The 112,738-nt window shown below is 34.5% G+C and overlaps 2 protein-coding genes and 1 long non-coding RNA gene across 3 annotated transcripts; 1 reads left to right on the forward strand and 2 right to left on the reverse strand.

Annotated features, from left to right (window-relative positions):
• The first annotated feature begins 17,806 nt into the window (after positions 1 to 17,806).
• Positions 17,807 to 24,965, forward strand: LOC128558665 (uncharacterized). The gene is made up of 4 exons (XR_008371795.1): positions 17,807 to 18,196; positions 21,067 to 21,204; positions 21,816 to 21,983; positions 22,499 to 24,965. It is a non-coding gene; the product is annotated as an uncharacterized LOC128558665 (long non-coding RNA).
• Positions 24,966 to 34,235: 9,270 nt separating this feature from the next.
• LOC128558666 (neurotrypsin-like) lies at positions 34,236 to 68,380 on the reverse strand. Its single transcript, XM_053548662.1, has 16 exons — positions 68,259 to 68,380; positions 67,959 to 67,986; positions 67,351 to 67,522; positions 62,227 to 62,399; positions 61,827 to 61,891; positions 57,258 to 57,340; positions 56,840 to 57,009; positions 55,627 to 55,777; positions 55,265 to 55,446; positions 53,980 to 54,127; positions 43,167 to 43,342; positions 36,241 to 36,391; positions 35,734 to 35,915; positions 35,133 to 35,283; positions 34,788 to 34,954; positions 34,236 to 34,372 (listed from the first exon to the last, which is right to left on the reverse strand). Exons 1-13 carry the CDS (start codon positions 68,289 to 68,291, stop codon positions 35,828 to 35,830), a joined length of 1,620 nt encoding a protein of 539 aa, XP_053404637.1. The 5' UTR covers positions 68,292 to 68,380; the 3' UTR covers positions 34,236 to 34,372; positions 34,788 to 34,954; positions 35,133 to 35,283; positions 35,734 to 35,827.
• A 13,388-nt stretch (positions 68,381 to 81,768) lies between these two features.
• Positions 81,769 to 94,402, reverse strand: LOC128558344 (E3 ubiquitin-protein ligase RNF170-like). The gene is made up of 3 exons (XM_053547277.1): positions 94,159 to 94,402; positions 92,826 to 92,989; positions 81,769 to 81,945 (listed from the first exon to the last, which is right to left on the reverse strand). Exons 1-3 carry the CDS (start codon positions 94,400 to 94,402, stop codon positions 81,769 to 81,771), a joined length of 585 nt encoding a protein of 194 aa, XP_053403252.1.
• Positions 94,403 to 112,738: the final 18,336 nt, after the last annotated feature.

Genomic DNA, 112,738 nt, shown 5'->3' on the forward strand with positions numbered 1-112,738 from the left:
GTGCAATCTGCACCAAATTTGAACAAAATGTGTCTGCATGACCATAAGTCCATGATGAAGTTCTATTGCTAGCCAAACCACTGGAATTAGGGCCCTTGAAAATCAGCCTTTTTACTCTTGTCCGCACTCATAAGTTGAACATTTCTCATTTGATTTTCACCAAACTTTAACAAAATGTATTTGCCAGTAAGTCCTCTGCCAGGTTTGATTACTAGCCAGATCCCCCCAGGATTGCTCTTGAACTACCAAAAATGGCCTTTTTTACTCTTAAAAAGTATATTTGTAGTGAGTAAACAGTACATTTTTTTATGAAAACTGACTTAATATTCAGATGATTAAGCAGTTGTGGGAGACATGTGCTTTTCTCAAAAGCAGCTCTGGTTATTAGTTAATCTAAAAAGTCTCGTTTTTAGCTGAACTATACAAAGTATATGGAGAGCTATGCTACTCCCCTTGGGGTCGGCGTTGGCGACATTCCACGTTCCCACCTTGGTTAGTTTTTTTATACACTTATCTCTTTTTTTCTCCTTATCTCTGTAATTACCTGATGGATTTGCTTTAAAATAGTTTTTCCTCATTATCACCCGCATCATCTGGCATAAGGGCCATAACACTAGCACCAATATTTTATTAACTATCTCCCCTTTTTACTTAGAATTTCAGGTTAAAGTTTTCTGTCACTTTCACTCTTCTCAGTTATTAGTAAATGGAGTGAAATAGTTGTTCCGGAAGGTCGGTGGTTCTACCCAGGTGCCCGCACGTGATGAAATAATGCACGGAGGGGCACCTGGGGTCTTCCTCCACCATTAAAGCTGGAAAGTCGCAGTATGACCTATCATGTGTCGGTGCGACATTAAATAAAAAAAAAAAAAAAAAGAAATAGTTGTTCCACTTTATCACTTAATTCATATAACACAAGGTCCATAACTCTGGTACAAAAATTTCATGAGTTATGTCCCCCTTTTACATAGAATTTCAGGTTAAAGTTTTGATGTACTTTCACTCTTACCTCGGTTATTACAAAGTGGATTTGATTCAAACTTAAAATAGTTGTTCCACCCACATCATATGACACAAGGTTCATAACTCTGGTACCAGTATTTCACGATTGATACCTCCCCCACTTTTGCCTAGACTTTAAGATTAATTTTGATGCATTTTCACTATATCTGTTATTGTACCCACCGACAACAAAGTTGTAAGGGGGTGACTGGTTTCAGGTTGTCTGTCTGTCCGTCCGTAGACACAATCTTGTGCGCACCATCTCTCCTCATCCCCTTGACACAATTTATTGAAACTTCACACAAGTGATCAGTAACAACAGTAGTTGTGCATGGGGCATGTTAGGTTCTTTCAGAAAAAAAACTGCAGAGTTACGGGACTTTGTTTTTTGTTACTATACTATATACATGGACACAATCTTGTGCACACCATCTCTCCTCGTCCCCTGGACACAATTTAATGAAACTTCACACAAGTGATCAGTAACAACAGTAGATGTGCATGGGACATGTAAGGTTCTTTCAATGACAAAAATTGCAGAGTTATGGGACTTTGTTTCTTGTTAACATACCATGTACATACAATCTGCATATGCAATCTTGTGTGCGCCTAATCTTCCGAACCCTTGCACACAATTTAATGAAACTTCACACAAGTACCAACCCTAGTTGTGCATGGTGCACGTTACGTTCTTTTAGATAAATATTCTGCATAGTTATGGGACTTTGTTTTTTGTTACTATACTGTATACATACAGTCTATATACATACAGTCCACATAATTATGCAATCTTGTGTGTGTCAAATTGCGATGTACTGTGTCAGTGCATGCGGGGGGTACATTCATCACCTTTAGTGATAGCTCTAGTTACTGAATGGATTTGGTTCTAACAAAACCAAAGGGCTTAGGGCTTTGATATTTTGTTTGTATCATCATCTAATAGTCCTCTACCAAGATTGTTCAAATTAACCCCTAGGAAAAAGTATGGCCTCGTCCTGGGAAACTTTGAAAATCATCCTGTTCAAAACCACATGATGTAGGGCTTTGATATTTGGTATGTATCATCGTTTAGTAGTCCTTTACCAGTATCATTCAAATTATCTCCCTGGAGTTAAAACTGGCCCCGCCCCTCGGGGCACATGGTTTATACAGACTTGTATAGGAAAAAACTTTAAGGCCCGGAGCTTAGTCTTAGTATGTGGCAAGCTTTAGTGGAACTCTACCAAGATTGTTCAAATCATGACCTTGGGGTCAATATATGCCACGCCCAGCTTGTCCCTTGTTTTACATTGACTTATATAGGAAAAATCTTGTCCAGAGCCATAAGACCCAGACCTTAGATATTTGGTATTTAGTATTGCCTAGTGGTCAACTAACAAATTTGTTAATACCCCCCCACACCCCACAAAGTGTTGGAGGGGGGGGGGTTATAGGAATGGTCTTCGTCCGTCCTTCCAGCTTCCGTCCTTCCATAACATTTTGTGTCCGCTCTGTATCTCATAAACCCCTTGAAGGATTTTCATGAAACTTGGGTCAAATGATCACCTTATCAAGACGATGTGCAGAACCCATGAGGCGGCCATGTTGGCTCAAGGTCAAGGTCACACTCGAGATCAAAGTTTTGAGCCTTCCATTTCGTGTTCGCTCTGTATCTCCTAAACCCCTTCAAAGAAGTTATATTTATAACTCTTTGACCCCTTGAAGGATAATCGTGAAACTTGGATCAAATGATGACATCATCAAGACGATGTGCAGAACCCTTGAGTCAGCCATGTCAGCTCAAGGTCAAGGTCACAACTCGAGGTGATTTTTCCTTTGCGACCAGTGTAGATCATACGTGCAGTCTGATCATGTGCACTGCTCGCAATTCAGTCAGTATGTTTTTGGTAAGCACCCCTTTAAACAGTTACTGGTACTGTCCAAACTGAAGGATGGACAAGTTCATTATAGAAATATAGCAGGGTAATGGTTAACAAGCGCCAGGCCACCCACGAAGATCTGTCCAACACTTGAAACACTACAGCCAGCACCAGAGGCTGGCAATGATGGCAACAACAAGTAAATATGACAGATGCAGTGTGGTCAGCGAAGAAAACAATCCTAAGACACTGTATTTCAGAGATTTCGCGGCATCATTTTAAATATGTGATTATTGTTTATCATGAGGTGATAGTTCTTAAATTTTTGTAAAAGGTTTTACATTTCAATATTTATATCTCCAAGGTTTGTTTAATAAACACACTTGTTGGTAAGGCTCTATATTGGTAGGGAAGTGTGTAGTATTTCTTTCTTAAATAGTATATGATGGCACCATTAACCGGGAGGTTTGAACCTCTATGTGCAGCCCGTCTGGGCGTACCAGATGATTTAAGCACTGATACTGACAATAGGGGTAAAATGTCCTCAAGGGGAGGGGTGCGATCTGGACTGTTACAATAAGGCTGTTATTATTATTATTGTCATTATTATTAATATTGTTAAAATAACTATTATTATCATTATTATGTACAGCGCCATTGAATGTATCATTGTATTAATCAAATTATTCAGTTTCAACGTTCTTAGATGACGTCCGACGTAGTTGTTCTGGGATTCGTGATTCATGGATTTGCTGATCCTGTTCTGCCCGTCATTTCGCATGAACACCGTAAAAAAGTTTTATTTCTTAAATACACGTCGTACATTCTTTTGAAGACGGAATAAAACTAATTATAGAGCACATGATTACAAAAGGTTGTACCCGTCACTACTTTTTCTTGCAGGTTCATAATACAGTGTGGCTGAGGTTTTTTGGGGAAAAAAACAAACAAAATCGATTAACTTCAATGTTATGACCAATGGTATAACCCTCCATCACTGCACATCGTAGGACATAACGGGTAATGTGAAAATACATATGTATCAGTGTGAAGCGGTTGTGTTTTGCTCCTTTTTGTTCCTAGATTGTTATTTCATTTACAGCTAGCCAACCTCGCACTTGTATTATATAACGCATTTTTTTCGTGTTTTAACATCGGCAGAATCCCGAGGGACTGGTTGGTGCCCGAGCCCGGTGGGGCGAGGGTACTGGTCAACGTGTCCCGAGGGATTCTAAAGTTGTTACAGTACATTAAATGAACATGCGTTATCGCTATTCTAGCATTAAAGAATAAATTATTCCTCAACGTCATTAAAGCGGGAACACCTGCGTTGTTCTTTAATTAACGTTGGTCACGTCATTTCCTTTTGAATTATCCGTTTCGGGGCAATAATGCGTTTACGCTTTGCCACGAAATGCGCATATAAATAAAGTTGTTTTGACAGCACATGAGCGCGAGAATCTTTCAATTTACACATATTTTCACTCCTGTTAAAACATTTACAACGCAGTAGGCCTATGTATGTGCGTACATTTTGTTTTATCAAGACAGGGACCTAAAGTTCTCTTTAGGTATTGCACATTTTTTATCACCAACTGCCAGCGAGTAGGCCTACTGGGACTGAGTAGCTTGGAAAACCTGGTGGTTCTTTCACTTTTTACCCCCTCCCCTCACCTTCCCCCCCCCCCCCCCCCCCCCCCCCACACACACACACACACGCACGTCGCTCGCATGGCTATAATGTTTCATCACTGAACGTTTACCATTATTATAAAAAAACATAAAAGATTTTTTTTTCAGAGTGAAATCGGAGTATATTTCAGTGGCAAGGTACTTGAAAATATTGTCGCTGTTGCCCTCAAATAAAATGTCTGGTGTCGCTGGCAAGGCTGCTCGCAGTTCAAGCTGTAAGTCTGGACCTAGAGTCGCAACATGAACAGCTAAGACGGGCGAGTATGTTCGGATAGCATCTTTAAGATTGGAAACAAATTAGCTGGCACATTCAACCAGTTTATATTTATTATCTCTTGTTTGAATTTATATTATAGTTCAATGATACCAATATAGATGGATCTTGAAGAAAAAGTTTTGACCGGATTTTTAGAACCTATATGTCTGGATTTGACAGATTCATCATGGAATCCAAGATTTATTGTTGTTTGAAGATATTTTGCAAATTTGTATGAAATCAAACCATAAATGAACTCTCTGTATTCTACAAAGCCCTATCACGAGTAACTTTTGGCCATTTAAGGGGCATTTAAGTCTGATGGTGGGATCTGGCCAGTTTTCAAAAGTAACCAAGATATTATGCCAATACAAGTTGTGTGCACGTTTGATTAAGTTGATTGCAAAGTGTGGTCTCTATCGTGTTCACGTGTGTATACTGAGAGCGAGCGGAAGAACGGCGATCACAAAAGCTCATCATAATATGTTATTATTATTATTATTATTATCCTTTAGAAGTTTATTGCCAGTCATGTTGCTAGATCTAAAGTTATATATTTAAAAGACCGACTTAAAATTAAAGTTTCTTGTATCTCACGGGGGAGGAACTGTTACACGAGACTCGGTTGTGGAGGATATCATGTTACAGATTTAGGATGCTTCTGTTACAGTATTCCTGGATAACGTTACAGCATTCGGAAGATAATAATAGCTGTCGGTATTTTGTTTGCCAAAGATGTGGTAAAGATTTATCTCTTTTTCCAAAAATAAAAATTGTTTTTCTAGATCAGTGATATGCTTGTCTGTTGAGACATGGCTTAACCTGCAAAACACAGTATATTGATGTCAATCAAGCGTTTTATGAAAAAATTCGAAATTTTGATAGAAAAATATCTAAAAGAAATTGATTAAAAGATATTCCAACCGTATTTCATGCAAATTTGCATTGATTAAAACCCTCTTCAGGCATGGACTTATAAAACGAGGTAGAAAAATTACTGTTGATCTATTATTTCGTGGTTTTATAGAATGTTGCAGTTTAGCCGGATATGTTACAGTTGTGGGTTGCTGCTTTTGAATGTGTTACAGATTTAGGATGATACTTTTTCCTTCTTCAGGATTCTGTTGTTAGATGTAAATACTGCTAAACAACATTTGTTTTGTCATTTGAGGCAGTCAGACATGTACTAGAGTGGCGTTGCTGTAACGACGTTTAAAAAAACAGGAAAGTCCACCTAAGGGGAGAAGATGTCGGTTGTGATATGTCAAGAACCACATATGATGAACAATTGATGATACAAGTTATGCAGAGCAAATCTTCCATCCCTTTTTTCATGCAAATTGACCGATCGTTTGAACAATCTCTAAATACATCGGTTGTTAAATGTTTTCCATAACCTCTAAATAAATCACCAAAGATATCGCGGAGCGAAATCGAGAAATGTTTTAAGTGTGTATTTATTTATACTCGCATAGATTAGTTACTTTCGTTCAAATGTAAAAAGAGTGAGTTACTATGTTTATAAGGTAACTCCTTATTTTTGAACAACCCGAATTTAATGTGCTCGTGCTCGCGTTCACGCAATGCCTACAGTCCTGAGACATGCCTTCTAATGGCACACAGTCCTGAAAAGCCCTTGCCACCGTCATACACACAAAGACAAAGACGCATATACTTTTAGATGAAAATCCTGAAATATTATCCATTTTAACTATGAACTGCGTATAAAATCCTCTGTTAAATGATTTAGGCTCCTAACTGTGACCAAACAGATTCAATGCTTCAAATTAGCCTATTTGATTGTGCATGCTTGCCAAATCTTCATTGCGCAGATGCATATCTGCTTGTAGGCAGCTACGCACCTGCAGGCAGACTATGATTTGATGGTTGTTCCAACAGTAGACACGTATACATGTTTAACAAAAAAGAATCTTTTGTTATTTGAAATGAAGTTTTATTGCACATGTGCGAGTTGTCGTGAGAAAAGCCAATTAATTTCTTAAGTTCTCCTTTACCGATTCCGAGAGGATATTTTCTTTTAAGCTTATTAGTAATTGAAATCGTTGATAAAGACACGCATTGCCAAGCATAAACAGGTACTATTTATGAAAGAACAGCTTATTAAAGTGCAAACGACGATTCGATGCGAATTGGTGATTATGGTATCATATACATTAGATATAGAACAATAGCTTTCCATTGAAAATGTTTATATATCATTTTATTATATATAGCTGTTGAATCAGATTTAGAATTTCGAAATTAGAAAAAAATGCACTTGGTATAATATATTTGTTACATCTTACAAAAAAAATCCCGCATAATTCATGGTATCGAAATTTTATATGCTATCCTGGTATTGTATATTGTCAAAATGTATTCCAAAAAGTATCATCCTAAATCTGTAACACATCCAGAAGAAGCACCCCACAACTGTAACATTCTATAAAACCACGAAAAATTAGACCCACATTGATTTTTCTACCTCGTATTATAACTGCATGCCTAAAGAGGGTCTTTATCGATGCAAATGAGCATAAAATATGGTTGAAACATATTTTAATCAACTTCTTTTAGATAATTTTCTATCAAAATTTCGGATTTTGTCATTAAACGCTTGATAGACATCAATATACTGTGTTTCACGTGTTAAACCATGTCTCAGCAGACGTACATACCATTGATCTAGAGAAACAATTTTTACTTTTGCAAAAAAGAGATAAATATTTACGATTTTTTTGGCAAACAAAACACCGACAGTGATTTTTATCCTCCGAATGCTGTAACGTTATCCAGGAATACTGTAACAGTAGCATCCTAAATCTGTAACATGATATCCTCCACAACCGAGTCTCGTGTAACAGTTCCTCCCCCGTGGTTGTTTATTTTTATATCTTTTCAAATGACAATTATTTTCAAAGTGGGACACCTTTTTCAGAATATTTTAAGTACGGGGCAGTATGGCAGAACATGTAATGGTCAGGTAAAATATTGGTAACGATGTTGTTCGTCTACAATAAAAATATACCCGAAATTGAATCTTTCAAACGTTATCTAACACGACTTACTGGTATTGAACGAATAACAGCAATTTTGAAAAATAAAGTAGATTATTTAACACAAAATAAAATAATTTTATAACTTGAACTCTGATATTTATATATGCACATATTGGATATGCAGAAACGCAGAACACAAAACTTGTACTTTCCAAATATTCTTGCTCACAATATTTTGGGTATTTTTCCAAATTTTCCATCCCCACATCATAAAACTAGATCTAGATCTATATTTTTTAGTCTACCAGATTACAGTATATTAATATTGTAAATTATGTTATTGTTAAATTTAAAATAAAATTTCAGTTGTTTTATAATTCATTTCTATTTGTCAACCCACTTTGCAGAAAGAACGCCAGTTGTAACGAAATAAAATGAAACAGTTTTAGATAGCTGAAAACGATGTTGAACATAGTTATGTGAAATTTCATCTCTGAGACAATATTTGAAAATGGGAGGGTTTTAAGGCGTTAAACTGTCAAAATGTGCAACCATTTCGTGAGGCCCTTTTCTGGAATTCAAGGCATACATAAGTAAATTGACAATCGTAAATTGATAATTCATATTTTATATGCTGTTTAATTTTCAAATAAAACAACTCTTTCTTGCTAAGATCTGCTGATGACCAAAATTCCAAATGTCAAATATCCGCTTAAACGTTAATTATCATAAAAAAAACCCGTGTTGTTCAACAGACCAGCTTCTAGGGAAAATCACTGAACCATAACATCCCAACTATATGTACAATTTTGCTTGACAGTGGTTACTCTAGCCTGGCTCCCTGGCTGCATGGTTATCTTTTATATTAATACTGGAAACATTTTATTAGAAACTTTTAAACCTCAAAAATAGCACAGTTTTATCTGCTGATGACTGAATCATACAGCCTGGTGAAAGTTGGCCAGTGTAACCCTAGATTGTCCCTGAAAATAATTAACTACTGAGAATCCTATCAATTGTAAGGCAATTAACAATCCTATGTAATGACAAATTCTACTTACCAATTTGATAGGGGTCATTTGAGAAAACATGAGATGTTGATATTTTCTAGAAGTGTTCATGATTCAACAGTTTACTAGTAAATGTAAAAGTGAAATATTGTATGTGGATAATCATTTGAAAGTAACATAAACTCGGGATATTTTTTTATGAATTTTTAGGTTTTATTAAATGTTTAATATGGAAACTCCAACTACTGAAAGTGTTTACTGTTATGGTAAAATTAACCCTTACATCAAAAAAGTTCAAATGTATTTTATGTGAAGAAATGAAAGAAAACAGAAAAGAAAGACAGCACTTGTGTTTCATGGTCAAGAAAAACAGACTTGTACTGGTACATAACTGAGCAACTTTTGGGTACAGTGCAACCTCTGTAGAGCAACACCCTTTGGGAGATAAAAATATTGACTGTTATGTAGAGGTTGTGGTTTAGAAGAGGTAAATTTGATGGTATATTTCAGCTTAGGGAAATTTTGATGATGTTTTTATAGAAAGGCTTGTGCTTAAGAGAGGGCTACTCTGGAGAGGTTGTACTGTATTAATATTGTTTCACAGGAGAAAAGTTTGTATTTTAAATGATTTTATTAAACAAAGAAAAAATAATAATGAAGGGTGCTGGTGATGTTAAAAGTACTTAGGGCCCTGAATTCTGTTTTGGTCGTCATTGAGATGTCTTTAGCTATGGCCAGTTCTTGATGACACCAAGTCAGTAGATTATTTGCAATTTTATTTCCAATGACATCATGACAGATACTGAACATCATAGTTTAAAGTTCTAAAAGTTAATGAAGTTTTACACAAAGTTTTAAACCAGTGGTGAACTGTGTGTATTATAAAGCGTTTAAATTATAAATTACTGTTAATATTCAATATATGGTCAACAGAATGAAACATAATTTCCTTTTAAATATACTTTTACAACATGCTCTTGGTTTGGTCTTATTTGTTCGTATTTTAAAACTTTTAAATATAGCTTCATCCATTTCATCATTAAAAGTGAAGTTGAAAATGATTTAATTCTTGATCACAAGATGACAAATCCTCTGATAAATATGTTAAAGCACATTCCTGTTCTCTGATAAGCCAATACAACCTGATGGCAGGCCATAAATCGGTAAATTAGCTGCGGCTCATTAAATGATGAAACCCTTAGGTAACACTTCACAGTAATAGCAGCCCCTTGTCACTAAAAAAATTAATGGAATTTGTCCTCAAAATTGCGTGTACCTGGTAGCAACTGATCACCAGTCCTATGTTTGGACCAGGGCATAAAATTGCCATGTAAAAAAACCTTCTGGAGTTACTTCCCTTTAAGAATAAAACTATTAATGTAAATAACGACCAACATAGGGAGTGGAAGCAAGTCTATGTTAATCTTGAAGTGTTGGAATTCAACAGTGTATCAAAATGTACAAGATAACAAGAGTGTCGAGACAAGCAACGTCTCGATATTCAAACTAGGCTTTCAATGAATGAAACAAATGAAAAGGGTTAATGTTTGTAAAATTCAAAGTAAAAGGTAATGAACTTGTACTGCAATGTAATACAGGACATGAACATTGTGGTGAAGTTTCAATCATACACAATTTTGGGTACTGAGAACCACTTACATACAAAACTTAACAAAAAAGTTGCTATGTCAAAGGGGATAATTTGTAAAAATTGAAAGTAAGTTATGGGACCATTTCAGTGATGTTTGATCATGACAGTGGAACAAGGGTGAAGTTTCATCTTATTCAATATTACGTAGAAGTTGATAATATGATTACATACAAAAATTAACCAAAAACTGCTAAGTCGAAAAAGGGGCATAATTTTGATAAAAAGAGAGTAGAGTTTTTGGACTTGCTTAGTGCATTCAAATCATGATAGTGAAACATAGTATTAAGTTTCAATCCAATTCCATTAGTAACTGTGAGATACCAGCTTACATTACAAAACTTAACAAAAATTTCTAAGCGAAAAAGGCATAATTTTGTAAAAAACAAAATCTGGTTATGGTAACTGTGCAATTAGATCCATTTCATCACAGTGAATAAGTGTTTAATCTTTCACATCCATTCCCTACAATGGTTATGATTCCGCTTCATACAATACACCTGATACCAAAAAATTTCTAAGTGAAAATAGGGTGCATAATTTTGTCAAAAAGCAAAATAGATGTTCATGGAACCTGGTGCAATGTAAGTCAGTTTGGTCACAGTCAATAAGTATGTGAAATTCAATCCATTCCCTACAAGTGGTACTGAGATACAGCTACAACAAAACCTAACCAATCGGGACGCGACGCGGACGCAGAGCCGACGCCGACGCCGTACCCGGAGCATGGCGAGTGCAATGCTCACAGTCTATAGAAATAGTCGAGCTAAAAAAAGAAAAACAAATCAAAGGTCACGACTTTGCTTAAAACAATCTAATCAGATCAAGACGATAATATTCACACCTGCGCTTCACTGTGTATAGTAGTCGCAACTTGACCGCGATGGTTGACCTTAGGCTGATTATTCATATCGATTATTTCATTATAGAAATCAAGGGTGCTTAGAGTAGCCGTGTATTTTTATATGGAATTTGTTACGTATATATACTTACATTTGATCAGTTAAACCTTTCAAAACAATAATTTATATTTACACAAATTTATATTTAGTGCAGCTCTTTTTTTACGTACACTCCTTTTCAATAATAGGTTGTGCCTCATTATGTATTATAATGCAAAGGTTAACCATCGGGGTCAAGTTGCGTCCACTATAATCACGTGTAGTTTGGTAGAATTCAGCCTAATTGCATACAGCAAGTAAGGTTATCTTTGTAAAATATGTTAAATCAAGGGCAATAACTCTGCTGAAAATCACTGAATGGAACATGTCGATAATATGTATAACTAGGCACTTACACTAGCTGTATGCTGTCACGTGACCTGGTGTACGGCGAGAAAAGTTAAGATGGCAGACGTGGATATTGAAGAAAGGTAGGCTCCTTGTTTGTTCATTGATTTCTCTGTTAATATTTCCTTTAGGGGAGAATGTTTTTTCGTATAACACGGCACTGACATTTGTCTTTCATCGGTTGTATACCATTACCTCAGACGACGTCTTGATTTTCTAGACTTTGCCCTTGAATGCAACAAAAACAACGGAAAATAAATCTAAGCGAGGAAAGACTCGATCACTTTCTTGTGCGATTTCTGCCATTTTATGAAGTAGACATAGACTGTGTACATAGACAAAACGTGTGTATCAGCCAGTTCCCAGAAAACCGCATATTTCTTAAAAAAACTACTTGTTTTAAAATTTGCCAAGTGGACGGTCAGAAGGCCGAGGTTATTCTGTCGGTGTACGGAAAGACGACGGCCAAAAAAGTACTGTAAGAAGACAAAAATTCAAAGATTTTGCTACGAAATGGTGTACGGAAAGAACACAAAATCCTGAAATTTATTGACGATATTTCGACATTAGTGCTGTCAATTTTCAATGTTTTTCAAAACAACAGAATTTTAAAGATTATTGAAAAACTATGTTTCTGTATTAAGCATCGTCTTGGATGATAAATATAATCTGATAGATCTATTCTTACATACGCTTTCTTTAGACAATTCTAATTTGTTGGGAAGGAAAGTACAGAGGGATTCTAACCTTGTAGTGTATTTTTACCTGAACATTTGAGCTCACTTATGTCATAATTATGTGAATCCTTCGTGCAAATACAATTTTATTTTTAATAGTTCTATTTAACACGATTTTAAAGTATGGCATGCTGCTCTTTTAGAAGAAACTTTGGAGTCACCATTTGAAAAGTTATTTATCATCGACATTTGAGAAGTATTTTAACGTATCTGCTTAGACAAGATCAGGTGTTGATCTTCAATAAGATCATTTACTGAAATATGTTTTAAAATACAGTTATACAGATGATAGTATGTTGAAATTTAAATGAACACTTTTCCATAGGTATATTTAACACCTTGTAGGTTCTACCATTATGTTTAAGGATGTAGGAGCGAATTTTTTTCTAACGTTAGGATTTTTTTCATACTCTGTGAGCTTGACCAAATATTAGTTTCTAAGACCTTATATAACATGTAATATCCCATTGAATGCTATGGGGATTTTATGTCTTACAGTTTGATATGAATACAATGTGATGTCAGCATTATATAAGCAAAAATGTCACAAACACATCTCTTTCATTTTTACATGTTGACATAATTACCCCACCCACTTTATTTTCAATGGAAAATGTATTTAGATCTACAGAAAAATTCTGACATATTTGGCAGCTTTAATGACACACAAAAAAGCTTCAAAACGGAAAGAAAAACGATTGGGGTCACCGTGTATCTAAGAGATTTATGAAGAAAAAAATGTTAAAAACTGGTGAATTTTGATAATATTTTGTCCTTTTTGTTTTAATTTATATTTTCTAGATAAAATAAAGTGCTATCTTAAAAACTTTTATTTCAATTATAGCTCGTTGTTATATGTATCAATCAGGAAAATATCAAAACCAAACCTGATCTACTTTGTTAGATATTTGAAATTACCTACCTCTACCCCATTGTAAATCTTACGTCAATTTTATGAAAATGCCAGCCAAAAATAAGGGTGATTTTTTTTAAAAAGTAGAATCTATTTTGTTAGATGGTACATTATTAGTCAAATTTTAATTACGTAGCGTTAATTTTTGGCAAAACTTTTGTTAAAATTCAATGCTCAAAGAAACATTTTTCAAAATGGCGGATATCATGAAAAAAAACGCTCGTACGTCCTTAATAAAATCAACATAGACATGATAGAGATCAAAAAGTGGCTTTTTAGCGCCTTTTGATGCAAAATGAAATTCAGTATTTCATAATAGAGAAAATACACTTACATTGTATTGATTTAGTATGTATGCCACTAAAGAGTAAAGAGCTCCAAACTCTTTTGGAAATCAAGTTTGGCCACTTAATTAATATAGAAGTTGTAACGGAAAATATGAGTATATACCTGCGTTATGTTGTTTTTAATGTTATAAGGTGTATGTTCCGACTGCAAAAACAGAACCCTTATTCATGCAATACCTTTCACACTTTTGTGTTACGGTTTTTGTTGTCTGTGCCTCTAGCTGTTTTGGCAATTTTAGATTTAGTGATGTTTTCTGTGAATATTTTGACCAGTATTTACTCTAAATTCGGCCTTAAAAATTATGACAATGTTTCTGGCAGAGCTATTCACAAAATTGGCGGAAATATTCCTAGTCCGACCGTGATTCGAACCATAACACATCTTGTGTTAGGCTGATTTATGACTGGACTCTTACTTACTTAAAATATGACAGAATCACAATCAAACTGATAACAAATTGCTATGTAGGCATCTATTTTTGAAATACAGTGATAAATCGAAAGAAAATTGTAGCTTGTATATTCATTTGTTCAAGTTAGCTCACATGATCAGGTAAAACACATCTCTCCATACTTTGCTTCCCAACAAATTAAGGTCCCCCAAACCAAGTGCATGAAAGAATATATCTATCAGATTATATGCAGATATTAAACATCATTTAAATGAGCTAAAAACAGAAAAAAGTTCATTCTAATTTTTCAATAATCTTTAAAATTCTGTACGGTTTAGAGAGACTGGAGAATTCTTTGGAAACACATTGAAAATTGGCAGCACTAATGTCGAAAAATAGACCACATTAATCCTTCTATGTTTCTAGGGTAAGGCAGCTGGTGATCTTGTCAGGATTTTGTCTTCTTTCCGTACATCATTTTGTAGCAAAATCTTTGATTTTGGTCTGCCCACCGTACACTTTTGGGCGTCGTCTGACCGTACACCGACAGAATAACCTCGGTCTTCCTGCCGTACATTTGGCATATCTTAAAACGAATATTGTTTTAGGAAATATGCGGTTTTCAGTGAACTGGCTGATACACACATTTTGTCTATGTACATAGCCTATGTGTACTTTATAATTTGGCATAAATCGTGGAAAAAAGGGATGGAAAATTCGAAAAACCGAGTCTCTCCTCGCTTAAATTTATTTTCCGTTTTTTTTTTGTTGCATTCAGGAGCAAAGTCTAGAAATTCAAGCCGTTGTCGGCGGTAATGGTATACAGCCGATTAAAGACAAATGTCAGTGCCGTGTTATACGACAAAACATTCTCCCCTAAAGGAAATATTAACAGAGAAAACAATGAACAAACGAGGAGCCTACCTTTCCCCAATATCCACGTCCGCCATCTTGCATTTTTCTCGCCGTACACCAGGTCACGTGACAGCATACAGTGTTACAACCCCTGTAAGGTTTGGTGAAATCTGCCTAATGGTGTAAGAGAAATTGGTTAAGGTTTAAATATAATAAATCGAGGGTCATAACTCTTCTGTTAATCCAAGAAACAGAACATGCCGATGCCCAATGAGGCTTGGCATTTATCACGCAATTTCTCATCAAATGATTAAAAAACTCCAGGAGAGAATTGACCGCAAAAACACGTGTAACTTAGTCATCGTAGTAGGGGACATAATACTCGACGCATTCTTAGCTTGTAGAATATATTCAACTGATAAGATGCTAATGCGAATTTGCATTATTTACCATTGTATATTATGTTGGCCATTGGAATACCTTGTGATATATACATGTATTTATTAATTGCCTTTACGAACAAGCAACTGTCCAACGCGAGTCAATATTGTAGAATGAATATGGCCTGTGATCAAACGAAGGATTACAGAACGAATGACTTAACCAACCTTCCAGACCTGGAACTCAAACATGTTTTTAAAAGTTATTTTGACTTACCTATTAGGGCATACATTGATTTATTCTAAAAATTGTTCCGTAAATATATACATTCATTTGTTGTACGTAGTATATTCTAAGGATATAAAACATTAGTAACGCAAATAATTATCTAATTGCAAATTATGTTTTATGGCAATCCGCGTATCATTGTCGATATAATTTAAGCGATATAATCACAGCAAGACAAACATTCGTTAAGGAATATGTCCAAATCATTGCATGCACTACATACATACACTGCCAATACAAATTTTTGACAAATGCATATACTATTTTTCTTATATTCATATATTTTGTTACACAAGTATATATACTTACGCTAAAAACCTTCGTTGGGCATCAGGGACTTTAAAAATACCACTTGTGAACTTAAATGCAGTACGCAGTCATTGAACATAAATAAGACCAATGCCTTGATCAAAATCAGATTGTACACTTTTAAGATACGTATACTTAACTGAATAAAATGATAATAAGGAAGCACGTGATGTCAAAATAAACATGCTATTTATTTAGAGTAAAATATGTGCTATTTAATAAGAATAAAGTATTCTACGAGAGCACTGATTATTATTCGAATTTAAAGACAAAGAAAATACATACGAGGGGTGATCGCGAAGTTCGTATAAATTGCTCATAACTTATTTATCTTTATTCCAATACACCTGAACTGCATTATCAAAAAAATCAATTTAATTGCAGATAAAATATGGAGCGAAATAATAATCGGCCAACTATAGCAACAATTAACTGTATCCTTGGCAACGCAACAGGCCCTTAGTCGGCGCACGCCAAAATGTGTATATTTTTTATCATTCATTTGAAAAAAGCAACTTGTTTATTTGAACAGTCTATTCATTTCATGCATTTTAATAGTTTTAACCAAATTATATTCAGTTTGTCCGCGCAACGTCACGTGCATCGCATCATGAAGTCGTGACGATGTCTTTGTCGAAAAGCTATGAATAGTTCATTATTTCTTTTACATTTCATTATGATAAAATGTAACTTTTTATGATCCTTTTATTATTTTTGTACAATTTTTCCTTTAGCCTACTGAAGAATATTTTGCAAGCAATTTCCTGGCATTTATAATTCATATCATTTCGCATTCAAATGAAGTTCCGCACCAGTGAAAAATAAAAATGATATTTTCACTGTTTGAAACAGTGAAAATTTCAATTTTATTTCACTGATAAATTTCAGTATTTCACAGAAGAGCATTTTAAGATTTTCTTAAACTATACATTATTCGACGAGAATTAGTATTTCCTTTATGATGATGTAAAAATTATTGTTTTACACCGGCAAATATTTGAGAAATGGAAAGAAAATCGCCGTTTTTGACTAAAAATTGACGTTCAGTTTCGCAGCATTTTTCGGCTTTAAATCAGCATATTACAAAATCCCTGAATTAAATTTTTGTTGTTTTTTTCAATAAACGGTGTTTAAAATGTATTCCAAGTCCAAATGACAAATAAAACTGGGGGTCACCGACTTAGTTTTTTCAGTGCATGTGATTTTATTTCCCCCACCCCCATGCGTAAATTTTGTACCATAATTCGACGTCTGCAGTTACGTTTGAGACATCATGATTTGGCCATTGTGTTTAGCTTATCAGCTGCACCATTTAATGTTTTACTGGTTTTTAAAGTCTTAGAACTTTATACAAAACAAAAACAAACATTTTGTTCCATGGTAAGACGTTTATATATAAACAATGATGAAAACGTATTAAAAAGTGAAATCTTAGTACATTTCAATATATTATATAACGTGCCACTGGTGCAAAAAAAAATCCGAAGCGTTTGGTATCTTTAAATGCGTCAAGTGGACACAATTTGCTATAAGTAAGGAGGAATGCGTCTAAATTCAGAAGTTATTGGGTTCCGTTTCGACATTTTGTTTAATTTAAAATCCAGCATATTCCTCATATAATGCGTATTTTACATTTTTGATATTTTTGTAACTTTTTTCTCCGCAAACCTTAGACGTCCATTTTTGATGAACCGTGATTTCTCGTCCGTCGGACTGTTTTCGTAAATCGTTCTGTTCAGTCAACTAATATCTGCATTTAAAATGGTATATAATTTGTGGAGATCACTTAGACCCGATATTTACGTTAAAGTTACGTCAGAGCGGCATATATGTGACGTCGTCTTTGAAAACCGGTCCAGATGCGGCATGACGTAATATCGAGAAACGACGTTTAAAGTTGCGCCAAGTTTACGCGCGCAGCTTTCTTACACATGTTTTAATTAGCAAAAGTTTGACCGTTTAAGTACGACTGATTGTCACATGATTGATGACAGCCTACTACAGAAAGAATATTTAGACATCAGACCTGTAAAAAAATAGTGGTATTACGCCTGAGGCAAAAATAATTTCGTTGAAAATCAGTTGTTTCCCCTTCGCTATGTTTCAGGTTTCGGATTTTAACAGTAAAAACAGGGAAGCATGTGATGTTTACTTTTGTTTAACTACCTTTTGTTAAACGATGAAGGGATCTGAGACTTGTAATACTGTTTACTGATTTGGTAAGTACCGTTTATAAACAGTTGTTAATGAAGTTCTCTAATATATTTGAAACTTTCACTGAAGCACTGTGAAATAAGTCGTTTTTTTACCCGGAAGTGAATCCAAAACATACCGAGGGAAATTTATCCTGTGGCCACTAAACACAGATGATTCCACTATGCCTGTGTATTTAATATAAAATGGCCCGTTGGGTTATTACAAAGATTATTGAAGGCAGGCAGCTTCTTACTCGAGGAGACCAGGATTCATCAAATTAGTTCATTGTCCATAGTAGCAATGATAATTAATAAATTTGTTGCAGACTTATAGATGCCTGCCTGTGTCACATCATTTCTCGAAAAGTCCCCTCTCACGTAGTAGCCAAGGTATTTTAAAAGGAAATATGCAGATGTCCGGTAACCGGACGCCTACCCTGCATTCTAGCTGTCCGGCAACAATACGACTAGCCTCTCCGCGAATGTTTTTCTAGCTGTTCGGCGATCTTTTTATATATGAATAGAGCAAAGGAGTCTAATATCGACCCTCTTCTATTATCGACCCCCCACCCTTAATTGATACTTAATCACATTTATTACTAGAAATCATGTGATCATGTCATTCACTGTCATTTTTACGTCACAAATTTTCTTCATGCGCCATTTTGAATGTTTACATACAGTGTGACTGCATGAGATAAATTTCAGTGCCAACCACTACATCGTCCGTTAAGGTAGGTATCTTTCTGTTAAATCAAATTTACCGTTTTTATGGATCGAATCAGTTTAATTTTGTATTTAATCCTGCTATACACATATAGAACCCATTTCTATCAGCCATTTTTGTAGTCTCTTGCAACTTCTGGAAAGATTATGTGGGGGTCGATAATAGCAGATTGAAAATATGACCTTCTGCTATTATCGACCCCCAATTTATTAAATTTATATAATTTCTTGTTGCTTTGAGAAAAGCACTTAATTCATAACTTTAACATGTCCAAAACATTGTGGAATGATACTTATTTCACTTGGGTATTGATTACATTTTACTCGGACTTTATCATAGACTCTCAGTGTAAAATCTCAAACTTTTAACTAAAATAAAGGTATTAAATCAATATAAAATTTAAATGAAACTTCAAAGTTTTGTTATTTGTAGCATCATCTGAAGCGTGTGCAGTGAAAAATCTTGATTTTATTTCTAAAATAGTGTGATATTTATATCTAAAGTCACTATTATGTTCATTGTAAATATACTTTGTTATACCAAAGTGGAAACTGGCAGGTACTCTAAAATGCAGCTCTCTGATTGGTCAGTTAGAAACCCTAATGTTCTGTGATGACTCATGATAAAGTTATGAATGTACATTTTAGTTGATCACAAGGATTAAAAATCTCCTAAAATAAAAAGAAAAAAAGCGCAGAGTCTCTGAAAGTTCGTCATAGTCTGATGTTTCTATCATTTATGATGATAGTGACAGTTATGACGATTTTGACGATTCCTCTGATGGACAAAATGATGATGGACAGTGCAGACAGCTTAGACCAATGTCAGGGGTGTGGTCAGTCTAATGGGAAGCCAAATGAGTGAAAAGGCTGTGATGAATGCCCAGGATGGTGGCACATTAAATGTACTAAGCAACCAGAACTTCACTTGTTGACTCCAGAGGACTTAAAAAAAGTTAATTTTAAATGTATAAAAATTGAATGCTAAAAATGTTGTTAAGGCTGTAGATAAAAATGGATAATCAACTTTGTTTGAATGTTTGAATTATTTATCTCTTGTGTGTGGCTAATGTTATATTACAAATAACTATTATCTAACATTTACAATTTGTCAGTCAAAAGACCAAATATGAAACTGTGATAGTATGAAACACCAAATTTATAAATAAAAAAAAACACACATGAAATAATATTTTCCATGAAATCGTAGTAAAGTGATGCTTTGTTTATATGCTCAGTTGCATAATTTCAAATTGCAATTATGACAATAAAGGACAAATAAAAATTAACTTAATATTAAGTTAATAATAATATTATGCTTGATTTTCAGTGTTTTCAAAGTTTAAAAAAAAAACAAACTAGGGGGTCGATAATAGCAGAAGTGGGTCGATAATGGCAGACACATGTCACGAGACAGAATATTAGACCATACCTTATTCTGTAATGTAACAAGTGTTTTCATTGGTTGAAATCGACCAATGATAGTTTGTCTCAAACATATGCGTCACTTTGTCTCCGAAAGTGAAAGTAAGAATATGTACGGTAGATTATGGTCTTAAGGGGTCGATAATTGCCTCCTTTGCTCTACTGTAAGGAAATAAATTTATTGTATCATTTTTTGGCATAGGTTTGAATATTCACCTGCAAGGCGTATACAATATTTGAAAATCGATTACCGGACACCTAGAAAACCCCTATAGGATAGAAATTTGGACAGGCTAGGCATCCTGTTACCGATTGGCTAGAACACCGGCTAGGTTTCTGGTTACCGGATGTCTAGACACTTCCATTTATAAAATGGTAACTGTTTTTGCTGTGGGTCTCATAAGTCATGTTAATTCTGTCTGGTGACTACTCTCTTTTTCTATTATTGTTGATCTATTATTGTTGATTCAGAATGTTTTGTAACGGGATGATTTTTTTTTTTGATAGTGGGAATTTATGCCATATAACATGTATAATGAAAATCTTTTTAATTTTGAAATTTTTGAGCCTTGCTGTGTGTAAAACAATTTATGATCCTGTAAAAATAGTTTCATAGTATAATAACTTTTATAGTATTTTGTGGTAAGTTAATGAAACCTTTCACAATCACATTATTAATTTAGTATTCATGAAGTTTTTGATTTTAGTGATGTTTACAGTACATGTAATGTATCTTCTTTCAGATGATATTCCTTGTTCCTTTGATGGATCATTCCACTATACAGCTGTTTCATATAACATACAACAGCCAGGAAATTGGCCTGTTTACTTTAAGATCCCAAGAAAATGTAACATATTTTGGATGTGCTTTGAGGAATCAGGTAAGTAACATGCAGCTAATGGCTCTTATTAAAATTTTAATGCAATATATTATTTATTTATACCTCTGTCTAGGTTTTGTTGGAGTCAATTCAAAATAAGTCTACTTCTACACTAATGATTTGTACAATGTATGTACATGTACTATGACTATTAAATGGCTTAAACTGACAACACTGGCATTATTGAAATTTAATTTCAACAATCTGGTTTTGAGGAGGATCAGTTGGTGTAAAGTCTTCATGACATTGGCTATTAGCCTGAGAAAAGTCTGTGGCACTCAATAAGTACATGGATGATTTGAATGCTGAACACAACATGTACATACATGTGTATAAGTTGATATCTCATTAACTTGTAGAATATAGTTCTAAATAATAGGAATTTTAATTAAATATTCAAAGTAAATCAATTAATTGTAATTTAGTTTAATTGTAATGTGATTATTTTCAAATTTAATTACCCATTCTTGACTTAGACATTGTGATGTGATTGAATTTTTTACCAGTTTTATTGCACCGAGAATATAGATTAGAATGAAGACTGTAAAGGTTCCTGAGATACATGAAGATAACAGATACTTTTACCAAAGACTTTTAATTTTTTTTTTCAGGAATGCAAGTGTTTCCTCTTGTTTTTGAAACAACTCAGTTGGTTAAGGGGCAGACAACTTGTGAGCATGGTACATCACTACCTGTACTGGTATTCCATTTTGACAATGTTACTAGCTAGAATAGAAATAACATCTTGCTGTGGTACAGTCTGTGGAGACTTTTACTAGGTAACAACCATTTTTGATAACTGTTAAAACAGTGTATACTTTTAACCCTTAGGCTGCATGAGGCAGCTATGTCTGTCTTTGCAACCATTGCAGATCAAGATCAACCTGCACATCTGTGCAGTCTGATCATGATCTGCAGTGTTTGATACTTTGCAAATTTTCTATGAGAACCCCATATAAGCTATTAATGGTACTGTCTCTATTTAAAGATGGAGTAGTCAATTTAACAAATTTAGCAGGTTAAGGGTTAACCCAATAAATGCAAAAAATGTTTTTTAGAACATTCTATTTGCAGTAATCAAAATCTACAAACAAAGTACATTTTATATACTGACAGCATGCTGTTGTCAGTCTGTTTGTCAATATTTTAGAGCATTGGTTGTAAGAAATTAAAGAATCATCTATTATCAAGTAGTGATAACTCTGCTTTTATTAAATAAAGAGACTCCTAGGTTAATTATTTAAAATAATATGGTTAATTATTTAAAATAATATGTTTTACTTATTTGTTACAGGATATCAGAGATCGATTGAATATTCAACAATGATCACAGACCATGAAAAGTTTGAATCTGACTTGCACTTTTGAATTTAGAAGAATCTGTGGAGGAGGTTGAATGCTGAGACCTTTAATAATACATGATATTGCTGACACAGTGTGTCAGTCATGAAAGAAAGGCCATAACACTGCACAGTTGGTCAACAATGATTTAAATCCTGTCACATTCTACCAGTGAAGAAATATCGTATCACAATATTTTAAACTTTTGAAGAAGATAACCCAGTATTACCACTTTATCATGTCTGCAGAAACACATGGATTGTTAGTGTTAAAAATGACAGTCCAGTTAACTTACTAAAATCTACTCCCCCTTGCCAAACGAATATTATTGACATGGAATGACACAAGCCTGACAATGGTACCTGTATGGACTCGTAAGAGAATAGTATTTGTCTGAAAAGTCAAAGGATTCTGTTTGTCCCAAACCACTTCAACTGAAAACTGAAATTGTGATTGGCGAGGATTTTTCTGAGAACTGAAAAAAGGAAGTGAATGTAAAAGATAGAAATTGTTGTTGAATTCAAACGTTTTAATACACAACACTTTAGCCTGTTTTGCTGTTCATATAGATGTGTTTAGCTGTTAAGGTTAAACATCAAGTAAAGCTTGTAGTTTCAGTTACCAACATTAAAGTATTGGCTGGAAATAAATATCTACTTTTCATCAGAGTTTGTAGCAGTGTAACCTTCATCAAAAGTTAAGCTGTTGTGTTAATAAAGTATTTTTAGAAAAAGGAATTTAGTATGTATGTTGCCATGGTAACATAATTCAAATTATATTTCACTGAAATTATGGATTTGTATTTCAATAAGTGATCTACAGTATATAATGTAATGGTAAAAGAATGTTCACTTTTTTGTATTGTCAGTTATAACTAGCCAGTGAAAAAACAGATTACGAGGAAAGGGATGACTGAAATGTTTATTCTTACATAACAACTTTTGTTACAGAACATGGCTGTTTTAAAGTTTTTATGTGAAATTTTCAGATTTCTTTCCTGAATACTTATACTTTCAAATATTTAACTTACTAGAAATACTTCTTTAAAATAAGCTCTTGCTTTTAAGTATTATTGTAGGAAAAGGAAATTTAAAACATATGTCGCCATGGTAACACAATTTTCCTAGAAAATATGGAAAAATTTTAATTAGCTGTACTTTCTAGTATTCTACTTTAAAATAAGCATAAACAATAAAAAAATCAATAGTAATTAATATATGTTTCATTTACTTCAAAATAGTTATTTATTACCAGCAGGTAAAAGGCAAGTTATGAAGAAACAATGACAGAAATGTCTTATTCTTATAGTTATTACTCATGTTACAAACACTGTCATAAAACAAAACATTTTAACTTTTTAACATGAAATTTTGAGATAATATTTTTGAATACATACCACTTTATAATATTCAAGTTATCTGAAACACGTTTCCAAATTAGCTCTGTTTTAAAGTACTATAGTAGAAAACAGAATCAAATGCATATGTTGCCATGGTAACATAATTTGATAATGTTTTTATAGTAAATGTGAAGGACTTTAGCCAGCTAGATCGTTGCACTTTAAGTGAATATCTAAATATTCTTTGTAAAAGAAGATTCATTTATTTAAAAACAGCCAGTGATTACCAATAAGTGAAAACACAAACTGAAGAAACAACGACTGAAATAGTTTATTCTTGTGGTTATTACCGGTGTTACGAAATCTGTCATAAAACCAAACATTTTATATCTTTTCACATATAATATTCAAATTTTACTTTCAAATACATATACTTCATTATATTCAACTTACAAGAAACATTATTTTAAATTAAGCTTTTATTTTTAAGTAATTTTGTAGAAAAAGCAATTTATTGCATATGTTGCCATGGTAATGCAATTTAAGTAATGCTTTCATAGAAAATATGAAAGATTTAAATTAGCTTTTTTTTCTGTTTTAAGTAAGCATCACAAAAAAAAAAAATCATAGTAATAGAAGGTTCTTTTTTTCCAAAGTAGTCATTTATAGACAAGTTATGAAGAAACAATGACAAATTTGTCTTATTCTTATTGTTATTACCCATGTTACAAAAACTGTCATAAAATCAAACATCCTTAATATTTTCATGGGAAATTTTCAGTTTATTTTTGTAAATACATATTAAAATATTTTACTTTTTTAAAATCCTTATTTCAAGCTAACATGTTTTTTTTTAAAGTTTTATCATAAAAAAGGGATTTTAATATATTTGTTGCCATGGTAACACAATTTTAGAAATATTTTTATAGAAATTGTTGTAGATTTTAATTGATTATCATTTTGTGTATTAAGAATGGGATCTTACTTATATCATGCAATTGTAACAAAAGATAAATTTATTTCAGAACTGTTAACCATTACCAGTATGTGAGAAATAAACTAGAAAGAAAGGATAACTGAAATGTACTGTTTTTATTTTTAATATCTATGCTACAAAATCTATCATAAAATTGACAATTTTGAAGATTTTCATCTGAAATTTTCAGGATTTATTTCTGAATGAATATACTTTCTAAATATGCAAAAACCTGAAATTGTAAAAATTCCTCATCTGGACCCATTTTCTCAGTCATGGTCACATATGACGTTGAGTTTTGAATAAAAAATATGCTTTAATCTTGTCTAATGTAAAACCCAAACAATATAATTTGACTAAAATGTAATATGATGATGAAAACTTTATTTAATTGTAATGAGTATTTGTTTCTGTAAATCTTCATTTTAAGATAAACTCTACTTTCAGATCAAAATAGCCTTTAAAACTCGGTTACCATGGGCGAAATTATTACGCTGAATTATATTACTCTACCCCTACCCCAGATACAAATACGTAATTAAACGGGTTCTCGTATGTCTTGTGATCAATTTTTAACCTATTTTAAGAAGAATTTAGTCAACAGAGTCCTTTACAACTTTGCAAGGATTTCTTGAATTTCCTCTTAAGTTCATGATTATACATAATTGATATACACGATATTGCAAACATTTACAAAAATAATAAGAAAAAATAAAAGCCCTAATATCGTTGGAATAAACATCACAAATTTATTTAATTTTATTATAAATTTTACGTTTTGTTTCGATTGTTTTGAGAGTAGTTAGACACCCCGATTTCAAATAAAGTGCAGCCACGGGGAAACAGAATTTATATTCATTGTACGGAGGCTGTTGCTCTGAAAGGGGTAATTTATTAACAACGCTAGATAGAAACACCATCCTTTACAAAGAGGTTTTAGCTCTCCAGAGATGTGTTTAAAGAAAGGTTATACTTGTATTCATAGACACATAATAAAAACATATTCCATATATAATATTTTTTCCTAATATTAGAGACCAATCAGACATAATAAATACGAGTACATACTCTGCTAAAAATGATAAATATTCCATAAAATAAAAAAGAAAAAAAACTGTTTGTTTTAGGTTTAGCGCTGTTTTCTGTTACGATAGGCGGTTAACCTAACCAGTGTTCCTCAACAAGTAACTTTCAACTTCACCACATAAAATCCGAGGTGGAGGACGAATGATTTCGGACAAATACCTTCTACCAAATTGTCACGCCCTACCCAGGGATCGGAAAAGCGATTCATAGAACTGAGCTAAGCGGATGGGGTAAAAGAAAGAAACACAGAAAACAGTGGTTGTGATGGAAACTCGCTGTAACTCATCAGCGGTTAAACGTGTATAATTCTATGTTGTAATTATCTATTTGTGCGACTCAAGAATCGTATCATTGTACATAGGACCGACGGCTCAAACTTGCTGGTCTTGGTTTCGTATTTACGAGATACTAGGATTTGTACCAGTATATGTATATGTGTAAGATTTTATATTTTATTTATTTTTATTTTAATAAACGTCTGAGATATCAACATTCAGAATGTAACAATTTTCAAACAATTTAGCAGTTCACTCATCAGAATTTTATAAAGCTACGCTTATGCGTTAATGTAACTTTAAGATAGTATTCAAAGCGATACCTCTTATTGAGCCGTGTCATGGGAAAACCAACATAGTGCATTTACGACCAGCATATATGACATTGGGATGTGCGGGCGGGCGTGCATGCGTGTGTGCTTATGGAGGAAAAGGGATAATATCAAGAAAAACTTTACTCTCGTGGAGGGCAAACTTAAAACTATATGAAACTACTGTATAATACTGATCTATGATATTTTACAATAATTATGCTTTAACTTTTGTTTCAAATGTGAACACTCCGAACTATCTACACAATTGCATATGTATGAATTCTTCATTTTAGCAGTGTATTACAACGGAAAACTTGTTAATTAAGTACTTTGAATAAGAAAAAGATTTTAAAAAAATCATTATTATATAGAAAATTATTAAAAGCGATTTGAAAATGACTGAATTTAGATGTCTCGAACGTATCTGCGATCGTCGAATTATGGTACAAAATTTACGCACGGGGTGGGGAAATAAAATCACATGCACCAAAAATCTAATCGGTGATCCCCCCAGTTTATTTGTCTGTTGGACTCGGTATACATTTTAAACAACCGTTTATTGAAAAAATCAAAAATTTGAATTAAGGGATTTTGTAATATGCTGATTTAAAGTCGAAAAATGCTGCGAAACTGAACGTCAATTTTTAGTCAAAAACGGCGATTTTCTTTTCATTTTTCAAATACTTGTCGTTGTAAAACAATGTTTTTTACATCACCATAAAGGAAATATTAATTCTCGTCGAATAATGTATAGTTTAAGAAAATCTGTTTGCTGGTGTCGTCACAGTACCCGTAACAGTGTTGACAAGGATACGCGGCGACGTCATTTTACGCATGGGGGTGAGGGAAATAAAATCACATATACCAAAAAAACTAAGTCGGTGACCCCCCCAGTTTTATTTGTCTGTTGGACTCGGTATACGTTTTAAACACCGTTTATTGAAAAAAATCAAAAATTTAAAGTATATTTTAAATTTTAGTATTTTATACTTTATGTATATTTAATTATTTTGTTGTTGTTTTAATTAGGAGTTTAATCTGCTTATCTTTGATCTAAAACACTACGTATCTTTTTACCGTAATGCTTAAATTTATACTACAATAGTTTAATTACCATTTTTTATTTTATGTTTTCCAGTGAATTATAGATTTTTCTCAGTGAAATAAAAGTGATAATCCACAGTTTTGAAAAAGTAGATTATCATTTTTATTTTTCACTGTTTTTGCCGAACTAGTTCCGGTCCTCCGTCGCGATTGAAGTCAAATTGTATACCGAGCGTTATGAATACCGGGGACCATAAAGACGATGACGTCGTTAAAATGACGTCATTTGTGTTATGCTTTCTGTTGATCTTTCCCGCGATTTTCGACATTTTATAAATTACGCAACAAAAGTAGAGTTTTACACATGAAATAAAGAGAAAATTTGTTTGTGTCAGTGAAATATCCTTTTCCTTTGATCTGAGTGGTGACCTAGTTTTTGACCCCACATGACCCAGTTTCGAACTTGGCATAAGAAGCATCGAGAAAAATATTCTTACCAAGTTTCATAAAGGTAGGGTCATAAATATTGCCCATAGAGTGTTTACAAGCTCTTCCTTTGATTTGAGCGGGTGACCTAGTCTTTGACCCAACATGACTCAGTTTCAAACTTGACCAAAAATATTATCAAGATAAACATTCTGACCAAGTTTTATGAAGATAGCGTCATACATGTGGCCTCAAGAGTGTTAACAAGTTTTTCCTTTGATTTGACCGAGTGACCTAGTTTTTGACCCCTTATGACCCAGTTTTATATTTGGCCTAGGAATTATCAAGATAAATATTCTGACCAAGTTTCATGAAGATAGGATCATAAATATGGCTCCTAGGTTGTTAACAAGCTTTTCCTTTGATTTGACCTGAAGACCTAGTTTTTGACCTAACATGACCCAGTTTCGATCCAGGCCTAGAGATCATCAAGATAAACATTCTGTGCAAGTTTTTTCAAATCAAAGCATAAATGAAACATCCATATGGCTGAATGCCATGAGTAACATTACTTAATTTGAAGGGTTGGATAGGATACAGTATGAAATTGCATATACGAGTGTTACAAGTGTTGCCATTTCTTTACTATTCAATATATTCACATGAAATTTCGTTCTGTGATACTATGGTCAATTCTGAGTCAGAATATGTATAACAATGCACACTTAAATTCACATATCACAAAATAATTGAAGTCAACAGTATCCATCATCGGAATAACGGCCCAACGTCATTTAACGTCATTAAGTTGACAATGTTATGTCTCTGAACAACGGCCTCGAACGACTTACCATCTGATAGGATTTTTTATTAAGTTTGTTGTGTAAAATGTCATGAACAGTGCCGATGCTGCAATCAACTTTGTCACTGATTTCGCGAATCGTAATGCGGCGGTCCAGTTCAAGCAGTCCCTTGATTTCCGTGACATGACGTGACGTTATTGACGTCGGCCGACCGCTGCTCGGCTCGTCATTACACTATCTCGACCGTTTTTAAACCGCCCGTACAACCTATAAACCTGCGATTTCTTCATTGCTTTCATTCCATATGCTTTCTCTAACATTTTAATAGTATCTTTCCTTGAAACATCATTCAAAACACAAGATTTTATCGCTGATCTGTAGTCATTTTTACACACCGGACAAAACAAAATGGCCGTCAGAACGTCAAATGACGTCACAATATTTAGTGACGTCAGGAACGTTACGCTGATAGCTGGCGTTAAAATTACAGCAATTTTGGCGATAATTGCTTTACAAACAATAGAGTTATAGAACTTTGTTTAAAGGACATACATTTAGAAATTTCTACTTTTTGGGCCGGTTTTCAGTAGGTGTGGTTGCCATAGCTACTATGAATTTGGTTATAGTCAGTTGCTGACATTAATATTCACTCATTTTGCTCAAAAGTCCCGTTTATACAAACTCGCAAAGTTTTATTGAAATTCATGCGTCCGTTATTATTTTACAGCGTTTTTCTGGATATATTTCGAACACCCCTCGTACATCTGGGCAAAAGAGAATGCCGCTAAGTAGTGATGGGCCGACAATCGGCGACAATCGGATAACCGTCGGCGTTGCATTCATGATCGCGATCGCCGACTTTACTTTTCTCTGAGCGATTAATTACTTGGTACCCTAAACGGATAATTTAGTTGTTTCTGACCTTTTTCTTTCCGGTATTTACGGTCCTTTGGGGGCAATTACACCAATGGAAACTTCTCTACGCTTCCTTTAATGCCTCGAAAGAAATTGCGGTCATCTTTACCGCCCACATTTTGGGAGATATATGGCTTTTAGAAAATTAAGCCGGGAAAACCATCATCCCAAACTCATTACATTAGTATGGCAGTATGCATAGAATGCCGTAACACTTACGCAAGCAATGGTATTTTTGATGTTTATTTTTGCGATATTGAAAACATTTCAGTCGTTAACTAAGAATTAATAAATCCTTTTTACTTTTTTGCTACAAATAATTTACAATTCAATAACACAATATCACTGGATATGTCCCTGGTGAAATTAAGACAACTTCCTTATTTGAAGTTTACTATCTTCACAAACATCTTACTTTTACGATGTTTACTTACTCGTGTTTATGAAGGGATACAATAGAAATAGGATATCTCTGTGTGGTTCATTTCTTAAGTAATGACATAAAACATACACTGTAAAGTGAACTTACAGATATGCAACTAGAATAACCGATTATCCGATTATATCCGATTAATCGAATCGGTTGGCTTGCCCGATTATGCCGATTAACCGGTTGGCAAATCTAACCGATTTGCCCATCACTACCGCTAAGTGTGTTGTTTCTTTAGTCAAACTAACAGATGATAGAAACTTTGCATAAAACCAAGATATACCCTTACATTTTGGATGTAACACTAGGTGACAATGTCATGTTTCAGATATTGGTTTTCTGGGCTAAGTCCATGTCATAACCATTCATATTCATGAGAACTGATTTTATAAATAATGAACTTTATAATAACGGTAAAATCTTATAGCAGGTTTAACGTCGCATAGACACTATTTTAGGTCATATGCGACTTTCCAGCTTTAATGGTGGAGGAAGACCTCAGGCGCCCCTCTGTGCATTATTTCTTCACGAGCGGGCATCTGGATAGAACCATCGGCCATTCCGTGTGAGGCTCGAACCCACATCGATCAGTGGCTAGTTATTTGAAGTCAGCGGCCTTAACCACTCGGCCACGGAGGCCACTATAGCAACAAATGGAAAATAGAAAACCTTACAAATATTGAGAAAAAAAACTCGAGGAAGTACACATAAAAGAATGAAAAATACGAAATAGTATTATAAACATGTAGAAACTTGTGTATGAATAAAATTGAAACTTAACAAAGATTAAAGTAACCCCTAACACAAGTTACCTTTAGAAAATCAACGAATGTAATGGACTAGACATATTTTCTATGTGTGAATGTAATATATATCCAGTACGGCAGTGGTATCATTTACTTTTACAGCATACATCCCCATTTTTATGCCACCGACCATCCGCTTTTTCATCTCCATAACGTCTTGCAGGATTTCAATGAACCAATTTATGCTCATCATTCACGTGCTCTGTTCGGATTATGGTCACTTAAACGCCATACTCGGAGTAAGTACAGAAACGCCATACTCGGAGTAAGTACAGAAACGCCAAGACCACTCTTCCTTCACTAGCGTGATAGCGCAGATTCTACGGATTTTACGCTTGAATAATTTTCACTAAGAACTGGCTCTTTGATTTTTAAAATTTGTGCCTACTAGATAATTTTGTCTCTACTTACCTCAAAAATCGACTCTTGCTTTTTTATGACACTTCGCAGTAATGATAGATCTGAATAGTAATTGAGAATCATTATGGCATCGCCATATTCCGGTTCAATGATTTTGTAGAGGTATTACACTTTCATATTCGTAAAACGTTGTCAACGTATCTTTTTAAACCCGTTGTTTCGATACGGTAAACTTTAAAACCAATGATTTTATAATGAAGTGCAGATATGCGTATCATTATTACATAAATAAATTTATATAATCTTTATAGCCTATAATCAAAAACTCTTCTGTAATAATTTTAAGTATACCTTTCTCAATATTTAAACTAGAGCTGCTTTTGAGAAAAGCGAATGTCTCCCACAACTGCCTAATCATCTAAACAGTTATATACTGTTTACTCACTACAAATATACCTTTGTAGAGTAAAAAGGCTGATTTTGGTAATCGAAGTTGGCCGAGGACTTATGGTTAAACACATTTTGTTAAAGTTTTGTGAACATCGGATGAGAAATGTTTGACTTAGAGCGCGGACAAGAGTAAAAAGGCCGATTTTCAGTAATTCAAGGGCCAATATTTACATTCGCCCTATTCTTTTCCATTGAAACTTTTGACGTTCATTTCGTATGAACAGCAAAAGGAAAGGCACGACAGTTACGTTATCGCTGCTTAGTGATAACCGACCGCTGTTTTGACGACGTCCGCGTAATGTCAGGCAGAACGTTCCTTAGATGACGTCGCAGTTGTTCCGTCTGGTGAACAGAATGGCCGGGAAGCCGATTTTAATGTTAAATGCTACAAATTATATGCAATTCATAATATTATATAGTTTACAAATGGAATGGAAATATAATGTAAATATAAGAAATGAAACTATTTTTTTCGGTGTTCATGCGAAATAAACGACAGAATAGGATCGGCAAAATAAACATAAATCCCTAGCGCGATTCATGGATTTGCCGATCCTATTCTGTCGTTCATTTCGCATGAACACCGAAAATAATCATTTCATTTCTTAATAATTCCGAAGTGCCTGGACTAATGTCTCCCGGTACCAGTCTGTGTCAAGTTGTGAAACTTTTCGACGGGTTGCCTATGTCATGGAAGCGTTGTCCACGGAGGGAAGTCTTAATCTCGGGAAACGTTTTGAAATCCATGTGCGCTAAGTCAGGGCTGTAGGGAGGGTGTTCCAAGAGTTCAAATCCTAGAAAGTAATATCTGTGTAGAGATGGCCCTGAGTTCAGGAGCATTATCCTGGTGCAGGATTACCCGATCCAGATCCAAAGCCGGCCCATTTCCTCTTCAGAGCATTGACGAGATCCCTTTTTAAAACACCTGAAAATCAACGTGTTTCAGTCAGCAATACTGGCGGTGATTTTTAAATACAAGCAAGTATTTTAATAATATGAAATAAGGCAATGCTTCAATCGGGAATCTTTATAGTTCATCAGCTTGCCCAGAAATACGCATTTGTATCATGTAAAAGTAGAAACAATACTGCCCATATTTGTACTGATGTGCAAGGCGTTGCGGTTCGGACAAGTTATGTGGACGCTTATTATGCACAAGGAACATGCGTATTCAAAAAAATCCGAAGTCACACGCTCTGTGCACGTGCCGGAAGACCACATTTTTTTTTAATCTGATAGTATATCTCATTCGGTATATATCTCATGTTACCGTAGAGGTATCGATCCCGATTTTCGTCGCTTCGGATCGATTCCCTATAAAATCAAGTAAATGCTACATTTCTATATATGAACAATTTAATTTTATTTCTTTATATTTATAAATAAATGTATTAGTTACATACGTGGAATGAATAGATATTTACCTTAATTCAATGTCTCCATTCACTCGGTGAAATATATTTCGATCTTACACTAAAACAAACAAATATCCTCTATTTAACATCCTGTTCAATGCGGAAATATATTTTGATAGTTATGTATCAAAAAAAGAAAACGTATTGTCTGATTTAATATGTTTTATTGAATAGCTGTTTATCAAAATATAATGGGGTTATGATTACAGTAGCTTGATGTAGAATGGTCTATTTGCTTGAATGGATTTTGCTAGATGCGATCTCAAGAGGTGCGCAAGCGCCAAGTCTGACCCGACCATGCGAAATCCACGAGAGCCGAATACAAAATTCCAGATCGGCGATCTTCTATTAGAATAACCCTTTTATTACACGGTGTATGATCAAACCTATATTTCGCGGAGAAACATTTTACCGTGCGTTAAATTTCTCGGATAAGCACATCACTTATTTGATTGAAAACAAAGCATATTCGTGGAACAGCAAATGAAATCATCCAAAAATATCACTTCACACACTTAAGTTGATTTTACAGTTACTGCCACGAAACATCGCAATATACAATACAAAAAGTACAATATGGACCTTTTTCCTGTTCACAACTATGCAAGCCGTACTTTTGACAGAATTTATATAGGTATAGAACAAATCACTCTCTTGTTCAAGTATTCAAATATTCTTATACGTCTAGGTCTTCAGAGTACTGAAGAATAACAGCTTTCATCTTACGAAAACTGAAATAGTTCTGGCATAACTTATGAAAGCACCCGCCCGCTTAGCTCAGTAGGGTGAGCGCAGATCTACGGATCGCGGCCTCGAGTTTGATCCCCGGGCGAGGCGTATCTTTTCCGTGACGATTTGATACAAGACATTGTGTCTGAAATCATTCGTCCTCCACTTTTGATTCATGTGGGGAAGTTGGCAACTACTTGCGGAGAACAGGATTGTACTGGTACAGAATCCAGAAACATTGGTTAGGTTAACTTTCCGGGTTGTATAACTGAAATACTGTTGAGGAATGGCGTTAAACCCAAAACAAACAAAAACAAACAAAACTTGTGAAAGCAGTATTTCTAGAAAATAAGACATCGAAACAAGCAAAATCCGACTGTATATTTTGACAATTATTTTAGAACATCTTTCTTCGATTCTGCTACTTCCCTACTATTTGTCCAGCACTGTCACAGTTAGCTTAAATAGAAAACAGATATATTAGTATTTTGTGTTTAATGCAGATGGTAAGCCTAAAATCTAAAATGCAAAACGATTCTTGATGTTTCTATTGGTGATTTGTGTCGTTTTCAATCTTGTGTGCCACAAGGAAAATTCAAAATAAATGCAAATCACAAATCTTGCTTTTTAAAAAGGATATATTTTCTAAATGATCTAAATATAAAAGTGTAAATGATCAACTCATAAAGCTGCTGTTTGCTAAAAGTAGAACAAAACTTAAATTTTAGCCATGAATTTTGTTAAAATGTTACATTCGTTCTTTGTTAAATCCGTTAGCACACGTTCAAGAAAAAAAAATGTAAATTATGAAAATAGACAAAACACAGATGCATCACGCATCTTGATACTATCAGACAATACTAAATGAACTTACGGCAACAGTCCACCCCAATATCATCTGAATGATAGCAGCTTCCCGTATACATACTTGGGTTACATTGTCCGATGTTTACCTCTACTCCGTTGCATTGTAAATTGGACATAACAATACTGACATTGCCCTGACCATAGTGTGCATTGGAAAATGCTTGTGCTCGTTCCCTGTATAAAGATTGGTTATTGAGTAAATATTGTTTTATTTAGTTGTTGGTGTGCTTTGTTTTTTACCCTGGCGTGGATCAGAAGTCATTTCAAATTGACGATACCGAGTATTAATTTTGCACTTAAAACGAATATTTGTGGTTATGTGTTGAAACATATTATAAAGAGATATACATACGGGTGGGGAAATTTTTGAATTCTACAAATAACAATTGCATCAGTTCTGCCGAAACCACTGTCACAGATTGTTCCCCATCTGCCAGACACGTTGATTTCGACTCTTCCTGAGCTATTTGTATTCCCACCAACTAATCTTATTCTCTCAGGAGCTGTAGAAAGAAAAGAAGGATTTTTTTCCGCACAGTAGCTTTGAATGTAGGAGTCCAGACACTTTTGTAACAAGAGTAGATTACAATTATAAACGAGTTGATTATACTAAATAGCGGGCAATAAAGGAATCTAGCTGTCTTCCTGAGATTTGTTCCGGCAAATTTCTACGGATAGATACCTAAATGAATCATTTCCAGCCCAAAGGCGAACCTGCTGCTTAGAATGAAATTTCCAATACAGTTTGATTAGTTACTGACTAGATGCAAACTTTTTCCTCGCGGAATGCCATGAATAATTTCATTTTCAGACTACCAGTAGCCAATTCCTGTAAGCAGATATAGATGACAAAAAATTGCCTGTATTGTACTCTTTAGACGTTATAATTACGCTAATTAAATATAAGAGCATGTAATATCTAGGAGATATTTTAACAATAAAACAAAATTAACCTCCATTGCAATTTACGAATACGTCCTTGGAATGATCACAATACCGAGTGCTAGCTGGCATATATGCGCCACATTGTACTGTCCAATATTAAGTTCAGAGCCGTCGCAGTTGAGATGAGAGGGCTCCCATTGTTCCGATATCTTGGGCATACGTTGGAAGGTATCCCCAGTAAGCAGACCGTCTAAAGATTTAAGAAACGGTGTAGAAATGTAAGTTTAATTGACAGAAAAAATCTGATTTCTTGATACAGAAGAGCTTGTTTGTAGTTTACTATCTATGCCAACAAACTGAGGAATAAATGTTCAGTTTAATGCTTTGATATCTTATCATGCGGATTATCCCAGCTCCTGATTATAGCGCATATAGTGCTATGGGCGTAAATGTGTGTGTTTTTTTTTTTTACAAAATGCATTATTAAAGTGCTACACTTGAAAAAAAAAACATGTCAGAAAAACAACATTTGATCACATAAATCAAGTTAAAAATGTTGTAGAAAATATACTAACGGAATGTTTTCAAATCCGAGCATTCGGCATATAACAATTAAATCCGGCTTGCCAAAATTCTCTCCACATATTGTATGGTAATAGCCGTCATGTAAAATTTCTACTCTTCCGGCGGCATCGTTGCCATCACCCACAAGTTTTATTGGAATATCTGTTATACAAGCATATATACATATATTTTCATTGAAAAATAAGATAAGTAAACTAAGGAAATCAATCATCTTAGTAAAACAGCCGAAAAGACCCATTCATTTTAAACTGTAATACGCCTGCCGATGAAAATATTTAAGATATCTATAGGGTCAAGAAAAACATAATTATAGTAGTGTCAATTTTGTAAATTTTACCATCAGTAAAATTAGGTTTAGCTCTAAGTTAATGTTATTTCTGATATTTTGGTGTCCAATTTTAAGGGATTCTATAGAACCACGCTATTTTGTTCAAGATATGTTAATAAATGCGATTAGCGTCAGATCGTCAGAAGAGTCACATGTGATATTATTGCAATAAGTTGTTTCTATCAACACAAACGTTGTTTTCATACAAACATATAGTGAGTGCAAATATATATTTATAATTCTGTCACACATTGTATAATTATACAATAACTTTTCATTGATAGTAACAGTCACTGACTTTATTTTATTGGGCTTAACGTCGTACCGACACAATTATAGGTCATATGGCGACTTTTCAGCTTTAATGGTGGAGGAAGACCCCGGAAGCCCCTGTATTATTTCATCACAAGCGGGCATCTGGGTAGAGCCACCGACCTTCCGTAAGCCAGCTGGATGGCTTCCCCATATGAAGAATTCAACGCCCTGAGTGAGGCTCGAACCCACATCGATGAGGGGCAAGTAATTTGAAGTCAGCGACGTTAACCACTTGGCCATGGAGGTCAGTCAGTGAAGGTCTATTTTCGATAAAATCCTTAAACACCTGTAAACAAACAAACCATTCAAATGATTTTTTTTAAATACCCATTGTAAAAACCCAGTAATTTGCCCTTAGCCGTAATTAAAACCTTAATGTATTGTTTTATATTGATTTTTTCCAACACATAAGGAAGTTTTTTTCCATTTTACTTTTAGTTGTTTTACTTTTTTTGATTAAAGGATGATCCGGGTTCCATAGGGGAGTTTTTAATTTTATAGTTTAAATTTTTTTTTTTTTGATAGAATATTTTAGATCAATTGCAATACATGAAACTGTATAGAAAATCACTCTTTCAATATGCCGTTCATTTATAAAAGAATTTTTTTATATCATTAAGTGTTAAAGAGATATTAATCATACACATACTGGATTCAATATTTCTAATATGTTCTTCAATAATCAAGCCCATAACCAAGAATGTTCCTATCATTTTTCTATGTTACGAGTATTGCACTATTCTTAGCTATAATATGTGTTTTGACTCTCTGTGCTGTGCTCTGTTCATACATCTACAGCGAAATTCCTATCAGTATCAATGTAATATTGCGGTATGTAAAGTTTATAATTTATATCTGAAGTCAGTTTTGGTTTTTTTTTTTCATATGAACTCAAGTAAAACTATAAGGTTGCATACTCCCTGTATCAAATAGTCATCATTGAGAATACTCTAACGTATTCTAATATGCTTGAATAAAACTTATTACTGTTACTACGAAATTGTCAATGAATGACATTCCTCTCTGTACTATACTTTACTATCACGATATCCACGTGCAGTCTTTCTAAATCTCCCAACCTTCACCTATATGCTATTTATACACCCGACAAGCGGTCAGTATGCTATTTTTAAAGGAGTGAATTATTGGTTTTTCCCTTATTAGATTATTGTGATGGAATGAAGTAAACGAACTCCCTGTTTACAGATAAATTTTTAAATCTTGAATATGTGTTAAAGACTATATACACTCTCTCCAAGATATAAACTTGAGTTTACATGTTTGCTTATAATGTTCATACTGTTTAGATAGTGTCTTTAAAAGTGTATTATTCATATCCATAATATAGAATGTTCTATTAGTTTTACTTTTCACATTTTATTATACTATACTTGTATGTTTTCTTCTTACGAAGTGTATGGTAAAGTTATATCTAATGTAATTTTACGGTATGTATTATTTACAAAATTGAATTGTAGTCGTTCTTGTCACTACAGTCCGTGTCTGATAACTTCACAGTGACGTCAAAAGTCTGAAACAAAACCTGAAATATTCAAGTCCAAATATCATGAAATCAAGTCAAATTTACACAGACGGTTCAAAAGATCAGTCAAAGGTAGGCTGTGCTGCTGTCAGCCTCCTTCATCAGTCAAGGTTACGTTTGCCAAATAGTGCAACAATATTTTCAGCCGAAGCCAAAGCTGTTGATTTAGCTCTAAATTTTACATCAAAAAATAGTGAAGAAAAATTTATCATCTTTTCCTACTCGCTTTCTGTTTTACAGTCAATTCATAACCGAAATATTGAAAAACCATTCATTCAAAATATTCTTCTCAGGGTTCATGTACTATCTTTAAAAAAGTCTGTCATATTATGTTGGATTCCCAGTCATGTTGGTATCCATGGAAACGATGATGCTGATATTGCAGGAAAGAAATCCCTTTCATTATCACAGTCTATTTGAAATTACCACATACCGATTTTAGGCCTAATATAAACAAATACATTTTACCTAAATGGCAATCGTCATGGAACAATGCTTTATTCAATAAACTTCATGATATCAAACCTAGTCTAGGGGAATGGCACCAAGGGAACAGATCTGTTCGCAGGGAGGAAGTTGTTCTTTCTCGCTGTCGAATAGGTCATACCCGTTTGAAACATTCTTATCTTTTGAAAAAAGATCAACCCGAGTGTGTACCATGTCAAACAACGCTAACTATTAAACATATTTTAATCGACTTTGCTACGCAGCGCAGTACATATTATGACGTTCAATCTTTGGAAAGAGTTATTTGAAAACGTTTCAGTCGGGAATATTTTATCGTTTTTAAAGCAGATAGGAATATATCAAAAAAATATTATTATGTTTGCAGCTGATATTTTAACACATACGTATATACATTTTTACATAACTGATTTTAGATAGGCTTTGCAGTTTTACATGGATGTTTTCAGATATGTTTTACATTATTCATAGCGTTCTTTATATTTTTACATGGATGTTTTTGGGTATGCTTTACATTTTTACACCAATGTTTATGCTTTACAGCTGGTGTTTGCAATATGACTTCTTCTCGGCGATATATGACCATTTATTTTGTGTCGAGTTGCCGTAAAACCAAACTCACTCACTCACTCTGTTTCAAAATAAGCGTGCCAGTTAGTAGTATAATATAAAAGTGTGTACTTAGTTAATGATAATTATCGGTTACCCTCCTGACTTGGACTAGTCACTCCGAAGTTATCAGACACGGACTTTTACTATCGGGCATTTTATGTCGAAGGATATACTGTTCGATTGGATCATACATTACATGTATATAATTAATTGTGTAAAAAAAATTTGTTTGAATATGCATGTGTTTAAAAGACAAATGCAAACGTAGTAACTCCATGATACAAAGTGTCAATATGAAAGAAGTGATATTCTATGCTAATGTATACCATATATAATCTCATTTGGCACTCATAAGAAGAGTTGACATTTATTCTATGGTAATGCATACCAGATACAATTTAGAATAAGGAAGTTATTCGCCCAAACGACGTTCCTTGGTTTAAGAGTGATATCCGTAAACTAAATAGAAAGCGAAACAGATCTCATAAAAAATATAAAGAAAATAATACTGAATATTATTGGGCAAAATTTTGAAACATTAGAAATGAGGTAACGAAACAAATAAAAAAGCAAAAGCGGACTATAAACTAAATCTTATAAACAGGATTAATGATAATTCAATAACTGTCAAGGAGTGGTTTAAAATCGCAAAAGAAAAAAAAAAAAAATAAACCTAAAAACCAGAAAAACGCTGATACTATCCAAACATTAATAACCCGAGATCTGACTGCCTCAACAAATACAGAAAAGGCAGATATTTTAAACAATTATTTTTGTAGTCAGTCAAATAATAAAATTTTGCCGAATATTGAACAACCCTAAAGCACTCTTTTACCTACTTTGCAGATTTCGAGGCAAAGAGTTATCGACGCCATTAATCAAATGGACTCATCCAAAGCTTCTGGCCCTGACCAGATAAGCCCAAAACTGTTAAAAGCGGCCTCCATGGATATTTCAAGTCCTCTTTCGCAATATTTCAGCATTCTTTTAGCGAAATCTTTCTTCCCAGATGAATGGAAAAGGGCAAATGTTACACCATTTTTTAAACAATCCGATCCCTCTAAACCTGGAAATTATCGACCTATATCTCTTTTAAGTTGTGTGGGTAAATTAATGGAACGTTGTGTACATAAGCATGTTTGTAATCATTTGATAAATCAAATCTATTTAGCCCATTTCAGTCCGGATTCATTCGTGGAAATTCTACAACAAATCATTTAGTTTACATCTATAATGATATTTGCAAGGCTCTTGATAATGGCAAGGAGGTACGAGTAGTTTTCTGCGATATTTCAAAAGCGTTTGGAACGTGGATTATTACATAAATTATCGTCTTTTGGAATAAGGGATTCCCTTTTACAGTGGTTTACATCATTTTTAGAAAACAGAAAACAACGCATAGTCTTAAAAAAAACTCAAATTCAAAATGGAGGATTGTAATGGCCGGGGTGCCACAGGACTCGATCCTCGGGCCTCTTCTTTTTCTCATTTACATAAACGACATTGTGAAAGATATTAAATCAAACATTCGATAATTTGCCAATGGCACAAGCTTATCCAAAAGACGCCGCATCTCAACTCAACTCTGAACTCGGCAAAATACATCATTAGGCAAAAACTTGGCTAGTTTGATCCTAATAAAACGGAAACTCTTCTCATTTCTAGAAAGTATGACAAATCTCATCATCCTAACTTATTGATGAACAATATTCTTATAAAGACAGTAGAAGAACATAAACAGTTAGGAGTCATGTTTTCAAGTGATGGTAAATGGCGCCCGCACATACCATCCGTTATTTCTCGTGCATGGCAGATAACAGGAATACTAAGGTCGATGAAATTTATTATCAATAGACAATCGCTCGAACGCCTTTATATATCTTTTATAAGACCACTTCTCGAGTACAGAGATGTCCTTTGGGACCACTGTACTGAAGAACTTAAACACGAACTAGAAGCGATACAAACTGAAGCAGCGAGAATTATAACCGGCGCGACGAAGCTCTGCAAAATTAACAACCTGTGTACCGACTTAAAATGGGAAACACTATCTAGCAGAAGAAAGAAACATAAACTTGTACTATTCTATAAAATGAAAAATGACATTTCCCCAAGCTACTTATGTGACCATATTCTTCCTTCTACGCAGAATATATATCAATTAAGAAATAACACGAATATACGCTTATCAAGTTGTCGTACACAATTATACAAAGATTCATTTATTCCATCCGTGATTCGTAAATGGAACGTGTTGTCCGAAGAAATCAAAGCAAGTCCTTAGTTAGAAATATTTAAGTGTGACAGAGTTGTATTTGTTAGAACACAATTATTTCTGGGGGTTGTCACAAAATAAGATTTAAAAGGGTTTGTCGATATTTATTCCACTGTTGGAAGATTATGCAGATACTGATTGATAGTAGATTTTCAGGGTGTCCTACAAACAAACAAACGCAAGCATAAGCTATAACATAAAATAAAATAAAAGCAAAATCAAAGCAGTTAGCTATTAGCAAATAAAGCTAAATTGCATCATTCTATGGAAAATTTACTTATATGAAAATAATATGTTCTTGTAAAAACAACTGACAGTTTAGAAAACAGCTGAACTGTCATTATTCATGAAAACTGGACAAAAGGGAATTTAATCAAGCAATTCATGAACAAGAGACAGGACAATGGACAACCTGGGATTTACCTGAGCTGTAAAATAGCTGTAAATCTTTTAGAACCAGAGACGAAATGTTGTAGTTGTGAAAACTACATGTTCCCCCCTTCAAGAAAAGCTGTCAAGTGCAGTGTATAATTTCAATTACTGCCAAAAACGTGATTTTGTGAGATTTTAGTGTGCAGCCAATCAAAACCTGTTTAACATACTCTCTCGCATAAGTGATTTAGGTATTACAATACCAATTCATTTCACTCACTGTGACATAAGAGACGCTTAAACAGCAACGTATCCAAACCCCCGCCACATTACCTTTCAGGAAGTAGGATTGGTCAAGCACTACATACTCGTCTCCGTCTAGGCTGTAGTTCCCTTAATTATGACCCTTTTCGTTAATCAATTTCAAATAGTCCTTATTGTACATGCGGTGAACTAGAAACAACAAATCACTACCTTTTATCATGCTCGATTTATATAGCACAAAGACAATTGCTCCTGAATTACCTTGTGGATCCACTATTGATAATATACTGCTTGGTAATGAACACTTAAAACGACTCCAAATATATCAGTCTTTGCTAAAGTGCAATAATACATCGTTGACTCGAAGCGATTCTCCACGTGGCCGGCGCAACAGTGCGTGCGGGTGACCTTTGGCGCGAACTAATTTCATAATGTTCATACTTTACCAGCTAAAAGCTATAAAAAGAGTTTAAACTAACAAATAAATAGATGAACACCATACCTTTTTACGCTCTATCCTTACAACATGTTTTACTGTCGAGGAAATGAATCAAAATAAGTTTTCGCTGAAAACTTGTTTTCAGATCCTTTACATCATTTTGATTGTAAATGTTATTGTATATATTTATGTACATGCTATATTTAATAAATACTGTATTATACAAGTAATAATTATCTTTTTGCATTTTTTTCGGCCAAATGTTTACTGCGTCTATTAAATTTCATGAATTATTGCACTTACGTTCATCACAACTAACGCCGATATCTTGTGAATGAGACGACGAACCCGTATTTGGCCACCACGTTGCTGAGCAATGACCTAGATCTGATTCATCACCGTTGCATCCTAGATTAGAGACTTGTATATGTCCGAATCCTTGACCATAGTAAGCTCCTCTCATGAAGAATGATTTCGAACTAAAATGACACAAGAGTTGTTTATAGGAAAGTGCAATAAGATTTTAATGCGATGTTAAAGTTTAGCAGTATACTAGTATCACAAAACCATAGAAGTTTTTAAGTAAAGGAACATAATTTTACTAACAACCTATATTTCCAATACATTTTTACCGGTCTTGAAATATTCTAAAAGAGTTGTACCCCTTTAAAAAAAGAATGTCATTTGTATAGAAATAAAAGTAAACAATTGTCAAAAACGAAAAGTTTATGCCCTGGGAATTGTTGAAATGCATCAGATCGAAGACATGTAACAGCTTTTTTAAAATGGCGAGTTTTTAAGACGTTGAATTGTCCAGAAGTATGACCTCCTACATGCAGTCCCTTTATGGAATTTTGGTTTTATACAATAATATATATAAATGTTTTATATGTTGTTTAATTTTCATGTAAAAGAATTCTTTCTTTCTTCGATTTGGTGATGTTTGAACTTTTTTCTCCGAAACCTGGACTTAACTCTTAATGCATATATTCTTTCATGTTATAACTTCTGCAGAATCAAGAAGGATTCACTTAAGGTAAGGGCAAGGATTCTAGAGATGTTACAACAGTAAACAAACACGTTTCAATTTTATCCTAGCAAAAGACGTATGAAAAAGCTGATCTATTTCTATTAAAATAGAGAAAAGTAGACACTTCACAGGTCGCTCAACACGACAAAAACGAAAATGTTGCAGGCTCGGTTTGATTGAGCCTGTTCATGGGCGGTAGTGGAAATGCATGCTGCCGTCCACGCCCTCTATTAAGACTTGTTTTAATATAGCGTTGCACGGCAGTAATACGTTAACACTTTTCGTTTGCACAATTATATTGAAAGGCGTGTAACTAATACGTGATCACCTTGTTAACACGCGTTTACACAACTTAAAAAACACTCACTGAAAACGACAGTAACAGAAGATTTATGCTAGAATAAGCTTAAATACAATTTTAAATTAAATACGTGACATACGCACTTTGACACTCTACTTTTCTTGCACACCGGACTGGCGTTTCCGGTGATTTCCGGCAAAACCCATCTGGCACCCCCATGCCAGATGAATCTCGTGCTGTTAATGACAACTAGTGGTTCATGCACTGATAATATTTTGTTTATGTAAAAATACTAAGAAAGCAGGTACCCTGATAGTTTCTCTCCGTTCCTTATAGTATATTTTTCGATTCAAAATACGTTAGTTTACCGTAAGAACATAACGACTTGAATTCAGTGTTACTATATTTTGTGGTTATTTGGGATAATGGAGTCATATTTGTGAGTAGTATAGGGGTCTCTTTGGCCCCACGAGTGCGCATGCGTGAAATGACGTCATGCGCGGCGGCCATTTTGAATTCTATGTTTAGAATGACATCATCTTTCTATTTTAAGAATGACCTCACTCTGCTATTTATATCTCCCAGAAGTATATAGAGCTGACTTATATACCTATCTAGGGCGTGTTCGCGCACATTAAGGGGCAGGTGCTCAGCCCTAGACGGGGAGATAACTTTAAAACAAAATATTTCAAGAAAATCAAATAAATATTAATTATATTTGAACATATAGATTTTTCTATAACCTAAATGAATAAATACATTGTATGGTAAACAAAGAGCTTATTAAAAATAATTTAAAGCAAAATATTTATTATATTTTAATTTAAAACATTAAGTTTTCTTTCAAATAGTCACGTTAGAAGTATAATTTACTGAAAATTAAAGACTACATTTTGCTTACGATGTTTGCTCCTTGGCGTCTACTGACAAAATGACTCCAATCATAAGCGTATTATTCCTAAATGCGCATGCTCGGACCTATTTTTCATAATGACTTCATAAGCTATATTTAGTTAAGATCATGAGTGAATCAAACGTGATCAGGGTCAGAACGTCTAGCGTGTGTTGATTTAAGGCTGGACAATAAAAAGTAAACATGTCAAAGTTAATCCCTTTAAAGTCGCCACAATGTCTGGCGTTTATTTATTTAAGAGCGGATGCGTTAACAATAGCCTATTCAACTGTCAAAGTTAATCCCTTTAAAGTCGTCGTAGTGTCTGGCGTTTATTTATTTAAGAGCGGACGCAGTATAATGTATACTGATTTTATCAATAGAAGTATTGACATAAAGATTTAATCCTCTAACAAAGGTACTTTTTGCAACTTGTCCATTCTTTGATGGTTCACGTTTGACTAGTTTAAACCAGTATTACTATTTTTAATTGACCAATCAAAACCAATGGAAATGACCACTGTTACTAAAAAATACCTCGAATGAAAAGTATATAATAGCGCATTCATCAGACAAAATCATTCTGACCTCAGAACTGAAATCATGGAAAATAGTTCAGGAGTATTCGAGAATTTGATGAATTCCTTCGCTGCTGACCTAAAGGAAGTGTGTCCAGTACATCACAAAGTATGGATTAATGAAGTGCATTACAGTAAAGTACATTTTGGGTTTTCCGAAGACATTTGGGTAGAATTATTTACAAGCTATATAAGAAACAGGACGAATTTGAATGTAGACTTCTCAATCATCCACACTGGTGATCCGTATACGGACATGGGAATTAATTTGCCTAGCGGTCATTATTTGGTAGACATAGAGTGTGCTTTACACGACTTTCTGGAAGCGAAAGGGTGTCTCTATGTTAAGTACAAGGACATAACAAAAACGAGAATTGAATTTGATATGAATTACTCCACATGGATGTACATGCTTCGAAACTACATGAGCAAATATCATCCGAAAATAGAACTCAAGTGGTGCGAACATAGCTTGCAACCAAATTCCTATTGCTCCTGTAACATCAGTACGGAACCTGAAGGACCCGAAAATATCTACATAGATGTACTTACTATGCTCTGTGATCATCATGCAAACAGAAATTGGTAGATTTAAAAGCGTGTCAGACTTGAATTCGTTGCTGATTTGTGTTAATCAAAATGTGTATGAAGGACAGACTAAAGAGACAGTTTTATAAAGAATAAATGATGGATGTGTTACCATCGGATCTCTGTAGAAAAATATTTTCCGACTGTGTAGAAAGACCCTACATACCGTTATATTACATGTTGGACTATGAGCCGTATAGAATGGTTCTTAGTAAAATAACAGCACAAAAGTTTCCCCAAGAAGACACAAAACAGTGGTTAAAGCAAAAGAGCACTTTTATATCTTTTAAAGACACTTTAATCGACATGATTCGTTTTCATAAGATGAATTTGAGTATTGAGGCGATCAGTGAAAGTATCTGGATGACTTATATTCCTGAGAACGAGGAAATAGCGCTTTATGTCAACGATGCGATACGAGGTGGTGGCCAAGAATTTCAATACGATTGGTTTCCAGTCCAAGAGAAGAATAATAAACATAATCTTATTTTACTTACGAAATCTGTAGATATTATTGATGCAATTCTTCATTTAGAACTGCTAGAAACGCTTATTGCGAAGCATGATATCAATTTGTGAAGCGATGTTGGAGAAATAAAATACAATAAACGAATATGTTGTTTTATTTGTGTACACCACAACACCTACTGACGCTTCTTCTTTTCTTTCAAATCAAATTCAAACGTATGGATTATAAATAACAAAGACATATTGTTCTTTTAATCTTTTATTGCCAAAGCTTGTATCACTAATACAGGTTACATGTATCAACTAAAATAAGACAAAATAAAGTCATCATTCAACTTCTTGCAATACACATTAAACGGTTTTACAATGTCCTTCATTTTTCGTCCAGAACATCGGTTCATAATGTAATATACGCAATACAGCCCGCATATGTTTGAATCTGTATCCTGTATTTGACTGAAGTTCATCCAGTAACGCTTCTTTAACACTTGCTCAAAATGAACTTTGTAGTGCTCTGGTCTATTACCTAGTGAATCGAAAAATTCGTCGTGTCCCCTTTTTGGAAAATAAAAGGCCACCCAATGTTTTCCTGATCCCCGGCTCGTGTCTGTATTTGAGATGACGTATTGTCCTCTACGTATCTGAAGTTGATCCGCAGCACATATTGTCACAGGGTACTCTTTTAACATTTCCTCGAGTTCATAGTTATTCATTTTAAAATGTATAGGTGTTCCAATCCATAGTATCTTGGGTCATATTTTGGCGATATTTCTTACGTCGTGGGCTGTCTAAATCACGACTCATAGGTGTGTCCAATGTATTCCTATGTCGTCTTAGATCACTATGCTTTCGTGACCGTCTTATTTCCGACCTAGCAATATCAACCGCTTGGGCTACGGGTGTCACAAGTTTTACTACGGGGAGATCTTCCCCTTTTTGTTCTTGTGCTTCTCTTTCTTGTTTCTCTTTTAGTTCAGCCATTTTTCTAAGATGAGCACCGCTACCCACGATGTAACGGCCCATATGATCAGGATACACATATCCGTCCCTCAAGTCTTTGAAGTGTTGTATCCATTTTTCCGGGTCCGGTTTATCCGGTACCCATTTTTCTTGTTTATAATCGTATACCTCTATGGTACCCATTTTGCATGATGAAAAGTTAAAGCACGCCAATCCTTCTTACAACGTTCATTCATCATCATCCGATTCTTCATCGTCATCACTTTCTTTATTATCATCTATTGAATATTCTTGTTTGCTTTTATGATAGGGCCACAACTCATCAAATAGGTCTTTTCTAAGGGCAATGGCTTGCCGAATAGATTCTTTGACAGTCATGCCGTGCTGACTTCTTAGTTTTTTAGCCGACTGTAGAATCTGCTGCTGAGTAGGGTCGTTTTGTAGCTCATAAAAGTCAATTAGAAATCGGGCATAATTTTGTCTCAGTCTCTTTCTTAATTGAGGCAATTCATCATTAGCAGTGCGACGGTACGCTTCTTTAAAAGAGAGCCCTTGTTCTGTATAGTTGTTAACTTTAGCTTTAAATTGTTCCTTAATAGATTGTCTGAGAGGATCCTGAAAACGCTTATCCCATATCTCACGGCGTGATCGCTCTTCTATAATCTCAACTTTTCTGCGTTTACCTGGAGGTCCCTTGATCAAAGATCGTTTCTTTACAAAGCTTGTGTCACTATTTCTGTTTTCTGTTTCATCATCACTATCATCATCATCATGGTCATCGGAATCTTCCTCCTCATCTTCAACCTTGTCATCATTTTTATCAGATAAGTATCCTTCACCATTGAAATAGTCTTCTTGTTTATATTCATCATCTGTTCGTTTTCTCTTTTCTGGAGTGGTTGCCTCAAATATGTTTTCACGTAAACGGTGCTGTTCTGGGGTGCTGGATTTTAAGTCTATTACTAAATAACCGTGAGGTCTTGATGTCGCTCGTTCAAACCGTTTCATAAAGATGTTACTAGACGAAGGATATATTCTTCTTGCCAATGTAGCCACTTGCTGTCTATCAATAGGATTGTTAAATAGCACCAGATACTGCGTATTCAAAGCGATATCTCTGCAGGCTTTACCTTGAGGAAACAAATTTTGGGTGAGATATACGACAGATATGTTCCTGTGGTGACTGCCCTTGGTAAAGAGATCAGCAATTCTTTGATCGCATTTAGCTTCAGTCATCAAGTCGTCAAAGACCAGCAGGTTCCTTTGACTAACATTTATATATTGGGAATCATTCAAGTAGTCTGGAATACCGTGTACAAATTCGACACCGGGGATTTCACGCTGAAGTTCATCATACAATGGCTGCCATTGTCCAAAACACCATATGATACGCTGAGGCTGAGGTCTTACAAGATTTGATGATAGCAGTTTTCTTGTCCATTCAGTTTTTCCACTACCACTTGGTCCTGAAACGACCATAGAAAATGGATGTTGAAACGTCGTCTCTCTTGAGATGTCCCATGTTTGTAATGGCGGTGAAAAACTGTCAGTGTGGTCGTCACTCCAATGCTTATTACGTTGATGTCTCAGCATGGCGTCGCGCCTAGAGAATGACTGGTGACATAGAGGGCACTTATTCATTTGTGAAGTAGATGTAAAATTATTTTCATACAACAAGACACTGCTTTGTGTTCTTACAAATTTTAAATGCCATTCTTACGCTTTTAATACATATTTTGCTGTCAGAATTATTGTCAGTAATAGTGGTGGTGGTGGTGGTGGTGGTGGAGGTGGTGGTGGTGGTGGTGAAGGTGGTGGTGGTGGTGGAGGAGGTGGTGGTGGAGGTGGTGGTGGTGTGGTAGTGGTGGTGTGGTGGTGGTGGAGGAGGTGGTTGGGGAGGTGGTGGTGGTGGAGGAGGTGGTGGTGGTGCAATGATTGTTGTTATTTTTATAGTATTTCTAGTCTTTGTGTCAATATGTAATATTCTGAATGCTTTGTGCTTCAATGATGGCTGCGTCGATTTTAGGAAGAAGTTGTATGATGGATTTCCACTGCTTAAGGTAAAGTTGTATTCCGATGATACTTGCGGTGTGATTTATGAAACGTCTCAAATCCACTAGGATTTCACTATCTCTGTTGCAGACAGTAATATAAACGTTTTGCTGTATACCGAACTGTTTCATATAGTGGCAGGCAGTCTGGTTTTCATTCACTTTAATTTCATAATCTACGTGTGTAGTTGAATTCTTAGTCGCAAACGCTAAAGCGAAAGGCAAGGTAAATATAACAATAAGTATAATCGTGCATAAGATGATTGCTTTTTGTCGTTTGATGATGACATTTGAATGGCGAGAGTTTTCCATACTGTAAGCTTTGACGTCTAAAGTCAGACTGATTTGACTAACTAAAAGCGTGCTCTAATATACACGTTTCGAAGGGACTCATTTTCAAAGCAAGGCTTATGTAAAAAGGGGAGTGATTTCATTGGCTAGTTAAAAATAGACATTCTAGTTAGGAACAGCTTTGAACCAAACTATCGCATAAATGACAAGTTTTAACATGTAAGCTAGCCTTTCTTTGAGAATTAAACCAATCAGAATGCGTCATATCACTAGCCAATCAGAGCATTGCTATAAGTTATACTGACTAATCAGAACATTGCTTTGGCTGTATTTTACTTTACCCTGTGAATTCGTTCATTGTCATTTTTGATCTCAAAGTGTATGGATCAGGTAAGCTTACTTTGACGCATTTTACGCGTGAGTGACCCTATATTCTTTTAGTGCAAACAATGAAATAGTACTAGTCAAAACCTTTCGTAGGATACCAAACACGGGTATAGTCGGTTGAGTAATAAAGGAGAAAATCGATATTTTACGCATGAGTGATTTCATTTCCGGTTGTAGGCTACCAACACTTAGTTCTCGTCAAGCGTTTTGGTCTGACACCAAGATCATCAAAATCGGTCCACAAATAGAGGAGAAATTACATTTTGAAAATTTTGGTTGCGAAATTTGAATTTACCGCTCAAAAAACGTTTGCAATGACGTCACTTCAATCTTTAAACGCCAATATCTTGAGAACGGATCTAGATAGAGGTAAATATCTATACATTTTCTGAACCTATGCGACGAGATCTTTCCAATGCTATCTGTTTCAAGAGTTTATTGCAAAGTTTAAGACAAAAGGTTTAAAAATCGCTGTTACGTCATAACTTGATAACGGTTGAAAATCGAATCGAGAAAGGGGGATGTAAATGAAAGATTTTTATGAATTCTATCACATGAAATTAACATCTCAGAATTGATGAATAGAAAGTGTGTCACGAAATGGGAAAAACTGATTGTTCAATGTTAACAGTATTTCTGTTCATTGAAAATCTTGACGATTTCCTAGAATGGTCGAAATAGGCTTTCTAGAACCTATCTGTACTTAAGACAGTATCCTAAAGGACTATAAAAGTTTTATAACACAAAATACTCGTTTTTATAAGTTTCTCCTAAAAGTCATAAAATTGACCGAAATTTAATCCGCTTTTACAGTTTTCAAAGTATTAGTGTCAACATTGGCCAGTTCTCTTTCATACATTATCTTAAGCCGATCTCAAGTCAAAAAATATTAATACTTAAAATCCGCTGAAGGTTGAATTTCATGCATAGACTTGTACGATTACATTGAAGTGTATACTCTGTTAATTCAAAATTCTGGATGTTCTAAATTATATATATGAAATATTGTGTGATGTGTTGGAGTATCTACACCGTAGTGGAACTGGCATGTTCAATTTCGGAGACTATGATGTTGTTGTAATAACTAAAGATGACAAATGTAAAGTTACAAAGGAAGATATTATTGTGATACCTGTTAATGAAGTTGCAGACACAATCTGTGTACTAGGGTAATAGGCACGAAAGATTTTGATAATTTTGAATATTTTGATGATGTTACATATATTGTTTAATGGCGCGTACGTGCGTGCGTGCATGCATGTATGGGCGTGTGGGTGTGCTTGTGTGTGTGTGATTGCGCGTGTGCGTGTGTGTGTGTGTCTGTGTGTGTGCGTGTGTGTGCGTGTGTGTGTGTGTGCGTGTGTGTGTGTCTGTGTGTGTGTGTGCGTGTGCGTGTATGTGTGTGTGTTTGTACGCGTGTGCTTGTGCTTGTGTAGGTTCGAGTCTAGGGACGTGCAGAAAATGTGAATTTTACGCGTGATTGATTTCACTTCCGGTTTGAGTGTACCAACTTATAGTACTAGTCGAGACCTTCGGTTATATACCCAACATGCCTAGGTTATCTTTAATAATAAAGGCATGAAGCCGGGTGTTTCCGGATGAATGATTCTGGTTTAAACCTCAATATCTGGAAAACGGATAGAGATAGACACGTAATTGTACATATTTTCTGAACCTACTCGAAAAGATCTTTCTAACGGAACCGGTCCCGAGTCTGTACGATGAAATTTTAATGACTTCATTTCCGGTTGGCACCTAGTTTATGGTAAAGTGCACTCTTTGGGCTTTTCAAAAATGTCAGATACCCAAAATGTAAAAATGGACCCTAAAACGTCTTATTTTGATGATTTTAGCAACTTTCTTAAAAAGTCCTTTACTGGTTCTAAAACTCTGGATGGTCATAAAAAATGCTGGCAATTGTTTAAGAAAAATATTCTTTAACATCATATCATTGATGGTATGAAAGAGGCACTTCGGTCCATATGTGACCCAGGCCTGATGTAGCCTCCCTTCCCGTACTCAATACACGGATTAACTTGGACAGATCAATAGGCCTTTGTTAATGCATCCGTCCATAGGTCAACATAAGCCAGACACTACGGCGACTTTAAAGGGATTAAATTTGATAGTTGAATAGGCTATTGTTAACGCATCCGCTCTTAAATAAATACACGACAGACATTGTGGCGACTTTAAAAGGATTAACTTTGACATGTTTACTTTTTATTGTCCATCTATCCGGCCTTAAATCAACACACGCTAGACATTTTGACCATGATCACGTTTGATTCACTCATGATCTTAACTAAATATAGCTTATGAAGTCATTATGAAAAATAGGTCCGAGCATGCGCATTTAGGAATAATACGCTTATGATTGGAGTCATTTGGTCAGTGGACGCCAAGGAGGAAACATCGTCGACAAAAATGTAATACTTTATTTCCAGTTAATGCTATTTCTAACGTAGCTATCTTAACTAAAGCTTAATGGTTTTAATTAAAAATATAATTAATATTTTGCGTATCATTAATAAGTTCTTTGATTACCATACAATGTATATTATTAATTAAACATTTTTAGTATATAGTTTTTCGTTTTCGTGTATAATCTCCCCGTCTAGGGCTGAGCACCTGACCCTCAATGTGCGCGAACACGCACTAGATAGGTATATAAGTCAGCTCTATATACTTCTGGGAGATATAAATAGCAGAGTGAGGTCATTCTTAAAATAGAAAGATGATGTCATTCTAAACATAGAATTCAAAATGGCCGCCGCGCATGACGTCATTTCACGCATGCGCACTCGTGGGGCCAAAGAGACCCCTATACTACTTTTGTGTTATTGCTTAATTAAACCGGTGCTTGGGTAGGTAAGGGATGTTGCACTTTCCATTACCTATCATGAAGCAGAACAGACTCAATCAATCTGTGTCTACTATTTTCTTGCTTGGTTGCATTCTGTACTTCCATAGCATCTTCTGGGAAACATTTATCGACATACGGCAAGAAAACTATTAGGAGTTTTAGCCTCCTTACCTACATATGACCAAAAAATGAATAAAGTTTAAGAACTAAAGTGTTGAAGAAAAGAAGAAAAGTGGACATAAATGAAACCGTATCCAAAAAATGGCACTTTTCTAGATGTAAAAATGTTCATGGACAAAATGCAAACGAGTTATGGTTCTTGACCTACTTATTAATCTAATAGTCATATACAAGCTATCAAAAAGAAATGGGACCTAAAATATATTGACAAAGATATTCTATTTGTTTATGTACATTAAAAGACCATATTTCTAAAAACCATGTCTGAGCTGACCAAAGTACTCGCCAAATAATGATTAACAAAGTCTGCACATTTTCAGACCTGTTTTGTTACACAGAAAAGTGGACAAAAGTCTTAAGAAATAATCAAGAAATTTACATTTTCAAAGTCCAAAAAGGGACATAATTCTGACAAATGCATTTAGGACAGTAATTTGGTAGAGGAATTCAGACAACACTGACAGGAACTTTCATAACATGCACGCTCAATCACACCGGAGATACAATTTAAATAAAATCATCACTTGTAAGTATATCCGAGCATTCGGCATATAACTTGGAGGTCATGGTAATCAAAGTTATTGTCCGACACCGTTCCCCACTGACCAAGGTTGTATATTTCCACCCTTCCCGACTGTTCTGAGTCTCCATTTATTAGTCGTATTGGTGTCTCTTGAAAACAAATACATGGGTGGATGAAAAGATCTTTCTATTCGCATAAGGATGTGCTCCACACGACACACTGCAGCGATTAAAGCCACAAAATGACACAAAAAGAAATCGATAAAATAAGGACTTTTGCCTGAAATATTAATCAAACCAGCAATTATTTAACTTGTAAATGACATTCAATGTACCGTTCCTTGCCTATTGAAAAATATTAAGATCAAACAGTCTATACTCGTCCTTGATAACATTGAGTTCCAGATTTCGCCCCGCGACCCCGCTAATGATCGTGTTCCCACTCCGCGCTCCCGCTAAATAGCGAGTTTTCGCCCCGCGCCCCCGCAATTTTAACCATCTAAATCCTCGTGTTTTCGCTCGACGAGGTCGCGGAGCGAAAAGTCGAAATGGCACAAACCAGGCACATAGATAATTGCAAAACGTAACACTTAAAAACGAAAATGCAAAAGTCAAAGTTAGAAAAAAACAGCGGGGTTGCGGGGCGACAACGCGTTTATTAGCGAGGTCGTGGGGTGATAAGGCGAAATTTAAGTATTACAATGGCGGGGTCGCGGAGCGAAAACTCGCTAATTGTCGGGGTTGTTCGCGGGGCGGAAAGTCGTGATTAAGTAACTAAAATGGTGAGGGCGCGGGGCGAAAACACGACAACTAGCGCTCTTCAGACGTCGAGTTTTTGCATTGCGCACTCGCCATCAGAGTTATTAGATTCGACTTTTCGCTCTGAGACCCGGCTAATTATCGCGTTTTCGCTCCGCGCTCTCGGTATACAGCGAGTTTTTGCCCCGCGTTCCCGCCATTTTAACTTGTTTATTCTCGTGTTTCTGCTCGGCGGGGTCGCGGGGCGAAATGACAGAAATCAACCACCATAGTTATCAAATTTGAAAACGAAGTTAAAATGTCGAAACCTATGAAATATTTCACCAAAATAAAATTTTGTTTCATGATAAACTTCAAAAGAAGTATTTAAACTCTCTCTCGATAATACAGTACTTTGGATTTTCTGTGTGTATCGTAAAATCACCCCGTGGTGCCTTGAGATGAAAAAGTCCACATTACCCATGCCTATCTGTCTTAAAGAAAAACCATCTTGTTTCTGATAAAAATGCATTTATTGCGAGTACTCACTTCCTTCACAGTTGACCCCAACATCGTAAGAATGACTACAGGAAACAGATTCTAATGGACCAGCCCATGCGCTAGTTGAACACTGTGAAAAGTCACTCTCAGAGCCGTCACAAACTAGATTGGACAACATTATGTGTCCCAATCCTTGACCATAATAAGCAAAAGAATAACCGAATGCATGTCTGAAAAACGTAATAAAATACATATTTAACTTAGTAAGAAAGATATTTTCTTTGAATTAAAAAAAGGTTAAGAAATACCGTACGAAAGGAAAACATTTGGAAGCGAGACAATCGCAGTTATTAGGAAATGTTGAACTGTTTGACAGTGGAACAAGAAAGAAACACGAGGTAAGTTCTTACTGATTTTGAACTCCGACCATTTTACATATGATTTTTATATCTTGAGTTGAAAATCCTCCAGATGAACAGATAGTTCCCCACTGACCAGCATGAAACACCTCAACTCTCCCAGACGTGTTTGTTGGTCCGTCTACAAGCCTAATCTGCGTCCCTATATGTAGACAAAGTCAAAACTTTTACATACGATTTTATTTAAACATTTCAAAACATGTTAAAGATATTTGTCGAAACATGTATATATCGTATAAACAAAGGGTAAGTGCTGGCACTTAATTTTGTTTAACAGACCTTAAGATTTTTAAATACAGGAAGACAGAGAAAGTCTAGATATGGATTTTAAGTCCTTCAAACAACCAACAATAATTTTACAATCTGAAATTTTTTAAAGTTCTTTTTATCAGTAACTGAAATTTCAATATTCATCCACAAAGAATGACAACTCTTGCTTTAGGCAAGTACTTACAAGTAGAATTATCTAATAGTTTATTTCCCTTGACTATACAATAGGCGGTCATAACTTTTGCAACTTTTATTTATGGTGGGCCGGTGGTCTAGTGGTAACACGCTTGACTGCCAATTAAATGTCCGGGGTTCGAATCCCGGTTCAGGCACTGGAAATTTCTGAGATGCTTTTGAGTGTCTCCCTCCTAACTAAGAGGCCTGTACTGGGTCTTCCCAGGAAAGACGGCTTCGCGTGTATCGGTGCTATACACCGGGCACGTTAAAGAACCAGACTGTCTATTCGCAAAGAACTAGGCAAAGTTAGCTGGACAGGTCTGTATCTAAAATGATTTCTCTCTATCTGTTCCGGGGATTGGGGGGCTTATCTGGTCAGATCGCTCTGTGTCTGTACTAGTAGAGGATGAATTTCGCGCCCTGTGTGGCTGTGTTAGATATATGCAAAGCGCCTTAGAACGTGTTTATCATGAAAAGGGCGCTATATAAATCTGGTATAATAATAATAGTAATAATAATAATAATAAGTAAAACAATTAACAAGCCATACTGGTTAGTAAAATATAGTTTTGATTTGATGAAAATGTCACCACTACACAGGACAGGTAGGTTTGGTAAAGGTGCAATTATATTGATGCCTAAAGTTACTGATTAGTTATGGAGTTCCATGCAAACGAGCCAGTTAAACGGTCGTTCTATAGTTGTCACAATTAGTGATACAGGTATACTGTAAAATCTAATGAATATTTATACTCACTGCTACAACTCACGCCTGCGTCTTCTCTATGGTCACAATTATTATTTGTTCCCCAAGAAGATCTGCATTGTTTAAGATCGTTTTCCGTACCATCACATCTTAAATTTGTCACAATTACTCCACCATACCCTTGACCAAAATGGCTCTCTGAGTATGCCCGAGATACGCCACTTTAAAGTGATAATTAAGAATATTGATTCCGTACCTAATTGAAACACATTACATTTTTTTTACGTCCGGAAATATTGCTACGACGCTGCTTATATGTACTAACGAGGACAAAATTTTGAAACTTGAAAACTTTAAAAATAGTAGCATGTATATATCAATCACCATTCAGAAGCTCCATTCGTAAATGTGGACATTTAAATCTTACGTAATGTATTGCTGATTTTTAAAGAAAACAAAACATGTATACCTGTCAGAAAATCCAAGCATTTTACATATCACACGGGCGTCATTACCATCAAAGTTATCGTCACAAACAGTATACCATTTATTCTAAAAATGATGTACCGAAGATGTATATGGTTCAATATGACAAAACATGAAAATGAGCGAAAATGTGATGATAATCGAATATCAATGTTAGCGTTGAATTTACAACTAGTAGCAATCTTTTAAGTTAATGGGGCCATAATTCGCTTTTAGGTATTCAAAGCGATGACATCAGAATTAAAGACTTGGCTGTAGTGTCATAACTTGTGACACGGACCAAAGTCAAGTCTCAACGATTAAATGTGACAGCACCTCACCGTCAGTTGGTAAGGTGTGCTTTATGCGACCTTGTTTATCACGTGAAATAAAACATTGATTCTACATTTACGTAAAGCGAAGGGTGATTTTGAAGTTAGGGAGCTTTACTAGCTTATCACAAATAAATTTATTTACTCTACACAAATGTTGCAATCTCGCAACGATAACATATGTGACAGCACCTCACATACAGTGTTGCAAAGTCTCAACATCATGATTTCAAACATCAGTAAGCACACTTGTATCAAGATCACACTTGAAGATTGATCTTACAAGAACTTGTCCGCACCATAGCTTTGACGTTAGACTGGTACAATTTGCCATTTACAGTTTTTTCTTTGAATTAAGTGAAATTAATAGCTCTTATAGTAAAAACGTGGTTAACTTCTCTCCGTGCCACATGTATTAAAACCAAGCATTTAACAGATAGCATTTTGTAGAATGAAATACCACAGGTCAAAATCACAATTAGGTCAAAAATCGATTACGGGCTTTTCGGAGATGTAAAAATGATTGCATGGAGCAACTGTATTTTGAATAAGTCTTTACTTCAATGAGAATGCATGTCACAGGCAAGACAAATGTGCAGAAGTCAAACTTATGTGTAATTTTAACATCATGGAAAAATTAATTTATCAGCAACAGTATTTGACTCACATAGACAGTGTTTAGCAAGAGTCTGTCTCAAAGGTCAAGGTCATTTTATGTTTGATATTTCCTGGCCTATCAATTTGACGTGCATGAACCCGTTTGTTTTTGAGTGGTTAAGGTCGCTCACATCGAATCACTTGCATTCACTGTGTTCAAACCTCGCTCGGAGCGTTTGATTCTTCATGCGAGGAAGCCAGTCAGCTAGCTTAAAGTCGTCATGTGGCTGTGATTGTGTTGATGCGACGTTAAATCAATATTTAAAATAAGAAGATTGTTTATCATTAGCTTACACGAGGATATGTTTCGACAATGCCTGGTTTGACATTGATGCCCTTTTTACATTATACATTTACCAGATTTCAAGTTTCATTAAAAGTTATATGTTCCTGTACATATCGCATAATGAACAAAACGATACAATTTTATATTCATCAACATTTTAAAGAGTATATGAACAAAGAAAAATACTTGTTTTACATTAATATCTTTAGTATTATTTACATGGCGGGATGTCTTTATTAGTCCCCTACTGGTTGAAAACCAGTTTCGGGGACTGTAGGAATGCACTTTTCCGTCCGTCCGTGCCCGCGAAATGATGGTAAAGTGACTTCATAACGGTACTTTCTCTTTGATGTCATTCATTCCGTTCTGTTTATGTGACCTTTTTCTTTTTATGTGACTTATAGAACAATAGAGAGAACAATGGGGGTGTCACATAAATACCGTTTCGTGAGAAAGTCCGTCCTTCTGTCCGTCAGCAATTTTGTGTCCGGTCCATAAGTCTGTCATCCATGAAGGGATTTTAATATTACCTGGCACAATTCTTCCCCATGATGAGACGACGTGACATGCGCAAAATCCCGACCCCTAGCTTAAAGGTCAAGGTCACAATTGGAGGTAAAAGGTCAAAAGGGCCTTTTTCCTGTCCAGTCCATAACTCTGCCATCCATGAAGGGATTTTATTATTACTTGGCACAAATGTACTTCACAACAAGCAAATTCGATGAATTGGTATCCCCCGCCGAAAGGGTTTGTGGTGAGGAATGGCAAAAAAATATATCTGGCAAAAAGTTAAGGATGTTAATAAGAAGCAAATAATTTCATTAGTCAAAATCAATTTAACAGAAAACAAATGTTTAATTAAAGAGTACATAATAAATGTATGATACTTTGATCCTGACTAAAGAATTTATTTTGAATGGAATATGCTTACTGTAATAAGCTTAGCTTTTAGAATTAAATGTAGTTAATTGAAATGTGAGCTTGAAGTACATGGAACGAAATATTGTCTTTGAGTGGTTTGGCACCAGGTGTTGCAGTTTAACATGTACATTTGAACTTAAAAGAACAGAATGTCCTTAAGAGAACACAGGTAAGATATCTTGAACATGGCTGAGGGCAAGGTTTGTGCAGTCACAACTTAACATGTTGAAGGTTTGAACATTTAAAAAAGAAAAGGAATGGATATACATATATATATATGTATATATTTATTTTAGGGGGTGGGGGTGCGGGGGAACGGGAGAGGAAACAAAATTTCACATGTTGATTATAAATATTGATGGAAAATTAAAAATTAAAACAAAAGGGTAAAAGGATGAAGTTGAAGTGCGGGGGGGCGGGGGGGAGGGGAGGCAGAGGATGCATGATCAGTAGTGGGCATGACTGGGTAGAGGAGTGACGCGGGGGAATGATGAAAAAAAAAACATTATTTTTTTTGGGTGGGGGTGGGGGGTGCGGGTGCGGGTGTTGGGTGGGGGAGTGTGTGTGACCAAGGCAAGTGGGTGACCAGGTGTGGGTGCGTAACTTCACATGTGTATAATAAATGTTCACAGAAAAGAATGAAAGAAACTTAATGAAATTCTGCCAAATGGTAAGTTTGTTATGTACAAATATGTGGATTTTTAGACAATTAAAGAGCAATAACTCTGAAGTTACAAAAGAAATCCGTACAAAATTGTGTGTGCACAACCACATTATAGTTCTCTAAATTCTGTTAAAGTTTCATAGTTCAAGGTCAAATATATCAAAAGTTATGATGCAGAAATTGCCATATTTATAGTACCCTATATAGTTAACACTAGAAACTTCTAAGGGCCATAACTCTGGTGTTACTTGGGCAATCTGACTGAAACTTGACGGGCCGTAAGAACTCATAGTGGTGAACATGTATATGAAGTTTTAAATAAATATTCCCAACCATTTCCTAGATTTAGCTCCGGACGGACGGAAAGACGGACGGACGGACAACGCCAAAACTATATCCCCCGACTTTCATCGGGGGGATAATAAGACAATGTGTCAAGCACAACTTTCAAACCCCTAGCTCAAATGTTAAGGTCACACTTGGCAGTCAAATGTTAACATGGCATGAACAGGGTCTGTTTCGTGTCCGTTCCATCACTCTACCATCTATGAAGGTATTTTAATATTACTTGGCATAAACGTTTCCCATGATGAGATGACATGTCATGCGGAAAACCCGGACCCCTAGCTCAAAGGTCAAGGTCACAATTGGAGGTCAAAGGTCAATAGGATATATTTACTGTCCGGTCAAGAACTCTGTCATGGATCAAGGGATTTTAATATTACTCGGCATAAATGTTCCCCATGATGAGACGACGTGTCGTGCGCAACACCCTCGCTTAAAGGTCAAGGTCACACTTGGAGATCAAAGGTCAATGGGACATTTTTTCTTATCCGGTCTTACACTTTGTCATGCAAAACAGGATTTGAATATTACTTGGCACAAATGTTCACCACTATAAGACGGAGTGTCATGTGCAAGAACCTGGTCCATAGGTTGAAGGTCAAGGTCGCACATAGAGGCCACAGATACTAGAATGACTTTTTCTGGAACACTTCTTCTTCATGCATGGAGGGATTTTGATGTAACTTGGCATAAATGTTCACTACCATGAGACGGATTGTTGTGCGCAAGAACCAGGTCCCTAGGTCTAAGGTCAAGGTCACACTTAGAGGTCAAATGCCAAATTCAAGAATGATTTTGTCCGAAGCATTTCTTCTTTATGCATGGAGGGATTTTGATGTAACTTGGCAAATGATTACCACCATGAGGCACTCTTTTTTTATAATTGTGTCTCTTTGTTTTACTGTAAATAGCTTATATTGTTTCTTATTTATTACAGGCCGTAGGGAAAAATTGAGACCAGTTTTCTGTGGTACAACATGCATGTTACATCCAATTTTTATGTGTATTTTGACCTATCTCTACCTGGTAAAAAGTTTTGTGTGGACTTACATAGACATTTTTTAACTTACATGATACCTTTTGGATAATCGGCAAAAAAAACTATATGAAAACAACTATAGGTTTTTATATATACAAATTTTAAACCAAGTGTTTTGTTATAACATATTGTATATATAGTACAATATTGTTTATACATTATTGACAGATATCAGTTCATTATATTATACTGCAGTAGAGAAAATATGCTGCCTTCCAGCAGAGGACTTTGTTTTGCATGGCAATACTTCATTTACTTGTCTTTTATTATTCTGTTTAATGCTAAAGGAATAATAAGTATTTTAATCACATAATTCAACATTGGCCTACCAATATAAATAGTTCCACCCTACCAGACTGTGAATCATCACCATCGACGAGGCGGATAGGAGTAGCTGAAATAGATTTGAAATGACTTAAATCTTAAGAGCAAGCACAATTAGAGATATTATTCTCCAGCTATATAATGACAAGATCATCTACTTATCGTACATCCATACCATTTATAAATACGTCAACAATTTTCTTCTATGTTCTTGTTAAATGAAAGTGGTTAGGTGTCTGACAGCGGACAATTATCTAAAAACAAGAATAAATGTAAAATAGGAATAGATATGACCTAAAATCTAAGAACTAAAACGAAAAAGAAAGTTATATGAAAGGTTTAAGATGCAACTCTTAGTGCATATCGAGTCTTAAAGTCAGATATAGGAAATAACTTCTGTTGTACCTTTGCAACTCATAGCCAGATCATATGAGTGACTGTAGCTTGTGCTTGTATACCAATTACTGGGCAAACTGCATTTTTCAAGTGAAGATTCATCACCTTGGCATTGAAAGTCAGTCCGAATTACTGATCCAGTACCAGGTCCAAACAAGTTTGGAAATAGGCTTACAAGTCCGCTGTAATATTGTATTATAAACAACGATTTTACATGTTAACTTGAAAACAATGTTACTGATTACTTTTTGCAGTCACAAAAGTCTTATATAACATTGTGCTAGGCAAACAAAACTTCTCTAAAGTTCAATAATGCATGAAAATACGACATATTTTGTTAACGCATGCTATTTAAACTACTTAAAGATTCACCCTAGAATAATTGTGTTCTTTTTCGATGATCAGGATGACATTTAAATGATTGAGAAATACAAATATCTAGATACAAACGGATAATGGCATATATTAGGCCAAGGCAATGTGTTTAAAGACCTGCTCCAGTCCTACCTTTTAACCTTAAATTGTCACTGAAAAAGCATGAACATCCTGACTATAAACAGTGTCGCCTGACAAAGTAGAGTCTATTTTATATTAAATTCCATATAAAAAAAAACACGCATATAGCCAATCTGCGCATTTGGTAAATCGCGCCGCGCAAATAACCAATTTGTTATCTGCGCAACGATTTGTAAATCGGGCAACCTTATATATTTCTTATATGCGCAGGGCAACTGTCTTGCGCGTTTGGTAAATGAGTCTGCGCTTTTAACATATGGATGATATCTCCCGATAAAATTGAATATCATTAGAGTGTTAGACTTGTAGGCCTACATAAAATTGTAAAACTGACGGTGATCAGGCACGCGTAAAGGTGTGAATTTGTAAAGAAAAAGAAAAACATTTTTTTAAGTAAATGAGCGTATTTATGCGGTAATTTCAATGAGATTCTCACGTCCCTGGTAGTTTATGGCCTATAAATTTCTGTTGACGACGGTATTAAGAGTCATTTGTCATAGGTGTTAAAAAACATTAAAATGATACAAAATATCCCAAGTATATTTAATAACACAAGTATTTTTTTTATTTATTTTTATACTTTTTTTAACTTTTAAACGCCGTAGCCTGTGCGGGATGTCGATCCTGCGCTAATAGAAAATCTGGAAATTACTCTGATAATATGCATATCTGCCATAAACCATGCTAACTTTTACATTGTTTAACAATTACAGACTGATATTGCAAATATTGGTTTTAAAAATGTGTCATAAATTTATTTCAAAATCATTTAATTCCTGGGAGTCGGTCACCTGGTTTCAATACCTGCAATATGATACAATATGCAATAAAACTCAAACATGCGTGAAGGTGTGATTTCCTTCGGATAGCCACATCGTCCTCTCTATTCTTTTTATAACTAAAGTATTTTACTTCATTCGATCACACGCAGTCATTTTATACCGAATATAGAACATAAAGGAGACTTACGTACATAACAGACTGAATTGCCACACACTTACCACATTTCACCATATCGCTTTTCTTTTCATCATATTGAAAAAGCGCAATTCTTTTTACCGACTTGAGCATATCTCTTGACATGGCCAAGATTAAAAATAAAACAAAAATAAGCAGAATTAAAAGACGAACTTACAGATCTTTTATACTTATATAATTGTTTAATGTTTTACAGTGAGATAAATATAATGAACAACTAATAAAATTCCTCAAAATGTGAACGAAATTTTACATTTTGTAGGTGTGCAAGATGTGTGTCCTGCACTAATAGAAGTCTGAAAATTACTCCAATAACTTGAATATCTTTTATAAAGCATTTTAACTTTTACTTCGTTTTTCGATTACAATCTAAAAATGTAGCTTTTGAAAATCTGAATATAATGTTTCATTCGTAGCCTGCGCGGGATGTTGTTCCTGTGCTAATAGCAATTTCTGAACTGACGTTGATCTTTCAAACATATTTCAGTTCTAAAAGATACTATTTATGTAACTTCATAAACATGTTTTCGGAGTAGAAAAAAAAATAGAAAGAAGCGTGATTTCCGTCATAACGAGAAAAACCCTATAGTTTTAGTCTGTAATCGTAAATCAAAGTAAAAGTTAATATGATTTATAAAAGATATTCAAGTTATCAGAGTAATTTCCAGATTTATTATTAGCGCAGACACACATCTTGCGCAGATAAAAAATGTAATATTTCGTTCTCGTTATGACAGAAATCACTCTTTTTCTATTCATTTTTCTACAGTATTCATTTAAAAGTTACATAAATAGTATGTTTTATGAATGAAATATATCTGAAATACAGTGTAATTTCAAACTTTGCTATTAGCGCAGGACCGACCTGCCACACAAGTTACAGGTGTAACATTATAGATCCATTTTGATTTGTAAAAAAAACCCTATAGTTTTAGTCAGTCTGTAATCGTAAATCAAAGTAAAAGTTAATATGATTTATAAAAGATATTCAAGTTATCAGAGTAATTTCCAGATTTATTATTAGCGCAGACACACATCTTGCGCAGATAAAAAATGTAATATTTCGTTCTCGTTATGACAGAAATCACTCTTTTTCTATTCATTTTTCTACAGTATTCATTTAAAAGTTACATAAATAGTATGTTTTATGAATGAAATATATCTGAAATACAGTGTAATTTCAAACTTTGCTATTAGCGCAGGACCGACCTGCCACACAAGTTACAGGTGTAACATTATAGATCCATTTTGATTTGTAAAAAAAAAACCTATAGTTTTAGTCAGTCTGTAATCGTAAATCAAAGTAAAAGTTAATATGATTTATAAAAGATATTCAAGTTATCAGAGTAATTTCCAGATTTATTATTAGCGCAGACACACATCTTGCGCAGATAAAAAATGTAATATTTCGTTCTCGTTATGACAGAAATCACTCTTTTTCTATTCATTTTTCTACAGTATTCATTTGAAAGTTACATAAATAGTATGTTTTATGAATGAAATATATCTGAAATACAGTGTAATTTCAAACTTCGCTATTAGCGCAGGACCGACCTGCCACGCAAGTTACAGGTGTAACATTATAGATCCATTTTGATTTGTAAAAAAACCTATAGTTTTAGTCTGTAATCAAAGGCCTACTCTTTATTCAATCGATTTTGTACTATAAAATAATAATAATAATAATAATATAGATAAGATCTGTAAGAATTTTCTTTTAATTCTGTGACTTTTTTAATTCATCTTTTATCTTAGACATGTTGAGAGATATGCTCCCGTTGGTAGAAAGAATATTATTGGGAAATTTCAAGATATTTCAATATAATAAAAACGATATTTTGCTAAGTGTGTGCTCGGGTGAAGTAGAAAATTTAAAAAAAATAGCCTAAAACACACCAGGGGACGACGTGTGCAAGCTGGAGGAAATCACACCTTCACGCATGTTTGGGTTTTATTGCATCTTGTATAAGATTGGAGGTATTGAAACCTGGTGACCGACTGCCGTGAATTTACTGATGTAGAAACAAATTTATGACACCTAATTTATGTACCGAGATATTCAGCATTTGACATCTATATTTATTAATAAATTGACCAACTGCATGATTTATCAAACACGAAATGCAAATTTCTGATATATAAAGTTACATTTGTTATTTGCGCTGCGCATTTGGTAAATCGGGCAGGTTAAATTTATCCTGCGCAACGATTGGTAAATCGTTGCGCATATAACCAACGTACAAAAATTTGTTATATGCGCTGCGCGTTTGGTAAATAGCGCAGATTGGTTATTTGCGCTCAACATATACACACAATAGAATTTGAATAGCCGTGGATCTGGGCTTTAATACCTAAACATTTCATTGAATTCATGTAGTACTTCGTGTAACTTTGTTTTACAGAGTTATTTATGTGTTTAAAATTTTTACCTAAAACAGACTGACTGTCCAGGTTAGCAGATGAAGTTGTGTAAATTGTCTATACATATTTAGTCCATTTGTCATCTGGTAAAATATCTATATTATGCTTGCGTTTTCAGAATGCATTTTATAAATTCATGTGGAGGAAAAAAAGAAGACAGTGAGTGAGTTGGGTTTTACGACGAATCAACACAAAATGGTCATCTATCGCCGAGAAGAAGTTATATTGAAAACGCTAATTTTAAAGCATACCTAAAATCATTTATGTACAAATGTAAAGCATATCTAAAATCACTTATGTAAAAATGTATATAAGTAGTGCTACGTGTTAAAATATTAGCCGCAAAGGAGGCAGTAAACAGTTTTCAGCTGTTAGTGTCGAATTGGCCAGGGTCAAATTTACAAATAAGAGGCAATTTACGGAATGAAGTGCATATTTGAACTTCTAAATAATAATAATTGCTAGAATTGAAGTTTCAGCGGCTAGAATTGAGTTTCACTTATTTAAAGAAAATCAGTTGAGTAGCCTTGATCTTGATATAAAACTGGAATAGTGAAAAAACGGTACGGATGGCACATATATTTGAGCTTAATTTCAGATTTTACAATATTACTGGAGTATGGAACAGTGTAGCAGTTGGAGCTATCATTTGCAGGGAATTTTCTGCAGCGATTTGAAAATTGGCAAATTTAGCTTTTTTGTCATCAGTTTCCGCGACCGGGAGAGCACAAAATTCAGGTCTTGTAAACAGAAAACTAGATATCAGAGATGTATTGCAGATGGTTTGTAACGACAGACATACAGTGATGTTAATGTTGCAATATCTTTATTTCAGGTGTGTGGTTACAGACTTTTGTGTGAGGTTTTGAAAGTTGGGTAGGCGACTCTAGGCCGAGAAGCTCAGAAAACTGTTTACTGCCTCCAAACAAGTCATAAGGTTGTGGTGGGTCCTTAATTATACAGGATAGGGCGAAGCTGCAGTGACCTTGAAATTCAGAAACTGTTTCTTGTTTTTACATTTGCGGGCTCTCTGGAGAGTCAAAGTAAACTACTACCGTTTCAGTTAGGCTTGTGGTTTTCCTACTTCCAGTTTGGTGTCAAACGTCTAATAGTATATTTTTTGATGATTACCTATCCACCTCGGTTGACCTTAGGGAACAGAGGGTAATATGCGTATGGGGTATGATACAAAAAATATAACATTTAAGATGTTTATACCTCTCTTGAAATCCAAGCATTTTGCAGACAACAGCGGCGTCATTCTGGTCAAAGTTGCTATTATAAACGGTTGACCATTCACCACTGTTAAATATCTCCAACCGACCTGTCCCATTCGAAGATCCGCCAACGAGACGTACTCTAACACCACTGTCGCTCACTTGTGCATGTACTTTAAAAGTTACACATAATTGTAAAGACTTACATATTAGAAATATCACATGTAATGAATTTGCAATGAATTTGTATTTCACTCTAACTGATCGTAAAGCGACATATCCGGACTTCTTTTCAAACGAGGGATCTTCAACTTTGGATTTACATTCCTAGTTACCTAATCCAGAAAGAAATAATACTAAAAGAGAAGTGTTAATGCTAAAACCGTAATGTATATGACTGTTAAGATTTTCGAAAAAAATTATGGTCATTCCTTTGTCCGTCTTATTTGATATGCAACCTCTATACTCTATATAAAAAGATCCTCTGTTCACGACATAACTGGAAATGAAACTTTTGTAATATTCAATGAACTTATGAAATAATGAATAAAAACAAAATGTCTAAACTGGATTAGTAAAATATTTTGTATCGTATAAATGTAATACTACCTGCATCAAAGAAAACTATGGCACATACCTGAAAAAGAAAACGAAAAGCTATATAACTTAAAACCCGAGTGATTGATTACCACGTATGACCAGGTACCGGGTATTATGAAACCTTGTGCAACCGCTAAAGTTCACAATAATCAATCAGACAATCTTCTTCGGTGATACAGAATAGTTGCAATTATTACATTTTTGGACCGCCCTCCGGCAGAAGTGCAACGGTTTTTTCGGGTACCTACAATATCGTAACATTCATAATTAATGTTCGTCAATTAAATAAAAAAAGAAACAAATGCTTACAGCTCCGACACAATATCTCAGAAACGTCAACATTTCATTTGTTTTTCACACCGCAACACTTGTATAATCTACGAAAGAGTGCGCACATTTAAACTTAAATGTAATTGTTAGAGCGAAAACATGATAAGGATATGCTGCATTAGGAGCACAGTCATCAAGAAGAATGTAAAAACGTGACTTTACTTAAATTTATGTTGCCGTTTATACCTGATTGTTATGATGTTTGAATAATCACAATCATTTTAAACACGTAGGCCTTCTCTGTTATTGTCAGTGTTTGGCCTGTTTGATTACTGACATTGTTGTGTTATGATCAGGCCGTTATTTGCGTCAAACGTTAAATGCACGTGCCCTCAATTCTTTATCAAGGTCCGTGCATTTTCAGCAATTTAGAATATATTTGAAAAACATGGCCAAATAAAATATCTGAATAGACAAATTAGGTACGCTGTAGATTAATGATAAAAATGAGGGTATAACACGCTAAAGCTGTTGGATATGGCTAGCATCGTTACAAGTTATGTAATATGGATGATAATGTCAATATTATTGATGTAATAAATCATAATGATAACAAAGACTTTATTTAACGACAGAACACATTAGAATAAGTCATGTTTTACATGAGGCCTTCCACAAACATGCATTTACACTATATATGTAACAACAAGCATGTTACAAAAAGTAAATAATTAAAAAGCAAGGTAATTATCTCAAGAGCTACTACCTTTGAAATTTGGTCCATTGTTAATATAATGATTTAAAATGTTTTTGCTGAAGCTGCATCATGTATGTACCGAGCGAGGTCATTACAAATAGTTGAACTTGAGTACAAGAAAGTATGTCTTTGGTTTGGGCATGTGATGAGAAGATGACCTTAATGTTCTACAATGAACATCAGAAACAAATGTAAACGGATCTTTGAGCTACTCAGGAGCTGTTCCGTGTATAGTTTTATATATAAGAACTACGTTTTTGAAATTTAACGCGTTTTGAAAACAATGTAACAGATGGAGGCTTCAAAATCTTTATCTAGAATAGTTCCGTCAGCCCTCTTTTGAAAAAGAATTAATTTTTCTTCCAGGACAATACCGCACCTTTTTCAAATTACAGAACAGTAATCAAAATGAGTTGAAATGTATGCATTATTTAAACATTTGCGCATTTCTTTTAAAAAGCATTCTGCGCGGTACAATAAGTACTGAGTACTGCATTCTTAATCCCCCGCCATGAGTTGTGGGTGTTATATGAATGGTTTCCGTCCGTCCGTCCGTACCATTTCGTGTCCACTCTGTATCTCCTAAACCCCTTGAAGGATTTTCATGAAATTTGAATCAAATGATCACACCATCAAGACGATGTGCAGAACCCATGAGTTAGCCATGTCGGTTCAAGGTTAAGGTCACAACTCAAGGTCAAATGTTTGAGCCTTCCATTTCGTGTTCGCTCTGTATCTCCTAAACCCCTTAAAGGATAATCATGAAACTTGAGTCAAATGATCACCACATCAAGACAAATTGTAGAACCCATAAGTCAGTCATGTCGGCTCAAGGTCAAGGTCACAACACGAGGTCAAAGGTTTGAACCTTCCATTTCGTGTCCGCTATGTATCTCCTAAACCCCTTAAAGGATAATCATGAAACCTGGGTCAAATGATTACCTCATCAAGACAATGTGCAAAACTTATGAGTCAGCCATGTCAGCTCAAGGTCAAGGTCACAACTCGAGATCAAAGGTTTGAGTCTTCCATTTTGTGTCCGCTATGTATCTCCTAAACCCCTTGAAGGATTTTCTTGAAACTTGGGTCAAATGATCACCTCATCAAGACGGTGTGCAGAAGTCATGAGTCAGGTCAGCCATGTCGGCTAAAGGTCAAGGTCACAACTCGGGGTCAAATGTTTGAGTCTTCCAGTTTATGTCTGCTCCGTATCTCCTAAAACCCTTGAAGGGTTTTAATATGACTTGGCTTTACAAGACAATGTGCACAATTTAAAATTCACCACTGCCAGCTTAAGGTAAAGGTCATAACTCGAATGTTTAATGGTTCTACTCAATACCATAAACCCTTTCACTATCGATAACAGTGGCGGGGGATATAGCTGTCTTTCAGACTGCCTTGTTAAGATCAAGATCAATATGAATATTCCAAGTAAGTTTGCTGTAAATGTAAACACCAAGTAATTTTTCAAGAGCAGTAATTTCCTCGCTTGATAAAGTTACAGCAGACGAGGATTCTGCAATATATGTTACTTTGTGCCCTGTAGATATATACAGAGCATTGGATTTGGCAACATTGATAGACATTTTATACCAATTATTACCATTGGTAAGATCATTGTTCAGTGACTTGGCGACATTATTTATAGATACATGTGAAGTAGAGTGAGTTTTTTCGACTGCAAATACATCAGAGCTTGTATTTTCTATATATAGTTGTAAATCAGATTTTCTATCAGATATATCAGATATATCAAAAGCAAAACAGGACCTGCAACTGAGCCCTGTGGAATATCTACAGCAACGATCCAGCATCCAGATCTTTGTATGCTTGCAACGATTTCAGATTCAGACTTGCATGCAGAAATGTAAGTTTATTATGGTCTTTTATCCAGATAAGATGTAAACCAAAGTAGGGACAAATCATCAGCTGTATACGACTTTAACATAAACAATGGTACAGAATGATTAACCAGGCCAAATGCTTTAGATTGGTCAGACTAGACATTTCCAACAATTTCATTGTTATCTGATGTTATCATACAGTCATCAGTTAATTTAGTAAGTGCAGGTTTTTTACCTGAATGAATTACTCGTACACCTGATGTATTTGGTACAAAAAAATCTTTCTTTAGAGATTATGTCGTAAATAAAGTGCGACATGACGTTCTGTAAAATCAAAGATATAACGAAGAACAGAAATATGTTTTCAGTTATCCATGTTGTTTTGCCCTTCTTATGAATAGGAATAACTTTGGCTCTCTCAAACGAGTTTTGAATCTGACCAGAAGAATTACTAGAATTAAATATTTCGGTAAGAGCAGGAGATACATCAGCAGATAATCTAAGAATTGTCAGAGCCTGTAGACTTTGTGATGTCAAAGAATAAACGTTTTTCCAGAACGAACTCTTGTGTGGCAGGAGGAATAAAAAAGTGAGGAGAGCTCTTCAGTTTCTCATTATGTCCTCTGCAAGTTTTGTCAGGAATATCTCTCATTTGATGAGATTTCAGTGAATACTTTAACATTAATGGCAGTTACAAATGGATCAGTAACTGGATTACCCTCAACATCAATAAAAAGCTATGTCTGGACTATATAATTAAATCCTGACATTCATGATTCCGTAATGTTTGCGATTGAACTTACTGGAGTGGATAGTTTCATTATTTATAATTTAGTAATTGCTATTTGACTATAATACAAGTGACTTAACTGTTTGCCTTCATATTTTGTGATAAACTACATCATTAAGTTTGTAAAACCAGTCACTAGTTTTAATAGCATCAAGTATATCTTCATTTATCCACTGTACAAGTTTACACGTTTTCACAGGTTTTTTTACTGGAAGGACCATATCTATCAAGTACAGAAATATACTTATCAAAAGGTAATCAGTTAAATCATCTGGGTCTTAAGATCATACAACAACCACCATGGTTTTCTGAAAGATCACTCAAAGCGTGTTTCATCAAATCGTTTCATGAATCTATTACTAACAGTTTTGTGCAGTGGGCCTCTATTGCGGTTATACGACACTTTTCGTGTAATATAAATAGGAAAGTGGTCAGTTATGGCTAATTTCTAATATGTGCTGAGGTATATTAGTAAATTTAAAGCAAAATCAATTCATGCAGCAGAATGGTTTATAATTCTTGTCCGATTCTGAACAAGCTATATCAGATTAAAAGACTCTGTAAGCTCAAGCCATTGTTTACAAGACAGGCCAAGTCTAAGTTAAGCAAAAATGAGGTCACAAAGCGGAATTCTTCCCTTATCCTGTAAATAGCATTTTGCAAGAAAAAAAGTGAAATGTTTAAGCCAATCAGAATTTGAAGGAGGCCTGTAAGCATAGCAAAGCAATTTGTGTTAAGTATTTTGTTGTTTGATTTTTAAGCCATCTGTCCTGTATTCTGTATACATGTATATGAAATTCCTCCGCTTGTTTATTTGTTTATCGGAGAACCCAAGATGAATCTCTCGGTAGTAGGGGCTTGATCCGGAATACTGTACAATCTTCTCTACCAGTAAAATCCACTCAGAATTTGGAATCACACACATCCACACACGTATTCAATTCAGATATACCTAGGGCTTTCTTAAAATCAGAATAACTTTTATTCTGCATATATATATACACTTGTGCTCACTCCTGAATTAATAACTAACTATCAGAAGAGTTTCATTCAGTCCATACAATGCAACTAGATAAAAAAAAAACACTTAAATAGAAGTTTTACTGTTATTGATTTATTTAAGTGTTAGAATCAAGCAATTTCAGTCTATTATTATGTAAGCTCTGAATCAGTTCCCTTGAATACAGTTCTAAGGTTTCTACGGAAAGATTATTGCTTTCCACTTTATTTGACACAGACGGATTTGTACAGTCAAGTATTAACTGAGTATAGGTGGTAATACTTAGATTCTCAATTTCACTGACTGGTATTTTTGAAACTTTTGACAGTTTTTTGTGCTCTGTAGGGTTTTAATGTTTTATATTCTGCTAGAAAATGTTCTCTGTTTTCTGGTTTCTCCCTACACAGTTTACATGCTGGGTCTACATCAAATTCGTTAAACTTTGCCCTATTAGCTTGTAGAGTATATGTCCCAATTAATAGTCTTGCTTTAATCTCGGCCGTTTGGACATCATACAGGTTTGGTCTAATATTGTAGTATATAGCATGTCACCTGCCAACTCTGAGAGCATGGGGATTGATGTATCTCAAAGACGTCGTGTTACAAATCTCAGTCTTCCAGTTTGCTTCCACTTTAATATTTACCGCATCCCTGATCATTGACTTCCAATTCTCTTTTGTTGGTGGGGTGTGAAGGAGGTCATATACAGTTGGTAAGTTGTAATATTGAAGAATTCGTCTAGTTGTAGAGAAGACGCTCTTATCGGTTTGTTTTTAACTGCAATTTGTCGAATTGCTATTTCATACTCTTTTGTACCAGGTTTTATCAAAATACAGAAGACCAGATTCAATAAATTCTTGTGGATAATACTTGTAATGGGAGGAACCCTAAAAGTGCTAATACAGCCACTGTAGCTGTTCTATCAGGTAAATGTTGAATTTGTCTGAGTAGCTTTGTTTGGAAATTTTCTATAGTAGATTCATCTTTCTTAGTAAGTACAACTGTTTCGAGACCATAAGTTAACCTTGGGACAATACAAGTATTCCATAACTTTCCTTTAAGATTTTGACTGATTCCTGATTTTCCGTGGCATCCAGCTCCTAACAATGAGTATGCAGTTTTCCTTCCTAGAGTTAACTTTGCTTCAATGTCTGTTTTTCCATCTGACTTTCTTGTAACCCCCAGGTGTACAATTTTATCTGTTTTATGTATAGTAGTTCCTTTTAAGTTTGGTTCTTCAATGTCTTTTTTCGAATTGTATTGAATAACAGAGCTCTTAGTTGGATTGATCTTATATCTATGTTCATTACTATAGTTCCCAACTGTTTCAACCATTTCACACATTTCCTCGTCAGATTTCGATACCAGAAGCAAACGAAACTTCTCTTTACACTCGCCGAGAAAAACTTTCATTGCAATATGCTTAAAGAGTGGCTGCCAACAAATCCAATCCTGCTCATGAAATTGTTTTTAAACCAAAGTACTCCGATTCATATAAGGAAAAACCAAAACAAAACAAACCGTTTGGATTTCGCATAAAATCTTCTATGAATGAAACTGACTTTGAATTCGATGATATTAAAGAAAATTCAATTCCAGATACACCACCATGGACCCTTCATACCCCTACAGTTCTTTTCAATTTGAAAACTGCCTTCAGAAAGTCTGAAACAAACCCTGAAATATTCAAGTCCAAATATCATGAAATCAACTTACAAAGGACTATTTTGCAATTTACACAGACGGTTCAAAAGATGAATCAAAGGTTGTCTGTGAAGCTGTCAGCCTCCTTCATCAAACAAAATTACGTTTGCCAAATAATGCAACAGTATTTTCAGCCGAGACCAAAGCTATTGATTTAGCTCTAAAGTTTATATAAAAAAATAGTGAAGAACAAATTATTATCTTTTCCGACTCACTTTCTGTTTTACAGTCAATTCATAACCGAAATATGGAAAATCCGTTCATTCAAAATATTCTTCTCAGGTTTCATGAACTATCTCTAAAAAAAAGTCTATCACATTTTTCCCAGTCATGTTGGTTTTTATTATCACAATCTAATTTGAAATTACCAAATACCGATTTTAGGCCCAATATAAACAAATACATTTTATCTAAATGGCAATTGTAATGGAACAATGCTTTATTCAATAAACTTCATGATATCAAACCTACTCTAGGGGAATGGCACCGAGGGAACAGATCTGTTCGCAGGGAGGAAGTTGTTCTTTCTTGTTCAGTCTTTGAAAACGTTTCAGTCGGAAATATTTTATCGTTTTTAAAGCAAATAGGAATATATCAAAAAATCTAACATTTCATATTTTTATTTACAACTTGCAATATTATTATGTTTGCAGCTGATAATTTAACACACACGTATAAACATTTGTACATAACTGATTTTAGATATTCTTTACTTTTTACATGGATGTTTTTAGATATGTTTTTACATAATTCATTGTGTTATTTACATTTTCACATGGATGTTTTTAGGTATGCTTTACATTTTTACATCAATGTTTATGCTTTACAGTTGGCGTTTGCAATATGACTTCTCGGCGATATATGACTGTTTTGTGTCGATTCGCCGTAAAACCTAACTCACTCACTCACTCACTCACTCAGAGGTACATCGTCTGCACAGGTCAGATGTGGGATAGAGATAGTAACTATCGAGACTCCTTCATATTCTTCTTCCAACTGTGTTAGCAAAATGTTGTTATAACGCTTGTAATGATCAGCAGACAACAGCCCGCCGTGTCGTACACCTTGAAGCAATGGTACAGGATCGGACATTCTACCTTTCCGTTTTACAACTGAGTTCATGCCTTGGTACAGGTCTTTAAGTAGTAACCAGTCACCCTTCTGTATTCGATCGATGGTGAAGCAAGTTATCAGGTGACACTGTATCAAAAGCTATTTGGGCATCAAGAGTTGTAAGAAGCATCATGTCCTTTTGATGATTTTGTCTCCAACTGACATTCCGTTAACAGTAAAGCTGATATGAGGCTGGATTTCCCCTTTGAGAATCCAAACTGAAGTGGAGATTGAGTAGACTCTAGGATGGTATTATGTCTATTTGCCAGGATTCTTGCAAGAACTTTCGGTAAGATGGTTGTAACAGAGATCCCTCGGTAGTTACTTGGGTTGTCGGGTTTTCCTTTTTTATAAACAGGTGTGAGTATACCAGTTTTTAGTATACTTGGTATTTGCTTAGAGGTAAATATTTGATTTAAAATGTCACATATGTACCTTACAACTGTTTCTCCTCCTAGTTTTAAGTGTCCACTTGTGATACCATGTATATCTGGAGATTTATTATTGTTCAACCCCAGGATAGCTTCTTGTATTTCCTTATAAGATACTAACTCTACTGTGAGATCTGATTGGCGGCAAGTGGCTTCTATTATTTCATTGTCAGATTTTATTTTATCAATGTAGGACTGATCAAATTGATGATCTTCCATGGATTCTGCTAATGTTTTGAAGTAGGATGCCCATGCTGTTGTTACCTCTTCTGGGGTGTCAATAGTGTCAATAGTTTCACCATCAATGGTTAGGTATTCTGTAAGTTCAGATCTTGTAGTTCTCTGCTGACGAATAAGTTTATAAAAGGTTTTGTCATCACCCTCAGAGTCCATGATGTTCTCTAAACACTTCCTGTGGTGACTGGATGCTAATCTTCTTTGAGCTTTTCTTAGCAATCGTTTGGCTGTAATCATGGAAAGTAAATGTGGGTTTGCAGGTTCTTTAGGGGAGCCTTTCTCTTTCCACGTCCACCAGGCTCTTTTACTTAATTGTGAAGCTTCTTTAATCTCTTTGTTCTATAACTGAAAACGCCGTCTTTTCTTTGCTTTCTTTGGTTTTTGTGGAATACTCATTTTCTCTGCTGTCTTACATCAATAAAAGTTTCAATTGTTTTTCTATGTCTGTATGAGGACTGAAATCGATTGATTGAAATTGTTCAGTCACACATTGTTGATATAACGGACGATTGCACTTACTTCATGCGGGTTTACTAGAGATCACCACTTCATCATTAGGTTTCTAATTATACTTTATCTGTAGAGTTGTAGAAATACACATTATCTGAAGTATTCTGAAAACCATTTGAGATACTAACGGTTGTTGTCACAGTATTTGCTATTTCGTTCATGAGAATATAGTCAATTTCGTATCGATCTTTTCCATTGCAGTGAATGAATGTGGAAATACCACACTGTTTTGAAACTAATTCATTTTCATCACAGAATTTTTTCAATAGCTTGTCTTGATCATTTGGGGGTTTCTAGATAGTGAGGTATTCATGACACCACATAAAAGGATAGCATAGGTTAAGTTATATTTTTGCACAATCTCTGCGAGTTCATCAAGTGTTGCCTGATACTCATCTCTGGAGTTATTCCCTCTGGAAGGCATGTATACGCTAACTATACATAGTTTTGGATTAAATCCTCTCTCGACCCTCAGGGCACTTAATAGTCTTTATATTCCAGTTATTCCTGTACAGGATATCAGAGACCCCATACCCTCTTGTAACTTGTATAGGCGATACCGGATTGTTCGCATCAACTGCTTTACCGAATGCACAGTGTTCAGTGGAGATAGTATTGAGGTATTTTAGTTGAAATTCAAACAGCCAGTGTTCTTGTAAACAAAGTATGTCAATAGATTTGAGTAGATGTTCAACATATGCAAGATTGCTCTTCACATTTTTACATTAAGTGTTGCAAAGGAGATTCTGGGGCTGCTATTTGTTTCTGGTCTTGGTACGGTTCCAATCGTGTGGAGGCTCTGCCGTGTAGTGAAAAAGACTGCTCACGTTGGTTTTGACTAGTCTCATCAATTTCTATAGGTTCAGTAGAAAGGTGGTTTTTTCTGCAAATCGTACTTTCTTTGGAGTTGAGTGCATAGCATGAGTAGGTTTTGCACTACTATGTCGTCTTTTAATCGGGGGACCAGTAGCTAAATCTAATAGAGAAGGGTTTATCTGTGACCGACTTACCTTATCCATTTTTTCTGCTTGATTACTATCAGTTTGGTGTTCGTCGGATATTTCACTGATCTTGTACTAGGATTCAGTTGCATAGTGGTAGGTTAGCGTACTAGTCGTAAGACTAGAATCTGTAGAGTACTATCTCTAGTTGACTGAGATATTTTTGGTAGGTACACTAGTGATGGTGGGGATATCGATTTCGTGCTTAGGAGTAGGAACTCACTGATGAGTCGTATACTCGTATATGTCAGTGTGACAGGTATGTGGCTGAGTCTGGGACAGGTGTTTGACTGGCATACATATTTCCATTGTTAGTTGCTGTAACAAATGTCTGTTCATAATTTGGTGTGTGTGTGTGGGGGGGGGGGGGGGGGGGGATACATATTTGGTCGAGAACCAGATGGTTGTCCTTGATTCAGTACATTTTGATTCCTAATTATTAGAGGGGTCTGTCCTAAATTATGATTGTGTTGTACACCAGTTGTATAGGGTACCTGTCCATATCCGAGTATACCAGAGTTCAACTGCATGGGAGGTGGGAGCCTTATATGTGGTGGATTTAGAGTTACATACGGATTACATATATGCGTAGTATGTGGTTGGGTTGTCATTCCACCATGCAATGTTGGTTGCTTATAATACTGCATACCGTTTGGGAGGAACTATTGTGTTGCTGGTATTAATACAGGTATTAATGTGAACAATAAGTTTTTTCCAAAGGGTTGAGATGACCTTACTTGTTGCATTGTTGTTTGAGTAGTAAGATGTAGTATTCATAAGCGGCGACAAAGAAACATGAGAAGAGTATGGACAATATACAATGAATGATGAAACATAATGATTTTCAACACTGTACAATGATAACTTAAAACGATACATGAATTCGTACGCACACAACCTTATCTGCATACGGCTAAATTTAGATTGGATCATGAATGACGGATTACTAATAATTGAAAAGAGGTCAAATATATATCGGACAAATATTTATAGCACATCGCTTATCCAAAATGTGGTTAAGGCCAAGCAAAATAAAGTTATATGTTGCGTTTAAACAAAGTGAACAGTATATGTAATAATCGCAGTAAACTGTACAATTAATCGGTATAAGCTGCACGCTTTATGTTTGCTAAATATATAAACTTGGCTAAATTATTTAAAACTAATATATTATGTTCATTACTTTGATTTGTTTTTTCATAGTCTATTTGTTTGTCTTGTGAAGATTCTGCATTATTTCTTTCACTTATTTCACTATCTGGTGAGAGAATTGAATTTATAAAATTTTCCTCTATAGAGGTATTCTGAATGTCAGATGTGACAAGGACAGTCAAGTGTCGGCATGATACACAGCTGTTCAGATTATCTTCTAAATGAAATCTTATCACCAATGCATCCAATTGTTCACATGGGTAGTGGAACCAGCGCTGGCATACATCACACTGTATTCCATCAGTATTATTTGACACAGGTTCACTACAGTGTATACAGTTTTCATTTTGTTGATCCTGGGATTTATTGGAGAAACTTTGTGATTGTTTACTAAGAGGTTCATCTGATATCATATTATGGGATGGGGTCAAGTTCTGCTTGTTTGCGGATACACATCTGTCAATGAGACCTGCTATGTGCCTGTCAAGATCATTTATGTTTGGATCGTTTTGAATAACTTCCACAATGTCGTGGAAGGATTTCCTCCTGAAATGTTGCTGCATTTTTCCATTTACTAATATTGAGCACTGAGTGTTGTATAAGTTTATTGTGAATTTTAGTCTCTTACCCTTGGAGCCTACAACCAGTCTGGTATGTGCACGTACAACATGTTCACAAAGCATTCCCAAATCATCTGTGATATTACAATGTTCAAATACGATATTATGCTTGTCACTGATCTTTTTCAGTTTATTTGGATTTATGGGTTCATTTTTTAAAATCTCATAACAACCTGCACTACACTCAATTTTCAATTCCTGTCCACTATCTTTTGGTATGATATTAATAAATGGTGGTTTATTACAGGCGTCTCTCTTCTTTTTGGGTGATTTATCCATACTCAACGAACAGATGTTCTATTAATTTTATTATTGTCATTAAAGTTACCATCACCGTCCCTGTTTGCAGCCATTTTATTCTAATTTTATCTTTACTTTTTGAAGATTTAGAAAACTCAAAAGTATGTATTTGTGTTAACCGTACATATTACAAACAGCAAGTATACCGTAAAGTTTAAGATATTTATTAAATTCTTATCAGGTCAAATCAATTTTTCTTTGTAGCATTAATTCATTGAATTTTAGGTCACAAGTTCTGGTAACTTTCTTTCAGCCCAAGATTATTTTATGTTTCTTTTGCACAGACAAGGAATCACAGACATTCACAAGAATCTATATTCTTCACCCTACATAACAGTCAGCGGTGGGTTCTCCAGGAAAATATTTTGTAGCTCACTTTCACGTACAGAATTTTTCACTAATAGAGGGATGTTTTATATCACAGGCTCCCTGACCTTGCGGTACAGATATGCCGACCTTTGGATTAGGTAGTCTTAGCATACAGTTTTGGCTCTTCAGGGTATGTTCACAAGTGTATACATATACAGGTATTTGCACTATTATATACAGTTGTTCTTTGATGCAGATATCAAGCCATGTATTTTTATTTTTTTTCAAAGTTTACACGAGCATAAAATTTGTTTAAAATGATTAAAATAGATAAAAAAAAACACTGCAGTTCTGTAGAATATATATTAAGACAGTTAAAACCAAGTCTAAAAACACTTTGTATCGTTGTTATTAACTATCATGTCTTTAAAAAATATTAAAATTCAAGATGGCGGACCAGTCACGTAGGCAGAAAATTTCACACAACCAGTTTTCCAACGTTTTTGCTCGTAAATAATTTAATTTAGCCGTCTCTTTTTGCCGTTATCTGCTTAAACTCAAGTCACATTATCTGCTCAATACCTCTAAAAACAGTTTACAAACCATAAAACATAAAACTTCATAAAATTCTAAAAGAGTTCTAAAACACGTCTTCTCCCTTCACCACTATCACCATTTCTCAATGGTCTTGATCCTATGGAATTACTTTCAAGATCTTCTCTTCGAAAAAAATATAGATTTTCCTTAACATCAATTAACAATCACAACCATTTGTAAGCCTATCTTTACTAAACATACTATTATTGTAACTGTTTAACAACAATTCATTGTCAGAAAATGACTCATTCAAGAAAGTTAAACAGAAACAGAGGATATCAATTTGTGGATATCCATATATAAGTAGTTTGATTTCACCAAGCTTTTGATGTAAATAATGGACATGAATGTACAAAAAAGATGTAATCATTTTTTATCAAACCAAAGATTACTAATACAACAAAGATCATTAGAACCTATATCATGGTGTTCAGTCAGTTTCTTCAGTTATAGGTTGGTTCAATATTTCACTAGGATAGATTTTATGTGTGACATCAATACAAATACTAGAAGAAGGATAACAATGGACCTTATAAAGATTGCAATAATAACTAGCATCTTTGTTAGCAGTATTTAAACGTGTATCGACTGTATTGTCACTGAGACCTTCTATAAAATGTTCTCACATCCAGCGATTCACTTGAAGCTAAGAATCAGACATCCTAGCCGGCTTAATATCTTAGTAACTGAGTCGCCAGCTATGGAAGCCTTGTGTGTTTTGACTGAATATAGTTTATGCTGTTCAGTTGTGGGGTGTTCCTTCCGTTCGATCTTGTTAGTTTTGCATTGGCACTGTACATTTTATCATCTACAGCAGCTTTATTTACAGGAGATTCAATGTCAGTGTTCGGATGTTTTTTTTCTCTTTTGATCAAGTTCAGTGTCTGAATTTTTGTCTTGTAACGCTTGAAGAGACTTCCTTTCAGACTGTTGATTTCACTAGTAAGTTTTATTTCTACAATATCTGGTGACATTTCTATTTTTGACTCAACGCTTTCAATTTGCATTCTTAACATCATTAAATCACCTTTCCTACTAGTTTTGCTTTTTTCCTTTGTTAGCAGTTCAATTTTGTTTTTAAGCTTTACATTATTTTCCTAACTTACAAAGCTTTCGTATATTGAATTAGATAAAAAAAAAACAAAGACAAATATCAAACAGGGAATGCCACGTACCAAAAACAGTCATTTTTCATTTTTGCTAGGTTTTGTTCCAACTTCTGATTTCTCTTTCAGTTTTATTTTCATTCTGACAAGTTCACTGCCAACTTTGTCAGTCTTGTCCATTTGGTGTTTCAGCTTTGATTTTAATGTTCTTGCGTCATTGTGTAGTCGTTCATAAAACGTGCCTCGCATATTAACCTGAATAAAATACATATTTGCCAAAACAACGTGAGAAAAAGCCGATAAACATTCGAAACCGAATCACACATGCATCAAGTCTTTCAAAAACGTATGTTACCTCCAATTCCTTCGTTTGAAAATACGTTTCACTTTCTAATTGCTATAAAACTTCTACATTTATTTATGTGGATGGCAGTAGTGGGCACTAACAGGCAAGTTTGTCTTGTTTACATAATTATCTGGATAAGACGCAATTTTGCCACTTGCCAGATAATAACTGGATATGTGACATTTTTTTGAGAAAATTGTCTACACAAATAAGTGGATATGTGGTTGGCAGAAATATGCCACCATAATATTGAATGCACTTAGGCTGTGTTAAGTTGAGAGCATGCATCATAAAATTTAGGAAAATTAAACATTTCTTAGAAACAGTCTCGTCACATGATTTCAAGTTTTAAATCTAGCTCTTCCATGAAGCTGATTCTGTTTGTAAACACGTTGTGGTTATTTGGTCAGCATTGAGTGTATGCATGCATTGAATGTACACTATTAAACCTATGTTAAACCTATCAGAATAATTCGTTGTTGCCTGTTGCAAAACGGCATTCAATCATAACTTTAACAGCAGAGAGAGAGAAAAAAAGTTTATCTGTATTTACATGTTGCTACTTTATACGACTTGTTAAACCTCGCTTATAACATATTCACTGCAATAGAGAGAGAGCGTGGTTACTAGGTTATTAATTGGAGTTGTAAAAAGATACGTTGGAATGTGTATGATTTGGTTATAGCAGTTCAGTTTTGGTCGCACTTTAGCGAGAGAAAGTCGCATGTTATACATGCAGTTCAATGTTGTTTAGAGTCAGTTGGTGGCTCGATTTTTAGCCCACCATCATCAGATGATGGGCTATTCAAATCACTCTGCGTCCGTGGTCCGTCCGTCCGTCATTCCGTCCGTCCGTCCGTTAACAATTTTTCGTTATCGCATCTCCTCAGAAACTACTGGGGGGATTTTGACCAAACTTTGTCAGAATGATGTATTGGTACCCTAGTTGTGTCCCCCTGAAAATCAGACTGGTTCAACAATTATTGAGTGAGTTATGGCCCTTTGTTTATTTTTATATTTTACATAGATTTATATAGGGAAAAATTTTGAAAACCATCTTGTCCAAAACCACAGAGCCTAGTGCATTGATATTTGGTATGAAGCATCATCTAGTGGTCCTCTACCAAGATGATTCAAATTATATCCCTGGGGTCAAATATGGCCCCGCCCCGGGGTCACATGATTTATATAGACTTATATAGGGAAAAACTTTGAAAAACCTCTTGTCCAAAACCACAGGGCCTAGGGCTTTGATATTTTGCATGTGGTCTTCTACTAAGATTGTTCAAATTATCCCCTTAGGGTCAAATATGGCCCCGCCCTGGGGGTCACATGGTTTATAGACTTATATAGGGAAAAGCTTTGAAAATCTTCCTGTCAAAACCACAAAGCCTAGGGCTTTGATATTTGTTATGTAGCATCATCTAGTGGTTCTCTACCAAGTTTGTTCAAATTATCCCCCTAGGGTCAAATATGGCCCCGCCTGGGGGTCACATGGTTCATATAGACTTATATAGGGAAAAACTTTTAAAATCTTATTGTCAACAACCTACAACATTCAAATTTGGACCACATGTATAGTTTTGAGTGGCAAGATAAACATTGACATGAGTTGACCTTGATTTTGACCTAGTGACCTACTTTTACATTTCTGTAGCTACAGCCTTCAAATTTGGGCCACACGCATAGTTTTGTGCACTGGAAAAAACTTTGACCTTGACATTGACCTAGTGACCTTCTTTAACATTTCTCAAGGTACAAGCTTCAAATTTGGACCACATGCATAGTTTTGTGTTCCGAAATGAAATTTGACCTTGATTTTGACCTAGTGACCTTCTTCCACATTTCTCAAGTTACAGCCTTCAAATTTGGACCACATGCATAGTTTTGTGTACCGAAATGAACTTTGATCTTGAGATTGACCTAGTGACCTACTTTCACATTTCTCAAGCTACATGCTTCAAATTTGGATCACATGCATATTTTTGTATTCTGAATTGAAATTTGACATTGATTTTTATCTAGTACCTACTTTAACATTTCTCAAGCTGCAGCCTCCAAATTTGAAGCACATGCATAGTTTTGTATACCAAAATGAACTTTGACCTTGAAATTGATCTTGTGCTAGTCTTGAAATTTGGAACAATAAAAAATGGCTCAATAGTGGGCGCCAAGATCACTCTGTGATCTCTTGTTGAAGGAAAGATTTGTTTCTTGATCTGGTTGTTGGAGATTCATTGTACATAATTGTTGATTTATTCGGCGAATATTTTGGCTGTTTGGTTGTTTAATTGTGGTTTATTTCAAGTTGATACTTTGATTGTTGGCGGTTGGAATTGTTGGTTCTTTTGTGAATTTGACGTTTAATTCGGTTGCTTGTTTGAATTTGTGTGTTGATGGGTTGTTTTGAGTTTTAGAGGTGTATAAATTGACTTTCTGCAGTTTGGTTGTGTATTGTTTCGAATATATATATTTTGCTCTGAGTTTTGCAGATTAATTGTTTGGTTTTGAATGTTTCTTGGTTAAAGCTTGTGCTGGCCGAGCATAAGTACTGAAATACTTGCGATATTTTGTTCATCATATATACCTGCGTATATGTGATAAAGCTTGACGAAAAGTGGTGCAAATTTAGTTATGTTTGTGGTGTGTGTTTGATTTAAGTGTAAATAGTACGTCTCCATGCTTAAGTGTATAATATATATACAGTAGAAAAATATACAGAAAAACTACAAAAAAATACACACACGAAAATAAGAAAGGAAACAATTAAGTGCTAGTTTCCAAGGTAAAGATTAGCCATAGTCAGGCGGTGCACACTACCTCCCTAACCGTTGGTAACGCCTCGCACCGACCACCAAAAATCCTGACAAAACCTTACCCTTACCTTCAATCAGTATATATTACACACAATACGTGCGTACATCCAATAGGGGCGATTTAATGTTGATGATGGTGGTTATTTTGTAATTGGGATAAATAGGAAATGGATAAGGATATTGTGAAAGTTTTCCTGATACCCACTTAATATTCGTACCCAAATTGCCGATTAACGGTTAGACTTTTCGTAACAACTGTTCTCAAAATGAAGAAAAGTGTCATACATATTTAATTTCTTGACAGTGGTGTTAGATGCTGGATCTCTTTACATTTAAGCATATTTCATTGAACTGATTTCTCAAAATATGAAAATTTTAATGTCTTCCAACCTAAACCCGAAGACTTAAAACCATTTCCTTTTGATGAAGAGAAATATTTAAACCGTCAACCTGTTTTAAGAATGGTTTCTGCCCCTTTTATTCAGCTTAATTCATTTTAGAAATATCTGTCAACATTAAAGCGGTTTTGTTTTTCGTCAGTTAACCATTTTTTTATTTTTTCTCGTTCAGATAAAAGTTGTAAGGCAGTCTGTCTTACGCTTTCATGATGCTTCCGTTTATATACTAGTAACAGCGGTGTAACAGATAGGGGAATTTTATTGCACTTGTTTTATTGTATATCTAACTGACGTCTATTGACAGCGAGGTACATTTGTGATGCATGTTTGTGGTGTTTCCTTTCACAGTAAACTCATGAAAACCAATGCTACCTGGTGAGGACTAAATCATACAGTGTGTGTAATATCAACGGCAGGCAGTGTTCAAAAGTATTTGAAAGAAGTTAAAAAAAAAATGCTGCATGATTTGGAAAAATATATATATTGTCCTTATATACAGTAAAATATCATCGGGTGTAAGTTTTGTTGCAGTTTTCACCACAAATAATCAAATGAATATTGGTGGCTAAATCATCCATTAACGACTAAATTAATAAGCAATGACAGGCCGTGAAAGTGCATTCATTTTGAAAAAAAAAATCAGACGCTGAATGTTTTGCAAGAAAAGTATTTGTTATTCTGATTTAAAGTAAAAATTCCTAATATATCAGTTTTTTTTAGGTTGAAACCGCGAAGTGGTTGAGACCTATAACTACCGTATTTCAGAGCTTGCAAGAATATCATACTGACAGTTTTCACTGAAAGGCAGATTAATCCGCCGTAAGGTTTTTGCCCTTTTTTCAGGCTAATCGACAGATATTTTTATTGATATAAACTGCTCTTTGAACATTGTTCTACAGTCCGTTGATATTTTCATACATATGTAAATACAATACGGTTAAAGAATGCGTCATTTCATATGAAAAAGTATGTTTTTAGGTCTGTTGACCCATCGATCATGGCTAATTTGAAAAGTGAAGGTGTATTCCTTTAAAACATTTCAGAAAACCCCGGATGTGACCGGAGCGCATGAAAATATGCCGATAAAAATAGTTCGAAACGTATTATAAAGATTTCTCTAATTTAGCCTTAATATGATATATTGCACTCGTCAGTAATAAAACAGCAAATGATCTGAATCATTTTTGTACTTGTATATACATGCGATTCTTACTACCTGTCCCGATTCAAGTGGCAAGGGAGATCACTGCGTAGGAGTTTGCTATATAAGAAAACTGTTTGATTTCGTCTAAAAATAGATTAGATTTTTGAATTACTTCCCTTTATTCTTATTTTTACTTATTTTTGTACAGCTTTTATAACGACTGATTCATATTATTTATTTCCTTTATTTAATTTCATCTTTTAATAGTTTTTCACGACTGATGTAAAATTGAGTCAAAATATTTGTTTAAGATTTTCTATTTTTATGTAAATATAGCTGTAGTATATATATTGCTACATTACTTCCATGTAGCAATATAAATAATACGTTAAGCATGCAATCATGCTGCATCTGCACGTTTTTTATGTTACATATTTGTGTCAATATGTAATATTAAATAGACCTATTTTATTATTTACAAGATAAATATTGGCATTCCCTGTAAATCGTAAATGTGTCTCGATTTTAGCGGTACTTGACGATGACGTTTAACAACATTACGTCAGTTCCGGATTTGTATTACAATTGTTGTTGAATTGAAAAATATACTCGAAATTTGTCATTTTGATAAAGGCTATAAGGCCGAAACGTTAATAAAACAGAGTGAAAACTACAGAGTCTTTAAAATAGATCGTTAAGCAAAATAAAATCAAAGCAGTACATAACGAGTGATTAGTTATGTTGAATATCACATGGGGGCGTTTGCATGATGTGAAGTTTCTTGATGTTGGCCTACATATGTGTCCCCGATTAATGAAACTGTTTGATTTCATTTAAGCAAAATAGAATCAAGCATCGCAAGGGGGCTTTTGCGTCTTCTCTCGATGCAACCCTACATTCCATTCATGTGCCCCGCCAGCGCTTTGCTTAGTGACTCAAATATAAGTTGAATATAAACTTCTGAAAAAAAAAAAACAGAGAAAAGTTCCGCAATCCTTAATTGTCAAAACATTCATAACACGACTTTCATGGGTATAGTTCTTTTTTATCTGAAAACTGTGCGGAAGTCGAAACAGCAGGATTTTGGTGTAGATAGGTCTAGTTTCTAGTTTGGTGGACCCCACTGACTTCTATTGTTGTTTTAGCAGGGTCGGTCGATTGTAGAAACTTTTTTTTTTAACAAAATAGCGGATTTTAAAGGCAACAGGCCATGAATTAAAGAAGTGGGGTTGCAACACTTTTAGTGAATTGGTGTCACGATTAAATCGTGACATCAATACATTGTATTTCTAGGGTCGGCTAAACTAAAAGTTTATTTCGCAGAAATGTGTAGAATTATACAACCCGTGCTCCAAGAATTGTGAAAGTTGGTGTATTATGTGATTTCATGTTGAATTTTGAAAAATAATTAGTTTTTCTATTCTACTCGATACTTTCAACCCAGCTACATTGAAATACTTTTAAAATTATGTCTTCTAGCTTATAGTTAAGAATAAGAGAAGGGACCCATGATCTTTAATTGTCAAAACATTATTCTATATATCTGAAAATTGTGTTTTTGTTTTGTGGAAGTCGACACAATGGCTTTCCTTAATACGTAGCCTTATTTATTTAATACATAACTATTTGTCAAGAAAGCATTCCCTCAAATATTATATGTACAATAGACTGGTGAACATAGAAAGCAGTATTGATTAGGTCAAGAATATATATTATTTGTTGTTGATGTAGCCCGCTGTCAACTGTAGATTTGTTCGTTATTTTTCGAAACGCTATAAAATACTGTAATCCAAAGACCGACACGCAGAGGTACATCCTAGATGGTATACATGTGTATCTTTTGAATTCTGAACCTTTCTAGAACAGTCCTCACTTATATGCCAACCCTGCTAGAACAATTGATAATCCTCGTTTAATTTACCTATTAAGCCTCACAATTTAGCAATAGTACAAAAAAAACTTGAAACATGGCAAACATTGATAGTCTTGGGAGGTGAGCAAATTTATAATCTTGGAGATCTGATTACTTGTAGAATGATCTTGGAGTTGAACGTTTGAGGTGTTGAATTCTTGGAGTTGAACTTTTCTGGGTGTTGAGGCTGCAGTAAGTGCATTCTGGCACTGTACGATGTGCGATATTGCCTGTAGTCGTCTGATTCTATGATATTATTTTCATATCCTTCTAATTTACGCTTGATAATTCTTTTGATTTACTAATTTGTCACCACAATTTAGCAATTCTATATTCTTCAACTTACAATTATAGAAAACAAACTTGACACATAGCAAACATAAATAATATTGGAGTTGAACTGTTGGAGATCTGATTACTTGGAGTATAGCGTCTGATACCCTGGTGAGCAGTAGGACCACAATGTCTCTTTTGTTTGTTTTATCTTTCTTAGATGATGGGAACACCGGGAGCGCTTTTATGTACACAATGATTTTGTAGTTACTGTTGAATAAACATGGTTTGAAAAACATCGTCTGCTACTGATTAAGTCATACCTAAGCGAGTCCGTCACCAGTGCCTTTGTTTAGGCTGCGTTGACCTACCCTCCATTGTTCTTATTGTTCAGGGTGCACAGACCTTGACTTACCCGCTATATTTCTCATTAAATCGTCAGCGCAGATTCTAGATCGATATCGGGGATATATTTTACTACTTTATTACATGTTAAGCCTAGCTGTTTGTGTAGAAAAAGATCTGAGGAGATGCACATGACTACTTATGGGAGTGAAGCCATGGTCACGTGACTGACACACGTGATGGAAACGCTAATATTGTATTGGTAGACATCGGGAAATACATACTTTTACTTTCATTTTACCAAACAGCTTCGACTAACTTTTTGAAGCGTATAACGTAGCTTAAAACATCAGCAGACATTTTCATTACAATCAAGCATCAATATAGCTGATATTTGACATGAAAATAGCCTTTTTACTAGTCGGGAAAATTGCACTATATATTAATATGGACTACATTCGAGTACACCACGGTGGCATATCCGGCGAATAACTACCTTCATGCCTTTAATACCAGCTCCTGTGAGAGTGAAGGCTACATAAACAATTCTTACCAGAACAACATGTTTTTCTTCAGATTATAATTTGTTAACAGCAGATCGAAAGGTTTCAACCTTTCTGTGCTTTCAGCGCTTTGATTCAGATAAGCAGCAATTGCAGCCACAACAGTGCTTTGAGCACTTTGATGTAGAGGAGGATCGAACAGTGTTTATCATAAGTGACTAACTGACAAAAATCAAGATACCTAGATTATGTAAGTGAATATGTGGATGGCAGTAGTGGGCACTAACAGGCATTTTTGGCCTGTTAAGATACTTAAGTAAATAACACGCAGTTTTGTCACTTGCCAGATAATAACTGAATAAGTGACATTTTTATACGAAACATTTCGAAATAAATAAGTGGATATGTGGTTGGCAGAAATATGCCACCATTCAATATATAACAACAGAAAGTTTCGGCTGAATATCCTGCCAGTTAAAAAGAGGAGCGGAATATTACGGTTCATGTACGGATGAAGCGCTAGAAAGTGCGTGTATTTCTCAACTTTTCAGTGGTGGCAATTTTGCAACTTCTCCTCGTGAACTATCGAAAGAAAACAAATATACATGTACCAAGAACTCCCCAAACTCCTACAACCTACATTTGTCGTCTGGAGATAGAAGGACAACTCTTTTTGGCTTACTGCATTTCAGGTACAGTCTGGGGATTCACTTCCCTTGTCAGAGGACGGCCCCGATACCTGTTATCGAAAATGTACCACCATAGAAGACACTTGTTGCTTAGATACATGGCTGTTGGATGATCTGAGAAATACGCAGTATTGATAAGATTATTACACTCAAGTCAGTATTTGTTGGAAACCTTTTTAAGTCCTTTATAAATATTAGAAAATGACCTAGAATTCAGAGCCTTATAATGTCTAGACGTTCCTTTTGGTCTACTCTAAGAACTCAAACCCAAAGAGTAGCTTGTAGGTTTTATTGTATGGCGATTTTACACTCAATATACTCAAAAGAAATTAGGACAACACTTTGGGTAGAACCATATGCAGTAATAGTCGGGCGAGGTCACAGATCTTATACAAAAGTCTGAAACTGGACCTACATGTTGTTAGTTTTAACCCGTATTAAGGATCAAGAGAAATGTATATGAACACAGTACCGAGTCGGAATCTAGCTCAAACATTACTAAGTTAGACCTTTCAGGCGTACCTTTAATGGCGGAGCTCTCGTTAGATAGTCACTTAATTAAAACACCTGAACCAGTAATAAAAAACAAGATTCGGACGGTTGACAAGACCCAGAGAGCCATGCTAAGCTAAAAATGTAACACCCTGGTGCAATATTTGATTAATGTGCATTGTACGTCAAAGGGTAACATTGCTTGTTACAGTAAGTAAAGGTAACAGAAAAACAAACCAGCAACTATTAACAATAACATAATTCTATTCATTAAAGTAACAATTCAAATACCTTAAAATGTCAAGTAGCCGTAAAATCCAATCTAACGTGCGAAAATAGTCCTAATCCTGTCCTGGTCAAAGTTAAAGCCAATCAGTATAAATTCCACAATATTTCACAACAGATAAAAATTGAATTTAGTATATGCACTGAATATAAATCCTCTTTTCAACGATAACGTTTTAAATCCACAATTTTAATGTAAATCCATCAAATGTTAAACATCCAAACTGGTATTATTTTGGAATGCAGGAAACTTTCAGTAAGATCTATAACTCGAAGTTCTGCTCTGTCGTAAAACAGCTCCCTAATTAATGTATCATGAAAGGTTCCAGAACTTTCATGTAACACTAAGAATAAAGAGAACATTCTGGAAAACCAAGAAAAATGCAGTCTTTTAAAAATAATTGTTATATCCTGTTTATCAGTATTGTGGTAGAACAACCTGAAACACCATAAATATATTTATATGATGTCTCAAAACTAGGTTAATAAACAATGACTCTTAAAAAGTAAAGTCTAAAGGGGAAATGACATATACATAACAGTACGTATTTTATTATTCATCGATAGAATAATTGTCGTGTTGTATTTTTTAACCAGCTCGTATACATTTTAAGTCTTTACTGTGTTTCATATTTCAAGTTGAAGATAACAATGTGCTATGCAGATAGGGACTGTTGTACGGTGTCCCATTAGGACTATCGCTGCATATTGTGAGTTTGGAACATGTTACTGAAAAGTCGAAATTATTCCGTACTTCCGACGTCGTACTTTCGATTTTTCACCAACGTAGCCTGTGTAAAGTATGTTACATACTGATTCTGTCTCCAATTACCTGTTTACTCTATATTTCACAACAATATAGCTTCACTATTACATATTCGCTATTTTATTGATACAATTAATTATGTCATTTCATTTAGTTTTAGTAACATTGTGTTTTCCGAGACGTTGGGCAAGGCACTGGTTCATTTTATGCAAATAGCTAAATATACCTAGTTTGGAGTAAAAAAAGTACAGAGTACTGAAAGGCTATTAAAACAACAGTGAGAGACTTTAGGATCAGATCAAAACTGACTGATACATTCAACTTGATTTAAAGCTTGATTTTTTCAACAAAATCTTGTCATTTTTGTAATATTTTTATTAATATTCCTCAATATGCATCATTATGTAACATTTTTATTAATATTCTTGAATATGCAAATTCGTTTTTTAAAAAAAGAATACTGCTGATAAAAGGCCAACATTTCCGCTCAATTCTGGTGCCATTTTATGGTTTTATCACAAAATCTAACCAAAATATGACTGATTATCATCGACATGATTGTCATTTCAAAAAGTAAACGGTTGCCATGGAGAAAGTGAAATCATATATAGACCATTTTTTATTTTGAAAGAGTTAGTCCTGCCAAACATTTTGTTACCTATGAAAAAGTCTAGGGGGATACATGAAGACCTTGTTGGTGACCCCTGTACTATATGAATACATTATTTCCACGTGTAGATGTTTCGACTTGGTAGTGGATATACTTCACTCAGTCAATAAAATTTGATGTAAATGGGACTGAAGTTATTATTATATAACTCAATGAGCTACTTGGTTTTTCTCATCCTGTGATAATGTGTAAATTAATTGATGAAAGTATGTGCTAATGTAATATCATATAAAGCTGCAATTAATTCTCATTGCCATTACTATCAGTGGCTAATTTTGTGTTGTATTTGGAGAAACAAAGGGCATATGGATTAGGCATATCTACTTCGTACGAATGCAATATATCTCCAATATGAGATATTTGCACAATGGCATCAGTATTCCCACTACAGACAAAGAAGCAGGATTTTGGACCAGGAGCAATTCCTCTTGGATTTTTTTATTTTTTCGCCCTTGACAACTATTTCAACTTTTGTGTTCGTATCATAGATATATACTTTGTTCTCCGCCCTATCTGAAACAGCAAGTTTATCATATGCTTTATCAAATGAGCGGAAGCTGTCGTCTATCTTCCACTCCTTATCTGGAAATTTAATATCAAAATCTAACACCTCTCCATTTTTGTGCAGCAAAGCAGCAGGCTTACGACTATCATATGTACCTATGACAAAGGTTTCGTCATTGTATATTGAAAGGGAATAGGCTTTTCGCTTGATTTTAATCTTTTTTGTTTGTCTAAAAGTATTGTCTTCTTTTCACTGAACACAAATAAACCGAGGCCTGTTGAAATTAGAATGTCATCCCTTGAAATACAAATAACATCCAGCAGTATGTATTTAGTACTGAGAATCCATACAGGCTTTAGTTCTTCGTTCATTATGATATATTTTCTATTTATATTGTCAACAGCGATTAATCGTCCATCAGGCAAGAATTTCAAGCCAGTGTATAAAGGTTCCTCTTCGTCCTCACTTGTAGGTTTCAAATTTGCAGACCTAATCAGTTCTGTTTTAACAGCCCTGTAATCGGGAATTTCGTTTTTTCTTTCTTGACTTTAAAGCTCACATTGTTTCCTCCGAATAAGACAAGTACCCTTTGCTTTCTGTAAAAATATCAAAATATTTCAAATCGTTAAAAACTGTATCCCCTTTTTTGTGATTTCTGCCAATTGAAGTTTTTGTTTATGCAATGCAATGAACATTGTGTCGGTGTTCCGTACTGCCGTGCAACATCTATCCTTTCATATGAACCTTTCAAAGAAGAAGTCAAATTTTTACATTGACTCCTGTAAAATTCGTATTTATGACTTGCTATCTGCCTTACAGAGGTTGCCTCTGTGATAAGTTTTGCTCTAGATTCCTTCAAAATAGTAAGAACTCTTTTCTTGTTCTCTACTCATTTCTTCATCGATTTGATGAGTTGTCTGTCCATTTCTTTCTTTTGTTTATCATAAAAAGAATCTACATTATTCGCTTTCATATTAGGTTCTCTCATTGTTACAACCATAGTTGTTTCCATTTCTTCGTTCTGTTTTTCTGCAATATCTGAATTTCATCAATGCAGTAAAATTCTATTGGCTTCCCGTGAACAGTGCAGCAGTCTAACTCAGTTGGAATTGTTTTTAGTTTTGTCTTGCCGTCTATTCTAACTATCCTATGATTTTCAAAATTCTCAAATATATTGTGGAATTTTTCACAATCGTCGCAAAAATATGGATACAGTGCATGCTGGCAACAGTATGTATGTCTTTTCTTTAACAAACATTACACCAGACAGCCTCATTTTTCTGCGAGTCGATTACTTCTTAAAGAGCGCAGTTAACAGGCAAACTCTTTGACCAGTCTTCCGGTTGCATTTCCGCAGCAAGCTTAGGGGTTATTTTCCTACAAAGAGGACATTCTATCCCTTCCTTGAAATGGCCGCCTTCTTTCTGTTTCAATATGTGTTGATGAATGCAGCTTTGGCAGAATATGTGAATGCATGTCAGAGTTCTTGGATCACGGTACTGCTGTAAACAGATAGGGCAACATAGGCCAGAACGTTCACATGTATCGGCTAGATATTTCGCTGCCATTTTTCATTACACTCGCAAACCAAGTCTGTGTGTAAAGACTCGCAAATTAATTTTAAGTTTGCCTTTATAGTAATTTTAAGTTTGCCTTTATAGTGTTATCTTTTTGTTACCATCTCAAAAGCTATTTAATCGGAAGCATTATTTCATTTAAGACTATTCAATTTCCTTTGAAATAAAACGCTATTGCAACCTAATTTCACTTACGTGTATGGTAGGATCTTTAAGCAGCTAAAAGCTACTTACAACCTTATGTAAATTCAAGGTGTAATAAATGTTAACAACTGAATAGCTGCGTTCAACTTAAAGTAACTTTAAAGTGCAATACAATTTCTTGAAAACTAAGAAATTATTTGCAACTTAAACTCACTTTACAGTATAACACAATTGAATGACCACTAAAAGTGTTTGCTAATTAACAAAATCTATGAAAAGATCGTTTCGAAGCATGGAACGCAACCATGCAACTTAACAGCAGACTAGGTTTGGTTGAGTCTGTTCATCAGAGGTTATGAAATGTGCAACAGCACACCCCCTAGCAATTCTACTATAGTAAAATAAATTCACTTATAGGTATAAAAGATATGTGGCATAGATGGATTGCTTAATTCTATGTTACCGTTAGTAAATGCTCTGTTATGCGTTTACAACAAATTAACGGAAGCTCTTTGAAAAAGTCCCCACGATGGCCTTTCGATCTGGCTCAGCATTTTCTAAATGGCGATTCAATTATATAAGCCCACGAAAGGTACAAAAATCAACAGTAAATTGTTCGATCCTATCCTGTCAGAAACACAGTAGGGGATGTAACTCATAATATATTGTTGCAAGAGTTATGGACCTTGTGATGTGTGGAGCACCCATTTTAAGTCTGAAACAAATCCATTTAATTAAACAACAAAGATATGGCGAAAAAACATCAAAATTAAACCGAAATTCTAAGTAAAAAGTGGACATAATTCATGAAATATTTGTACCAGAGTTATGGACCTTGTGTCATATAATGATGATGTGGAACAGTTATTTTAAGTTTGAATCAAATTCATTCAGTAATAACAAAGATATAGTGAAAGTGCACCAAAATCAACCTGAAATTCTGCGTAAAAGGGGGCATAATTTATGAAAAAATTGTGTCAAAGTTATGGCCCTTGTGTCATATGACGAAGGTGATGATGTGGAACAACTATTTTAAGTTTGAATCAAATCCTTTAGCAATAACTGAGATAAAGTGAAAGTGCACTAAAACTTTAACCTGAAATTTTAAGTAAAAAGGGGTATAATTTATGAAATATTGATTCAAGAATTATGGCCCTTAATCTATATGATTTGGGTTTTGAGGAATAACTATTTTATGTTAGAAACAGATCCATGAGGTATGTGGTGGGGTATAAGAGTATCTAAGCTACACTATGTGATATAAGTTGGAGTGATGAATGTAAAAAATATATTTGAGGTTAGAGCAGAAGTGTGGGGGTATACGGGATAGTAGAATGGTTACTGGTACTAAGAAATATTATGACATATGATTTTAAAAAGATCTAGTGAAATTGTGAAATCTTAGTAGCCCTGATACCCACATAACTAAAGTATCCAAGGGTGGGTGGTATAAAATTCATTCCACTATAAACTAGAAAGAACAAGTCTTACCGGAACAGCAATATTACAAATGTTAATGAATTGTGAATAGAAATTATAAGTTTGATGTTTGACATGTGGTCTTTACACTTATTTTATGATGGGCCATCATGATATGAAATCATAAATCTAATAGCTGGTTATGGCAAGCCAATTGTCCTATAATTACGTGAACCCCGGTTCACGGTCGAAAAACTAGGATTAACGATCAATAAACTAGGTTTTTCGAACGTAAAACTAAGTTTTTCAAATACTAACCTATATTTTCGAGTGAAAACATCAGATACCGGGCGTAAACCATAGTTTACGCTCGTGAACCCAGGTTTACGTTCGATAAACTAGGTTTCTCGATTGAGCTATTAATTTCGGTCGTTATCCTATGTTTACGACCGTGAACAATGGTTTACGACGTTATCCTATGTTTTCGCTCGAAAAAATAGGTTAGTGTTTGAAAAACCCGGTTTTACGTTTGAAAAACATGATTTAATCGAAGGTAAACCTAAGTTCACGCTCGTAAACCAAAGTTCACGTTCGTAAACATGCCCGAAAATATAGGTTCAGGTCCGTAAACTATGGTTCACGGTCGTAAACATAGGTTCACGTCCGTAAACATAGGTTCATGGCCGTAAACCCATGTTCACGCCCGAAATTCATTGTTGATTCTATAATCCTAATATATCGACCGTAAACCATGGTTTACGTTTGATAAACTAGGTTTCTCGATTGAACTATGAGTTTCGGTCGTTATCCTATGTTTACGATCGTTATCCTATGTTTACGCACGTAGACCCCGGTTCACGCTCGTAAAGCATAGTTTACGAACGTGAACCTATGTTTACGACCGTGAACTGGGGTTTACAATCGTGAACCTACATTAATGAGCGTGAACTATGGTTCACGGCGTTATCCTATGTTTTCGCTAGAAAATATAGGTTAGTATTCGAAAAACCTAGTTTTACGTTCGAAAACCTAGTTTATCGATCGTTAATCCTAGTTTTTCGACCGTGAACTAGGGTTCACGTTATTATTCGACAATTGGCTTGCCATATTGTTACAAATCGATAAACACTGTTTTACGAAGGTAAACTGTAGTTCACGGCCGTAAACCTAGGTTTACGCTCGTAAATATAGGTTCACGACCGTAAACATAGGTTTACGGCCGAAATTGATAGTTGATTTCATAATCCTAGTATATCAATCGTAAACCATGGTTTACGTTCGATAAACTATGTTTCTCGATTGAACTATGAATTTCGGTCGTTATCCTATGTTTACGATCGTAAACTAGGGTTTACAAACGTGAACCTACGTTTACGAGCGTGAACTATGCTTTACGACGTTATCCTATGTTTTCGCTCGAAAAAATAGGTTAGTATTTGAAAAATCTGGTTTTACGTTTAAAAAACCTGGTTTATCGAAGGTAAACCTAAGTTCACGCTCGTAAACCCAAATTCACGTTCGTAAACATAGGTTCACGCTCGAAAATATAGGTTCGGGTCCGTAAACTATGGTTCACGGTCGTAAACATAGGTTCATGGCCGTAAACCCATGTTCACGCCCGAAATTCATTGTTGATTCTGTAATCCTGATATATCGACCGTAAACCATGGTTTACATTTGATAACTAGGTTTCTCGACTGAACTATGAGTTTCGGTCGTTATCCTATGTTTACGATCGTTATCCTATGTTTACGCTCGTAAACCCTGGTTCACGCTCGTAAACCATAGTGTACGAACGTGAACCTATGTTTACGACCGTGAACTGAGGTTTACAATCGTGAACCTACATTTACGAGCGTGAACTATAGTTCACGACGTTATCCCATGTTTTCGCTCGAAAATATAGGTTAGTATTCGAAAAACCTAGTTTTACATTCGAAAAACCTAGTTTATCGATCGTTAATCCTAGTTTTTCGACCGTGGACTAGGGTTCACGTAATTATTGGACAATTGGCTTGCCATAGCTGGTAGCCATTTTAAGAACTATTTCACTGGCAGAAAACAATGCATGGGCTTCATAACTGGCAATTACAAAATGCATGCAGAGAATCAGGCGATATATTTTTGAAACTGAATATCTTTTGATGAAGTGATACACAATTACCAACATATTCAGAAACAATTAATTGACCTACGAGAAATAATAAGAATAAAAGCTATGGCAAAAAATTCATTTTTCATATTTAAATGGCCGTTTTTGAAAGTTTCCAAAGTACAGATTTAGAAGTAACAATGATAACTTCAGATCAAAGACGAAGTGTGCGAAAAACGATACTTCTTTGCAAAGTTAGCCCTGCATATTATATGAAATCACACCAGTTGATATTACACAACTTGAAGATTAATTTCTACTTCGTCTGCAAACTAACTAAGAAGAGTATACATAAACAAAAAGAAATCAAAATAAACTTTCTTGTCAGATTTTCATAAAGTGATGAAAACAATTTAAAATAGAAAGTAGATCTACATTACACAAATTGTGACTACCACAAGGGCTCGCGACAGAGCTTTAATAAAATCTATAAGAACGCAACCAAACAAAATAATAAAATACCCGGTTTGATCAATTCTATTCATGTGAGGTAATGAAATATACGAATGGTCTCCAAAGGACCAAAAAATATAACACCGAGTCCAAGCACGAGTTGACATTTTACAGCCGCTACACAACACTTTTAAAGATTGCTGTTGTGATATTCAATAAAATATATATCAATATTCTTTTGAACCAGAGACCCACAACTAACCAAACTAATAGCAGACAAGATTTGAATGTAAAATAGGGAATGTCATGTGATAGAAAAAGCTAATAATGATATTGGCATGTAACATTCCTGGCTGTTTCCCAAACACTATTATTATAATCATTAAGCTTGCAAACTGCAGCATGACATGGTCGGTCAATAAATGTCCTTATAATATTGCTGGTCGGTAGATCTAGTTGTTATTATTATGTTTCCATCCCCAATGTCAGCTCAGCTGAATAAAATACTAGGATTGCGTCCACTGGATACGCATGCCACCACATACTGCGCCATCCTCTAAATAGCAAAGTTTTTAGTAAAGACTAACTTCACATGAAGCAAATTGTATTCAGATACGGTTGTGCATCTGAGTAACTTTGAATTCATTCCTTCAAAAAGAGTATGAGGTGTTGAACACACCAAATTTCTTCACGAAGGCCTATTTTGTGAAATTATGAAAGGGTCATAATTCTAGAAAAAATAGTCACAGAAAAACGTCTGTTATTTATGGTCATCTTCACATCAAGGACCTTCATCTGTGAAACATTTAAGCATATCTTTTCAATAGTGTTTGAGGAGTTGGACACACAACATTTGTCCGTATATTCTATATAGCAAAAATATCAAAGGGCCATTGCTGCAGGACAAATAGTCAAAGCAAAAGTTCCTTCCTTTATGGTCATCTACAGATCAAGCTTGTTCATCTGTGAAAGTTTGAAGCAAATCATGTGATGGACGGACGGATGTATGGACAGCAGCAACACTATATGCGCACCCCCTACCCCCACACACTAACACACCATATAAATGTGGGGGCATAAAACGTTAAGTGGTAAACACCAGTTATTTCCCGTCTAGAAAGAGAACATAAGATATTTAGCAGCCATGCAGTTACACTTATTATAGACAGTCAAACTGACAACTGTGAGGATTGATTATCACATCAAATGCAGAAAAGGTGAGACTATTTCCATTATGCACAAACTTTACTATAGCTGTTCAGAAATACTATTACTTTTATGAATTTTCTTCAACAGATGGAGTACTTATCGAATTTAAATGCTTTTGCGGTCTTACATATGAAGTACGGCCAATATGCTAAAATGTTAGCAGAAAAGCTTAGTATATCCTTACTTCTTTAACACGTCTCCAAGTGCCTGTGAGTTTAAATCTTAGATTATACACAGCAAGTTTAATTATCATATCTTGTATTATAATATTTCAAAATAATTCTTGATGATTACTGATAACATCCAATTTTGGTTTATTTAAACACAGTATGATTACATTATGAACAGAACTGTACAGATGAACTTGATGTATGTCTATGGGACACTGATGCCCCACTCTCTGTCACTTTATGATTATATGTTACTTGCTGACATTATGAAATACTAAATAAACTTTCATATCTCCTTGGGTTTGGGTGTTAGTTATCAAGGGTGGGGGTTATGGATGCTACAAAACAACATTAAGAGGAACTGAAAGAGAAAAAGAACACACACATATAATATATATTTGTAGAAGGGTGATAGTAGGGGGAAGTAGGGGAAATCCCAAATGAACCTCGACTTCACATGCTGAATAACATTCATATAGTCTCATAAATCCAGGTCAAATACCTTTGTGACACAAACTTTCAAGCCCTTAATGGTAAGGCACTGCTATTGATTTTCGTTAAGCTTCCATTCAAAGAAATGACCCTGTCACATACCAAAAACAAAAGCTCCGCCAAGCGGGGCAATATACCCCAGAAGGATTATATCAGAGGAGGAGGAAAGCAAAATTCAAAGAAAAAGCATATATAAATATTTTTATTTGGCTGGGCATGTAAGAGGGTGGGAGGGGAGAGGGAGCAGGGTGTGTGTGCGCGGTGGTGGTGACAGGATACTAAAGGGCAAGAAACTAAATAAAAACAAGAGGCCCAAATGGGCTTAAATCGCTCACCTGAGGTAGACCTTGACCTAATTAGATATTGGTTGTGACAAAGTATTAAATTTAAAAAATAATTTAAAAAATTTAAAATCAAAAAAGACTTTTAAAGGTATTTCTAGGTTTAGCTTTAGCGGCCCCTAAAAGGGGCCAAGTGCCCCCATTTGAACAAATTTGGTAGAGGACCATATAATTATGCTACATACCAAGATTGATGAAGATCCATCAAGCCGTTCGTGATAAGAAGTTGCTTAAAATGTATTTCTATTTTTAGCTCTAGCGGCCCCTAAAAGGGACCAAGTGCCCCTATTTGAACAAATTTAGGAGAGAACTATATAATGATGCCAAAGACCTAGTTTAATGAAGATTCATCAAACGGTGCATGATAAGACGTAGTTTAAAGGTATTTCTATTTTTAGCCCTAACGACCCCTACAAGGGGCCAATTGCCCCCATTTGAACCATCTTGGGAGAGGGCTGTATAATGATGCCACAGACCAAGTTTAATGAAGATCTATCAATCGGTTCATGATCAAAAGTCGTTTAAAGGTATTTCTATTTTTAGCTCTAGCGGCCCCTAAAAGAGGCAAAGTGCCCCCATTTGAACTTATTTGAGAGAGGACCATACAATGATGCTACAGACCAAGTTTGATGAAGATCCTTGATGCGGTTCATGAGAAGAAGTCGTTTAAAGGTATTTCTATTTTTAGCTCTAGCGGCCCCTAAAAGGGGCCAAGTGCCCTTATTCGAAAAAAATTGATAGAGGACCTCACCAGAATGCTACAGACAAAATTTGTTATTATTCAGACCAGTAGTTTCAGAGGAGAAGATTTTTAAGTAAAAATGTGGACGACAGACGCCGGACCATCCACCCCATACTAATAGCTTACCCTGACCCTTCGGTTCAGGAGAGCTAAAAAAGCGGGGGCTTGGGCCGGGTCGCAATGTAGATTGTTGCAGTCTGCATCAAAAACTGCCTATATTCCCAGTTTCAAGTCAATACCTTTAATAGTTTTTAAGTTACGCTCTGGACATGAAATATGATGGGCAGATTTTAACTTGCTGTGACCTTAACCTCTGACCTACCACCCTGGTTCATGCACTCTTCACATCGTCTCATCACCACCTACCTACATCCTACATTCTATTGAAGTCAATACCTTGAATGGTTTATAAGGTATGTTTCGGACACAAAAGTAAACGGAAAAATTTGATGTATGAGCTCAATTTGTGACCTTTGACCTACAGGGCCGGTCTAAGCGCTCCGCACACGGTCTGATTGCCATCTACCTATATGCCAAGTTTAAAGCCAATATCTTTAATGGTTATAAAGTTATGCTCCGGACACGAATTTTGATGTACAACTTAAAAATAGTAATTTAATAATCTGTTACAATTTTTCTTCAAACACACCTTTCAAAAGCCCCTCTGTTGAATAGCATTTAGAGGCAAAATGCCCTTGTCACATTCTATTCTAAAGAGACAATTAACAAGAGCTCCGCAAAGCGTGACAATATACATCCGAAGTACAAGATCAGAGGAGGAAGTAAAACTTAAGATTTTCTTCTTTGGTGTAGAGGGGGGAGGGGGATAGGATACAGTGGATGAGTTGTGCGGCAGTGGTGATGGATAGGGATTCTTAATCGGTCCATTTTCACTATCGATCATCGAAAATAATCGGGGTTTTAATCAATTTTTTATTATTAATCGAATTGTTTTTTAATAAAGCGAAATGAAAATATATGTAAGCTACGTATTTTATAAATAAATACGTTTTCGTCTATGAAATTTTTAGCGTAGGTTTTCCGACAGAACCGGCAAAACCACAGCCTGCAAATCAAAATTAGTCTTGACAGGAGGTATTTCCTCTCCGAATTTCTTCCTGTGTGTGTGTGTGTGTGTGTGTGTGTGTGCGTGTGCGTATGCGCGCGTGTGTGTATGTGGAGGGGGGCGGGGGTGAGGTGAGGTAGAGGGAGTAATGTGGATTGCTGCACTCCTTAAATCACCACATCACCACCCAACTGTACTCAGTTTCAAGTCAGTATCTTGAATAGTTTTGAAGTTGTGCTCTCGACTCAAAATACAAAGGACAGACATGAACTCAACTAGTGACCTTGACCTTTGACCTACAGACCTTGTTCATGCACTCTGCACATCGTCTTATTGCCACCTACCAATATGCCAAGATAAAGTAAATACCTTGAATGGTTAATAAGTTATGGTCTGGACACGAAATATGAAGGGCAAATCGGACCTTTGTGCTCCATTTGTGACCTTGACCTTTGACCAACCGACCCGATTCATGTGCTCTGCACATTGTCTCATAGCCACCTATACGCCAAAAGTAAAGTCAATACCTTGAACATTTATCGAGATATGCTCCGAACACGAAATATGAGGATCAAACTTGACCTTTGAGCTCCATTTGTGACCTTGACCTATGACTTACCGACCTGGTTTATGTGCTCTGCTCATTGTCTCATTGCCATCTACCAATATGCCAAGATTAAAGTCAATACCTTGAATGGTTATTGAGTTATGCTCCTAACACGAATATGACGGACGGACAGACGCATGCACCATCACATAATACGTCTAGCATATAAGATGTCATGTATCCAGCCAGGCATTTAAGAAATATTCCAAATTTCACAGTACACATTTTATTGCTTGATTTTGACACAAATCTTATGATTGTAAACGCTACCTTTTTTATCTAATCAGGTTGTGTCTCAATGACTCCGACACTTTTTTCTGACCTAATGCATATTTTGAATATGACAAAGACCATCACTGAACTTGAACATGCTGGCAATATGCAAAATGAGGCTTGGTACTGATCACTCCTGTAAGGTTTCGTGGAAATCTGCCCATCAATATAAGAGAAGTGGCCAAAATATCATAAAATTTGATTAATCAAGGGCATAACTCCGCTGAAAATCTTCAAACCAGAAAATGCTGAAAATATGCACCATGAGGTTTGGCAATGATCACTCTTGAGAAATGTAAATCCACCCAGTTGCGTGGACAAACTTTGTGACAGACAGACAGACAGACTGACTGACAGACACAGCACTAAATCAATACGTCTCCACCAGTACATGTGGGAACATAAATAGTCTCGACTGTTCTCTTAAGCCTTATAGTCAGGGAAATTAAGGTTTGAATCCCACATGCTGCCAATGTTTTCCATGACAAGTAAATGAATACAATTCTTTTCCAGACAGTCCCGCTATTCAGTTCTTTTTTTCTCAATGGTAGGAATTTACCTCAAATTCAAACTGTGTAAATGCAGATATTTAAATTGTCCATTTAAACTGTTAAAGAAAATTCTGAAGAGTTCAAACTACAACTGCAAACATAGACAATGTTTTATTTTACAATGGCACAAATAATAACTTAATAGCAAGATTTTTAAATGAATGCCACACTAACATATGAGAACTCTAAATTTACATTCGTCAGTCACCAAACTTTTGCATAAATCATCACAGAGCATAAACATGATTACTGTAATCAATAACAAGAGAAAATGCGAAATAACAGAACAAAATTAAACAACAAGATATCAGTCCAAAGTGTTCTTAACTCCAGGTGTCCAGATGCACTTTTCAATATATAATTTTAAACAGAAAACAATGCCAGTACAATTGTATCAATAACCATATATCAGCATGACTGTAGTTGACTTTTCGCGAGTACGATATAATAAAAGCTAAATTCTTCCTGTTTCACCTTACATCTTTACTGTGTGAGTAACGCAGTAGAGAACTCTTTATATATCAGAAATTGCATATGAGTTTTTTAATAAATAAATAAACCTGGAGTTCTTTATCACTATAATTACTCATAATGCCTACTGCACAGTAAATGGACCAATTGTGTTAGCATCTGAAGTAAAAAATAAAGTGCCAGATATCTTGTCATTTTGGCTCTTTTCAGATACCTTAATATGTCTATATTGTCATTCAAGTAAAGAAAAGATAACTTTTTAGTTACATTTCTATTTTTTTTTAGATTTTCCTCGGGCAGTCAAGCAAGGGGGCGGATGTTACATAGACATATTAAATGTTTTATTCTGAAGAGGTTTTCTGCTCTTTAGATGTCAATTTCTTATTTTTGTTGTTATATTGATTCTCCTTATCAGATAAAACAGAATTATTTCTGATATTAAATAAAATAAATATTTCTTCACTTGTTGAATCCCAAGATTTCAGAAAGAAAAAAGTACAAAATTCTATGTTTTCAATATCAAAGATAAACACAAAGGCAGGTATCAAAACAGCTTTAAAAGAAAGGAACAAACACATCTTTAATATAAACATTTCATTTTTTAGTCAATAAGTTGCAAATATATTAAAAAATAACACAAATAAATCACTATGAAGAGTGGGGACGGATGTTACATTACAGGGGGACGGATGTTACACTGAATTTACCTTTACTTTTATTTGTCCATGGTTTGTTGATTTTCAAAACATAACATTATTTTTACTGTGATTTAACAACTTAGCTTAAACTAAAATAAAATTTACTAAAATATTATTGTTTATTAGAAAATATAGACTATAAACAGCAATGACTATTATATTGGTGTAAATCAACAATTGATTTGTTTTAGTTTTCAATTTTAAAAATCATACATGGTTCGTATCAAAGCATTACAACTTGAACTTATTGATTAATGATTACTCTTTATTTCTGTATTCAATATTTTTATTATAAAAATATTGAGGCTAAAATTATAATATTACTGTTCTGGAAAAAGGTGCTCATTTATAAAATCACATGCTTTACAAAGGCAGTCAAAATGAAAGTCATAGAACGTTGTTTTTTATAAGCAAATGCATAGGTATAAAGTAAACAGTAACATCAGATTTAGGCATCACCAAATTAAAAAGTTGTTCATCGGATTTGCCGCTCGTATATTTTCAGAAACACAAAAAAAATATTTTTTGTTTGTTTTTGGCTTGCGCTCGCCCCATTTAAAAAAAATCAAGCCAAAATTTGTTGGTGCGCTACTTTTTACGGACGTAACAGTGTACAAATGCTCATAATTCCAGTCCCAGATTGTTCTAAAATGGACTTTTATCACAATAAATACATACATACTACACACATCGTCTATAATATATCACGATACTTACGTTTAGTTGCATTAAAGTTATTTCCCCTTATGCAGTTACGCCATTTTCTTCAATACAAAAATCGGAAATTGAAAATTGGATGAAAAAACATACTAATTTATTTGATAACATCAATCTACATTATTTTGGTAAGGGTAAATACGTATTGATGCATGTCATTTTTCTGTTTTCTGTTTTTCCAGTCCAAATGATCAGCATTTGTATACGAAAGTGGGTGGGGTAAGGAATTAAGATTTAGTTGTGTTTAGACCAGTTTAGATCTTCAAATTTTCCATCCTCGAGTAGAATAATGATAATGCACGTTAATCTCCGTTTCAGACGGACATAAATTTAATTCGTTAAAATAGTTTAAAGTTAGAACAAGAGCTGTCCGTAAGACAGCACGCTTAACTTTTCTAAGTGCTTGACTCTGAATTAGAGCTTTGCCAGTAAAAGGGGCATAACAGTCAATAGCTTTGAAAGTAACAGAGCTACTGGACGTTATATAAAACTTAAACAAAAATATTCTAAGTTAAAAAGGGGCATAACTTCAATAAAAATTCAATCAGAGTTATGGGGATTGTTTCTCCTGGTGAACTTTAATTTTCAATTCAAAAGCTTTAATAGTAATAGAGACATTTGACTTTATAAAAAACTTCGAAAAGTCGAGCTAAAAATGCTACATTTTCATAGCAGTAAATATCCAAGTCACATATCTATGTCATGATTATGGTTTATGGTTATGCATTGTTGTATATTACATATTTTCTAACAGCATTTTCAAATGCATACAATATTTGATTACACTGTACTGTATGCCAATGTTATTACCCTTTTTCACGAGTTTGCTTTGTTGTGCACCTGCAGGTTAAAATTGTTCTAGCCCTGGTGAATTAATTTTAATGTAAAAGGGCTGTACATTCTATTTTAAAGTTTTTATTAGTTAATCGAGAGCCAAATCAAGACAAATATATATCTTCGCTCTTCGCTCGCTCCTGATTTTCTCAAAAACAAAACAAAAATATTTAAATTATTTTTTCGCTTTTTTTCAGAAAAAAATCCGATGAACAACTTTTCAATTTGGTGTGGCCTTAGCTATTATAAAGCTTTGATCGACATAAAAATTAATATACATTGATGTGATTAAATCACATTGCCAGTGACATAAATTACATTGTCATTGACAAAAGAGAAATTCATCACAATTTGTTTAAATTCTATGAAGTTCTTGATTGATTACAAGTGAAACTCCGTTTTTTTTGTGTGGGTTTATTCCATTTTTGCTGACTGTAATGCAAAAAAATATTATCGAAGTCCATATGTTTAAAATCCTAAATATTTCCCAGTAACCCCCTAATCGGAAAATTTACATTTGAACTGAATGCCAATTTAGACTTTTTAAAATATTCATTATTTAACACCACTGAATTTTTAATAAAAGAGTAATAATTTTGTTCAGAAATACAGAAAATATAGAATTTTCAATAACAAATATTAAAAATTTAAAGTTAAGTTTAAAATTTTTAATAGAATACCTTTTTTAATTCGTTTTTTTTTCTGGCTTTTTTTTCTCTTTTTCGATTTTGTTGTTGTCATTTTTGGTTAACAATACTGTTTTTAAAAACATATAAATTTTTATGGGTCTTGGCTTCAATTTAATTAAGCAGGGTCACTAAATTTTAGCATATTCTTACAGATAGCCCCCCCCTCCTTGGTGAGATAGGGCCCCTTTGTCTAATAAACCTCTTTAAGTTTTTAAATTTGTTTTAAGGAGCAAGGTCAGGGTCCATTTTTTTTTAAACCAAAACCCAATAGGTTTAAAAAAAAAGGTCCTTTTGCCCTAAAAATTTTATGGGGGTGGGGGGGGGGGGGGATTAATTTGTTTATTAGTCATGCTCCTGAAATCCATGTTTTATAATAATTGATCGGGTGTTTTAATACCTATTACTCTTTTTTTTTTTTTATGCCCCAGAAAATGTTTTTTGGGCCTTTTTTTTTGATAAAAGTTTAAAATCGTGGGAAAAGATTTGGGGGCTTTAATTTATTTAATTATGAAAAGTTAAATTAAAAAATTCTTCGACTAAAAAAAAATGTAACATCCGCCCTTTTTTTGTCAATCTGTCCCCCTTATTTATGGGCATATAATGGACATTTTTGTAGTTTTTAAATTTCTTTTTGTTTATTGATTATTTGCATGAACATACGTTCAAATAAAACTATTTTTTTAACACTTTTTTATCATTTTGAAACAATTATTTTTTCCCCAAAAAATTGTTTTTTTTAAATTTGTTTTTAAATCTTTCTTTTTCCCTTAATTTTTTTTAAATGACAAAAAAAAGTATCATTTTGATGTTTTCTTGGGTTTTTTGTAATTTAAGTTAAACAAGTTAATTAAGCCTTTGAAAAAAAGTAGAATACAATTTTTTGGGTCCAGCTTGGGGGGGGTTTGTTAGGGGAGGGGTGTTCGGCCCAAACTTTTACATGTTAAAAATTATTTCTTTATGTGATAAATTTTTAAATAGTACTTAATGGTTCAAAACTGTGCAGATTTGGTCATTTGGGATTTGGCTGTTTTTTTTTTCTGGTGACCCAAATTTGAAAAGATTTCGATACATTTATTTAGGATGAGGTCAAACAAATAAACCAAAAAATGGTTCAGAAAATTTTTTTTTTAAAGGAAAGGGGATTACGCTTTTTTTAAAAAAAAAAAGTTTCCCCATTAATGGCGGGGAAAAAATGAAAGTACTGTCTTTTTTTAGAGACTGAAAAAAATTAGAAAAGATTAATTCAAAAGTTCCCCTTTTGCTTTTTTAAAATTTAACGCCTTTTTTCCCCATTATTTCCCCTGCGAATAGTTAGTTTTTTGGGGATTCTGTCCCACTACTGATATGTTTAAAACAAAGAACAGAAAATTTTCTTAAAAAGCTAATCTATGAGCTATTTTGAGATAACACCGGGACAAAATTGCACTTTGTACTTTTTTTCTCGTTTGTAATGCCTGTATTTTTAAACAAGAGCTGTTAATAGTGAAAAATCCCCCCAAGGTGCCAAAAATGCTACAGTGTCTGCGCAAAAATAGAGAATTTTTTTTAGGTATGTTTATTTTGGACCAGACAAAAAATAAAAAAAAAAAATTTCTAAAAAGGTTACCTTGCCCCTTGGAGCTAGGAGTCGGGGTTTTGGATGACACATCAATTTTTGGGGAACATTGGGCCCCAAGAAATTTTTTAAAATCCTTGATAAGGGCGAGTTTTTTGACCGGAAAAAACAGCCCTGTTAAATTTTTGATTTTTAAGTGTGACCTTGACCTTGGGATGGGGGTGGGTTGCGCGACATGCATCTCTAATAGTGAACTTTTATGCCAAGTAATTTTAAAATCTCTTCATCGAGGGCAGAGTTAGGGACCGTTAAATTTTAACCTCTAATTGTGACTTTGAAATGAAAGTGGGGTCGGATCTGCGCAGACAGTGTCTAAATTAGGGGGAACATTTTTTTTTTGGGAAAATATGGGTAACCCCTTTTTCCCTTACATACATGAAACAAAAACATACACGGCTTCACCCCGTTTAAAAAAGCAAGCAATAAAATGCAAACAACACTTTAATAAATAATTTTTGTTTCAATCAGTTTATAAAATTATCGATTAAAATAAAATTTTTCCATTGTATGTAAAAGGGATTTTTTAAAGAAAGATGTATGCTATTGAAAATGAAGGTGATAAATAAGAGAAGAAAAAAATGGGGGATCTTTTCCCATTTAAATTGAAATCGTATTCGATTTAGTTAAGAAAGAATGCTTTTTTTGGGGTGTAAATTTCATTTAAAAAAGCCCTTTGGGATTCATTTTTTTAAACTTTTCATTAAAGCTATTTTTTTTCCGGGGAATACAAAAATATAAAAGTCAAAAAAAATTTAAAAATTGGCATTTTTTTCCCCTTTTTCATTCTAAAAATGAAAAATTACATAATTAATAACAAAATTTTTTGCACTTTTTTTTTATATACCCCAAAAAAACTAACACTTAAAAAATATAGTATAGGATAATTTTATTTTCGAAAAAATTTTTAAATTTTATTGCATAAACCCTGACGTGGGGCCCCCAATAAAATGCTCTGTTGTTTTTTTTTTAAAAATTTTTGCAAAATCGCTAGTTATAGAGCCCAGTTTAATGTTTAAATATTTGTTTTTTGGTAACAAATGATTAAGATCATATAAACATTTCAAAAGTGTTTTCAATATTTGTTGTAAGGGTATGTATATTACGTTCCATTAAGTCCGTTTTTTCAAAAACATCTTTCCTTTTTGGATTTGCTTTAGTCTTAAGGGGCATAATTTTATTTGAATTTTAAACAATGTTGTAATTTTAGGTAACAATAGTTTTTTTTTTATTAAAATTATTGCCCCTATTATATTAAAAAAATTTTTGAGTATATATTTTTGCTGTTTTTTTGGAATACCTTTATTAATCTAAAATAGTTAAGGTAATATGTTTTTAAAAAATCTGAAATTGTTTCGTTCATAAATCCGTAAAAAATTTTTCCCAAAAAGTCAACAACGGTCTATATTTTTTTATATAGTTCTATTTTTATTATACCAATTTTTCCAGAAAATTGTTTTTTTTTTGCATTCGTTTTCCGAGTTTTTCCTAAAGGGGTTTATTTTTGGCTTACGGTTGTTTGGACTTTTTAAAACCAAGCTTTAGAATATCTTTTAAGAATACATTTTATTGCAGTAAGATCTATGTATCTTTATTTAAGTTCATTTTAAAAACTTTGAGCACCAAACTTTTCAAGGCATTTATTTGAATATTTTCCCGAGACCTTTGTTTCGTCAATATAACGTTTTTCCCAACAGGCTTTTATGGAAAGCAGAAAAACAACCTAATACTTTTAGTTTTAACCCCATAGTTTATATCCTTAGTTAAAACCTTCGTTTTTTTTCGATTTTTTTCCCATATAAACGAAGACCGTTGATAATATTTTTATAATGTTTTTTGAGGATTCGGAAGACAGTAAAAGGTATTGGGCAGAGCAAAGTTTTTACTACGTCATTTACCCAAAAAAGTGAGTTTTCGGGTGTTGCCATTTTTTTAAACAATTTTTGAATTTTTGTAATTTCGGCTCAAAGTTAATTTTTTATTTGATTCCCCCGTCATTATAAAATGTCATCCAAAACGTTTTTTTTCGCTTTTTGAGTCCAAAGAAATTTTTTTTTTTTGTTTCGTATTTACATCTGGTTTTTAATGTCCCTCTAAGTACTATTGTTTTTTTTTATAGTTAGAGTAAGTCCAGAAACCATGCCCAAAAACGGGGATAAATCTATTAATCTCTCAAACGATTTTTTTTTTACCGTTGTTAAGAAATTTTTCACATCTGCAAAAAGTGTTTGCTTTATTTTTAATATTCCCTATATTTATTCCCTTTATGTGTTCATTTTTCTTATGTATTTGTTTAAAAATTTCCCTGCCGATAAACGCGAAGAAAAAAGAGGACATCCCCGTGAAACCCCCCTTCAAATTTTAAAAACTTTTGATAAAAAGCCATTGTTTAAAAATAGGGTGATATCATAAAAAAGCTTTACCCCCTTTTTTGGAAAACTGTCCAAAAATTAAAAGGGTTTAAAATTTGCAAATAAAGTCAGGTTAAATAATTCCTTTTCTGTAAGTTTTCCTTTAATATAATTTTTTTTTATCGATAATTTCCAAAGATCACACAAAAAATTTATTGTGGACAAATTTTAAAATGCCGTTTTTTAAAAGTTTTTTTTAAAATTTGATTTTCGTTTAATATTTTTTTTTTATCATTTTTTTCTTTTCCATCGATTACCAATTTTGTATATCTTTTTTTCTGCTTTCTTTTTTTTAGATTTAGAAGTTTTTAGTATTTTTTTCTTTGCTTAAATTTAGGCTTTAGATCGATTTTAAAAGCCATTCCTTTTTTTTCGTACAGGTTGTTAATTGTTTTTGTTTATCTTGAAGCTTCTTTTATTTTTTATATCTAGTCCCGTTTTTTTAGTTTAAATTTTAATCTTTTTTTCCCGTTATAAATTTAAGCTCTTTTTCTTTAAATTTTTTTTCTTATTGTCGAGTATCGTACGAAGTTTCCTATATTCCTTTATAAATTCCCCTAGGAATCAGGTGTGCTTCCCCTTTTAATTTGAGTATCAGTAAACTTTTTTTATTAAAATTGGGAAAATCCTCATTTAATAAAAGATATTGTTAAATTTTTTAATAACTGGGCCCTTTCAAAGTTACTGAGATTTACCTTAAGTATTACTATGGAATGATCTGTCTTGTCATTTTTAAGCTGCATAAAAATTCGGAGATAAAAAAAAGCCTACGAAAATTTGGGGATTTTTTTAATGCCAGTATAATGTTTAGCTTGTTTTTTTTAGTTCTCCAAAAAATAATTAAAAATTTTAAATTTTGTTGTAAAAAGTTCATTTAGCTTGAAATTTTACGTGGTGTCTTGTCGGCCATTTTTTTTATCAAAATTTTTTATCGAGTACTGGTTAAAATCTCCTCCATTATAAAGTTTTTTCATTTTTTTCTATTAAAAAAGTTTTTAGTTTTTAAAAAAATGAAAAATCATGTTTGGACCATAAACATTTTAAAATTTTAAGATCATTATATTTTAATTTTTTCTTCTAACGCGATAATCGGCCCTTTAAAATTTTGTTTTAATTTCCCCATATTTTTTTTAATAAATTTTTAACCGGCAATTCCTTTTTTATGGAAAGTATGGAAAAATGCTTCACCATTCCAGTCATTTTTCCATATTTTACTTTTTGGTTAATTTAAATTTTTTCCCGTTTAAAAAAGGAAAAGAGAAATTTGACGCTTTAACCCCTGAAATACTTGTTTTTTGTTTTTTTTGTATTAATAAGACCCTAACGTTTATTGTAT

The sequence above is a fragment of the Mercenaria mercenaria genome, chromosome 7 (assembly GCF_021730395.1).
Source record: "Mercenaria mercenaria strain notata chromosome 7, MADL_Memer_1, whole genome shotgun sequence".
Classification (NCBI taxonomy): domain Eukaryota; kingdom Metazoa; phylum Mollusca; class Bivalvia; order Venerida; family Veneridae; genus Mercenaria; species Mercenaria mercenaria.

What these genes read in the sequence shown, in the direction of transcription:
- LOC128558666 (XM_053548662.1), bottom strand. Translation starts at nt 68,291, where the DNA reads ATGTTGACGTTTCTGAGATATTGTGTCGGAGCT. An exon ending in ATGCTTGGATTTCAAGAGAG is followed by an intron (nt 62,400 to 67,350) that starts GTATAAACATCT and finishes ACAATATTACAG; the next exon opens with CGGACTTGTAAGCCTATTTC. An exon ending in ATGCTCGGATATACTTACAA is followed by an intron (nt 43,343 to 53,979) that starts GTGATGATTTTA and finishes GTGTCATTTTAG; the next exon opens with TTCGAAATCATTCTTCATGA.
- LOC128558344 (XM_053547277.1), bottom strand. Translation starts at nt 94,402, where the DNA reads ATGGCAGCGAAATATCTAGCCGATACATGTGAACGTTCTGGCCTATGT. An exon ending in ACCGGAAGACTGGTCAAAGA is followed by an intron (nt 92,990 to 94,158) that starts GTTTGCCTGTTA and finishes CCTTTGTCATAG; the next exon opens with GTACATATGATAGTCGTAAG. An exon ending in CAGATAGGGCGGAGAACAAA is followed by an intron (nt 81,946 to 92,825) that starts GTATATATCTAT and finishes TATTTTATTCAG; the next exon opens with GTTAATATGCGAGGCACGTT.